The 144,179-nt window shown below is 41.7% G+C and overlaps 1 protein-coding gene across 1 annotated transcript; it reads left to right on the plus strand.

The window, feature by feature from the left end:
- Window positions 1-4,987: 4,987 nt before the first annotated feature.
- On the plus strand, window positions 4,988-120,427 carry LOC148010443 (uncharacterized). The gene is made up of 7 exons (XM_087671542.1): window positions 4,988-5,553; window positions 6,311-6,579; window positions 6,668-7,343; window positions 35,049-35,409; window positions 94,510-94,610; window positions 114,391-114,585; window positions 119,885-120,427. Exons 1-7 carry the CDS (start codon window positions 5,371-5,373, stop codon window positions 120,425-120,427), a joined length of 2,328 nt encoding a protein of 775 aa, XP_087527668.1. The 5' UTR covers window positions 4,988-5,370.
- The last annotated feature ends 23,752 nt before the right edge of the window (window positions 120,428-144,179 follow it).

Here is a 144,179-nt window from a genome sequence, read left to right on the forward strand (position 1 = left end):
AAGGGGTTTTAAAGGATTAGCATGGGGGGTGTGGTTCCAAGGAAAAGGGGGCTTGAGGGTTTATAAAATACGAAAAGGGGGCTCAAGGAAAGGGCTAAGTGACTTTTAAAAGCACGGGGGGAAAAGTAATAATAGGACTTCTAAGCCCACTCTTTATAGGGGAAAAAAGAGGCTTATGATCCTTTAAACACGAGGGGGGGTGAGGTTCCAAAAAACATAAGAAGGGGGCCTTGGGGATTTTTAGGACACGGGGGTAATAATAAGGCTTTTGAAAGATACAATAAGGGGGGTGGAAGGCCCTTAAGAGGATAAAACCGGAGGGGGGGGGGGGGGTTTAATAAGGCCTTTAAGGCCTTAGATCTTTGGGGGGAATAGGGAGAATTTGGTGAGGCACAAGAAGGGGGGGTGAAAGGGCTTAAGGGGTTTTAAAACCCGGGGGGGAATAAAAGGGGGCTTAAAAGGGAACACGAGGGGGGGGTGAAAGGGGGCTTAACTAGTCCCCCCCCCCCCTAGAAGCTTCTCATTAGAAGCTTCCACAGCTTCTACGTGGCGGCGGGGGGGGAGGGGGTGGATTTTAGCGCCGTGTTGGCGACGCAGACAGGCGGTACTCTAGGGAGATGACAAGGGCTTGCGGCTGAAGGCAGCAGTGCTGGACGGTCCTGCATAGGGTATCACACCCTCACGAAGGAGAAGGCTCACTCCCTCCTTTCGGCATTCGGACGGCGTTCAGCATCATTTGTTCCCCCCCCTTCATGGAGGCAGCCCCCTCTATTTAAATAGGGGAAGGGAGGGGGATCCTCCCTCTTGACGTGGCGAGAGGCATGGCCTCCTACACCAGCAAGCTCCCAGCGAGGAGCTTCCACTTCTTGCTATTCCTCTCCCCTTCCAGCACATCAGTCGGCTGGGGAGGGGAATAATTTTTTTATATATTATCCCTTTAAAAAAAAGAATTATGTTTTATGCTAACATTACATCTCCACATCAACTACTATAAGAGAAGCCATGGAAGGAGATGGCAAAATGCTTGTGCTGACCTAACTAGGAGCATTTCCACAAAACATCATCGTTATCCACTTGGCAAAAGAGTATGTCTCCTTCAGATGCATGCATCCATCCTAGATATGGCCTTGTAACCAATTTCTTTCAAGGCTCATGTCCTATCTTTGATATGGTCATTCATTATGTTGTTGATTGCTACACAACATGAAGGTGGTCTCTTGTTGGAGAAAACCACCTACAACACCACCACATTAGAGCCACCACCTTCCTCTTGTATCCATCACTCGAGTGTTTTGATTGGAATTTATAAGTCAATCCCATGTAAATGGTACAACCAATATAGGGGACATGTAGAGTGTAGAGGAGGAGCAAGGGTGGTATCACTAGGAGCATGCAAGTGGCTCTTCTCATGGCACGCACACACGCATGCACACACACACACACACACACAAAAACATTTACTGAGGCAAGAAATGGTCTATTAGACAAAAACATGTACAATGATAATTATCACTATACATGAAAGTGTGACATGCTAAATAATCATAATCAATATTGAGTGCAAAGAATTTTAAAGTGGTATACAATATAATGCCCATATAGGGATACAATAAGAAGGTGGGGTGGATGTATGGAGCGATATATGGCTAGCTATGTGATTAAATAATATTATAATGATGAGTAGTGCCATCGATCAAGATCGATGTTTTGTATAGTATGTCATACATCTCTCATGAGAGATAGTGTGTGGGTAGCATCTTCATGGATCCCATTTCTTTGTTAGGTATTTCTCATGCAATTATAGTAGATCTCCCTCATCTCTCTCTAGTATAGCCATTGTGTTTGGTACCCCTATACCCTTGGTTGATGTGCTACTTCAATCTCTTTGGATGGTCACCGCTCTTTGTGTAGGTGTAATGTGTATTATCAATGTCTGGAAAGAATTAGTGACCTGTGGCTATTTAACCCCCTCTCTAAAGGGTGCTTAGCTAGAGTAGTGATGTGTGTAGCCCTTGTATGTCAATGAGAAATTGGCTCAAGTATCACTATTTTGGGCACTCCATGACTAGCATGACGAGCATGTCTTCTCTAAATGATGTGGGGCTAGCCTGAAATGTACTATTGGCCCTCCACTTGCAAATGTAGAGAGAGAGAGAGAGAGAGAGAGAGAGAGAGAGAGAGAGAGAGAGAGAGAGAGAGAGAGAGAGAGAGAGAGAGAGAGAGAGAGAGAGAGAGAGAGAGAGAGAGAGAGAAGCACTAAGATAATCTTGACGATTAGCTATTTTTAGAGAGAGAATGATATAGTGCTAAGGTGGAGGAGAGAAAGAGAGAGATGCATATATATCTATTCCTTTATGTCTTCTTTTTTATCATTATTATGTTATTCCACTATCTCACATGATTGAAAATTGAGGAGATTTGGAATCACCAACTATAATAAAATATAAATAATAGGTTTGATAAATTCATAAATTGCAATACAAGATAAATCATATAAAAAATATGATGGTGGACCTAAGCAACAAGGCAAACAACTTGTTAGGTAATATTTTGTTGACGATTTGCTTATGATGGTGGAAGCTTCGATGCAAAATCCAAATAAAGCCATAGTATTGCTTGATTACTATGGGAGAGCAACGGGGTTCAAATTCAATTTTTTGAAGTTAGCTTTCATTAGTATAACAAAAGGTCTCATGAAGTTAGGTTGGAGGGGAAATATCATCAATAGAGGCCACATATTCATGGTACCTTGGTTTTCCACTTGGGATGGATCTCAGAGAGTTAGGGAAAGTAAGTAGATTTTAGACAAGTTAAGGAACAATATAAATATTTAGAGCAATATAGCACAACCATTGCATGTAAAGATCAAGTTTCTAAATATGTTCATATTTTCAACAAATTGCTTCTATTTACCACTACTATCATGGAACCACGACTACTTCAAAGTTCGAGACTCTATGATGGGCGAATTTGTGTGGGCTAAAGTGCACAATATATCTTTTTGGCTCCCATCTTGATGGATGTCTTGAAGAAGGAGTTTGATCAAGGTGGGCTTTAGCTTCTAGACATATAAGAAGAAGTCACTGTATTCAAGGTCAAGCTTTTAAGTACATGTTGGAAGCAAGAAACTTTGCAAGCTCAAATGCTAACTTCATTCTTGAAGGAAGGGAATAATAAATTTTGTAGACTATGGGGATTGGAAGAATTAGATCTAGTTACTTCTTAAGCAACCAATGAATTGAAATATCAAGGATTAATCTCTTCAAATTTAAAGTCCTTGGCTAGTATCTTAGAAGATAAAATTGGAGCAGAGAAAACAAATTAGTGAGGCTAGATGAGAATACTTACGGGTCATGGGCACTGTAACCCCCTACTACTTGATGAAGAAAGAGGGATGCATTTAGCTAAAAAGTGTTGTTGCAAGATAAGAGATTGGCTGAATCAACAATGTTATCTTCAGTGAAGCCAAAAGCGTATGGAAATTGACAAATAGTAACAAAATTTATTAGGAATTCATGGCACAATTAATTAGCAATTGTAGTACTATGCATGGCGAGAACTATTTGAGAAATCCTTTGCCTTCTCTCCATAAATTTGTAATACATTGTAGTGCTTAATCACCAAGTTCCTCAAGCACCCATGTAACTTGACTCTATGTGTAAAAAAGTTAGCAGAAACTAGGGTATAAGCTTAAGGAAGGAATAAATTAGGCTAGTGCTACATAGCAACTTGTCTTAAAATCTTGGAAGATAGGGTATTTCAGTGGAGAGTAATGGTGGGTGCCCTTCTTATGGGAGAAAAACTAAGCAAAAGGGGATCTTTCGATGTCAAATGAAAATGCAAGGAGGATGAATCATTGAGTCATCTATTTTGAAATGGATGTATCTCAAGGGTTCTATGGTAGGAAACAGTAACACATTTACACTTGGAAGGAGATGAGCAAAATCTCCTAAAGTCCCATGTACTAGTGTTCCATGAGAACAATAACATGGAGGGTAGTTTGACATGCCATAGTCTAAGGTGTATTACTTGCATTTGGGAAGCCAGATTGAAACTTGTTTTTGGAAGCCTTAGGATAGACCTTACATGGGAGGATATCGCATGTAAACACTTGTGGTTTTGGGAAATTACATAGTTAAAAGCTAGAGACAAGAAGGGGTAAACTCTTTAAGGTAATTTTGGGATATATGATGTAACCAGGAATATTGTTTAATGTATTTTCAAATCTATTTGTGTAATTTTTTTTAAAAAATATGTTAACAAAAGGTTAAGATGGGTATTTCTAGACCAAGGATATTGCTCTCGAGCCTATATGGCACAATAAGAGGAGAGGAGACCAAATATAAAATAAAATATCAATATATATAGTTAGCATGCTCGATTGGATGGTTGGCATCATTGTTATGAAGCTTGCAAGGCTTTGTTTTTGCAGCTATCCCACAGTTGCTTCCCTTTCCCCTTAAAAAATAAACTAAACTAAATGCTTTTCACACAACAAACAATGTGCTTTGGACAAAATGATGTTCTAGGCACTTCGTGTCGAGATTGGGTGGGGGCATACGTGTGGATTGGGCGGGTAGGTGTGCGTATGGGTAGCATTGCATGGGTGGCATGTGCCCCTCCCCGTGCAAAACCTTCCGGTAATAAGAGTAGTAAAAGTATGATTAGTCTGTAAAACTTAATTTCTTTGCAATAGATAGTTAAGAAAAAGAGCTAGGACTTACTATAAGTAAATGCTACTATAAATAAAGCAGATACTTATTTTGAGATTGAATGTTCGTTTACTAAACAAAGTGTTTAATCTTTTCCTAGTGGTTTTTCCAAGACTAACATATTTCAATTTTCTCCACTAGACAAAGGGATTATACCTTGGTTTAATATCACTAAAGTACACATGAAGAAAGTGGAAGAAACATTTTGGATTCTACGAGGGCTAGCGGACCAAGGACGCAAATGTTTTTGAGTAGCTTGTACTTGTGGGAAATGGAAATTCAGTCTACGGGGAATACTTTGCAAAAGCCACGTTACCCCTGAATTCATGGCACTCAGGGAAATTCGCAAGGAGAGCATTGGCACTTAAGAGTGCATAGTTGGCAAGCTTCTAAAGTCTGATGAGGGTTATATTTTGTGGAGAATTCGGGGCCATTGTCTACACTCCGAAATCAGAAAATGAACGAAGACATTCGTTCGTGTTCTCTGGACATCAGAGTCGCCATCTCACATACTCCTTCTTGACGAGGGGGAAGACGAAGAAGAAGAAGAAGAAGAAGAAGAAGGAGGGGGAGGAGGAGGAGGAACCAGAACCAGAAGAAGAAGAAGAAGAGAAGGAGGAGGAGGAGGAACGGGAGAACGACGACCAAGAAGAAGACGATGTTCCTTCCTCTGCTGATCGCCTTCCTCGGGGGCGTCGTCTCGCTTGCGCTAGTCCAAATCTGCGCGGCCTTTCTGCTGGTCCAGCGCCTGCTGCACCCCCGCTCTCTCTCCAGCTCGCGGTCTTCTTCCCTCTCGTCCCTTGATGCCGGGCCTTCCGTCACATCTCACATCTTCCTTAAGGTAAGGCTCTTTCTCCTTCCCCCTTGTTTTGCCGTTCTCCTTCGTCTGCAATACATAGGGAGGCAGGAAAGAAGCATCGGCTTGCTTTCCAATTCCTTTTGAAGGTTATTACGGAGAATTCAGTAACGGAAGTACCGGTTTGTCAAGTTGAAACGCATATGCACTCTACTCGACGAGACTCGAACTTTGCATTTGAGGAGTTGGCTGGCATTCGAATGCACTTTTGTAAACCATCGTATCTCATTTTTGAAGATGGCTTGCATTTGAAGATATTAATGAGAATTGAACTTGCAATTGAAGAGTTGGCTGGCATCCGAACGCACAATTGTGAACCATTGTGTCCCTTTGTTGAAGATGGTAGATTTTCTGGTTCGTGATTGTGGCAGGTGGCAGATTGTACGAGATTTTGCCCTTGTTTGCTTCTGTCTATGTAGGTTATTAGCAGTTCACATGGGTGTGAAGGCCCAACAGAAAGCAGAAAACACGTTAATACTACCTTTGAAATCTTTCATGCCTGAATCATGCTCAGGTCCTGCTGTCTGGCACATGTTTTTTAATCAGTAGACAATGAGCCAAGTCACAATGCTTCTCAACTTAGAAATGGTCATCGTAATAAGCAAACACATTTAAGAGCAGTTTTATAAATGTATAGACCATCGCATGATAGATACGACAATGCATTAAATTATGCTATTTAGTGGCATACATACTTAGATGCCTAACGATTAATCACCAACGAAGAGGCTTTTTGTTGAAGGGTGATCTGTGGGTAGCTGCAGCACCTCCATCTTTATGTGGAAACAGTCATACCAAAGTTTTGCCTCCAAAAGAAAAGCAAACCAAAGACTATAAGAGGAAGAATTTTAGTTTTGACGATTCTCAGGAAATATCTCCTACCCGACGGCATGCTACACTCGAAGATCAAATGCTCACTCTTATTGCTGATGATGGGTCTGAAGAACATATAGATATGACAGGATGCAGCGTTGTTACTGTTTCAGGAGGAAAGGAAGCTTCTACAAAATGGTACCTTGTAGAATGCTGAAATTAATGTTGTTTGCTTGAATAACAGTTCACAAGTTCTAATTACTTTTTAATTATTTCTTGTATGAAGGGCCAAAAAGTATCCCATAAAATTGGAAAGTAGGGATCAAAAGCTTTTTGCGGGGAGCTCCATTTGCTTGATATATGCAGAAACAGGATGGGAAAAAGAAACCTGGTGTCACATTCTACGAGCTGCTTGTAGGTGGAATAGCAGTGCAGAAGATTGGTATATTGCTCAAAAAGGAGAGTTCCATGAGTATTGCCTGCTACTCGACAAGGCATATCCAGCTTTTCAAGCCTGCTCTTCAAGCACACAAAATCATGCGAATAACGATAAAGGAATACCAGTCAAGCCTGAGATAGCTCTTTCCAGAAGGCAAAAATTCATGAAAAAGCTAGCCAAGTTGGGATCATCAAGGGGAAATGTATTTGTTTCTCGGTGCTCCAGTGATGGAGATTTAAAGAAGACTTTACTTGAGACAAAGTCTGGTAGCGGGTCCTTAGACTTGAAACTTCAGGCTCGAACTGAAGACCTACCTCAGCAAACCGCTTCTGATCTCAGGAAAGTTTTCTCTGAAGAAGAGCACAGCTTGCCAGGTTCTCGACAGCAAAATTTGGAATATGCTTTCAATACAGTATCACCTCTAGACCAAGGATCAATGTGCTGGAATGTTTTGTTCTCAAGGTTGTTCTTTGATTCTTATCACAGCTCCAAGTTTCAGGCAGTTTGCCACAAGCTGATACAGGCAAATATCAAAACCTCTGTTTGTCAAAGTCTCTAAATCTCAAGCAAGTCTATACTCACTTGTGTGAAGGATGGTTTTTCGTAATCAGGCTCTTACTCACACACACACATGCACACAGCACACATAAACACATGCATGTCCTTCAGCCAATTTTAAGCATGAGGAAGGATGCTTGAACTTCCATTCAATTCCAGCCTGATTTCATTGTATATAGCTTCAAAAACTGCAAAGAGCAGTGCGCACCACTTGTAGACTTCATGAACAACAGCAATTCAGGTTCTAATCACTGTACCATCATACAGTGCAGCAAAGTACTCATGGTCAGGTGCAGCATGGGTCCAAGAAGACTTTTGGGTATGCTCTCATACCAAAAGGAATACCCCAACCCTGTCACTCTCTCTCAAAGACAAAAGACAGATGAGAAAATGTGGTGAGATAAACAACAAGACTGGAATCAACAATGTATTACTAAACCACAACTCCTCAAATGAAACGCTAAAACACAAAAAGAGGGAAGAAGTGGAATCTGAAGAATGAATGAATGCTGAATGCAAATGAGTGAAGAAGATGATATAAATGTGATGCCCAAGGACTAAAGATGTCCAACAATCATTGACTCTTGTGGACAGATTCTGAGTGCAGTAGTACCACCAAAACTGATGTAGACGCAACTGAATGGAGCTTAGGGTGGTATCACGTGTGAAGAAATGCTCTAAATGCAGAATACATAAAACCAACCGTATGATAAAGCACAAGCTGAAAAACACAGAACATAGCTAGGGTTAGGGTAACTTAGAGACAGTGAACATAATGAATAATGAAGTGAATGACTACTGAATATACAATGCTCATGCAACAAACACATTATATAGTGAACACTGGACCTCAAACTCTTGTATCTTTGGGATCAAGGTAGAGATTGTGAGCTGGAGAGTATGTCGTACTCTAGAATGAATCCTGAAACATAGCAAGGCAGCCTTTGTGTGTCAAACAACAGGAAACACATCTACAGAGGTTGGATTTGATGCAGATGGGCAGTGAGGGGAGAGAGAGGCTAAAAATGTAGGTACTTGAGGAGAGAGAAAATTTGGGTGACACGTGAAAATAGTAGACGATTGTGCAAGAAGTATAGGTGATAGCCGAAGGAGAGAGAAACTCAATAAATGTAGGAACTAGATGATGGGGATAGTGTTTGACTCATCGCAATAGCTCCAGATGATGACACCAATAGTAAATGTTGGGTTCTGACAGTAGGCGACAATTCTAGGGTACCAGGCGATAGTTCTTAGGTGGAGATGAAGGTTGAAATCAAGTGCTAGATGATAGCATATAGCAAGGGAAAGATCTGACTATGATGTCCTCTGTGAAGGGGTTGTGGATAGTAGAGATATGGCTCTTAACACCTGCAAGGACGAGATTGAGAAAGAGTAGTGAGTTGCATGTCTATTTATAGAAAGATTGGGGGACCCAAATTAGGGTTTGGTATGTGGGACACAATAACTTTCTAGGATTGCGTTTCTTTTTAAAATTATTAGGTTTTTTCATTAATTAAGTGTGTTTGGGAACCAAAACCGAGCCATGAGAAAGAAGTCCTTTTGTTTATGTTTTTAAATCCCAAGACGTTCCATCCCGACAACAGCTAGGGCTTGGAGCAAAGGGAATGCGTTGGTTGCCGAGTGACCTATCAAGACTATAGCGGTGATGGTTATCTTACCAAGGGAGCCTAATTTATTACCCCAGAGAGGCCAAGGTATTGAACTAAGGATGCTCGTCAGTTGCCAAGGACATGCCAAGTCTTGCAAAGGTGGATGGAATCAACAATGGATTTTCTTAAATTTTTGATTTTTCTTAAAAAAAAAAAGATTTGTGTTTTAAGCTGTCACAAGATTTAACATTAAGTGAGGGTTTAAATCAATGTTTGTCCCATTGAGTCACTGTCCCTCGAAGTACGGGAAATAAGGATGGATAACCCCATTACCTTAGTAAAAACATGTAAAACAATCCCACACACTACTAGGATAAGTGCTTAGGGATTATCTAAGGGTGGATGTGTGCCAATTATATAAAGAACATGTGGAGAGACAAGCAAGATGACGTGGGAACAAGCAAGTCGAGCAAAGCCAGCATGCAAGCATAGGGGAAAAAAAAACTATCTTTAGAGATTGCCATGTACAATGCTATGAGTATGGTGGATCCAGAGTTGATCACTCCAAGGGTGACTAAAAATGGATAAATGTGCACAGATGCATATTTCAAAGAAATTGAAGTGCAACTAGCAAGCTCCTTAAATAAATAGCCTCAGTAGTATCATTGAAAAGAGTCCGAATTGTTGCCTTGGTCGAGGAAGCCGCAACTCTCTTGCTTAGGGGTAACCCAAGAGATGAGTGTTGTTCTCAAGGTATAAAGGTAGTTGCCATGGGAATGCCAGTTGTCAGGATCTCCCGTCTAGACAGAATCAATGTACTCCTATATGCATGAACCATGACCATAAGTTAGTTTATAATTATAGGTACACCTTAAGTATCTTAATACATGAATACAAGTAATCCAATGAGATATTCTAGATGCATTAAAATAGTGACTAAGCAAACTATCTGAATATGCAAGATTTGGCCTAATATGTATCAATCAAAGTAGTTTCCTTACAATAGAACGATAGGTGTGAGCATCAAAAGGCCGACTCGAGGCATCCTTATGTAGATGGACAATGGGATCAAGAGGCGTGGCTACGAGTCGTGTTTGATTAGTGCAATACTATTCCACCAGTTGTAGGGCGTACTTTTGTTGTGGTAGAAAGATACTTTCCTTGGATTGAACAATCTTCATTCCCAAGATATAAGATAACAAACCTAACTCAGTCATCTTGAATGTAGCGCAAAGCTCTGCTTTGATTTCTGCTATGGCGACAGAATTGCCAATGAGGAGTATATCATCAACATACAACACGATATAGCTGACCCTTGCGCAAGTGGTGTGCACATATATATTTGGATCATAGGGGATAGATTGGTAACCACGAGTCCGTAAAAACTCGTCCATCCTATGTAATCAACTATAAACAATGATGCATATGAAGCCTGAGGGACAAGTCAAGTAGACCTTCTAGGGCTCTCTGGAGTGGAATCCAGTGGAAGTTCCGCGAATCTCGCATGTTATGTTGGTACTAGCTAGATAATGGGTCCTGCGAAAGGGGTCGGGGAGTTGAAGTGTTTGTAGGAAGGTCAAGAGCAGGTAGTAGACCCGGCTTAGAAGGCACGATCTCATGTGATGTGAGTAGACGTGAGGATGCAGAGTCCGGTGTAGAAGACTACACAATGTCCCTCTTATCAAAGACAACATTCCTCTTAATGATCACCTTGTTCATTTGAGAATTGAACAAACGGTGGGCTTTTGCTTTGAAAGAATAGTCCATAAAGATCAAGAGATCAGCTTGAGGGGTGAGCTTGTCAGAGTGCATTGATATGGAAGTGTGGGACCAAGACTTAGAGAGAGTGAACATAGAGAGAGAGAGAGAGAGAGAGAGAGAGAGAGAGAGAGTGTGAAATGTAGAAAATCTGCAATGTAGAATGCTGTATAGGAATGCAGAAATATACACGGGTGTAGAGAGAATATCTGCGTATGTCTCCGCCTTGAGGACCTCAATCTTTGTCAACCCGCGCGTTGTCAGTCACCAGTAGGCTATCTTTGTTAGATGTAGGTGTCCAAGTGCTAGACAAGATTGCTATAAATAGCAGAGGAAATACCACGAAAAAATAGCCAAATCAGGTCGGTTGCATTTAATGCAGCCGATTGCATAAAACTGTCCGACTGCTGTTGTACCACGTGGCAATTGGTCTGAGTGCAGACATGGCTGCAATTGCTGACTGGTCCGATTGCTGACGTGGCATTGTGCTGCACTGTCCGTACTGCTTGTTGCAATACTGTTGTCCATGGAATGATATCCCTAACACCCCCTTTTAGATCTTGCACAGGTCAAAAGACTGAGGGATCTGGCATGTCTCTGAAGAAGAGCCTGGGAAAGCGCCTTCATGAATAAATTTGCAAGATTATCCTTCGTCTCCGTCTTGCAGTACTCCACATTCATGGTCCCATCCAGAAGCTTCTCTGGAATGAAGTGATACTAGATCTCAATGTGCTTCGTCCGGGCATGGAATATAGGATTTGTACCAAGACAATGCAACTCTCATTGTCGCACCGCAAAAGGGTAGGACGAATCTGGGGGTAGCCAAGCTCCTCCAACAATCTCCAAAGCCACACAACCTCACATGTAGTGGAAGACGTGGCCCGATACTCCGCCTCAGTAGAAGAAAGGGCTACCGTGGGTTGCTTCTTGCTACTCCATGAGATAACACCTGTACCCAAGGTAAAACAATAGCCTGTAGTGGACCGCTGGTGGTCCACATCGCTAGCCCAATTCGAGTCGCTCCAACGCGCAAGAACAAGATTTGAAGCACCTGTACCTGTTGGATAAGAAATCTCTAAGTTAGAGGTCCCCCTCAAATACCAAAGAATCCTCAGGCCAGCTTGCCAATGCACCTGTTGGGGTTCACTCATGAACCCTGCCAAAAGAGCCATAGCAAAACAAAGATCAATACGAGTGTTGAGTAGCCAAATCAAGGAGCCAATCAGTTGACGATAGCGGGAAGCATCCGTCAAGGGAAAAGCTGTGTGTGAAGTGGCCTTCCAGTTTGGATCCATAGGAGTAGAAATGGTCCAACAACCGATAAGTCTCCATCTCAAAAGTCACCAAGAGCTCTTGAATGTATTTCTACTGAGAGATGAAAATCCCCCTTTGAGACTGATAAATCTCGTGACCCAAGAAGAAATGAAGAAGCCCCAAATCCGTCATCTCGAACGTTTGATGTAAAGTTGTCTTGGTCTCTTGGACTTTCTGTGCATGGTCACCTGTAAGAATCAAATCATCAACATACAACACAAACAACACACGACCAGCCTTAGAAGTGTGCACATAAAGCTGCGGATTGGCTGTGGAGCACCGATATCTCGACTTTGACTGAAGAAACGAGTTAATCTTCTCATTCCATGCACACAGAGCCTGTTTGAGGTCATACAAGCTTTCTTCAACCTGTAAACTTTCCCATCCGAGGATCCAAAGCTAGGAGGTTGCTCCTCATAGATCTCCTCCTTCAAGTCACCATTGAGAAATGTTGACTTCACATCCAATTGATAGACAAGCCATCTCCTATGGCTAGCCAAGGCAAGAACAACTCGAATAGTCGCCATACGAGCAGTGGGGGCAAAAGTATCATGGAAGTCAATGCTTGGTCGCTGAGCAAAACCTTTAGCAACAAGGTGGGCCTTGTGCTTGTCCAAAGAACCATTGCTAAGGTACTTGGTCTTGAAGACCCACTTGACGCCAATCACCTTGTGAGAGGGACGAGGCACAAGGTACCAAGTGCCATTCTTCTCAGTAGCCTCCAACTTGGCTTCCATAGCCTTTCGCCAATGGTCAAAATGTAAAGCCTCCTTCACTGAAGTGGGCTCTTGATCCTGCATAACACGGATCATCAAACAATAATTAGAGCAAACAAGCTTCTAGAATGTGCTTGGTTCCTCTGTGACCTCCGTGGTCCATCCTGCGGTTCCCACTCCTTAGGGACCCCCTTGATCCCTGAATCTTGGAGTGTGTCACGGGCCCAACGAGTAGGAGGCCAGATCTCTCCTTGTCGCTCTCCATTTGCTGAAGACTCGGGTACATCCACCGGCGGAAGCTCCTTTGGGTGGCCAGTGGAAGGGAAGACTTTGAATTAGAAGAAGAATCTCCATCAAGAGGCTTTGGCTCCAAAGGAACTGTCTCGGGAGGCCAACTCTCCCCTGGATCTCCAAGGACGGGGTGCTCCTCACCCCCCTCTGAGGTCGGAACTTCCACAAACCACACATCTTGGCTCGTGTAGACATCCCGCTTGATGGGATCAAACAAACGATAACCTTGGGACTAGGAGCTGCAGCCAATAAAAACCTGTTGTCGGGAAGCTGCCTCAAACTTGTCATGCTGCATCTTCAGGATGTGCACATAGGCGTCACACCCCCAAAGATCGTGAAATAAGAGACATTAGGCTGAGTTTCAAAGTAAGTCTCAAAAGGTGTCATCTTGTCAACGACCGAAGTGGGAGATCGATTGAGGATGTGGATTGCAGTAGCCACTGCCTCGGCCCATAAAAACTGAGGTGTCTGTTGATGCTTGCCATCTCGATCACACTTCAGTTCTTCCGCTCCAAAACGCCATTCTCTTGAGGAGTGTTGGTGTTAGCAAACTCCTGGTGAATGCCCCTATCTGCACAAAAACGAGCAAACCTATTTGCCATTCTCTTGAGGAGTGTTGGTGTTAGAAAACTCCTGGTGAATGCCCCTATCTGCACAAAAACGAGCAAACTCATTATATACAAATTCACCACCCTTGTCTGAGCGCAAGGTCTTTAGTCTTCGGCCGGGTGAAGCCAATCCTTGAAGTGTTAGAAAGCCTCTGACTTCAACATCAAGAAATAGGCCCATGTCATCTTGCTATAGTCATCTACAAGTGACATGAAGGACAAGCTTCCCTTCAAGGACTCGGTCCTTATCGGGCCATAAAGATCCATAGATACAAGCTTCATAGGTGAAGTAGACCGCCTTGAAGCTTTGTTGGGAATCGCATCCCGATGTAGTTTTCCATGAATGCAGGAGGCAAACCTTGGACAAACAATCCTTGTGACGCCTTCCAAAGGTACTTGTAGTTCAGGGGGCCAAACCGAGCATTGCTAGAGCTCGGACTGTGCCTGAGAGGTAAGAAGAAGAGAGGTAAGAGTTGAAGAAGACTTCAATTTGTAAATGCCGTTCTCCTTATACCTTGAAGAGAGAACCTTCCTCGATCCACGATCAAGAACTCGAACAACATCACTGTCAAACTCCACCAAGAGACCAAGGGAACAAATCTTATGGACCGAAAGCAAATGATACCCCAAGCGTAGCACATGCAACACCTCAGAAGTGTGGGTACTACCACATCCATCTGGAATCAGTTGCATCTCACCCCGCGCAGCAATAGACACAAAAGAGCTGTCTCCAATGAGAATTCTCCTACGCGAAGGTCGCAAGTGGGCAACACCAACAGGAGGAGTCATGTGCCGTGAGGCACCACTATCCACGATCCACTCTCGAGCCTAGGGAGCTGTCATTGCAGCATCAGAAGTTTTCGGTGTAGGGTCCTCAATGACCGCTAAGTGTAGAAAAGTAGTTGATGAGGGTGCAGCCACCGCTCCAGAATCCTTCGGGTCCCTCTTCTTGGTATCCTTTTTGTCTTTGTCGGGGCAATTCTTCTTCCAATGACCGGTCTTACCACAAATATGGCAGGTCGATTCCTTCTCCTTGTCGTCCTTGGATTTGTTGTCCTCCTCCTCCTCCTTTTGGTCTTTCCCCTTGTTCTGAGAGGCTTGACCAATCAATGCCTCTGATTTGGAAGCATTCTGTCGCTTCAATTGTTCCTCTTGGTCCAAGACCATAGGAAATAGCTCTTCCCATCGAAGAGTCGACTCTCGCCCTGATGCAATAAGAGCGGAATAAAAGGTACCGAATTGTGGTGGCAACTGGGACAATAAAATGATAGCCATATCTTCGGAGGAAATCGGCTTCCCCGCATTTTGAACCTGCATGTGAAGCTGTCGAATCTTGTTGATGTGTTCTTGAAGTGAAGAAGACTTATTTACGGACAAGGTCCGCATCTGCACCTCCAAAGAAACCCTCTTCATCAGGGTCATCTGGTTATACATCTGGTTGAGCTCCAGCTATATCTCTCGAGCCACCGTCAAGTGCTCGATGTGAGCTATCATGACTGTAGTACAAGAGAGAAAAAAAGAACGAATCTTGGCATTCAGTTTGTTCCAATGAGACTGGGCCTTGGTCAACTCCGCATGAGCATTGCAAGAGAGTTTGGACTCATCTCTCATCGAGGGCCTGTTAATCTCCTCCATCACAAGCTCCACCAAATCATAAGACTTCAGAATGGCCAACATCATCATGTGCCAGACGGTAATTGTCACCATCAAGCTTTTGATATGATGGAAGAGCCGGTAGGACACGCACCTTCCTGTCCATGATCGCCTGGAACTCCAAGTCAGTCTCGGTAGACATGTTCACCTGCAATGCCTGCACAAACGCAAAAGCAGCCCCCTCGGATTGTGAAAACGTAGCCTGTTAGGGCCCTTTCCTCCACTTCCCAAACCTTCTTCAGCCGCCGGAGGTGATGAAAAGGTAAAATCTGCAGTGGAAGGCCTAAAACACAGCCTTCCTCTCCTTCAAACAGCAACAACCTGCAACAAATTCACCAACTGGACTCCTTTCCCACACGCCCACGCTCGCTTCAGCCTTGATCCGATGCGCAGCCCTCTTGCTCGCCCTCGAATGCTGGAAACGCAGCCTTGTGTCGCGTTGAAATCTCCTCTTCAGGTAGGTTCTTCAATCAGTCAGTCTGTCTTCAATGCTTTGATACCATGTCAGAGTGCAGCGATGCGGAAGCATGGGACCAAGACTGAGAGTGAACATAGAAAGAAGAGAGCGAGAGGAGACAGTGAAACACAGAAAATCTGCAGTGTAGAATGCCGTATAGGATTGTAGAAATATACAGGGGTGCAAAGAGAATATTTGCGTATGTCTCCGCCTTGAGGACCTTGATCTCTGTTAGCCCGCATGCTGTCAGTCACCAGCAGGCTGTCTCTGTCAGATGTAAGTGTCCAAATGCTGGACAGGACTGCTATATATATAGCACTGCTATATATAGCAGAGGAAATACCACAAAAAAATAGCCGAATCAGGTCGGTTGTATATAATGCAGCCAACTGCATAAAACTGTCCGATTGCTACTGTGCCACGTGGCAATTGGTCCATTGCAGACGTGGCTGCGACTGCTGACTGGTCCGACTGTTGATGTGGCTGTGACTGCTGACATGGCATTGCGCTGCATTGTCCATACTGCCTGCTGCGATACTGCTGTCCAGGAAATGATATCGCTAACAAAGCTTTCCTATCTTGTCATTTGGAGTGTGTATAAGGACGATTATCAAAGACTAACAATCACCTTATTTGTTTGAGAGTCGAACGGTAGGCTTTCGCTTCAAAAGAATAATCTACAAAGATCAAGAGATCAGCTCGAGGGGTGAGCTTTCCTATCTTGTCATTCGGAGTGTGCGTATAAGCACAACTACCGAAGACTATGAAGTGAGAAAGAACAGGTTGAGAGCCAAAAAATGCCATGTACAAAGTCTTTTTAGGGACTGCTGCAGTTAGACATTGGTTAAGGATGTATACCAAAGTGTTAATAACCTCTATCCAAAGGTGCTCGGGGAGCTCTGTTGCGAACAACATAGAGTGTGTCATATTCATGATTGTCCGGTTCCTACGTTATATGACTCCATTCTGGGTAGGGGAGTTGGTAGAGGTGAGATGGCGTGCAATGCCTTGCTCCTATAGAAATTCAGAGAACTCGTGGGAGGTAAATTTGCCGCTAGAATCACTCCTCATAGTACCCGCACAATGACTAGTCTAGTTATGAACCAACAACACCCAAGCACTAAAACAAGTGAAGGCATTGGGCCTTTCTTGAGGATATATCTAGAAAAATCATCCACTATAAAAAAGAAGTACAATGCGCCATTCTAGGCAGTAGTGGATGTGAGACCACAAAGATCTACATTAATGAGCCTAAGGGATTTCTCAGCATGTATGGTAGACTGTTGAGGAAAGGGTCATTCGATATGCTTTACAGATCTCTCAAGATAGTTTTAGGCGTGGAAGACCCTCAATCATCCCTTGACAAGATAGCTCATAAAGACTAGTAGTCAAGATGTTCTAAGCGAAAATACCAAAGAGGCTCAGAGTCCGTGGGCTCTCGTGTGGTGGCTAAGGCGTGGAAGCGATGGAACTCCAAATCATCGACAGTCGGCTTGATAAGAAAATGAGTCATGTGGTAAAGGCCAATAAGCTATGCCTTGTCACGAGCAAGCACTAAACTAGTCTGAGAGTCTAGGAACTTAACTGTGGTCGCTATGAAGAAAATTGCTTGCTCCAACTCGTAAAGTTGTTGAATGGACAACAAGTTCACCCCAAGCTGGGGGACATGATCGACATCATCCAGTGAAGCCAAATCCGGATATTGATCAGTCAAAAAACTGATGTGACTTTGGGCCTGAATCTTGACCAAGGAGCTATTTTCTACATAGACTTTCCTGGTTTCAGGGGCTTGGGGAATGAAAATGTCCGCTATAGGAGTCATGTGATGGGTAGCTCCATTGTCCAGAAGCTAAACAAGTGCTAATATGCTTGGCTATGACGAGTGGGCCTTTGTAGTCACCTCGTAGGAAGGCAACTCGTAGATGTGAACAAGACTCGCATCCGATGTCTCTAAGGAGACGATGTGGGTCTCTGCAGATTAGTTGGACAAACCCTTCGGAGTTGAGTAGTTCGCCAATTGTGATGGCTGACTGGTGGTAGAGTGGGTTTGGCCTTGCCATTGTCCCTACAGGGGGTTGCTCGATTGGGGTGTGGGGGTCTAATTCTTGGATTTTGGTTGTGCGCCTTTTGCCTTAGATCGATACTTGTCATAATGGCCAACCTTTTGACAATGTTGACAATACCTATTCTTTTTAGGTACATTCTGCCATCGAGGTTTGAGAGTGGATTGTGTGGTTCCTTGGGATTCATCAACCTTGTTTTGATTTTGATTTTGATGGGAATTTTGTTTGCCCTTGCCTTGTTGCCCCATCTGAGAAGATGCAATGAGAGCCCCTTTATTGAGAATGTGTTATGAAATTGATTGAACAACCTTGCATAATGCAATGATTGACACTCAAACTCATAAAATGTGGGCATTTGAGGTTATGAAATCACATGTTGCACAAAATGGACATATCTTCTTGGCAGCTTGTTAAGGAACAAGGTAAGTTGATCATCAAAGGACTTGGGAGTCCCAGTGGTTGAGAATTTAGTGAGGAGACGTTGATACTCAGCCAACTTGACTTTTAAGTCATCCTTGTCTGTGATCTTAAAAATTTGAAGCTTATGATTTAAATTGATATGATGGGTCCTATCTCATCGAGCCGCATAGCGGTTAGTCAAGTGTGCCCAACGCTCGGATGCTAAGTTGAAATGCTAAAGTTGAGAGTGAAACTCAGGTAATAAGCCTTGCATAAGCTTGACAATAGCAAAGGTGCTATGAGCCTTCTATGAGCGGATGCCCTTGTAACCTCTCTACTAAATCCCATAGGTTCTGAGAGTCTAAGAATATGCATTATAAAGTTAGACTAAGTGGTGTAGTTTGACTCGTTGAAACGAGTCTTGTCATTAAAAGCATGCTTGGTGGATGAGGAGTTAGAACAATGAGGTGTTTGTGAATGGATAGGTGGGGTAGGGTGGAGGATAAGATGGTGGCGGTGGATAAGGAGGAGGAGGGGATAATGTTGGATAGACAGAAATAAACAGTTGATGTCTAACAAGTGCCGATTGATGTGGAGGTACCAAACGTGTCATAGTTTTATATGGTACTGTAGGTGGAGGTGGAGACATCGAGACATGATAGCCCTGTCCAAGTGTCAGTTGGGGCATAATAAAACAATCAGGTGGTCCACTAGGTGAAGGCATAGAGGCAAATTGTGGTACCAAACGATCCATACTCGAGTATATTTGGGATGCACTCCTAAAAGGCTAACCCAAAAATGTGTGATTGAGTCTTCATCATAGGGACACCACCTAGAAATGGGTATGTAGATGTTCTAAAGGTTGTGCCGAAGCATGCAGAACCCCCTGATGTGGGGTGTGGTAGTAAATGTGGTGCACTTTATGGAACCAGAAAAGAAGGTGCAGCGGAAGATGAGGGAGGGATGGGTGGGAGCCCAAATGGATTAGTGATAGATGTTGTTGTGGGAAACATGGTTGGTTTCTTTTGTTCATTAAATGCATTGAATGAAGATGCACCTATTCCACATTGACCATGAGTAATAAAATTATTTGAAGAAAAAGGGAGAGAGGGAATATTTACAAGTTTTCCTTTTAGCTTCTTACCTAGTTTTGAGTTCATAAAGAAATACTTGTCTTCCTCATTACTTAGAAACAAGAGGTTATTTTGAAGAGTCTCTTCTTGACAAACATTCCCCGATCCAATAGAAAATAGATAATTAGTTAGTGTAGAATTTGATATAATAGGGTTTGTACTTGGTATTAAAGAAAAGAAGTATTGTGAAAGTGGAGTGTAATCCGAGCCACGTTCCACATGCGGATAGTTAGTATGTAGTGGAGATTTCAAAGGTCTTGCAAGATCATTAGTTCTGTGCATTGAATCTAAAAGAGATAATTTCGGCTTGCCTTCAACCTCCTGCTAAGCCCTATGCATAAGGATGAGATTATACTTAGGGGTGGAAATTTGCTACGGTTTGTGGACTCCATTGTAGTTCGATGGCTCTCCACCCTTGTCAGATTGGGCAGTAGTAAGTTTGAAGGCCCACTTTTGATAGTTTCTGTCTATGTTTAGCTATGGAGATTGGAGTGGTGGTGTGAATGCTTTCAAAGTCATTTGACCCTTTTGTTGTTCATGCTTCTACGGATGAGCTTTCCGATCAAATTCTTGTTGAGCTAAAAATGCGTTAGCTTGACTTAAAGAGCCCCAAAACATGCTTAATTAATAAAGAAGCCTTCTTATTTTGAAAAGAAACATGATCCTAGAGAGTTTCTGTGTCCCACAGAAGAGTGTCGCTCGTCAACTTGAATATATCAACATTCACCTACACAATGCACATAAGATTGTAAATACTAAAGTCTAAAGTGTAAAGTAAAAAACTAAAGTTTAAAACAACAAATTTTTTAAATTTTATGGTTAAGTGTTTACCTGCTTTGGGCTATCTCAGCTTCGGGAATCGTGTTTGCTGGTGCTGCCTTGCTGTGATTTGGGATCCGTTCAGAGTACGACACCTGCTCTAGCTCATAACCGCTTTGCCTTGATCTCAAAGATGCGAGAGTTCAAGACTTAGTATTCATTATATAGTGTGTTTGTTGCATGAGCATTGTATATTTAGTAGTTATTCACTTCATTATTCATTGTGTTCATTGTGTTTGAGTTACCCTAACCTTGTGTCTTGTACTATTAGTCTGTGCTTTGTCGTACGATTGATGGTGTTTTGTGCATTTAGAGCATTTCTTCACAAGGCGAAGGTTTCTTAGAGAGTATCTAGCTTTAATACCATGTGAAGAAATGCTCTAAACACAAAAAATACAAAACCTACCGTACGACAAAGCACAAATTGATAAATACAGAACACGGTTAGAGTTAGGGTAACTTAGAGATAGTGAACACAATGAGTAATGAAGTGAATGACTACTAAATATACAATGCTCATGCAGCAAACACACTATGTAGTGAATATTGAACCTCGAACTCTTGTATCTCTAGGATCAAGGCACATATTATGAGTTGGAGAGAGTGTCGTACTCTGAAACGGATTCCAAAACACAGGAAGGCAATCTTCATATGTTGAATAACAACAAATGTAGCCAAAGAGGCTTGATTTGATGCAGATAGGTAATCAAGAGAGAGAAATACTAAAGGCGAAAGTTGGAGGAGAGAGAAATTCAGCAAATATATGAATTAGATGATGGTGACAGTGTTTGAATGATGGCGACAACTCTAGAGGATGAGCAGCAAATGCTAGGTTTTGACAGTATGGGATAGCTCTTGGGTACGAAGCGATAGCTCCTAGGTGGAGATGAAGGTTGGAATTAGCGCTAGATGATAACATATAGCAAGCAGAAGGTCTGAATTGATGTTCTCTACAAATGGGGTGTGGCAACAAAGATACGGTGTTTGAAACCTGCGAAGATGAGATTGAGGGAGAGTGGTGTTAGAGTGCAGTGATGCGGAAGCGTGGGACCAAGACTGAGAGAGAGAGAACGCAGAGAGAAGAGAGAGGAAGAGACAGTGGAAGATGAAGATCTGCTGTATAAAGTGTGCTGTATACAAAGATATGCAGATATGTACACGGGCGCAGTGCGCGGGACTGCGTGTCTCCACCTCGACGATGCAACCTACTGTTCACCTCGAAGTCTGTTGCAGTCTGCACGATCTCCAGCGTGAAATCTGCAAATAGAGATGTAATCTGCACAAATCTCCAACCTGAAACCTGTGATCAAAAGTGAGGGAAACAGTGCAGAACATCGGCTATAAATAGCCAGCCAGAAAGCGCCCAGAATATGCAGGTCGGCTGCATTAAATGCAGCCGATTGGTACAGTACAGTCGGACTGCCACGTGGCAATTCGACCAGTTGCCGTACTGTACGGCCAGGATCTGACATCGCTAACACACCCTCTCAGAGCCTGGACGGGGCAGAAGCCTGAGGGATCTGGCATGTCTCCGAAGTAGAGCCTGGGGAAGCACCGTCGTAAACAAATCTGCAAGATTGTCCTCCGTCTTGTAGTACTCCACAGCGATGGTCTCATCCAGAAGCTTCTCTCTGATGAAGTGGTACTGGATCTCTATGTGCTTCGTCCGGGCATGGAAAATAGGATTCCGTGCCAAGGCAATGCAACTCTCATTGTCGCATTGCAGCAAAGTAGGACAAGTCTGGGGACAGCCAAGCTCCTCCAACAATCTCCGAAGCCACACAGCCTCACAGTGGAAGACGCGGCCCGATACTCGGCCTCAGTAGACAAAAGGGCTACCGTGGGCTGCTTCTTGCTATTCCATGAGATAACACCTGCACCCAAGGTAAAAGAGTAACCTGTAGTAGACCGCCTGTGGTCCACATCACCAGCCCAATCCGAGTCGCTCCAACCTGCAAGTACAAGATCTGAACCACCTGTGCCTGCTAGATAATGAATCCCTAAGTCAGATGTCCCCCTCAAATACCGAAGTATCCTCTGGGCAGCCTGCCAATGCACCGTCTGAGGTTCACTCATGAACCCCGCCAAGAGACCAACAACAAAACAAAGATCAACACGAGTGTTGAGGAGCCAAATCAATGATCCAATCAACTGACGGTAGCGAGAAGCATCCGCCATGGGAGAATCTGAATGTGAAGTGGCCTTCTAGTTCGGATCCATAGGAATAGAAATGGTCAGACAATCCTCCACCACAAAAGAAACCAAGAGCTCTTGTACATATCTCTGCTGAGAGATGAAAATCCCCCTCTGAGATTGATAAATCTCATGGCCCAAGAAGAAGTGGAGGAGACCTAAGTCCGTCATCTCGAACGCCTGATGTAAAGCTGCCTTCGTCTCTTTGACCTTCTGTGCATGATCACCTGTGACAATCAAACCATCTACATACAACACAAAAAGCGTACAACCAACCTCGGAAGTGTGTACATAAAGCTGCAGATCGGCCTTAGAGCGCGGATATCCCAACTGTGACTGAAGGAACGAATCAATCTTCTCGTTCCATGCATGCGGAGCTTGCTTGAGGCCATACAAGGCCTTTTTCAACCTGTAGACTTTCCCTTCTGAAGATCCAAAGCCATGAGGCTGCTCTACATAGATCTCCTCCTTCAAATCACCATTGAGGAAGGCCGACTTCACATCCAATTGGTAGACAGGCCATCTCCTATGGCCAGCCAAGGCAAGAACAGCTCGAATAGTCGCCATACGAGCAGTGGGGGCAAAAGTGTCATGACAATCAATCCCTGGGCGCTGTGCAAACCTTTAGCAACAAGGCGAGCCTTGTGCTTGTCCAAAGAACCATCGCTAAGGTACTTGGTCTTGAAGACCCATTTGACGCCAATCACCTTCTTAGTCGGGGAGCGAGGCACGAGATACCAAGTGCCATTGCTCTCAATAGCCTCCAACTCGGCTTCCATAGCTTTCTTCCATGGGGCGGACTGTAAAGCCTCCTTCTCAGAGGTGGGCTCTCGATCCTGCATAACACGGCTCATCAAACAATAGTTAGAGCAAACAAGCTCTGTAGAATGTGCCTGGTGCCTCCGTGACCGCCGCGGACCATCCTGCAGTCCTCACTCCTCAGGGACCCCCTCGATCCCTGAATCACGGAGTGTGTCACGGGCCCAGCGAGGAGGAGGCCGGACCTCTCCTCGTCTCTGTCCATCAGCTGAAGACTCTGGGATATCTACCGGTGGTAACTCCTCGGGGGTGACCGGTGGAACAGTAGACTCTGTATCGGAAACAAAATTGGAATCAAAAGACGTTGGCTCCAAAGGAACTGTCTCGGGAGCCCAACTCTCCCGTGGATCTCCAAGAACGGGGTGCTCCTCACCCGCTGCTATGGCCGGAACCTCCACGAACCACACATCTCGACTGGTGTACACATCCCGCTTGACGGGATCATACAAACGATAGCCTTGGGACTGAGAGCTGTAGCCAACAAACACCTGTCTTCGGGAAGCTGCTTCAAATTCATCACAATGATCCTTGGGAATGTGAACATAAGCATCGCACCCAAAAACCCTAAAATAAGAAACATCGGGCTTAGTCCCAAAGTACGCCTCAAAAGATGTCATCCCATCAACGGCCGAAGTGGGGGATCGGTTAAGGATGTGGACTGCAGTAGCCACAGCCTCGGCCCATAGAAACTGAGGTGTTTGTCGGTGCTCCATCATGGTGCGCGCCATCTCGAGCACACTCAAGAATGCCATTTTCTGGAGAAGTGTTTGTGTTAGCAAACTCCTGGTGAATGCCTTTATCTACACAAAAACGAGCAAACTCATTAGAAACAAATTCACCACCCTTGTCGGATCGCAAGGTCTTCAATCGCCGGCCTGATTGGTTCTCCTCAAAGAGAAGCCAATCCTTGAAGTGGGAGAAAGCCGCCGACTTCAACCCCAAGAAATAGGCCCAAGTTATCTTGCTGTAGTCATCTACGATCAACATGAAGTACGAGCTCCCTTTCAAGGACTCGTTCCTCATAGGGCCACAAAGATCCGTAGATACAAGCTCCATCGGGGAAGTAGACCGCCGCGAAGCTTTGTTGGGAATCGCATCCCTATGCTGTTTCCTACGAATGCAGGAGACGCATGGTTGCTGGCCCACCACTATGTCCGGCAACCCTCGAACAAGCTGTCCACGTGACACCCTCCGAAGATAATCATAGTTGAGGTGACCAAACCGAGCATGCCATAGCTCTGACTGTGTCTGAGAGGTAAGAAGAAGAGTTGGGAGGGCGGTAGAAGATATCAATTTGTAGATGCCGTTCTCCTCATATCCTGATGAGAGGACCTTCCTTGACCCACGATCAAGGACTCGCACCGAATCACTGTCAAACTCCACCAAAAGTCCAAGTGAACAAATCTTATGAACCGAAAGTAGATGATACCCGAGACCTGGCACATGCAAGACCTTTGAGGTATGAGTACCACCACGTCCATCTGGAATAAGCTGCATCTTACCCCGTCCTGCAATAGACACCGAAGAGCTATCTCCAATGAGAATCTGCTCACGCGAAGGTCGCAACTGGGCAACACCAACTGATGAAGGAGTCATGTGCCGGGAGGCACCACTGTCAACGATCCACTCTCGAGCCTGGGGAGCTGTCATCGCAGCATCAGAAGCATTCGGTGTAGAGTTCTCAATGACAGCTAGATGAAGAAACGTAGCTGATGAGGGTGCAGTCACCGCTCCAGAATTCTTCGTGTCCTTCTTGTTGGTGTTCTTCTTGTCTTTGTCAGGGCAATCCTTCTTCCAATGGCCGGTCTTTTCACAAATATGGCATGTGGATTCTTTGTCCTTGTCCTTCTTTGGCTTGTTGTCCTCCTTCTTCTTTTGGTCCTTTCCTTTCTTCTGAGAGGCTTGACCTGTCAAGGCTTCCGACTTGGAAGCATGCTGTCCCTTCAGTTGTTCCTCTTGGTCCAACACCATAGGAACCAACTCTTCCCATCGAAGAGTAGACTCACGCCCCGAAGCAATAAGGGCAGAGTAAAAAGCACCGAATCGTGGCGGGAACTGGGACAAGAGTGTGATCGCCATGTCTTCGGAGGAAATCGGCTTCCCTGCATTCTGAACCTGCATCTGAAGCTGTCTAAGCTTGTTGATGTGCTCCCATAACGAAGAAGACTTGTTCACGGACAAGGTCCGCATCTGCACCTCCAAAGAAACCCGCTTCATAAGGGTCATCCGGTTATACATCTGGTCAAGCTCCAGCCATATCTCCCGAGCCACCGTCAAGTGCTCAATGTGGGCTATCACGGCTGTAGTACAAGACAGAAAAAGAAAAGAACGAATCCGGGCATTCAGTTTGTCCCAATGAGACTATGCCTTGGCCAACTCCGCACGAGCATCGGAAGAGAGTTTGGACTCATCTCTTACCGAGGGCCGGTCGATCTCCTCCTGTACAAGCTCCGCCAAATCGTAGGACTCAAGGATGGCCAACATCATCACGCGCCAGATGCGGTAATTGTCGCCATCGAGCTTTTGATCTGCGGGAAGAGTCGGTAAGACAGGCACCTTCCGGTCCATGATCGTCTGGAACTCCAAGTCAATCTCTGTAGACATCTTCACTTGTAATGCCTTCACAAACGCAAAAGCAGCCCCCTCTAACTGTGAAAACGCAGCCTGCTAGGGCTCTTTCTTCCGCGTCCCGAACCTTCTTCACCTGCCGGAGGCGATGAAAAAGCAAAACCTGCACTTGAAAGCTGAAAACTCAGTCTTCCTCCTCTTCAGACAGCAGTAAATAGCAGCAAATCCACCAACTGGACTCCTTTCCCGCGCGCCCACGCTCGCTTCAGCCTTGTTCCGATGCGCAGCCCTCCCGCTCACCCTCGAACGCTGGAAACGCAGCCTTGTGTTGCGATGGAATCTTCTCTTCAGGTTGGTTCTTCACTTAGTCAGCCCTTCTTCACTGCCTTGATACCATGTCAGAGTGCAGCGATGCGGAAGCGTGGGACCAAGACAGAGAGAGAGAACGCAGAGAGGAGAGAGAGGAAGAGACAGTGGAAGATGAAGATCTGCTGTATAAAGTGTGCTATATACAAAGATATGCAGATATGTACACGGGCGCAGTGCGCGGGATTGCGTGTCTCCACCTCGACGATGCAACCTACTGTTCACCTCGAAGTCCGCTGCAGTCTACACGATCTCCAGCCTGAAATCTGCAAACAGAGATGTAATCTGCACGAATCTCCAACCTGAAACCAGCGATCAGAAGTGAGGGAAACAGTGCAGAACATCGGCTATAAATAGCCAGCCAAAAAGCGCCCAGAATATGCAGGTCGGATGCAGTCGACTGGTACAGTACAGTCGGATTGCCACGTGGCAGTCCGATTGGTCAGTCTGACTAGTCGCCGTACTGTACGGCCAGGATCTGACATCGCTAACAAGTGGTGGGTTGTATGCCTATTTATAGAAAGTTTGGGGCACCCAAATTAGAGTTTGGCATGTAGGACATAGTAACTCTCTAGGATTGCATTTCTTTTTAAAATAATAAGGTTTCTTCATTAATTAAGCATGTTTTGGGGTTGTTTAAGTTAGACTAATGCAATTTTGGCTCAACATCATGAAGCAAGGGGGGGGGAACCAATATGAGAATGTCTGAAAATCTACTACAGAATCTGATCACAACTAGCTGGAGATGCTAGCAACTAAATGCAATCAGACCGATGGTGAGTTTAACAAAATGGAGGAAATTAGTGAAAAGACAGATTAGATTGATACTGCATAGCTATAGAACAAGTTGTGTAGGCTGGAAATGATATCATGTTTAAGCGCAAGGAAAAACATGAGAATGAAAATACTTTGAACTCAACCAACTCGATCAATTATCACCATAAAAATGAGAGAGAGAGAGAAAGAGAGAGAGAGTCAACACTATGTTGAGAGGGGAACCAACCCCTCCTCCTTTATAGGAATTTATTGAAACAAAACCGAGGATACCAAGTGCTTGAATCATATTCAAAAGGTTGATTTGTTGTAATTCTAAAAATTAGGGTTTGAAATCCTAATTTTTGCATACTTAGGCAGCAAGTTGGTTTTCTTCTTTGGTACTTAGATTAGATCAAACTAAGTAGAAAGTGCTTCTTGGATGAGAGAGAGAGAGGAGAATACAAAGCATGTGATTGAAATTCGGCATGAGAGCTTATTCTAAATGAAAAGAGAGATCTCCAATATATAGTGTGGGCTTGGGTGCTCAAAAGTGGAAAGTAGAGGCCACAATTGACAAGTATATGCTGAAAATGATAAGTGTAGGAATACTTCTCTCTTCAAAATGACACGTCTTTTTTCTAGATGCCACATGTTACTTTTGTAGAGAAAGAAGCTTCCAAATCTTCTACTCTAAAAATCTCTCAAATTGTTAAGAATTTGAGATAGCTATTGAATATCATTTCTTGCAAAATTTCGAAGCCTTAGATGTAAATAAAATTTTCATTTGAGCAACTTCTAAAAATAGTAACCTTCTAAATTTTAGGAGTCTCCAAATGTAGCTTCTAGAGAGCTTCATTATATAGGTTCATTGATTCATGGTTTGTTTCTTCAATTATGAGCATTTGGTTTCACTTTCTAAAACCACTCATTATATGGGCTTCTAGTCAATGTGGCTATCTAAGGATAAAAGTCTTAGCAATCTGAGCTTTTTGGTCAATTTGACCGCTCCGACTAAACTTTTAATTTCTCTTGGGTCTCTTGTCAATGACGACCCAAGTGTAATTATAGGGTGTTTTGGCCATTGGCGATCCTTAAATAGAAAGATGAACATTTAACCATATTTTAAAATATTTAAATGATACAAATCATCTTTCAAAGTACATGAACATGAAATTTATTTGGAACCATTGAGCCAATATATCGTGGTAACAATTGATATACAAAAGGTTTGTAACATCATATGTTGGTTTGGAGTATTGTTGAGGCTTTAGATAATGCTGTATAACTACAGCAAGGCTGGATCAACAATGAACAACAACAATATATGTTAAGAAAGCTGTCAGCAGTATTATGCAGCTGACAGATCCCATGTGGCAGTTGGTGGTAATAATATTGTTGTTTGACTTGGAATGAGGTACACAAGTAGGAGATGACTATTTGAGACACTCTCTGTTGCTAAAACCTTCTCTTAGATCTTGGATGTGGCGAAAGGGCAAAGAAGATGATGTGGTAGGTAGAGTACCGACGAAGCCGTCAACAAAGAATGTTGGCTAGCCAATGGAAATTGAGAGGCCTTGAAAACTCCAATTGGGGGTTGGTGAGCCAAGCCTTTGACCTAGACAATAGCGAGGTGCTATCGAAGGTGTCAAACATGCAAAGAAACAACATGGATCAAGGTCTAGGGAGTAGGGGATGGTGGCTCAATGATGACGGAAAGAGGCTATTGCATGAAAGGAAAGCCCAAAGTAGATTGTAATCCTTGAAGAAGCGCATGAAGACCTTGGGTTTCTTGCTCTAAAACAAAAAACACCAGGGGATCCATAGCTTCATCATCGATATTACCCCCCCTCCCCCCCCCCCCCCCCCCTTTGAAAGGGATGGGAGGTGTGGGATACATGGTGCAAAATTGGGAATGGGTGTGGCAATAGAAAGTTGCCTTAGAGGGCCTTCACAATGGAAGGGAAATGGAGTGTGTAGTCCTTTCATGCCAACTTGTGTGAGAAGTGGATGTAGTGATGAAAGTATGGAAATCTACTGTGATAGATTACACAACACCAGATAGAAGATATAAGAGAAGCACTAAAAGTAAAGATGAACAATGTATAGAGAGCTCAAAAGAAAAGAGATGCTTGGAAAATGGAATCCATATACCAAGAGAAGATAGTACAAAACACAAAACAACAGCGAATCATCTGTGTGTGTAGGCATTGGCACCAACTCCCTCTTCTCAATAGAACTTGCATATAGATGTGTATTGAATGAATGAGGAGAAGGGAGCAATAGCCTATAAATAGGACATAAACATGAACTAGTTGGCTAGCAAATTGGGGCCAATAACATATAGGTCAGCCACAATAAATGAGCAATGAGCCATCAATTTGGGGTCAATAAACATGAACTAGTTGACTAACAATTTGGGGCCAATAACATATAGGCCAGCCATAAATAGGACATAAACATGAACTAGTTGGCTAGCAATTTGGGGCCAATAACATATAGGTCAGCCACAATAAATGAGCAATCAGCCATCAAATTAGGCACCTAGAATTTGGCGATCACATCATGTCTAAAATAAATGCCCTGCCCATTGTTAAGAAATGATTGCTGTGAAAGCAAACTAGAGAGACAATAGGGTTTTCGGGGAGTGTGTATGGCAAACATTGAGAGAGAAGAGAAACTTAGAAAACACAGAAGAAGAAGAGATGAAACACTGAATCATGCTAAGTGAAGAAAGTTGATAGAGCGGAGCCGAAGGTTTGAAGATAATTGCACTGTCTTGTTTGAATTAGGTAGCAACGCTTATAGGAAATCTGCATAGTGAAAGGAGCGAAGCGTAGTCCTTTGAGAGCAGTGGGATGTCGAAGTAATGTGAAGATGAAGGATAGATGTCGAGAGAGCATAACACAATTCTTTGATGCCATCAGAGTTAAGGAAGAAGATCACCAATTACGAATGCCTACTCAGGAAGATGAGGATCAATAGGATGGCTTGCTAGATGAGGAAATCCAACCCTTGATGAAGCAAGATCTACAAAAACGTAGCAGGGAGGTATTACATTGTGAAACACAACTTGAGAGGTCGATGTGAAGTGGAGAGCATTGTTGCTAGATAGAGGGAGGTGATTTGGCAGCAAAAATGGAGGTACTTGTTGACGCCAAATGGAGATGATGGTCACTAGGTAGAGGAAGAGAATTTGCAACCCACAATGCAGCTTGGAAGGTGTGGAGATAGGGTGCCTGTGCAAGGAGAGATGTAGACCACAAACTGCAATGTCCTACAGATGGGGTGTGAGCAATAGTGGAGAGGAAGAGAGTGAAAGAACGCTGAAAGGAATGAATGTGGAATGGATAAATGGGTGGAGTTAATGCTGTATATATAGGCATAGACTGTCTAGAGTGTCACCTACTGAAGTCTCTTGGGTGGCGTTCCGACTTTATCATCAGGTGCCGAGAAAGCCTTTTTGGGACTGTAAACAGAAACCAAAAATAGGAATGGAGGAGGAAAAATGTACTAAATGACTTGATTTCTCAACACCCACTGGCACACATGCTAGGACAAGTGTTGCAAAATCCCCTATAAATAGGGTATGTGTGGGTATTCATCAGCCCCCTCATTTATTCTTCATCAAATCTTTCTATTACACCCTTGGACATTTGGATGGATGCTATTGGCAGTGGTCACATCGGGTCATAAGGTAACGGGGTGGGAATGCACTAGGGGCACTTTAGGATTAGGGCTATTGAGTCCTATTTGTAGGACTCGAGGCCCATTGGCCTATGTGTTTGTACATTGGGATGGTGTGGGTTGGGGTATGGGTGTTAGCTCTTGGGACGTGGTCATATCCCTATGTGCTACTAATTCCCAAACTTGGAGGTGAGCCTGTTTGACTCTATGGTTGGTTGGTGAGTTTGATGTTTATTCCTTTTATATTCTTGGTTGTGCTAAGGCTTGTGTTGTGTCTTGTGTGGAGGTTGGATCCTAGGAGGTCGTTTCATTTTCATTCCTTAGCCCCTCAAAGTGTTGCCATAGCTTGGCTCTCATACCATGTGAAGATATGCTAGGATTTGCATAGAGAAAACAAAATGTATGAACATTGCTGAAACACAATAACTTAGATAGTGACACAATAAATGCAAACCTTGAATGCAAAACCCAAAATGCAAAAACACAAATATGCTCAAGGGTAGAGCTTTTCAACAGTTGGTGGCTCTCGTGGGAGTGGGCTGAGGGAGATGTCAATGTGTGTCATCCATTGGAGATGGATCCCAAGTGCAATAACCACAGATTGGAGCAGAGGCTAATAAAGGAAATTGTTGAAAACACAAAAATGATCTGTTGTAGATGCAAATGCAACTCAAGCCGATGTTAGAAATGGAAGGGCAGTAGGTTAGATCTAGAACACAACAGTCTCTAGGGCTGGAATTCATGCTGAAAACACAAAAACGACTTGCTGTAGATGCAAACACAAATCGGGATGATGTTGGAAATGGAAGGGCAGCTGATTGGAACTAGAACACAATAGTCTTTGGGGCTGGAACTGGTAAAGGCAACAATGTAACTGCTTGAAGATGATGGTAGCTGCTCATCGGTAGCTGTGGGAGGTTGTGCGACAAGTGTAGGCCATGTAGCAGTAGTCGTTGGGGGCTGGACAAGTAGTGGAAGAGGGTTGATGTCCGGATCTTGCAAGAGGAGGATGGATTGAATGGAGGGTAGCTTGTCTTTTTATAAATATAGAAGGATCCTCCTAAATTAGGGTTTTCCTCTTGGGGCACAAAAACTATCTAGGACCATGCCCCCTTTAATGAAACTTTTGGTTATTTACATATTTTGGGTCTGTTTTAAAGAGCTAATTAGTTTCTAATGTATTCTTAGCTCACAAATGCTAGTCCAAGGCCAATTAATGTTGGGACCATTAAATGTTGCATGAGGGTTAGCACATTAATTGTGAATGGGCAGTCGCTAGTTCAATTGATTTTCTCTCACATCCTTTGACATTCCCTTGATAGTTCTCAGCATTTTCTAGCCATTAGTGAAGAGTAATTGAAGAAATTGCTACTGAAACCCTAATTTGTAGCAGCCATAAGGGTTTCCACAGCCACCTTCGGATCCGTGCCTAATTATTGAAGACCCAGGTACTCGGTGTAGCAGCTAAAGGCATGAATTTGTAGTTGATCCGAGGGGTAGCTCATTCCCAAATTATTGTGGTTTGTATGTGAGAGATTGATAACCCAAACAGAGTCTGGATTGTTGTACAATCAAGGGGCAAATTGTGCTAGTCATTTATGACAGCCATTGGTATTGAAGATTGAAGGAGATCAGCCTATATTTGGAAGTACACTTCAATCTCACAACAATACAAGATGAAGAATTACCTCAAGGACACTGGTTGTTGGGGCCAATTGGGTATTGGCTGTCCAAGATTAAGTGGTAATATATGTATTTCTAGATTTGTGTATAATGCTTGCTGTAATTTGAGTCAAATCAGGTTATCACTACCCTTTGAAGGAAGGCTGGCTTCAGTTTTACTCCCTCCTCAGAGCATCCTCATCCAAAGGTTTTACTGCCTGATCACCTAAGATAGTGCAGTCAGCTCTAAGCTCTGATTAGTCTCATCGACTCGACCGTGCTCACCTTAGCACTGGTCCTAGAGACATGGAACCCTAAGGCTCCCTCCCCTCCATTGTATCGGCATTCACCATGATTCATTGAGTATGGCTAACAATATCATTCATCTTATGCGTTTCTGAGTTTTGTGTTAGGCATTTACCATACACATGTTGTGTTCCTCCCTGCAAACCCTACTGTTTCTTTATAGTGTTGTCCTTTGGAATGGATCCCGAATTTAGTAGACCACGAAAACTCAGTGTGAATTTGATGAAGGCACCCTAGGCAGCTACAATAGCAGAGGACAGCTAGACGCAGCAGTTCATGATTGTGTGGGAGGTGTTTGAGACAGGCATATAGCTCCAGGATGGTCACAATCAGCAAAGCAGCAGCAAAAACTCCAAAACACAGCCAACTAGAGGCTGATTTGATGGCAGGCAGCTCTGTCTAAGTTTGAAGGCAATTCTATGTTAGCTTAACATTGTAAGTCTAACTGCATATTTCTCTAATGGTTATATCTGGTTGAGGTGGAGGCCTGTTATGGTTCCATGATAGCTAACCGCAAGAAATCAGGTGAATGCTCTGATCAGGAAGGGAAGAACTGGATGATTGCAATCCAAAGTGTAAGAAACTTGGAAAAAGGGTCTCATAATCAGGGAAAATACCACCTCCATGGCTATTCTGTCGTCTCCTTGTGGGCTTGGACAGGACATGACAGAGATCTGCAGGTTGAACAGTTGTGTGTGTGTGTTTATGAACAGCAGCAGGAAGCTTGTGGCTAATAAGAGGACATTTTGCAAATTTTTCATTACAACACAGAGGTTGTTGGGCATCTAGATGCAACCATATGACCATAGTTTTTTTAAATCTCTTATGTTTGAGCAAACAAACGTTTGTAAACGTCTGAAAAAAAATGAAGTATGTTATGCATAACATACTTATCGCATTGGCCAAGTATGTTTTGAATAACTTATTTTGCAAATGTATGAAAAGTATGTTATTCATAACATAGTTGTCCTGTCAATTAAAAAGGAAAAAAACAGTCCCAAGTGCCCAAAATTTAACGATTATATCTTGGCGTCCCCAAAACTGCTGCGATTTAACTCTGTAGGGCCCAGGCTCCTAATGGTGTTGGTGGTGGTGGTAACGATGATACTGGTGATGATGTTGAAGATGATGATAATGAGCTTTTAGAGTCTTCTCAGGAAGAAGGGCAAGAGGAAGATGCAGGGCTTTGATCCCTGGCTTTTGACTCTTGAGGCTTGAAGTTTCTTTTAGGTTCTATCATCTATGTATTTACTATTTTCTATGATCTATGATATGATCAATGCATTGGTACTGTACTACTATGCACTATGTAGTTTGCATTTTCTGCCTTTTGGTGTACTTAAGACTCAATATATTGAGTACTTCAGCCCACTTCTCTGGATCAGCATACTGTTTTGGACTGTTTTGGGTTATTTTTTCTCTGTTCTTTTAAGCTGATGTCTACAATGAGTCTACATGCTTGCACAATGTCTACACAGTGTGGCTCGGGTATGTCAAGTTTTCACATTGTAATGTGCATTTTAAAATGTATGTGTGTCATGGGAAAATGTGGTTAATTTAAAGTATACTAGTAGAAAAGTATGTTAAATTTTCAGTTCACATATGGTTCACATTTTATCAAGTTTTCACATTATAATGTGTGTTTTAAAATGTGTATGTGTCATGGGAAAATGTGCTTAATGAAATGTATACTAGTAAAATAGTATGTTAAATTTTCAAGTCACGTATATGAAAAAACTGTGCATATGACCATGGTAAGATCTATATTGATGGCATTCTCAGTAATGCACTTGTAAGTTGAGCAAGAGTGTAAGAAGTTGAAGGTTGTCAGAGATTGTTGACAGATTTTTTAGTTCTCATTGGTAGAATGAGTGAATGAATGCCAACATAGTATTTCTGACTCTTGGACAAACTCTCCTTTCTTGTATTTAAAAGCCTCAAACAACTTTATTTGGCTTGGAATACACCATGCATTATCGATTACTCAAAGCCTCCCATACCCACAGCCTTATGGTCAACCCTACCTTGTGAACAGGCCACCGAACTTCTTTGGAAGGGGAGTCCCATTGGCTCTCCTGGCACCTAATGATGCTAAACCAACCATCCCTAGGATGGAAATAAATCTTATAGGTATCCCTAGACCACATGGACTCTACGTGACCCATCCACCTAGTGATACTCTAGTCCACTATGTGGACGAGCCGAGCAACGATGAGCCTTATGTAAACCCATACGTGTCATATGATGAGAAAGGCAACATTATCCTAATGGACTATCGACCGGTACTAGTGATGGCGTTAGGTAGAGGGAGAGGTAGACCTGATGTGTAGGTCCAGCTTTAGCCTATGTTGAATGGCCATAAGCTACTTGTGGAGTATCATTGACAGTATTGGCTAATGCAAACCTACTAATCTGATTACTTTGTTCACAGGCCATTTAAAATTACCTGTAGGCTTACATTTTGCAATTCTCACAGATGGCCTTCTGTTTTGCAGAGACAACTCTCAAAGATTGTTACTCCAGGCTATATAGGAGGGATAAATTGTACAAGCTTAGAACTTGGAACAATGCCTCCGTTCTTTCACAGCATGAAAATTGTTCCCAAGGAGTCAGACTTCATTTGGTCCTTTGAAGCAGGTGTTGAGTACTCTGGTGGGGCACAGATAAAGATAGAGACGAGACTGGATGCACATGAATATATGTCCCAACAAAATCTCACAGATCAAGTTACAGAAGCAACTCTATCAGAGGCTGCAGCAGCAGAGATTTTGAAAAAGGGTTTGGAAAGTGCTGATAGGACTGTAGAAGTAGATGTGTCATCTGGTGACAGTGCTGGGAAGCTGAAGCGATTTGCAGGTATGTATAAGTTCACATGCACATGAATTTGTACTTGCATGTGGTCATGAGGGGTGTCACGTCTAAATCTTATCCTTCAGAAGTACAGCTGGATGATTGTATTCTATATCCTACAGACTTCCTTCAGTCTATTGTACCTCCATGAACTTTGAAGAGTAAGTCAATGCATTATATTGTTGTCAACTTATGCGATTCATGGACTTGAAAGTCAACAGTCCCAAGAATTTGGATAAATTTACTGCTAGCCAGGAAATTGATGGGTTCATTTTGGTATCCTAGTATCCTTTTTTGTGGTTGAGTTAGTGAAGTTGTAGATCCTTTTTATTGACAACAGCAAGATTGGGTTTTATGTGAAGGAGGTTTTGATTTTCTCAATGCAGCTTCCTGGCCCTAATTTTATAGAACTATGTGAATACTACAGAGATTTATGTTCAGAGACCTATATTATCAGTTTCCGCAGTTCTGAAAACAGACTACCTACAGTTCTATGAAAACATGCAAGATACTAGAGGCCAAAGAATCTATGAAGCTTCAGTAACATGAGATGAAAATTTTGGCATTGGAACCACAGCCACCAACTTAGATAAAAATTGATTTAGCTGTCTCTATTCACTTACAAAAAAGTGAGCCATGTTTGTCTAATGATTTGCAAGTGACAGTGAAGGCCATTTTCTGCTTTTGCTTAATTATAATTCTTCCTTACCAATACATAATTTGAGCATCTTTTTCTAAGTTATTCTTGGTCTAGAGCGTGTCTTTCCTTTGTGAATCTTACATGTCATAGAGAGAGAGAGAGAGAGAGAGAGAGAGAGAGAGAGAGAGAGAGAGAGTGTGTGTGTGTGTGTGTGTGTGTGTGTGTGTGTGTGTGTGATGTTCTAAAAAGGTGATCAATGATATACTGTGAAAAGAAGCTAAGGTGATCTACAAGACAAAGTAATGCCCATGTAGGGATACAATAGGAGGATGAAGCAGTACTTGTCTAGCTGTGTGCCTGAATATGAATATGATACACAAATGTCCAATTCCACTCAGTCAGGATTGGTGGAGGTAGAGTATGTCATACATCCTTGATGAAATAGTATGGGGGTAGCATGTGGACCAATCCCTCGACTCCGTGAGGTGTTGCTCGTACCATAGGTCTCCCTCATCTCTCTTTGATTTAGCATTTGTGTCTGGTACCCTTGTATCATTGTTGACGTGTTGCTCTAATCTCCTCAGTTCTATAGATTGACTCTCTCTCTCTATAGGTGATGTGCGGGTGTTTTATTGTCTGAAAGAAATTGGTGAGTTGACTGATGTCTCTCTGTTTGCGTAGTACCTGCTTGTAGTAATGATGCATGGAGCCTTTGAATCTTGACTAGGAATGGGCCCAAGCGGTGTCGGTATAGTCTCTGCATTTTTAGATATAATGCTCCTCATTCTCCACCTCTGCTTCTTGGTGGGAATAAATTGGGAGGGGATTTTTAGTGGGTGAAACTGCACAATACCTGGTTTCCCATTAGGGTGATCCGGTCCTTGGTGCGCCCCTCTGTTTGGGACATGGGTCTTCTGGGGATCTACCCAGAGGGAGGTGATTCTCCCTTTTTTTCAAGGAAGTTGCAAAAGGTGCAGTGGGGTGGTCTATAGTGCATGCAATAAGCAAGTACCAAAAGCTTTTGATCCCTTTGAGCTCTACCTAAGCGGTTTACGGTGATTGAATGATGAGCCACACACATAGGCAGGTTCCTCCACTGTGACCCACTCCCGACTTGAAAAAAAAATAAATCCACCTCCTAGCATAGTGTACAAATCAGCTTACTCTAGGAATATGGGTTGCTCTCCTGGTCTCGATCTCATGTTGATGAGAGGATTGCTTGTGTTGGCCAATGGCTATGTGCATCTTATGTGGCATGTATATGTTTAGGTATCTAGATCTCTCAATGAAACTTGCTGTAATCCTCATATAGTGGCCTGTGTAGTATATCTTTGAGGGAAGGGGTTGCTAGGGTGTAAAGAAATGCTCTAAATGTAGAAAACACAAAACCAATCCTATGACAAAGCATAAATTGATGACACAGAACACAATTAGGGTTAGGGTAACTCAAAGACAGTGAACACAATGAATAATGAAGTGAACGACTACTAAATATACAATGCTCATATAGCAAACAGACTATGTAGTGAATATTGAACCTCGAACTCTCGTATATATGGGATCAAGGAAGAGGTTATGAACTGGAGAGTGTGTCGTACTCCAAACGGATCCTGAAATGCAGCAAGGTAGCCTTCGTGTGTTGAACACTAGCAAACACAACTCTAGAGGCTAGATCTGATGTAGACGGGCAATGAGGAGAGAAAGACTAAAAAGACAGGTACTTGAGGAGAGAGAAAAACTGCAGTAAACTGATGATGACATGGAAGGCTAACAACAACAAAAACATAGGTATGATGACTTGGCAATTTGTACAACAGCCGTAGATTACAAACGCAGTAATTCAGCAATTCACCAGCTGTAGACGATGTTGTTGATTAGCAAATGTAGTAGAAATCGACATAGATTGCGTAATGGAGGTTGGAAACAATGCCAGAATGATGTAGACAACAATGGGCAGCTTTGGATGAGATATCTTGTGCGAATAGGGTGTGGGCAGCGAAGTTAGAGGGTGTGAAACCTGCAAAAACGAGATTAAGGGAGAGTGGTGGGTTGCATGCCTACTTATAGAAAATTCGCTACACCCAAATTAGGCTTTTGCATGTTGGACATAATAACTCTCTAGGACCGCGTTTCTTTTTGAAATAAAAAGGTTTCTTCATTCATTATACTAGGAAAAGTGCCTAGGGATTCCTATGTGTGTGTGTGTGCCATCATATGAAGAATATGGGGAGAGACAAGCACTATGACAGGGTGAGCAAGTAAGATAAGCAAAGCCATCCAACATGCAAGCATGAGGAACTACTTTTGGAGATTACCATGTGCAATGTGACGAGTATGGTGGATTTGGAGTCGACTACTCCCAAAGGTGACTGAAAAGGAAGAAATGCGTAGAGAGGCATACATACACAAACAGAATGCCAATGGATGGGGTAATGCAAAGAAAGATGCAAGATTGCATACTCATGCAGAATGCGATGCAACATTGCCACTTGGACAATGTCCTTGCAAGGGAATTGTTCACTTGCCCAAACATCCTTTTACAATCATATCATCCTGATACTATAGATAAAGTTATAAGTCCATACTGTACTTTACAAAGTAAATAAATGTTTGAGAGTGAAATATTGTAAGCATCATTAGTGTCACTATCAAGAGAAAAAGCCGCCTCTTCTCAAAATGGAAGGGAAAACCGGAGACCATTCCCTGTCACCATTGGACGGAACAGTAAGCACCCCTTTGTTCCCAAAATGTCGATGTTGATGGGGAAAAAGAGTAATACCAAAAGAAAAAGAGTGAGATATATATTCAAGTGGAAATCTGTTAAATGAATAGCCTCCAAGGTGGTCTTGAAGAGGCAATGATGAATCCTGGAAAAGAAGTGCCACCAAAAGATGCAATCATGGGAAGGAGTGCCGAACGATTCCAAGGCTTCACTAGGTGGTAGATCTTGTAGAAGCAAATATCAATTTGCAAAAGGAAGCAAAAACAACTACATAAGATCATAGAACATGCAAACCTCGACTTCTCAATGTTAAGTGCAAGTGAGTGCTACGGACAAATGTGAATGGGACTTCCACTACCAAAAGGTAGGCACACTAAGAATGGAATAAAATAAAGGAGAAATGTGTAGCAGAAAAGAGAAGACAAACTAGAGCGTGCCCTATAAGGATCAGGTGATGTGTAGGTGGGGAGGGGAAAGGAATCACTGTCAGTATCATGGAGATTTGAACTGGAGGAAGGCTCCACAATTTGCTGGGCCAAATGGTCTCTAGAGAAAGTGAGCTCAAGTGCTTTTGGCTGCGAACTCGAAGGAGAGGGCAACGTAGAGTGGAAAGGGGACTCATCGAGTTAGTCCTTAAGAGAGACAACACATGCCTGAGTATAACTGAAGTCCACAACAGTATGATGGCTAGGCATCTTTGACAACTCCTCAAGTGAAGGGGGAGCAGAAGAATTAGTTGCTATATGAGTAGTGGATCTATCCTCTTGTCTTGGTTGTGGAGGGGAGGCAGGAGTGTCTGCACCAAATGGGCTCGAGACACGAGTCTTGGGCGGATTGTCCATAGGCTTTAAACAACACTTGTCGTCAAAGTGACTAGCCTTTGACAATGTTGACAATACCGATTTTTCTTTGGTACATTTTGCAACCTGGGTTTGAGTTTTGACTGGGAAGTTCCTTGTGACTCACTAGCTCAGTTTGGATTTGAATGTTGATTGAAAGGTTGAGTTTGCTTGCTCTTCCCTTGTTGCCCTTTCGGAGAAGATGCAACAAAGGCTTCCTTTGTGGAGGATGTCCCATGAAATTGATCAAATAGCTGAGCATAATGTAGTAGATGACACTCAAATTCATAGAACGTGGGCATCTGAGGTTGCCGGATCACCTGCTGCACAAAATGGAAATATTTATGTGGTAGCTTATTAAGGAACAATGTAACTTGATTATCAAGGATTTAGGGATCCCAATGGTTGAGAACTCAGTAAACGTTGATACTAAGCCAACTTGACTTTCAATTTATCCTTATGAGTGATGGTGAAGTTTTGAAGCTCATGATCTAAGGTGATGCGACGAGTCCAATCCCATGCCACATAGCAGTCAATGAGATGGGCCCAACGCTCAGAGACAAGGTTAGAGTGCTCGAGTTGTAAGTGAAATTAAGAAAGGAGACCTTGCATCAACTCAATGATGGCTATGGTATTTTTGCTTTTCCAAGAGTGACAAATCTCATATGGATACTAGTGGGGGCTAGGCTGAGGTTCTTGTTCGAGGACAAGTTACCACAAACCTTGGGAATGCAATACATGCCTTATCAAATTGGATCAAATGGTAAAATTTGACCTGTTAAAACGAGTTTGGTCTAAAAAAGCATGCTTGGCGGAGGATGATGAATAGGTGGAGGAGGAGGGGGGTAGGCAGAAATAGTCCGTGAGTGTCCAACGGGTGCTGATTGATGCGGAGGCTCGGTTATATGAATGTTTACATAAGGTGCCGATGGGGGAGGTGCAGGCACCGAGACACATAAGCTCTGTTCTAATGTTGGGTGGGGAATTGAAGAATGACTAGTTAGGCCACTAGGTAATGCCATGGAGACAAATTATGTTATCAACCGGGGCATACTCGGATATGCTTGAGGATGTGCTACCAAAGGGATACCCCAAAAATGTGTGGGGAGAGGCCTAGCCTCCATCATGAGATGTTGCCTAGATAGGGGGAAGGAGCTGTCCTAAAGGCTGTGCCTAAGTGTGCGGAACTCCCTAAGGTATTGTGTAGTGGAACATGTGATGCACTTAATGGAGGCTGAAAGGAAGGTGTAGCGGAAGGTGAGAGTGGTATGGGTGGGAGCCCAAAAGGATTTGTAATGGGTGTGGAAATGGGAAATAAAGTGGGTTCCTTTGTCTTGTTTAAAAAGTAATCCATTTCGAATGGAATACTCTTCTACCATCTTTCTCTTAGTAGCTAGCCTTTTAGCATCTAGATCACCTAAGCTTTCTTCGCGACTAGGTTCCTCTTGAACTAGTTGCCAGATCTTAACAAAGTGAAGATCGTTTTGGCAACACCCTTTGAGAGAAAGATAGAAATTAGTTGAAATTTTGGAGGAGGAAAAGGCATATTGACTTTAGGTATTCGACTAAGAGCATCGGTAACCAAATTAGTTGTGTGCTTCCTATAGCGAATTTCAAAGTCAAACTCTTGCATAATCTCCACCCATCTCGTCTTATGGCCACAAAAATTAGGCTAATCACATAGGTATTTCAATGAATGGTGGTCCGTCCAAATAATAAACCAGGGGCCGTACAAATAATGACACTATACTTTATGGACATGGGTGCTTGCTAATAATTTCTTCTTTTGGGTAGTATAACATGTTTGGGCATTGATGAGCTTACACCTCTCGAATGTGATAGGTCAGCTATCTTGATACAGGACATCACCCAAAGCATAGTAGCTCGGATTCGTATGAACCTCAAAAGGTTTATTTGGATCAATAATCTATAAAATGGTGTAGTAGTAACAAGCTATTTCAATGTTTGAAAACAATGATTGAGCTCATACCCTTGAGCAAACATATCAAGGGTTCACCAACTCATACCTTTTTGAGATCAATTCAAATGCCATCAATCAAGATGCCATGGCTAAGGTTTAACAACTCCGTGCGAAAAAATTCGCACTTGGATAGTTTAGCAAATTAATTGCTCTCGTCTTAGAAGACATAAAATGATACGTAAGTGTTAAGCATGTTTCTCCAACAACTTACTATAAATAAGGATATCTTTGAGGAAAATCACTATCCATTTTTCAAGATATGGACGAAATATATCATTCACTATCTGTTGGAAAGTTGCAGAAGCATTGGTCAATTGAAAAGGTAGGACCAAAAATTGATAATGTTCATACCGTGCTTGAAACCTAGTTTTTGGGACATCTTTTGAAGCTATTTATATCTAATGGTATTCGGAGCTTAGATCAGTTTTGGTGAAATACCATGCACCACAAAGTTGATCTATAAGATCATCTATCCTTAGCAACGGATATTTATTCTTGATGGTAATCTTATTGAGACCTTTATAATCAACATGGAAGTGTATCGTACCATTCTTCTTTTTGGCGAAAAGGACATGGCTATCCCATGGGGATTTATTTGGCTCAACATAATCCTTAGCTAAATAGTCCTAGTCAGGTAACTCGGATGGAAAGATATCAACATATTTATGTAATATCGGATCCAAATATTCAATTATATTGTAATTATATTTATATTATTATTATTAAAATTGAATTACATTGATAATGAATTGATCGAACTTTTTCAACGAAACAAATATAAGTAATAATAGTTAGATCGAAAAAACATGAAGTAAACTCCATTGCTAAAATCATATGTACATTATTTTTTGTGATCTCGGAGGATAAACAATTCTTGATGATATGAAAATGACTATCAAGCTTAAAAGAAAGTACATGATTTTTATAGTCAATGTACAATGAGTATTTTTCAAAGAATTATGGCATGCCAAGAATGACATCCACACGATCAAGGTTCATAAGTTAGAAATCTAGGATCTGATGATATTATTGGATCAAAAGATCCAAGTCTAACACCATTTGATCCCAGTGATCCATCGTAGGGCCCTTCACATATTGAACACAATAAACTCGATCAGCAAGTACCATGTGGAGTCTCAGTCTTTGCATCAAGTGAGAAGAAATAAAATTATGAGTAGAATTATTATCAAATTAAATTATAATATTTTGATTATTTATATGCCAAATGACATTTAAAAGATCATGCGGGCTAAACATAGTTTTACCAATGGGACTACTATTGCTATTGCTAGCATTAACAAAACATTATTCAAATAAAATTTCAAAAGAAATACTTGGAGCTTGAAGAGTATTTATTGAAGTCTTGGAAGTAGGCTTCGTCTTTTTGTTCTGGGGATACTTATGATCAACGTGAAAATGACCCATCTGACGGTAGACAAAACAATGGTGAGCGATCCTCACTACAAGTGACCTTATGCTTCTTGTGCTTCTTCTTATGCAACTTTGAAGTTGGCTAACGAGTTGTTGCTGGGATAGATGACTTTTTCAACTTAAAGATTGAGACCACTCGATTTGGCTGTCCTACTTGCAACCACAGTGTCGTCAAAGTTTTTTGCATACTTGTAGATGTTTTTGAGCGAGTGAAGAGGATTGCGGAGCACCTTATTCTGATGGTTTGGTGGCAATCCAAAAAATTATTGTATATAGAGCAACGCTTAAGGATCGTCCAAGGCCTTTGTTTTATGCAATAAATCTTTAAATTCCTATGAGTACATATCCAAGCTTTTCTTCCCTATATCAAGCTCTAATAATTTTCGAAAATTTTCAATCCAATCATTGTTACAAAACGTTTTTGAAGAATAGATTGAAGATCAACCTAAGTTGCCAGCTTAGGGTATAAGCCTACCCACCAAGCGTACGCCTTATCTTGTAACATGATTTGTATCCACTCGATGCGTTGTGCATCATCAAACTTATACAAATCAAAATATGTTGTCCATTTGGCTAGCCATGAATCGATGTTTGTCTCATCACATTTCTTCTTCTCCCCTTTAAACGGATGTAATTAGAATTGAAGAGATATTGTCCTTGTGGTAGTGGGTACAAATGGAAAATGAGGATTGTGCAGCTCGGCTAATTGCTGGTGCATTTTCTTTATTTGAGCTTGGAAGATCGCCACAATGGATGAATCTCCTTTGGATTTAAAGAAAGATGAGGCTTCGGCGGACAAGCATGCTCCATGTGTTGAAGTTCAATAGAAGCGGGTGCATTTGCACCAAAGAAAATACACTGTGAGAAGACATGGTATTGACAAGAGGAAAGGTTTTGAGAGAGAGAGAGAGAGAGAGAGAGAGAGAGAGAGAGAGAGTGTGTGTGTGTGTGTGTGTGTGTGTGTGTGTGTGTGTGTGTGTGTGTGTGAGTGAGTGTTTTACGAAAAAAAAAGAGAGAGTGAGTGTGTGTGAAGCTCAAGGAGTGTGAGAGAGAAGCAAAAGAAGCAAAAATAGTCTACATTTAATGTAGAACTAGACATGCTTTTTTTTTGGTGGGGTTGGTAGCAAGCATGGGGGTCCGTTTGGCTGCCATGTCGTGACGTCCTTGCAGATTGGTCATTTGGCTTGACCTCTCTTCATCCCCTTTGATGTCCTTGTGATAGTTTTTTTGTAAGAGTCGCCTTTGTCTCTTCTTTCTTATTTCAAGTATATGACTGAATTTCACTTGGTCGTCTTTTCTTCTCTTACCTGGATAAAACAAGATACGTCTTTCTCTCTCCCAGACTTTTTCCATTGTGTTCTTTCCACAGTGTGTAGCAAGCATGGGGGTCCGTTTGGCTGCCATGTCGTGACGTCCTTGCAGACTGGTCGTTCGGCTTGACCTCTCTTCACCCCCTTTGATGTCCTTGTGACAATTTGTCTGTAAGAGTCACCTCTCTCTCTTCTTTCTTATTTCAAGTATATGATTAAATTTCACTTGGTTGTTTTTTCTTCTCTTATCTGGATAAAACAAGATATGTCTTTCTCTCTCCTAGACTTTTTCCATTGTGTTCTTTCCACACAGTCTAGCTCTGTCTCTCTCTCTCTATGGCTTCACCACACATCAAGAGTAAAGTTTACTCTAATAATAAACATAATGTTAGCATTAAAAATAATGATAACACTAATGTAAACATTAAAGGCTAACATTTAATTAACACTTAATGTTAATTCAATATTAAAATTAATGATAACATTAACATTAAATATTAGATTTACAAAAATTATTGTCAATGAAAATTCTCTGATGCTCATTCGGGCTACAAGGTTTCAACTTCCAATGATGGTTTGCCATAACCTTGAAGTGGCAGCTCCTTGGACTCCAATGGTCAGAACAACAGAAAACTCTTGTACACAAGCATCACCCCAACACAAAGCCCGAGCACGAGTACAAAACAAGAACATACCTTATTTTCATACCCACCACATGCAACACATTCCCTCCGTGCACGCCCCTCCCTCTAGTAGTATCCCATAACACCCTTAACAAGATAAAAGTGTATGTTTCAGGTGTGAACCATAATGGTTCCGTGAGTAAAAGTGGTTTTATGCACTTCATCAGATCTCGCGTTCAATTGTAGGTTGACACTTTGATGCCCATGAAACATCCCCCTAGGATCCAACCTACGAAAAGTGGTTTTATGCACTTCATCAGTCTCACGTTCAATTGTAGGTTGACACTTTGTTGATGTCCATGAAACATCCCCCTAGGATCCAACCTACACATGAGACACGACACAAGTAAAACTCAGCGTAAAAGGGATTGGACATCAAACTCAACTCCTAGTTGTAGAGCCAAATGGGCTCACACCTGAGTATGGAAGGTAGTAGCACTCCAGGCCATGGTCACATCCCGAGGGTTGGCGTCCCATATTACCCACCCATACCAGCTTGGTGTATAGATGCGTTGGCCAATAGACCATGAGTGTAAGAGTGGTGATGACATAGTGAATGCGAATAGTTGGGCCTTGAGTCCTATAAGTAGGACTCGGTTGCCCTAACCTAGAAGTGCCCTTAGTGCATTCGCACTAAGTCACTTCATGACCACTATGACCAATGCTACTAGCACCCATCCAAATGTCCAGGGATATAACATGAGGTGTGTCTCTAGGGGGGTAGTGTGCTTGAATTGTGCGAGCCCATCATATACATGATGGCTATATATGTAAGCTAGCTTGTGCATGAGATAGAAGGTGGTGGGGTAGGTGTAGGCAATGGCTAGCATTTGTAGCGTGGGTAGGAGGATATGGTGATGGATAGGTAGGTATGATTTGCTTTGATATAGCAAGGGAGGATGGTGAAGGATCTAACTAGCTTCATCGTTTGAAGGGAGCCTAGTACATAACCTACTATGGTGGAGCTAGTGGACTGGAAGCAAGTTAGTACTTTGGATCTCAGCCACTTCTTCATCTTGTTGTAGATAATGAGATGGTGTCACAACCCTAGTTCTTGTATAGTGGTACCCTTGTATGTTTGGTTGCTATGCTGCTTTAATCTACACAGCTCTATGGATTGTAACCCCTCTATATGTAGGTGTTGTGTATATGGTCATTGTTTGGAAGAAATTGGTATGCTGTGAGATTGATGTCTTTCTCTATGTATAGTGCCTGCCTGTAGTAATGATGTGTGAGTCTCTGAATCTCAACTAGGAATTGGCCCAAGCAGTAGTGGTTTGGGGACTCCATGACTAGTTTGAGGGAGGTGTCTCCTTTAAATAACATGGGGTATCTAGCTCAGACTGTGCTATAGGCTGTGTATTTGTAGATTTCCACCTCCTCCTACCATAGTTTGCAAATCTACTTAGCTATGGGAATGTGGCCTATCCTCCCGTTCTTGATCTCAAGTTGACGAGAGGATACCTGGAGCTAGCCAATGGCTACTTGCATCACATGTGGCATGTATATATCTAGGTATCTAGGTCTCTCAATGAAACCATTTGCTATAGTTCTCATAAAGTGATCCGTATAGTATGATATCCTTGGGGGAAGGGGTTGTGGGGTGAAGTCCATGTATGCCATACGTGCAATTGGTAAAGGTTGCGTCGCATAACCAAGTTCCTCTCAATGTGAGAGAAGTGTATGAAGGGGGAGGGGAGTCAAGGTCATATTGAAAGGGGGGAGGTGGTCCGTGTTGATTCCATATCTTGTGAGCCACTGCTCAATTAGTGCATATCATGAAATGAAGTCTCATGTCCTACTTGAGCTAGCTACCTAGAGGCCTTAAAGGCTTTCCTATGCAGTCTATCTTGGTACATGTCACGTACTCTATGTATGAAGCTGATGGTTTGAAAAAGAGCCTCCATTATCATGGGGGGTGTAGAAAACTCAGCTCTAATGATCTCATGTCACATGTGGTACTGAGGGTGTGCCATGGATCATGCGTGAAAGCATTGTGATATGTGGTCTCTCAATCTGTATCAAGGTATGTAGCCAGACCAAGGGTCTAAACGTGAGCACCATATATCATGGCTAGTGTGACCAATGTGTCAAATAGCCACCTCCATGTGCAAGGCTCTTGGGCATGTGCTTGGTGGTACTGTCTCTTTATCATGTCCAATAGACCCTTCTGTGACTCAAGGACCAAAACAATATCGTTGGTATCAAAGCTCAAAGGGAGAACAAGCAACCATTGAGGGAAATGTAGGGACCAATATACCTACTATCTCTATCCCATCGCCTTGTATGATTTGGTCTTCTATCTTGTCAATATTGGAGGGAGGGGACATCCTTGCTTCATTCCAATGGTGCTAGATGTTGAGAAACCCTTCACCCTTCACCCGCAATTTGTATTTTTGTGTTTCTACGTTTTGCGTTTAGGGTTTGCAGCCCCAAAAAGGGGCGCCACCCTAGATTGACTATGCCTATTTATAGGCTACTCTCTCACTCATTCTTCACGGCTGATTCATTTAGTCCGTCACCTCCTCTCTCCAGCCTCTCCACTACCCTCACACCCCTTCAAGAGGACATTGCGGTTTGTGGTTTGTGGTTTATGGCTATCTTCATCATCTTCCTTGTGCTACAACACCCTTGTTCCCTTGTATCACATTCACTCCATGATTCAGAACTTTCATCATTCCATTCATTAGAGTTTTTTCTCTCTTCTCTTCTCTTCTCCATGTTTGCCGAGTTCACTCCATGTTCCCCTCCGCAAACCCTACTGTCTTGCTGGTACGTCATCTTTTGACATGGTATCAGAGCTAGATCTGCTCAAACAGCGGCAAAGATCCTCCACTCCAGTGACGGCAAAGACCGGTGGCGGGTTTGGCATCCACTTCTTTTCTTTTTCCGTTGCATCAAAATCTCATTTTTGCAGGTTTTAGGCGTTTTCAGCTTGTTGCCCACACCCCTTTCGTGGTGGAGGATATCGGAGTCTCAGTTGTCCCTTGCTGTCATCTATAGTCTGGTGTCTGTTTCCAGCTTCCATCCGCAGTTTGCAGCTGTTTATAGTAGAGCAACGGTTGCTGATCACTCTCCATTCAGAAAACAATCTCGTTTTTGTAGATTTCAGGCATTTCAGCTTGTTGCCCACACCCCGGACGTGGAGGACATTTCGGTCCAATCTGGCCATTGCTGACTACAACAGTATGGCGCCTGTTTCCAGCCTATCACACATTGTTCGGAGCTGATTTTAGCATGCTGACTGCTACTGTTGGTGTTTCCTGCGTTTTTAGTCTTTTTCTCTCCTGTAGCTTGTGTTTGCTGTTTTCTCTCCTGCAACGTGCATTTGCTGTTTTCTCTCTCTTGCAGCCTACGTTTTTAGTATTTCTCTCTCCTCACCTGCATTTTTCTATTGGTTGCAACCTCTTACTACTCGTAGCATCGTCCTCCCACTGGTAGCTCACTTCCAGCCCTTCCACTGCCTTCCCACCTCTTGCGGCGGACATTGCGGTTCGTGTTTCACACTGCCCTCACACTCCTTGAGGTGGACATTGCGGTTCATGGTTCGTGGCTGACCTCTTCCACCTCTTTCTTCTTTAGCAAGGCACATTGGTATCCATGGCTTCTTTACCAACAGATGACCAGATTGTTGGGTGCTCCTACTGTGGCATCACTAGACACACCACCGATGCTTGCTGACTTTGACCTTTGCTCCCTACCCCTTGGAGTATATGCGTCTCCGCTTGGCACTTCCTGTGCCACCTCTCCTTTCTGGGCCATAGAGATTGTTTTGCATTGGCTATCAGAGTACTATGCTCAAGGCAATAAGACGCATCCGATGCACACTAAGTCCTTTCGAGCAGATGGAGGATCGATTGGCGCTACGACCTCCCGGAGATTGTTGCAATGTCAGCGGCAGTCTTCTCCTACCTATTTTCGGGTACAGTGGCTACCACGGCGGTTTGCGGTTCTATAGTCCACTGTATTGAGAGATAGTGATTGTTTGATACCATCCCCTCGTCAGTTTGCTCCTTCAAGAGACAATGGCTGCTCGACTCCTTCCTCTTCTTAGGCTTCCTGGTCCGCTGTATTGAGAAGCAACGACTGTTGCCCACTCATTGCTCAGTCTGAGCCCCACTCTTCACCCTCACCTACTCAGGTTCGAGAGGCCATCTCTAGGAGTTCTTTACCAACCCAGATACCTTCTTCAGCACGACCAGCAGCACTTCCTTCATCCTTAAGACATTTCGGAGTTCATGATTCATGAGTTTTTGGATTCCCTATCTACCTCGGAGGGGGATTCAAAGGGGGATGATCTTTCTTTGCCCTCTGAGGAGGCATCTACATCTATTGTGACTTCAGAGGGGACTCCTATTTCTCTAGTTTCAAAGGGGATCCCCACTTCCCGCTCAATTCTTTGCACACCTTGGCGGAGGCCTTTTATGTTCATCTTCTACCCTTGGATGGGGTGGCTTCCTTCCAACGGTCATCTCACCTATTAATACCTAGGATCTCGAGGATCTACCTAGATCGGGGCCTTGGAGGTTCAGCCGCGACTTGGTGACAAGGCCTTTGTATTTCTTCTTGCATGGATGGACGGAGCTAGTGGCTTCTCTCCCGAGGTTGAGTTTTGGGTTCTCCAGTTTACTCTGTCTATTGTTCTTTACTGCAAGTTACCTTTCAAGTGGAAATCTTGGAACTTAGGGATTCTCTACATCTTCTTCCTCCTCTTCTTCTTGCCTTGGTCACTTGGTCAGCATGGAGCCAACTCCCGAGATTAAGTACCGGCATATCCTTACAACATTCTTCCTATGCATTGCATGTTTTCATCATCTTTGTACTAGGGCGCTTGGGCAAGTGAACAATTTACCTCACGGGGGACACTGTCCAAGTGACACCTACTGCATGAGTATTCTTCAGCATGTAGCATTGCATCTCCACCTCACTCTTCTCTTGTTCCCCTTTATGGGCTTGAGAGGGGGTGTTCAGAAACCCTTCACCCTTCACCTGTAGTTTGCGTTTTTTGCGTTTCTGCATTTTGCATTTAGGGTTTGCAGCCCCAAAAAGGGGCGCCACCCTAGACTGATTGTGCCTATTTATAGGCCACTCTCTCTCTCTCTCTCTCTCTCTCTCTCATTCTTCACGGTTGGTTCATTTAGTCCGTCACCTCTTCTCTCCAGCCTCTCCACTACCCTCATACCCCTTCAGGAGGACATCGCGGTTCGTGGTTCGTGGCTGTCTTCATCATCTTCCTTGTGCTACGGCACGCTTGTTCCCTTGTATCACATTCACTCCATGATTCAGAACTTCATCATTCCATTCATCAGAGTTTCTTCTCTCTTCTCTTCTCTTCTCCATGTTTGCAGAGTTCATTCCGTGTTCCTCCTCGCAAACCCTACTGTCTCGTTGGTACGTCATCTTTTGACACTAGAAACCATGCTCAATAGTTCTCTTGGACATCTCACTTGGCATACCACCCTCTCGTACAGTGCATGGATGTCCCAAATCATGTGTGATGGGATCTCAAGGTATGCAGCCTCTGTGGCAGTCTATCTCATGGAATTGTATCAAAGGCTTTGCGGAAATCCGTGAAGCAACAATAGAGTCTCTTCTTTCTTACTTTCCTCTGCTCAATCATGTCTCGTAGGGTGAAGATGGGGTCAAGTGTAGAGAACCCTTAAGTGAATCCAGCTTGACATGCTACCCCCAATCTCCCTCTCTCTAGATATATGCTGAGCTTCACCTCCATCAGTGCTCCATATATCTTAGTTAATGTGTGGCCCACCACGATTGTCCTGTAGCTACTAGGATCTAGGGGATCGCTAGACTTGTGGATGGGCACGATGATATGCATGGTCCATTCATTTGGGAAGCCTTCTACTAGAGCCGTGCTGAATGTAAAAGCAATGAGAGGAGCCAAAATGTCTATTGCATAAATGAAGTGCTCACCATATGTGATCCGATCTTCCATTTTGTAGGCTCTATATCGCTTTCCTCAGCATATCATGTGTGAAGAAGGTAGATGTGGTAGGGTGAAGCTTTGGTGGGTGAGGAATCAGTGGATGGTATGACACATCGTATTGTCAAATATGTAACTTGGTAGGTACTCGTGCTCGGGTTTTGTGTTAGGGTGATGCTTATGTGCAAAGAGTGGTTTTGATGATAGGAGTTCAGGGAGCTGTCACTCCAGGGCTATGGTAGTGGCTGTACTCTTTTGATGCCAAGCAAATTTAATCTAGTTACACAAGCGCATGAGTCAAGGCATGTACTAAATCTGGCAAGGCACATTAACAAATTTAACGTTTGTTTATCTCATTTTTGGCAAGGCATGAGTGGAGATAAGCAAGAGGGGTAGACCAGGCAAGACGACTCTCTCTCTCTCTCTCTCTCTCTCTCCATGTCTCTGTGTGTGTGTGCGTGTGTGTGTCTATCTGTTTCTCTCCCAAGTTTCAAAGGAAAGGTGAAAGACCCGTTATAATTTTTCTCTTCTCCTTTTTCTTTTCAAAAGACTCCTCTCGTGAACCTTTAGAATTCAACCAAGCTATCCCCTTACTTACCCAAACAAAAAGAAGATTAAAAAAGGCGATTAAACATATTTGCATTAAATGGACTCTATTTATAGTCTTGTTTTTCATAGTTCCTTGTTTGTCTCTCAATTTTGGTCAACACATATTCTCATGCGCTCTCTCAATCTCCTTAATCTCTTGGTTTATATATTCTCTTTCACCATCATGGCTTTCCATGTTCTCTCTTTTTTTTATAAACCTGTCTCTATTGAAACCTCAAGACATGGAGGACGCGTATCCGATCCCAAACCTGAACATATGTACAGGCAACATCCTTTGATGGAGAGTTGTCACTAGCGGCGATTCTATTTTTCGTTTGTGTCCGTAGGTATGAAGATGTTGCCTCTCTAGTTCCTATCTAATCTCTTTAAAAAAAGGGGAGAAGAAGAAATGTGATGAGACAAATATCAATTAATGGTTGGCCGAACGGATTGTGTGTTAAGATAGAGAGCTCAAAGATCGAGACACACAATGCTTTCTCACATCAGAGAGAGAGAGAGAGTGTGTAGGGTAGAGAGAAGAGTGAGCACGACGTTCTTGGGTAAAATGACGAGTGTACCTCTTTAGGTTTTTAGATAGATATATATATGAAAGTACAAATGTGCAAAGGGTGTGTTCACACCCGTGCACTTGTAAAAGGAAGGTGGCCCTTTATTCCCAATAACCTCCCACCTAAAGGCAATGTGCCTTCAGGGGAGAAAAGAATCAGCTAAGTCTAGGTATGTACAAAGCTGAAATACATATATCTATCCAACTCCCATCATCTGTCGGCAATGAGCAAACCGCTCTGCTGGAAGACCCTTCGTGAGAAGATCTGCAGGATTATCATCTGTATGCACTTTGACAAGCTCAGTGCTCTTGCTGTCAAGTACATCTCTAATGAAGTGATACTTCACCTGTATGTTCTTCGTCTTTGCATGGAAGACAGGATTCCGTGTTAGCATGATAGCACTCTGACTATCACAGTGGAGAACAAGTAACTCTGTAATGCCAAGCTCTCCCACGAGACGTGAAAGCCATAAAGCCTCCTTGCATGCCTCAGTGGCAGCCACATACTCTGCCTCTATAGTAGACAATGGAACACACATTTGTGCCTGGAGATCCAAGAGACTGCTTCTCTTGTGAAGGTAAATACATACCGAGAAGTTGACATTCTGCAATCCGCATGACCACCATAGTATGCATTCGTAAAGCCAACATTAGATATCTTCTACTTTCCAAAGCAAATGCACATATCCTTTGTGCCTTTGAGGTATCTCATATTAGCTTTCACTGCTTACCAATACTTTTTACTAGGGTTTGCCATATATCTGCTAATAACTCCCATTGCAAAGGACGTGTAGCAACCATAGCATATATCAAACTGCTAACAACTGAATCATATGGTATCTTGGCCATTTGAGCCTTCAGATGTAGGGCTGTCCTCTGCACTGAGTTTCACATATGGAGGCAATTGAACCCCAATTGTTTTCCCCCTTCCATATTGAAACGCTGCAAAATCTTGGAGATAATTGTTGCTGAAATAGATAGAGTAGTCCTTTTGATCTATCTCTGAGTATTCGCATGCCAAGAATGTGATTTGCATCACCAAGATCCTTCATGTCAAAGCTGCCATGAAGACTTTGCTTCAGTGAGTCCAAGGCATGAGTATCCCTGCCAGCAATTAGCATGCCATCAACATACAGAACCAAGATAATTAGGCTGCCATCTGCTCCCTTCTTGGTGTACAAGCAGTGATCCAGTTGACTTCTATGAAAACCTTGAAACTGCATAAATGTATCAAACTTATGATACCATTCTCTTGGTGCTTGTTTCAGCCCATACAAACTCCTTTTGAGTTTACATACCATCTTTTCTTTCCCTTTTTCCACAAACCCTTCAGGTTGTTGCATATATATGTCTTCATGCAGATCACCATGTAAAAATGCAGTCTTTACATCCATCTGTATGAGTTCCATATCCTCAACTGCAACCAAGCCCAAAATGGTTCTCAATGTAGTCATCTTGACTATAGGAGAGAAAATCTCATCAAAGTCAATTCCATGCTCCTGCTTGTACCCCTTTGCAACCAATCTTTCTTTGTACTTTGGTGAGGAACCAGAAGTGACCTTCATCTTGTAAACCCATTTGCATGGAAGGGTTTTCTGTCCTTTAGGCAATTGCATTAAGTCCCAAGTGCCATTTTTCTTAAGAGATTCCATCTGTGACAACATGGCTTTATACCATTTCTTGCTGTCCTGTTTGTCCATTGCTTCCTTGAAGTAAGACGGTTCACCACAGTCTGTCAACATGACATAATCAGCCACATTGTTTGCACCAGGAACAAATCTATCAGGTTGTTTAGTAGCTCTAGACGATCTCCTAATCCAATGATCATTGTTTGCTGGCTCTTGAGCTTGCAAATTTCCATTTTCAGCATGCTGTCTTGGCATTTCAGCATGCAAATCAGCATTAACAGCTTGCTGTCATGGCTGTTCCTGCACATCCAGTGGCCCATCATTACGGGCAATAGCTAGTTGATCATTTCCAGCATTATTTTTTGTATTTGCAAGTTCATTTACAGCAGGTATTTGCTGCTGTTCAGCGGGCACATTTTCCTGTCCAGAAGGTATTTTTTCTCGGGATACAACCATACGGACCTCCTCAGTCTTTTCGGGCTGTTTATGCATGTGATCTTCCTGGAAGATAACATCATTGTTGCGTACTACTTTCCTTTTCTCGGGATCCCATAATCTATATTCCATTTCACCTTCATCACCATATTCTAAGAAAATACATTTACAGGACTTTGGCTTAAGTTTGCTGCGTTTTTTCTTATATATGTGTACAAATGCTTCGCAGCCAAACACTTTCAAGTGTACATACGAAGGTGGCTTGCCCAACCACACCCCCCTCCCCCCAAAGATCTGTTTGGTGACCGATTAATCAAGTGTACGGTTGTCATAACAGCCTTTGCCTGAAAACCATGAGGTAAAGCATCATGAGACAACACTGTATGGACCTCATCTTGTATGGTCCGATTCATATGCTTTGCAGCTCCATTTTGGGGTGGATTATGAGGGGAAGTGAGCTCCCTCTTTATCCCTTTGCTGTCACAAAATGCCTGAAAGGCCTTGGACACATATTCCCTATCATTGTCAGAGCGAAGACACTACTTAAGTGTCTTATCGGCCTGATTCTCAAACAATGCCAAGAATTTTTAAAGCTTGTTAAGCACTTCGTCCTTGCTATGAATAGGGTAAACCCATACCTTCCGTGTAGCATCATCAATGAAGGTGGCAAAGTATTTCTTTTCCCCTAAAGATAACCTAGCATCTGACATATATCAGAATGTACCAACTCTAGAGGAGAAGATTTCAGCGAAAGAGACTTCTTATGAGACGTCTATGCATGTTTACCATAAACACAATGATCACAATGCTCAAAATCAGCATAACGAAGACAAGGCAAGTAACCCAAACGAGAAAGCACTTTCATTCCAGTTTGACTCATGTGTCCCAATTGGCCATGCCACAAAGAAACCCTTGGCTGCTCGGTCACAGCAACAGCATGGTCATGCATACTAGACACATGGAGAGGATACAAGGTATCACTTTTACAACCTTTGGCAATCACTCTAGATCCCTTATAGATCTTTCATTTCCGATCACCAAAGGTGGTATGAAATCCATTGTCATCTAGCTGCCCTATGCTAATCAAGCTCTTCTTGAGCTGAGGTACATGCCATACATGCTGAAGTGTGAAGACAGAACCATGCTGAAACTGCAATTGCACACTACCAATACTTGCAATGGCACATGCATGGTTGTCCCCAAGATGGACAACACCATGCCGACCCCCTGTATAGTCAGAAAACCACTCATGATGAGGGGTGATATATGAAAAGAAGCACCTGAATCAAGAATCCAGGTATGCATGTCATCATCTGTATCTGCAAGTAAAGCATGTGCACCAAAGTGTGAAGAGACAAAGAGTACGTCACTCCTACCATCACTATCATGAGTGACTACATTCATCTCTTCAATTTTTATACTGCTCTTCTTAGGCTGACAGTCCTTGTTCTCTTCCTTGCTATCATTTGTCTTGCCTTTTCCTTTGTCTTTCTTCCATTTGTAGCAATCACGTTTAAAGTGACCCTTCTTGCCACAATGATGGCATTCAACATCTTTGCCACGTGATTTACTGTGTCCCTTGCTATCATATTTGCCTTTCTGCTGTGATCTACCCCTAGTATGCAAAGCAGTGGAGGACTTACTGGATGCATTGTTCTGCTGATTCATTTCTTCCATGAGTGGAGCACTCTATACATCAACATACAAAAGGATCACATTAGAATTGCTCATAGGAGTCTTGAATGTATCCCAACTCTCTGGTAGAATGCAAAGCAAGAAAGTAAGCAGCCTTAAATTCCTCATCAATCATGAACTTCAAGGCAACCAGCTGGCTGAAAATGGAATTAAACTCACTCAAGTGAGTAGACATTGCTGTACCGTCTTTCATACGCAAATCCGTAAGCTTTTTCAGCCAATACACTTTGCTTGCAGCACTCTTTTGTGCACATACAGTTCTTCCAGTCTAGTCCATATAGCATATGCAGAATCCAAACCTTCAATGTTGAACAGCAAGGCATCAAAAATTGAGAGCTCTATGGTTGAGCATGTAAGCTCATTTAACTCATCCCAATCGTCCTGTTCCATATTTGCGGGCTTTGCCCCTTGTGTTTTGATTGGATTTGCTTGCTTGTTTTGCAACAGGATATTGTAGCACTGCTTTTGCCAAACTGCAAAGTTATGTGCTTCTTCAAGCTTCTTAATGTGGATGAGATGATTGCTGTCATTGCTGCTAGCCATGATTTTCAGCCCAAATGTGACCAGAAAATTCAGCAAATGCAGTCCCAAACTGTTACACAAGTGACCAAGGTACAAACAAGTATACCAACCAGCAATAAATGACCACGTAAAAGCAGAAATTTCAGACGTGCAAATAAATTTTCAGAAACACCAAACCTTGTGTTACAGCACTCCACAACTAATTACAGCTGTTCCAAGGACAAATACATCACATTACATGAGAAGTCCCAAATTTTAGCTGCAATTTTGTTGTACATGTACCCACGGGCACAAAATTTGACATGCACGGTCAAAAGCCCCAAAATTTTTTTGCTCAAAGCATCAACCGTACATTTGCACTGTCTCTAACATGCATAGAATGGGCCAATTTTGCCAAAATAGAGCAATTTCAGCAAAAAACCCCAAAATTTTCCAAGTGCTAGGTGTCCAAATTGCATAGAATTAAACCCCCATGTAGACCAAATGGCACACAAATTTTTCCCGAACAACAAAATCCGGAAATTGCACGGGGTCCAATGTGCATCAATGTCGAGAAATTGGGTAAATTTCAGCCCAATTCTTGCATGTACATGAAAAGCCCCAAATGTCGGAGGCAAAATGTCACAAATCTCTGCAATTTCTGAGATAGATATCACTATTGTGCCTTGCTCACATCAAATATGGACAAATCCCCAAATTTCTAGCACAAATCTGCCCAAAGCGTACACTGTGCTTATACGCACGAACGCTCGCAAAGGAAAGGGGTAAAAAACAGATTTTTTTAAAGAGAAAAGAAAACGTGACAAGGAGGTCCGTTGACCCGTCGTGCAGGTCACCACGTGCCTGTTGGTGCCTACAGGTCGACGCCTGTCCACTGTTGCCTCACCCACGCTTGCAGCGTGTCGTCGCAGCCGACGTCGCGTGGGCTCCCGTGTTTCTTGGAGCTTGTCGTCCACAGCCCTTTAGTCGCGTGACTGCTGCCCCACTAGTCCATTGCGCCGTCATGCCTGCCCTTTCTTGTTGCTATGTGCCACGAGGTTGCCCTATTGCCCCCAGGTGCTGTTGTCGCCTGCTTGCATGACGTCTGTAGCCCGCGACCCGCAACTTTTGCTCGCTTGCGACACCTCTCTTGCACATGCTAAATGCTGACGACTGGTGCCAACTTTGGAAAGTGTGCACGACTTGTGAGCTCTGATACTAGCTTGTTAAGACAGAGAGCGTGAGGATCGAGACACGCAATGCTTTCTCACAACAAAGTGACAGAGAGAGAGTGCAGAGTAGAGAGGAGAGTGAGTATGACGTTCTTGGGTACAATGACGAGTGTACCTCTTTAAGTTTTCAGATATATATATATATATATATATATATATATATATATATATATATATATATATATATATATATATATATATATATATATATATGAAAGTACAAATGTACTAAGGGTGTGTTCATACCTGTGCACATATAAAAGGCAGGATGACCCTTTATTCCCAACATGGTGTACTTTGAATTGTATCATTTCAATGATGCTAGGTGTATGGGGCAAATATAAATCATGTTACAAGGAAGGTGTTTGCTTGGTGGGTGGTCCTATGTCCCAAGCGGAAGTCATTGGTTGATTTCCAATCCGTTTTTTGGAAGTATTTTGTAATCGCCAAGCGGATTGAAAATTCTTGTAAGTTATTTGAGCTAGATATGGAAAGAAAGAGCTTAGATATATATTCACAGGAGTTTAAAGATTTGTTATATAATACAAAGGCCTTGGACGATCCTCAAGCGTTGCTCTACATGCGATACCTTTTGGATTGCTGTTGGTCTACTAGAATGAGGTGCTCCACAATCCATTATATTCGCTCGAGAATCTTTATAAGTATGCAAATTTTTTTTATAATACTATGGTTGTGAGTAGGGACAACTTTCTTATCGACTTGTCTCTATTTTTAAGTCAGAGAAGTCTTCTACCCCAATATCAACTTGTTAGTTATCTTCGAAGTTACATAAGAAGAAATATGATAAGTGCAAGGTTACTCGTAGTGAGGATCGCTTAAAGCATCATTGCTTTGCTTGCTATCAAATGGGTCACTTTTCCGGCAATTAAGAGTATCTTTAGAATAAGAAGGCAAAGTCTATTTCTAAGACTTCAATAAATACTCTTGAAGCTCTAGATATATATCTTTAAAAGTTTTATTAGAAGATTATTTTGTTAATGCAAGTAGTTGCAATGGTAGTTCCATTTATAAAATTGTATTTGCCTCGCACAACCTTTTAAATGTCACTAGCCATATAAACGACCAAGGAGCTATAGTTTTGTTCAATAATGACTTTACTTATAATTTTTTTTTCTTCTCGATTGGTGTAGAAATTATAGCTTGTGACATTAATGTGACATTAAAAGTGATATTTAATGTAACGTTAAGGTCACAAATATTGAATGTGACATTAAAGTGACATTTAATGTGACATTAAGGTAAATCTAGGGGAACACGCACGAGGATGACCGTCCGGGCTCTTGGGCGCCTGAACGGGGTTAAGGGGAGCCTAGAGAGTAAGAGAGTCCAAGAATAGTAGGACTCACCTAAAGTGGACGGCTGGCAGAGGAAACGGGGAGAGAGGTGCCAGCACTTATCTAGGCGAGGTTGGGAGGAGAAAGGGATCACTCGTGCTCACAGATTAGGATTGTTTTTCTTCTGGTTTTTCGTCGTCATCTTCTGAATCATCAGACATTGGTATCAGAGCCGACAGGTTTAGTCGTGAGGATAAGTACCAGCATTTGAATCGCCACCGACGGACTGAAATCAGCCAGATTTGTCACACATATAAAAGACATATTGGTGGTCCAAGTGACTGGTCTAGTCCGGGAAAATAAGGATTGTTCCTCACTCTTCGGGCTTACTAATAAATCTAGCAGCAGCTGCCTTGCCATTAAAATCAGGGAAGTACTTTACTTTGTATGGAAATTTCTTATCTTTGCTTTCCAATTCCAGTGTATTAATGGCAGAAAAAGGGAAAGAGAGAGTAATGGAAGGTTCTAGTTCTGGAGACCACCCTATGGTAGATCCCCAGGAACTAGAAATGCAAGAAGAACAATGGGAAGAAATTTTTTGCTACACGAGAGCAATTTGATGATCTTACTGCTCGTGCGCAAGCTCAGGGGGTTCAAATGGAATTTTTAACCCAAACACTCACTGAAATAAAATCTCAATTAACTTTATTGTTAGAAAGAGATAAAAATAAAATAGAAACCTCGGATGTCCCATCTTCATCGAAAGATTTAGATGTGACTATGCGAGATCCTAAGGAACCCCACCATAAATTGAGCGATAATCCAGTTTTAAAGGATATGAAACCACCTCAATTTCACGGGGAGGAAAAAGATAGAAATAAAGATACCATCTTTAATTTCCTCCAAAAATGGGAAGATTTACATAAACTAAAAAATACCCCACCACATCTCCAAGCACTGGAGGCTAGTTTAACTTTGGGGCCCAAAGCATATAAGTGGTGGCGAACTTTAAAGGAGGCAAATAAAATACCTGAAACTTGGGCTCAATTTGAATCCGTCTTTTTGAAAGAATTCCTTCCTGAAAATGAAATGGAAAGAAATTGGGAAGATTGGGATTATGTCGGGATTATGTCAGACAAAAGGGAAGACCCCTGCTGACATATCTGGAGGAATATCGTGAGATAATCCTCAAATTGGAAGGAATAGATGAATTCCAAAAAACAAGAGGATTCATTAGGGGACTAGATAAAGCCTGTAAAAAGGAAGTAAAAAGGAGTTCACCTAAGACGCTGCAAGAGGCAATTAAATTTGCATTAATTCATGAAGATAGTATGCGTCCAGGTACACTCACTAGTCTCACTGATACGGAGCCCAAGTCTAAGGAATTGCAAACCTCAAAATTTGTGGGCAAATTTAAAAGGAAAATGCCATTCTTTAAGGGTAAAAAACAACCTTTTGAAAAGAAACCATATGTGAGGCCAAAGTTAAGTCCTGATGACTTTGATAAGGCCAAAAAAGAAAAGTTGTGTTTCAATTGCCTATCCCCTAACCATGCTGCTTGGAATTGCCCTCAAAAGAAAAAGGGGGATGATAAAGGAAAGGATAAGGACAAGGGCAAGGGAAAAGAAAAACAAATCCATGTAGTGTAGACCTTAGAATTAAAGGGGCATGAAAAGTACAAATCTTTAGAGGTCTTGCATATGGATGTACAACATAAGTGTTGTATGTCAACTTCTATGTGGTAGCCTACTTTTGGGCCACATGATTTACTTAGAGTACATGGATTGATAGCTGGAAAGAGGGTTAGAGTCATGATTGATGACTCTGCCACACATAATTTTATAAATTATGCACTTGTTAAAAAATTGAAACTTCCCCAACAAAAGAGTGGGCATCAATATGTTGTTCGTATGATGCAAGGCCAAGACAATAAAATATGGGATACAATGGTATCCAATTTGGAAATTGAGATTCAAGGATATAAAGATAAACTTGATTTCCAAATTATGAACATGGAAAGAGCTGATATTGCTCTAGGGAGGGAGTGGCTATGGGGATTGGAACCATCCTTAAAACGTAGTTATCACCATAATACACTGGAATTCGAAAGGGATGGTAGGACTTTTGTCATTCAAGGTGAACATGAAGTATCTGATAATCCTTTGTTGTGTTCTACTGAAGTTCAGAAGCTGATAAAGAAGGAAGTTTGTGAGGTATATATGTTATGGTCTCTTCCTGTACAGAACACTTTTACTTTCTGTAATATAAAGCAACAATAAAGTCCATGGAGATATTCTCCCATTTTCCCGAAGGAATTTTTTTTTTCCGAAGAAGTTACATGTGGTGTGCCACGTCACGAAAGTGACATTTTGTGAAATGACCCAGCGTGAGACGAAAAGGACTCCGTTTCTGGACAACGCCTGCAGAACGACCCAGCGTGAGACGAAAAGGACTGTTTTTCTTTTCCCTTGCCCTTGTCCTTATCCTTTCCTTTATCTTCCCCCTTTTTCTTTTGAGGGCAATTCCAAGCAGCATGGTTAGGGGATAGGCAATTGAAACACAACTTTTCTTTTTTGGCCTTATCAAAGTCATCAGGACTTAACTTTGGCCTCACATATGGTTTCTTTTCAAAAGGTTGTTTTTTACCCTTAATTTGTCTTTCAACTTCTTGGTGCTGTGTTTCACTTAACCTATATGGTGGTTTAGAAATAGGGTATGTATCCTTATTTATATCAATTGGGTGATTTATATCACCCCTATCTGGTGGAAGGCCACTTGGTAAATCAGAAGGAAACACATCTTTAAAATCATCTAACAAACTACTTAATTCATTATTAACATTCAACTCACAAACATAAGAAAATTGTTGCTTTATATTACAGAAAGTAAAAGTGTTCTGTACAGGAAGAGACCATAACATATATACCTCACAAACTTCCTTCTTTATCAGCTTCTGAACTTCAGTAGAACACAGCAAATGATTATCAGATAAAGGGTTTATTCAACCCAGTAATTCACCTTGGGCTTCACCAATTTTATTGGTAAAGAAAAAAGATGGTTCTATGCGACTTTGTGTTGACTATAGAGCACTTAATAAAATAATGGTGAAGAATAAATTTCCTATGCCCAGAATGGAAGATCTTTTTGATCAATTACAAGGGGCAAGATTCTTCACAAAGATAGATTTAAGATCAGGCTATCACCAAGTAAGAATTAAGGCACAAGATGTTCCCAAGACAGCATTTTGTACTAGATACGGGCATTATGATTTTTTGGTGATGCCTTTTGGCCTCACTAATGCACCAGCCATCTTTATGAAGCTGATAAATAGTGTTTTACGGCCCTATCTAGGACATTTTGAAGTAGTCTTTTTGGATGATATCTTGATCTTTAGTAAATCAAGAGAAGAACATTTGGAACACTTACAATTAGTATTCCAACTGTTAAGAACACATTTCCTTTATGCGAAGAAAACTAAATGTGAATTCTTTGCACAAGAGGTCAAATATCTGGGGCATATTATCTCGAAAGAGGGAATCGACATGGATCCAAAAAAAGTAAGGGCAATTATTGAATGGCCACGTCCAAGGAACCTGGAAGAGCTGCAGATCTTCCTAGGTTTATCTGGATTTTATCGTAGATTCATTCGAGATTATGCCAACATAGCTGTTCCAATGACTGACCAACTTAAAGGGAAAGGAAAAAGTTTTAATTGGGGAACAGACCAAAATGAAAGTTTTCAAAAACTTAAGGTAGCTATCGCTACAGCTCCAGTATTATTAATAGTGGATCCCAATAAACCATTTGTGGTTGAAGCTGATGCGAGTGATAATGCAATAGGTGCGGTCTTATTACAAGAAGGTCGACCAGTTGCTTTTGAAAGCAAGAAATTAGACCGTGCAAAACAGAATTATTCTGTTTATGAGAGGGAGCTGTATGCAATAGTACATGCAATGAAGAAATGGAGGCACTATCTGTACGGTGCCAAACTTTTGATTTTATCGGATCATGAAAGCATTAAGTGGCTTAATGATCAACCGGATTTACACGGGCGTAAAGCCAGATGGGCCGAACTCCTTCAAGAGTTCGACTATGAGATAAGATATAGAAAAGGAAAGTATAATATAGTAGCTGATGCACTCAGCAGAATACCCATCATTAATGAATTGAGTTTTACTCAGTTCACTTCCAACTTGCTTGAATCTTTAAAAGGGAAATGCCAGGTTGATCCGGCATATTCCAACATATATAGTGCTTCTACTGAGGAAGGAATATCTGAGGATGTTCAACAAGGAAATGGAGCATCAGGGGTTGCTCAAACTCGATTCAAGTGGAAGAATTTTACCATTGATAATGGTTATTTACTCTACAAGGGTAGGGTATGTGTCCCGAAAGATACAGAAATAAGGCGCCAGATACTCTTTGAGTGTCATGATACCCCTAGCGCGGGACATCCAGGAGTTAATAAGACTTATAGTCTTATTAAAAGGCAGTTCTATTGGCCTGGAATGAATAAGGACGTCCTTGACTATGTGGTCAAATGTAATAAATGCCAGGTTAATAAAGATGAAAGATTAAAAATGGGAGGACTTCTCCATCCACTAGAAATTCCTTCGGGAAAATGGGAGAGTATCTCCATGGACTTTATTGTTGCTTTACCTAGAACACAGAGGGGGCACGACTCTGTGTGGGTGATTGTGGATAGGTTAACCAAAATGGCTAGGTTTATTCCAACTTCAACTGATGTTAAAACACCAGAATTGGCTAGATTGTTCGTAGAGAACATATACCGATTGTATGGCCTTCCGGCAAATGTAGTTTCTGATCGGGATAGAAAATTTGATAGCCATTTTTGGCGTGCGGTATTTAGGAAATTGGATACTAAACTTAGCATGAGTACGGCGGATCATCCGCAAACTGATGGGCAAACTGAAAGGGTTAACCAAATCCTTGAAGATATGCTTAGGGCATATGTAAGTAAAAGGCAAACTAATTGGGAAGAGTATTTACCGATAGCAGAGTTTGCATATAACAGTGCCAAGCACTCTTCCACTGGATATAGTCCATTTATGTTAATGTATGGGTTTCAGCCCAGAGCTCCTTTTGCAGTAGGACTGCATAAGGAAAAGGTTCAGGCAGCTAAAGACTTTTTGGAGGATATGAATAGTATGTTAAAATTTGCTCAAGAAAATATTAAAAAGGCTCAAAATCGAGCTAGAGCATATGCAGATCCTCACCGAAGAGACATCTCCTTTGAAGAAGGAGAATTGGTCTATCTTAAGGTGCCTGAACAAACTAAAACTATGAAAAAGGGACAATGTCCAAAGCTTTCACCAAGGTATTGTGGTCCTTTCATAATACTTAAAAAGGTGGGAGAATTGGCTTACAAGCTCCAACTACCTGCTGGTAGTAAAATACATCCAGTTTTTCATGTAAGTAAATTAAGGAAGAAGCTGGGTGATTTGGATAATTTAATCTTAAATGATGACATTGAGGAGCTATTCAATGACCAATCTAATCCACATGAACCAGAAAGAATATTAAATGTTCGTAATAGACGAACGAGGAATACTATTTATCAAGAATGTTTGGTTAAGTGGAAAGATTGTTCAGAAGAAAGCTCAACATGGGAGCGAGTAAGTACTTTAAAGAAAAGGTTTCCCGATTTACAGTTAGACCTTCCAAGTATCGTTTTCGAGGACAAAACCGATTCTTAAGGGGAAGGAAATGTGACATTAAAAGTGATATTTAATGTAACGTTAAGGTCACAAATATTGAATGTGACATTAAAGTGTCATTTAATGTGACATTAAGGTAAATCTAGGGGAACACGCACGAGGATGACCGTCCGAGCTCTTGGGCGCCCGAACGGGGTTAAGGGGAGCCTAGAGAGTAAGAGAGTTCAAGAATAGTAGGACTCACCTAAAGTGGACGGCTGGCAGAGGAAACGGGGAGAGAGGTGCCAACACTTATCTAGGCGAGGTTGGGAGGAGAAAGGGATCACTCGTGCTCACAGATTAGGACTGTTTTTCTTCTGGTTTTTCGTCGTCATCTTCTGAATCATCAGACACAGCTCCACATGGTATCCACTAACCGAGTTTATTGTGTTGATATATGGAGGGCCCTATTGTTGATTGCCGGGACTAGGTGGTACTGGGTTTGGATCTTTCGATTCAATAATACCATCAGCTTATGGACTTTCGGCTTTTGAACCTTGACCATGTTGATGCCAGTCTTGGCATGCTATGGTTCTTTGATAAACATTCCTCTTTATACATTGACTACAAAAATCATGTACTTTCTTTTGAGCTTGATGGTTGTTTCTATGTAATCGAGGGCTATTTACCCTCTAGGATCACAAAAAAAAAAGTACATATGATTCGAGTATTGGAATGTAGTGATTTTTTTTTTGATTTAATTGTTATTATTTTTATTTGTTTTATTGAAAAAGTTTAATAATTTGATTCACAATGTAATTCAATTTCTTTTAAAAATAGTTTTTATATGAATTCAAATATAAGTGAGTATTTGAATTTGATTTTATGTGAGTATGTTGATGTCTTTCCACTCGAACTACTCGATAGACTTGCACTGTTTCGTGGAACCATAGACTATAGGATTGAGATGTTTCCCAATAGTCATCTTGTCTCTTGGTAAACTTATAGGTTTAGCTTAAAAGAAAAGATGAGATAGTAAGACAACTTCAAGATTACCTAGATAAGGGTTTTATTGAGCTAACTAAATTCCCATGGGATGTGCTTGTTCTTTTGGCTAAACAGAAGGATGACTCGATGTGTTTATGTGTCAATTATAAAGGTCTCAATAAGGTGACTATTAAGAATAAGTATTCGTTACCTAGGATGGATGATCTTATAGATCGACTTTATGATGCGCAAATTTTCACCAAAATTGATCTTAAGTTGGTTATTATCAAATACAGATAGCTTTTGAGGATGTCTTAAAAATCGCATTTCAAATGCGGTATGAATATTATCATTGGTTCTATCTTTTGGATTGACCAATGCTCTTGCAACTTTTCAATAAATGATGAATGACTTATTTCATTTGTATCTCGGAAAGTGAATAGTTGTTTTTCTCTACAGTATTCTTATTTATAGTAAGGTGGAGGAATTTGCGAAACATTTGCACATTGTCTTATGTCTCTTAAGACGAGAGCAATTGTGATTGGCTTATTCTAGGGATCATAAAGCAAGTTTTTTTTTTTTTTTTGGCTTTTTACTGGACTTTTTCAAAAGTTCATAAAGGAGTATGCTAATATTGGTAAGCCCTTAATACATTTGCTTAAGGATATCTGAAGCAAGAAAAAACACATAGGAATTAAAATGCAGTCCGTAGTTGACTTTTTGCATGATATGCTACAAATGTTAATGATTGCTAAGGAAATTATTAAAATGGCCCAAGATTGTGCCACATTTTATACTAACCAACATTGTACTCCTTGAGAGTTCTAGGAAGGCATGTGGATTTACCTTAAAGTCCGAAAGGACTTTGATTCAATGACTACCAACAAGTGCTATAAATTTTCTTCGAGGTATTTTGGTCCTTTCAAGATTATCAAGAAGATAAGTAGTGTATCCTATGAGCTGGATTTACCTTTGGAAATTCGAGTTCACTCTATGCTTCACATGAGTCGTTTAAAAAACGATTGGGACAAGGTGAACTAATTGCTTCGATAGAGGAATCTCATGACTCGAGGATATTGCTAAAAAATTTTCACTTAAACTTGAATTGGTTCTTGATCTTTGGACTAAACGATCCCATTGGATTGTTTATTCTGAGCTCACTTCATCCCTCAGAATATTGCTCAAGACAGAAATGATTCATATTGGGGGAAGTGTTACATCCTTGGACATCTAGATAGGTGCTAGTAGCATTGGTCACAGTGGCCGTGAAGTGACTTAGTGTGAAAACACTAAGCGCACTTCAGGGTTAGGGTAGTTGAGTCCTATTTACAGGACTCAAGGCCCTATTGTACACATTCATTGTGCTATTATGGCTGGTGCATCCATACATTGGTATGGCGGGGGACTTGCAATATGGTACGCCAACCCTTGGGATGTGGTCGTGACTTGGAGTGTTGCTAGCTACTAGGCTCGGAGATGAGCCATTTGGCTGAATCTTGGGAGGTAAGTCTGATGTCCAACCCTTTTTTATTTGTGAATATGACTTGTGTGGTGTCTTGTGTGCAGGTTGGATCCTAGGGGAACATTTCACGATGGGTGTGGGCAATGTGGCTTCTCCAATCTGTATGATGCTATGGTATAGATCCCAAAACTATGCCTCCTCATAAACCTACCATTTACGATGAGTCGGAGTCCTCATCTGTTTGCGGGCCTAGGCCGCTTTGGATTTGGAGGTGTTTGTACAACTCCCTGCATTCATTGTGTACCATCTACTCTGGGACATGGTCCTAGGTCGTGTGAGTTTTTTGGTCTATGTGGTGTGTGGGAAGCTTTGAAGGGCGGCCGAGTGTAGGATGGAGCTTAGAAGTGAGTGCCCCTAGAGGAGCAGTATGCTTGAATTGTGCGAGCCCATCATAGACGTGATGGGCTGTATATGTTAGTTAGTTCGTATATGAAATAGAAAGTGGTGGGCCGGATGTGGGTGGCGATTGACACCTGTGGGGGCATGGGGAGGAGGATGTGGTGAGGGATAGGTAGGAATGATTTGCTTCGATTAGGCAAGGAAGGATGGTGAAGGATTCAACTAGTTCCATCGTGTCAATGAAACCTAGTACATAATTGTGCCCAATGTTCTAGTTAGTTGGTTTGTAGTGTGAACACTACATTAATAAGTTGTCACCACTTTTAGAGTTAGTTTTAGAGTTAGCTAACTTGAGTTAAACTAAGGGTTTGGTCTACCTTAGACCTAAGGTTGTACTTTCAGCTTATCACTTTTCAGTTCAGCAAGTACAAAGAATCTAAGTTAAATGAGGAAGAGAAAGGAAAAAGTGCCATAAATTGTATTCTTTTAGAAAATAAAAAAAAAGAAGAAAGTAAAACTGTTGATGTTATGCCTGCAATTAAAAGAAGAAGAGATGCTGAGAGAGATGAACCTGAAACTAGTAAGGCTGGTGAGAAAAGAGGGAGAAAAACAAAGAGAGGAGAGAAGAAAGAGAAAAAAGAAGAAAATAGATCGAGAGCACCTAGAAAACATTATCATACTACTGATATTCCTTTGGGAGAAGGAGAAAGTGACTATGATCTAAAGAAAGATATGATGGGTAGGAAAGCTAATATATCTTTTGCTCAGTTGATGGAGTTACCTTCATATGCTCATCTAAAAGTGTTTGGCTGCGAGGCTTTTGTGCACATTCGTAAAGAAAAACGCAGCAAACTTGAGCCAAAGTCTTGTAAATGCATTTTCCTAGGATATGGTGACGAGGGTGAAATGGGGTATAAATTGTGGGATCCTGAGAAAAGGAAAATAGTACGCAGCAATGACGTTATCTTCCGGGAAGATCGCATGCACAAACAATCCGAAAAGACTAAGGTGGTCCGTAGGGTTGTATTCCGGGAAGAAATACCTTTTGGACAGCAAAATGTGCCCGCTGTACAGCAGCAAATACCAGCTGTAAATGAACCTGTATATGCAGGAAATGATGCTGGAAATGATTTGCCAGCTTTAGCCCATGAAAAGGAGCCATTACATGTGCAGGAACAGCCAAGACAACAAGCTGTTAATGGTGATTTGCAGGCTGAAATGCCAGGACAGCATGTTGAAAATGGAAATTTGCAGGAACAGCTAGCAAACAATGACCATTGGGTTAGGAGATCGTCTAGGGCTAGACAACCTGACAGATTTGTTCCTGGTGCAATTAATGTGGCTGAGTATGTCATGTTGACAGATTGTGGTGAACCGTCTTGCTTCAAGGAAGCAATGGACACACATGACAACAAGAAATGGTATAAAGCTATGCTGTCACAGATGGAATCTTTTAAAAAAAATGGCACTTGGGACTTGGTGCAGTTGCCTAAAGGGCAGAAAACCCTTCTATGCAAATGGGTTTACAAAATGAAAGTCACTTCTGGTTCCTCACTAAAGTACAAAGCAAGATTGGTTGCAAAGGGGTACAAACAGGAGCATGGAATTGGCTTTGATGAGATTTTCTCTCTTGTAGTCAAGAAGACTACATTGAGAACCATTTTGGGCTTGGTTGCAGTTGAGGATATGGAGCTCATACAGATGGATGTAAAGATTGTGTTTTTACATGGTGATCTGCATGAAGACATATATATGCAGCAGCCTGAAGGGTTTCTTGAACAAGGGAAAGAACAAATGGTATGTAAACTCAAAAGGAGTTTGTATGGGCTGAAACAAGCACCAAGAGAATGGTATCATAAGTTTGATACATTGATGCAGTTCCAAGGGTTTCATAGAAGTCAACTGGATCACTGCTTGTACACCAAGAAGGCAGCAGATGGTAGCCTGATTATCTTGGTTTTGTATATTGATGACATACTGATTGCTGGCAGGGATACTCATGCCTTGGATTCATTGAAGCAAAGTCTTCATGGCAGCTTTGACATGAAGGATCTGGGTGATGCAAATCTTATTCTTGGCATGCGAATACTCAGAGATAGATCTAAAGGCTTACTCTATCTATCTCAGCAGGAGTATATCTCCAAAGTTTTGCAGCGTTTCAATATGGAGCGGGGGAAAACAATTGGGGTTCCATTGCCTCCATATGTGAAACTTAGTGCAGAGGATAGCCCTATATCTGATGATGAGAAGGCTGAAATGGCCAAGATACCATATGCTTCAGCTGTTGGCAGTTTGATGTATGCTATGGTTGCTACACGTCCTCACATTGCTTTTGCAGTGGGAGTGGTTAGTAGATACATGGCAACCATTGGCAAGAAGCATTGGGATGTAGTGAAAGGTATTATGAGATACCTCAAAGGCACAAAGGAATTGTGCATCTGCTTTGGAAAGCAAAAGGCATCTGTTTTTGGCTTTACGGATGCAGACTATGCTGGTCATGCGGATTGCAGGAAGTCCACTTCTGGGTATGTGTTATACTTTCACAGGAGGAGCGGTCTCTTGGATCTCTAGGCTACAAAAGTGTGTTGCATTGTCTACTACAGAGGCAGAGTATGTAGTTGCCCCACTGAGGCATGTAAGGAGGCTTTATGGCTTTCACGTCTGGTGGGAGAGCTTGGCATCACAGAGTTACCTATTCTCCATTGTGATAGTCAGAGTGCTATTATGCTAGCACGGAATCCTGTCTTTCATGCAAAGACAAAGCACGTACAGGTGAAGTATCACTTCGTTAGAGATGTACTTGACGCAAGAGCATTGAGCTTGTCAAAGTGCATACAGATGATAATCCTGCAGACCTTCTCACGAAGGGTCTTCCAGCAGAGCGGTTTGCCCATTGCCGACAGATGATGGGAGTTGGATAGATATATGTATTTCAGCTTTGTACATACTTAGACTTAGCTGATTCTTTTCTCCTCTTAAGGCACATTGCCTTTAGGTGGGAGGTTGTTGGGAATAAAGGGCCATCGTGCCTTTTATATGTGCATGGGTGTGAACACACCCTTAGCACATTGTACTTTCATACATATATCTATCTAAAACCTAAAGTGGTACACTCGTCATTGTACAAAAAAAAAGGAAAAACGTGTTCACTCTCTACTTTGCTCACTCGCACTCTCTTAGTCTCCCTCACTGAGCGTAAGGTCTGTCTACCTCTATCTCCGTGCCTAATCGATTCCTTCACGCTCTGACAATGGTGGGAAATATGTGTCCAAAGCCTTTCAAGCCTTCTCTGACAGCAAAGGGATAAAAAGGGAGCATAATACACTTGATTGATTCTTGATGTATCTTTGCTGAGCCATAATGATGTATTATTATTTTTTGGAGGTGCCATTTAGGTGTGGGAGAGATGGGATATAGAGTTTGGCTTCTTCAGGATAGGAAGATAGTACGTAGCCGAGGCGTAGTATTTAATGAGACAAAGTTACTGAAAAATGCTACACATGGTGACCTTGACAAAAATAAGGTCAAATTTCCCCATGAACAGTCAGCCATTCAACAACCATTAGCTGAAGATTTTGTCCCTTTCGATGCTGAAAATGAGCAGCAACCTAATGTGCTATAGCCAGAAGATAACGGACAGCAAATAGATGCACATGATGGAATAGGATAGCAAGAAGAACATGCTGAAAATAGGTTACAACAGCAAGAAAATGTTGAAAATCAGCCACTAGGTGATGGTGTGCACATACCTGAGGATGTAGGTCCATTGCCTATCAATACTGATCATTGGGTAAGGTCTACATGTGTCCATGTGTCAGAAGGCAGCCACAGAGGTTTCAGCCATCTTTGGATTGCATTTTATTGACTGATGAAGGTGAGCCTCTGACATTTAGAGAGGCACAATCATGTAAAAATAAGAGGGTTTATAAGGTGAAATGTATTGATGGGAAGCCCAAACAGAAGGCAGTTTGGTTGCTAAGGGCTATACACCGAAGGAAGCATAGATTTCCAGGATGTTTTTTCGCCGGTGGTGAAAATGACTTCTCTTCGTGTTTTGTTTGCTCTCACTGGAGCCTTGGATTTAGAGTTGGATTAGATGGATGCGAAGACTACTTTTCTTCATGGTGACCTAGATGAAGAGCCGTACATGACATAACCTGAAGGTTTTACTATTCCAAGGAAAGAGCATTTAGTTTGTAAGCTGAAACGCAACTTATATGGGTTGAAACAAGCCCCTAGACAGTGGCATAAAAAGTTTGATACTTTTATGCTCAACCATGGATTCAAACGTAGTCATGCAGATCACTGCTTATACACTTAAAAGAATGATGATGGAAGCCTTATTGTGCTGGTCTTATATGTGGATGACATGTTGATTGCAGGAAAGCATAAGAGTACTCTACAAGCTCTTAAAAGGTAGCTGAGTTCAGCCTTCTCAATGAAAGATTTGGGAGCAGTTGAACACATTTTGGGCATGCACATTAAAAGAGAGAGAGGGCAGCAGATGTTGTTTCTCTCACAGGACAAGTACATAAGCAAAGTACTTGATAGATTTAATATGGCTGATGCTAAGCCTCTTGGTGTGCCTTTACCGCCATATACAAAGCTTAGAAAAGTTGATTGTCCAAAAGATGATGCAGTTGCTACTATTGTGAAGGGCATAACTTATACATCAACGTGTGGTTCTTTGATGTACGCCATGATTGCAACTCGTCATGACATTGCTCATGCATGGAGTTGTTAGTAGATTCATGTCTAACCCTGGCAAACCACATTGGGAAGCAGTGAGATGTATCTTTAGATACTTAAAAGATACACAAGACAAGTGTATATGCTATGGAAAGGGTACACTAGAATTGCAGGGATTCTGTTATTCAGACATGGCAGGAGATCTTGGTACTAGAAAATCTATGAGTGGGTATGTCTTTACTTTGGTTGGTGGGGCTATTTCTTGGTGTTCAAGGTTGCATAAAATTGTAGCATTGAGTACTACAGAGGCTGAATATATTTCAGCCCGAAAAGCTTCTAAGGAAGTTGATTGGCTTGGCTGTTTGGTCAAGGATTTTGGTCTTTCTTCATGTACTCCAGTGCTTGGTTATGATAACCAGATTGTAGTACGTTTGGCTAAGAATGCCATGTTCCATGCATGTATCATACACATAGATGTTCTGTATGACTTCATTCGACACGTCTTGGATGATGGTCTTGTCACACTGACTAAGGTCAAAACCCAAGATAACCTTGCAAATGTTCTCACTAAAAGTCTTGCAAAGGCTCAATATGAGCATTGCATTTGATTAGTGGGAGCTGCCTAGCCTAAAGGTACCACTTCAGGCCTTTAAGTGGGAGGTTGTTGGGTGTAAAGTCCCTTCGGGGTGTTAAGTCCTATTAGTCTCCATGTGTAAAAACTTACGGGTATGAGTACATCCTTATTTGTATCCTAACATATAAATACATTTTATTCTTTGTGTATTGTAACACTTATTGGTACACTCATCTTGGGATTCTCTCACTCACTCTCAGCTCTGCTCCTGCTCCATTCTCGTCTTGCACTCCATTGCACTTTGTCGCAACATTGGATTCAACTCGAAAAAATCACATTGAAAATTGGGCCGGATTGCCACTGTTCAAAAGTGTGTTTGAAGTACCATGTGATTCCTTTGTATCAGCAAGCTTTTCTAAAGCTCAGTTAAGCTTTGGTCTTAATAAGAAATATCTCCTTTCATAGTCAGATAACTTTGAACTAGTTCTAGTTGGGGTATTCACACTAGTTATTTGAATTGTGTTCACATTGAGTCTCATGGAACTGGATAATTCAATAGTCCATTTCACATTGAGGTGGGCTGAATTGGTTTAGTTTGAAGTAGTTCACACTTTTTTGTGTTTACACTAGAAGATTGAACTAGTTGTTTTGTGGCTAAAAGGTCGGTTTTATGTGATTTTCAAGTGCCAATTTAAAAGGGGAAAAAGTGTCAAAAAAATTCTAGGAAAATTATTGTGGATTGAGTTAAAAAAACAGCAAGGACATTGGTCGATTCTAGACTCGTATTTTGATGCTTTTTGGGTCATACGAGCATTGTTTGAGCCTTGTTTGCACTGTTTCATGCTAGATAGCTGGTGTTTGGCATATGGTTATGATATATGGCCCATGGGTGCATGTGATAGTAGTTGGTGGACACGTGTATGACAACCATAGTAGTGGAACTCAATTTATGTGTATTTCTTGGGCATTTTGAATGTTTTTTAATCTCGGTTTTGAGGGATTGATACTCGGATTTGTTTACATGCTTGGATATCGATTTGCTACATTACATATTGTTGGTTTTTTTGAATTTGTAGTTGTCATAATGTCGAAAACCGCACTACACAAATTGTGGATGATAAATTGACTAAGGATAACTACAGTGTATGGTCCTACTGTGTGGATAATTTTTTGATGGAGAGAGGTCTCTGGGACCTCATTATAGGTGAAGGTGCATGCCCAAAACTTCTTGATGAGCCAATGGAAGAATTGAAGAAGACATAAAAGGATTGGACAAGTAAAATCATGAAGATCTTGCATTGGATATCTATATATATCTCAGAGACATTGATTCTGCACCTTAAAAAGGCTAGTATGTGCAAAGATGCTTGGGAAATCATTGAGAAGATGTATGAGACTTGTATGGAGGCCAGGAAGATACAACTAAAGTAGAGATTGCATGATACATGGTGTGGATATAGAAGCATCAGTGACTATGTGGTGGAAATAAAACAGGTTGTAGAGGATTGTGCTTCAGTAAATATACAAGATGATGATGATGATGATTTGGTATTTATCACTTTGAATGGACTTTTACTTGCATACAAGTTTCTTGACATCTCCATTTTTGTGAGAGGAAGCTTCATGCTTGACTTTGAATTGTTGATTTCTTTGTCGCTTACGGAAGAGATTAAATTGGGTCTTAATGCATCGAGCACTGGAAAGAATGCAAGCCAGGATAGTGTATTTTATGATCAGAGAGGCCGTGGTAGCTCATCTAGAGCTAGAGGATCATCATATGGTCTTGCAGATAGCTTTGCACATGGTTGTAGTATCTTTGGACGCGGTGTATTTGTGCCTAGAGTTAGGGGAAGATCCTACTCTAGAGGTAGAAAATGTTTTAGTCCATAGAGATGTGGTGCATGTCATTACTATAGGCAGTTTGGTCTCTTTTAGAGAGAGTGCTTTCATAAGCAGAATGCCATGTTTAGAGGTTGAGGAAGGATTTAGTTTGGGCACTATGCAGGTGGATACAATGGTGGTGTCTATGATTCTAAAGGTGGTTTATCACCTAGAGGCTATTTCTTTGCTATGGAACATGTACTTAGCAATATGACACATCTTCCTAGAGATGATGACTGGTTTTGGATTTAGGAGCTACAAAACATATAACACGCTATGCAAAATGGTTTTATAGAAAGTAGGAAATGCAAATTGAAGAATATGTGGCTACAGCAGATGACACATTGCAAAAGATAACTTGTATTGGAAGTATTCCTTTGGTGACTAGAGATGGGACAGAAAATAAGCTTGGGGATGTCTTGTATGTACCTACCATCACTAAAAATTTAGCTTCAATTGGTGAAATGGTTTATCAAGGGCTGTAAGTAAGATTTAGCAAGTATGGTCGCTTCATTGAGGAGTTCAGAAATGGAAAATTTGGTAGGCTTATTGCTTGTGGTTAAAAGAAAGATAGGTTTTGCTTTGGATCTAGGAACTTCCATCATACAAAGTTCTATGTATGTTGAGAGTGGACACGGACAAGATAGAGATGTTGAACTATGGCATAAAAGGATTGGGCATGTGAATTTGCAAAGGCTTAAATAGATGTAGTCTAGACCATTTGTTCATGGGCTTTTGTAGTTTTGTTATATTAATTATGATCATGTATGTGAGGCTTGTCAGTTTGGCAAGAAGTCCAGACTCCCATTTCCATGGAGAGGGAGAATGAGCACTTATCCTTTGGAAATTGTACATTCAAATATTTTATTTGGGTTCCATGTTTGAATGTCTCTTTGAGTGGGAAATGTAGGTTCTATATCACTTTTGTATACACCACAACAGAATGGTGTTGCAGAATCGAAGAACATGATCATTGCAGCAGTTGCAAGGCTATGATGAATTATATGCACATGCCCTTGACTTATTGGGCTGAGATAGTATATACTGCAGTCCATATCATGAATAGGACACCTACAACATTGGCTTATAACATGTCTCCGTATGAGAAAATGTATGGAAGGACATCTATAGTTGCATATCTTAGGGTGCTTGGTTATGTATGTTATGTTCATGTCCCTAATGATTTGAGAAAAAAGATGGAACCAAAGGCTGTTAAATGCATTTTTCTTGGGTATCAAGATGAGAATAAGGGTTACAAATGCTATGATTGTGTTACTAAAGGGGTCTACATTATGTAGAAGGGACGTAAGATTCAATGAGTATGAGTCTTGGTATAGACCAAACGCTATAGTTGAGATAGATGTTTATGAGTAGTGATGATGATGGCTATAGGAAGAAAATTGCAGCAAATAATGGTAAAAGAAATCAGCATATCGAGGATATGTCTGGACCTCAATACCATGAAGAAAGTAGTCGTAGGTATAGTCCATGGAGTGGCAGGTTGAGGAGTGCGCAAAAGAAGATTGAAATTACATAAGGAAAGAAGCATATGGGTGAAAGTTTTGAGGATGAGTCTATGGATGATGAGTTTGGCATACCACATGTTAGAACTCTAGGGATAAATGGTGTAGGGAAGTATGTTTCACCACATGTAAAAATGGTTGAGACACTATCTAGTGTATCTCACTTGAGATCGGATAGAGTGAGGCATTCAACAAATAGATTGACATATAATGGCTTTATGAAGATGCACTATGCATATATGGTATCTTATATTTAGCATGTAGAGCTTACTTGCTTTGAAGAGGTAGTTGAAAACAAAGATTGGAAGAATGCTATGGATGAGAAAATGGATGCACTAACAAAGAACAAGATATGGGATCTAGTTGAGTTGCCTTATGACAAGAAGGCAATTGGCTGCAAGTGGGTGTATAAAGTAAGTGCAAGCCGGATGGCTCATTGGAGAGATACAAAGCAAGGTTGGTTACAAAGGGTTATGCACAGACATATGGATTGGACTATGAGGAGACATTTAGTGCAGTGGCTAGGATGACTACAGTGAGATTGGTGATTGCATTAGCTTTTATGTTTGGATGGAAATGATATCAAATGGATGTGAAGGATGCTTTTTTAAATTGTACATTGGAAGAGGAAGTATATACGGATCAACCAAAAGGATATGTGTATCCAAAATATCCACATTAATGTGGAAGTTGAGGAGGACATTGTATGGATTGAAGCAAGCACCTAGAGCTTGGTGTGAGAGGATCAACAAGTTGTTATGCAGCATGGGATTTCAACAAAGCATGGCTGGTTAATTACTTTGTCAAACATACAGAGGATGAAATGCTTGTTATGGTCATCTATGTTGATGCTTTTATCATTATAGGTACTCTTGAAAGAGAGATTGTTGAAGTAAAGCATGGGCTGCACAAGAGTTTTAACATCAAGAACCTTGGTTTATTGAGATATTTTTTGGGCATTGAGGTGACTGACAGTCCACATGAAGTTTGGTTAGTGCAAAAGGAAATACTCATTGGAGATGTTAGAGAAGTATGGAATGATAGTATGCAAGCTATTGGATACACCATTGAATCAAAACGTGAAGATGGTGGATGATGGATTGTATGTTCATGATGGTACTATGTTTAGAAATATGATTGGTAGCTTGATCTACCGAACCATAACTAGACCAGACTTGAGTTATTTAATGGGAGTGATGAGCTAATTCATGCAGAAGCCATGTATGTCACATTTGGATGCAGTGAGAAAAGTCTTGAGATATGTGAAGAAAGGGATTAAGCCTATATAGTTTGGATACACAGATGCAGAGTAGGAAGGAAGTATCATGGATAGGAGATCCACCAGTGGTTATGCTTTTTCATTTGCTTTAGCCATGGGGAGTTGGAGTAGCAAAGAAGCAACCCACAACTACTTAATCTAGTACCAAAGCAGAGTAAAGAGGTATATTATTGGTAGCATGTGAGTAGAAATGTTTGAGATTAATATTATGTTGGCAAAGAACCTAGTCTACTATACAAGGATGACGCATATTGAAGTGCACTACCACTTCATTAGAAAGAAGGTTATGGATGGAGAGAGAGACTTGATACATGTCAAAACCAATGACCAAGTCGCAGATACCTTTACTTAAGTATTAGGTAAAGATAAGTTTGAGTACTTTTGAAGTGCACTTGGGATATTGTATCTACAAGCTCATTTTGAGCTTGAGGGGGAGTGTTGAGAAATAGATATAGGCTAAGTCTATATCCTATGTATGCATAAATAAAGTGGAAGCTGTGTGTGAAGTGACTTAAAGGTCAAAAGGTATATATCACTTTTGGGAGCTTTTGGGAGATACTTTTGTGTGTACTCAGTTGACAATAGAAGAAAGAGAAGAATGAAGACGAAGAAGAAAAAGATTGCTCGAGCTTTCGTATCTTGTGCCATTGTTTCTTCTGTTGTGCATCCATATCTATTCATTTTAGGTTCTCCATCATCTCCTCCATCCTCCTTGGTGTATCCATAGTGAGCCATTATATTTCCATACTGTCATCTGTATCTCTAAGGTGTTTGTCTCGTAGGTTGCACCTCTCTATTCCACTGCCTTGCCATCAATGATGACTCAGTCATCTCTATACGCTACCTTTTTGCCCCTTCTCCTAGCCTTGATTATTTTGGACATACTTGTGTACCGATACTCCATATGTATCTTGGTAAGATTGTTTTCCAAGTAGATTGCATCCCTTGGGAGGAGTTGTAGTCAAGGGTGGCATTGATGGTGTATACCTTCTCCTTTTCATTGTCTTTTTCCACCTCCTTTTTGATATTCTTCTTGATTACCTCTATCCACCCTTGGATTTCCTCTGTTATGGCGGTGATCATGTCTTCTTGGATCTTTCCTTACTCTCACCCAGTGTTTTTCAGTGCCACAATCTCGTCTTTTAGTTGTTGGATTTCCTTGACAATGGTTGCCTTCTCGTTCTCCTGTTCTTCGGCTTAATTTTTGAGTTTTGTAATCTTGTGTAGTGGGTTACATTGCACTTGGTTAATATTATTGTCTAGGGTTTTTTTTGGTGTTGACGATTAGCATTTTTATCGCTTTCTCTAGCTTGTCCCCCTCCCCCCCCCCCCCCCCACCAAAACCCAAACCACTCCTCCAACAACACACACACCGAAACAAAAAAAGAAGAAAAGAAGTTTTGTTAGTTCTAGAGTTTGTGTCCTATATGCAAAACCCTGATTTGGGAGGATCCGTCCACACCTATCAAATAGACAAGCTGCCCACCATTCAGCTTGATCCTTTTGTGCAGGTTTCTTGCATTCACATACCGATTTCAGCCATCAACCTTCTTTCTGTGGCTGTCTAGCCCCTCTAGACTGTTGCTACATTTTGGGCACTGTGTTGTATGAAGTGCGCTTGCCTAGTTTGTTGTGATCCCTCTGACTCATGGATGGTGCGGTGGTGCTGCTGTAGTGGTAACATTTGTAATAGTAGCATGTAGTGAGCTAGCTTCGGTGCTAGTACTAAGAAACTTCGTGAGAGCTCGTTGGCTTGTTGAATCTGCTTGTGTTTTTATATTGTTCCTTAGAAGCTTCTCTTTGTATGCTCGGGTCTCCAATAAGAATAGTCCTAGGCTTCTTTGGTCCTTGTACTCCATCATTGTGCAAAGAGGCCTAAACCCCCCTTTGAAAAAGTTAATGAAATTTCCATGCGATCTCATGATATACAATATATCTACAAGAAGGTGCTCCTTAGACTCAACCCCTTGGTGGTATAATTAGCAAGTGTTACGAGGACATGAAGTTTTATTGCTTTGCTTAGCATTTGATTAAATGTGCTAATGTGACTTGTATATGTAAGGTGCAAGTTAATTATTTCACAATGTGGGACCCAAGATCATGAGATATTAGTTGGTTCCAAAGGCAAAAGTTGTAATCAATTATGCTTGATAGGTACTTCGTGGTACTTGATGTCAAATTGGGGTCTAGACCAATTTATTGGCGACTAATGTCAATGGTGACATCAAAGACTTGGCATTAATTAATTGATTAATACCAATCTAAGGGTCAATAATTGTCAGGGATATTTGTAAGACAAATTGGTTTAGCCAATTTCATTATTGATTGGTGAAATTAAATTTTCGAGTACTGGAATAATTATTAAATTATTTTTCAGAAATAATATTCTAAAAATTACTTCGAAAAGCTCGATAATGCTGAAAAATGAAATTAGAAGTCTGCCACTAGGTGACACAAGTGCAAAAAACGTTTTTAGGGGTTGGTGGAAGTCTATTTCAGCCATTGTGAGAGAGAAGGATGCTATTAGAGAGCAAGGAGAGGCTATTAATGTGATTTGTAGTCACCAAGGATTAATCCTATGCCATGTAATAGCAGTTTGGAGCCCTCCAAGAGCAGGTGATAGTAGCCCAAGGTCCTTTTGGTGTAGATGACATCATACAGGAGGGGGCAATAGTCTTTTTGGTAATCCCAAGTGGTAGATGACAGCTTCCATGGTTGTTTGAGGAGGGCAATAGTAGCTTTTGAGCGTTTCTTGCAATGAAACTCTAAAACTTCTCTCTTGAGGGCATTCTCTCTTATTCCCTAAGCATCTCTCAAGGTATCTCTGCCTTTTCTAGGAGTTTAAGCCATCAAAGGAAGAGATCTCAGTCAATCTCTACTATAGAACTTAATTTACAGCAAAGATTAGGTTTTGATAGCCACCTCAGGATGGATGCTCAGAATTAAGGGCCTAGGACTTGAATTCTTGTAGTTGAAATTGAGGAATTTCAGAGAGATTCAAGAGGCTACCTAGTCAATATTAGATCTGGGGCTGAATTTTTCTTTCAAGGAGCAGGGTGAAGGCCAATCCCCGAGTAAACGAAGGGGTAAACTGGTTTGGAGGCTTATTAGTCAGTTTTGACAGCAAGATATACTTGGATTAGCGGAGGAGATCAATGAATCTTAGTTGTACTGCCCCTTCCATTTGTAATATATGATAAAGAAACACTGCAAGGGGCATTGGTTTTGGGGCCAACAGGGTGTCCAATGTCCAAGATTAAAGTAGTAAAGTGTGCATCTTCAGTTTACGTGAATTTTATGCTTGCTGTAATTAGTGCTTAATCGGGTTATTTACCACCCTCTCCGAGGAGGAAGGTTGGTTTCATGGTTCTATTTTTGGGATACTCTCAATTTCGGCGAATGGGTGGACTGGAGATACCTAATTGAAGGTCAGAAGCATTGATGTAGTGCTGAAAACTTATTCAGGTGAGCATTTCAGCAAGCATGTCTTCAAATGGAGAGATGGGATCATGCAGAGATGATGGCTCTCAATCTGAAAATTCAGTGTTTGGGAAGATGCAATGGTTGATCTTGGACAAGGCACACAGCATGGACATCAAGCTGATAATGTTGGTTTTAGACCAAAATGCGGATCCTTCTAAGCCTCTAGAAGCTGATGATCAGTAAGAGGAAGATTAGCTGAGGACAATAGCTGAAATGGTTATGTAATCGGCAAATGATCTTTAGTTTATGTGCTTTTTGAACCCCTTAAAGGAGGGCAATAAAGGTAGCTTCAGGATAGCAAGATGCATAGAAGGAAGAGCCAATACAATAGCATGATGTTCCAAACGTGGGTAGTGAGCATAAGCAAACGATGCTAGTGGGGCAATCGATGCATATGTAAGGCCAACTTGGAAGTGTCAAGCCAATTTTTTTTTTGGAGAGGAGCATGCATGCAATTATGTAGTAGCCATGTTACTTTGGTGGTGGCACTAGTTTTCATGTTATGGTGGGTTAGGGACCACATATGAGGATGCATGACATAACTCCTCATTATATGTAGCAACCAATGCGTGGTGTGCAAGGAGCCCAACATATCTAGGTATGGTTGGTAATATGCATAACCCCATGTATAACAATGTTTGCATGATGTTGGGGCACAAAGTGGCAAGTTTGTCAATGTATATATGCAGCCCACTGTGTTTGGGACTCATAGTATTAATGCTGGTCATGCTAATGCACTGTATAGTGTTGGTCATGAGGAAAAATACAGCTAGTAATGCATGCAATGCATGGGAAAATGTAACTTGATATGGCTGGTAGTATGTAAATTCCCATGCACAGTCACATTGCAATTGTCCAAAGTATGGAAACAAGAATGTTTCCTAATGCATGTGGTGCTCCTAGCATATTAGGTACACATGAGGGGCTAGCCAACTAGATGCAATGTTATATATTAGTTAAGTTGGAATTGGAACAATGTGAAAGTATAAAGCATTGCAATGCTCAAGGGGAAGAAAGGCCTATAACCTAGTGGAGGTTTTGAGGCAAGTAAAGTTAGAGGCAAAGCTTCCATATGTTTCTTGATGAAGCTTTAGTATTGTTTCACCAATAGATGAAAAGTGGATGGAAGAGAATGACTTGGCAAACCATCCTTAATTATTGCAGGCAGATTCACAGACTTTGGTTTGGGCTCAGTCAAGTTTAGTAGAGCAAGGGTCTGGAGCCCGATGCTCCAAACCCTTGCTCTTGTATTTAGCATGCATCCAAGGTATTGTGTTGATAGTATGTTTGCCATGAGGTCACTACTCAGTGTACTAGTTAGTGTGAGATGTATGCAGATGGGTATGAGTTTCACCTGATAGTATGCTTGCCATGAGGTCACTACTTAGTGTATTAGTCATTGTGAGATATATGCAGATGAGTATGTGTTTTACCTGGGTACTAACCTATACTTTTGCATCAGTTTATGATCAGTTTGGTATAAGTTTTTGCCTCAGTTTTGAGACAAAAATTCTAATAAGTTTCAGCTCAGTTTTTGATCAGTTTGAGGACTCTTTAAAGTCACTTTTGGGATCAGTTTTACATCAGCTTTTGCGTTAGTTAGTGATCAGTTTTTGCAATCAGTGTGGGATCACGTTTGTAGCAGTTTGTGATTAGTTCTCAAATTAGCAAGTGATCAGTTTATGACCAGTTTATACTCAGTTTTCAATGGTCTATAGCTGGTTCCATGGACAATAGCATGTTAGTAAATGCCATTGACAATTTCAGCATTGGTTTATGCTGAATTAATGCTTTTCTATGGTTGATAGTCGGACAGCTGAGAAACATGAGTTATGGATGCATCCAATGGGTTTCTAGCAACAGTTCTAAACTAAATTTTCAGTTTTATGTTGTGTATATGTTGTCATTAAATTTTTAGCAGATTTGGGGTATATGGCATGATTGGACAATAGTAGCCAATGCTCTCTCGAGTATTCTCTCTTATTCCCTAGCCATCTCTCAAGGTATCTTAGCATTTTTTAGAAGTTTGAGCCATTAGAGGAAGAGATCTCAATCTCTATTGTAAAACCTATTTTATACCAAAAATTAGGGTTTGGTAGCCACGTTAGGATGCATGATGAAAATTGAGGGTCTAGGACTTGAATTCTTGTGGCTGAAATTGAGGAATTTCAAGAGATTTAGGAGTTTAGCAAGCCAATATTAGATTTTGGGGTGAATTTATCTTTCAAGGAGCAAGATGAAGGCCAATCCCCAAGCAAACCAAGGGGCAAATTGGTTTAGAGGCTTGTGTAGAAATTACATGGCATAGTGGACAGAATTTGAGCAAGGAATAGAGAACATACAACAAATATGAGAAGAACAAAGACTCGTTTAATTTCAAACAAATTGATACAAACATGACTCTATCCACCTGTGCGCTTCCACTGCGAAGCTTAGATGATGATCTAGAAAGATGATAGGCGAAGAGCTTAAGAGAGCTAGAAGAGCTTTAACAGGGTGAAAGATAGATTGACGATGGCTTTAGAGAGGTCTTTCTTTTATAGCCCAGGAAGGTAGTTCGGTCGTTATGTTTGACTATATTATGAATCTTTTGTAGTCGGCTAGGGAATATTTGCTTTACCGTCGGGCTAGGTCCATTGCCCTCGGATCCCTGTTAGGGGGGCCGTTGTACCCCTTGAGACCCCCTAGCTAGGGGCCACTTTTCCGACCCCTAAACCCCAAACTAAGGGTTTCTTATAACTCGGACATCCGTCAACTTGATGCATTGTGTCTCGACTTACAACGAGCATAAGTACTCTTATCTAACCCAAAGGCTAGATCCACAAATGTCGCCTTTTCTGCCATCTGATTATATAGACCTCATCTAACATACAAGTCAGGATCCACCACTCAATGTTTGTGCTCACATATGGCTTTTCCTTATAACGGAGGCCTTACAACTTAGAGCACCATAGATCATTGGTGGCACCTTACAAGGGTGGGGCATAATATCCCCTCCCCCCCAAAAACAAACACACACACACACACACACACACACACACACACACACACACACACACACACAAATATCTACTCAATGGTGAATTACATTCTCGGCTCAATGCCAGGTCTTTGAAGATGAATTCGAAGGAGATTTTTCGTAAGAGCTTTGTTGAAGATATTTGCTTCATTTTCCTCCGTTGCACAGTAGATCAACTCTATTATCCTATCCTCAATCAAGTCACACACATAGTGACTAGATCTCAATGTGTTCGGTGTGTGCATGAAAAATTGGATTTTGGCAATGGTTTTGCGACTCTGATTGTCACATCTTAGCACTGTTGGATCTTCATCTTGTACTCTCATATGCCATAGGATCCTCCTTAACCGTATTGCTTCAGATGTAGCAAAGCAAACTGCCTTGTACTCTGCTTCGGTAGAATACAATGCCACAGTTGGTTACTTCTTACTGATCCAAGAGAAGATTCCTGAACCTAAAGAGAAATAATATCGAGAAACAGATTTTTTGGAATCACTGTCACCTGTCTAATTTGAGTCATAGTTCCCCATAAGAGCACTCTCGAAACCGTATGTGATACCATACGGTTTCCTTCAAGCGTCTGAGCACTTGCATCTTGGCTTTCCAATGACTTTCTCGTGGTTTGTTTGAGAACTTGCTCAAAACACCAACAAAAAAACTGATATCTGGCTTGATGTTACATAAATAGATGAGGCTGCCAACCAACCTCCTGTACCTCCCAATGTCTGCTAGTGCTAATGTCATGAGTAAATGTTGCATATGTGCGGTGTAATTGGGGTTAGAGTAAATTTACGAGCCCGGGACTCCAGGAAATCACAGAATGTCAAAGGCAAAAGCTACTATAAGTTATGCCACGATACTTGGTGGTATCTGGTTTGTTGTTGGCCTAGGACATTCATTTGGCCATAAGTGTCAGTTGTGCCTTTGATTGGAGTTTACATGTTAAGTTTTGGAAGAATAATTGTTTATGATTGGCATGGCAAGAATAGAATGTTGATTGGTGACAGTAGAGAAGTGACATTTAATGATACCTAATGCCAATCTTATGGTTAAAGATGGTACAGAGACACTTGTGAATGGAAGTTGCCTAGCCAATTTAATTATTGGCTAGTTAGATTATTTTTCAGGATACTGAAATAATTATTAGATTAATTTTCAATATTTAAAAACTGAAAATTAATATGTAATTATGGATAATACTGGAAAAACCAATTTGGGAAGGTTGCCACTTGTCAAATTCACCCATGTAAATGTCTTTAGAGAGGCATTTTAGTGTATTCACTCTGCAAGAGAGAGAGAGAGGAGATGCTATTGGTCTGTTTTGCAGCCATTGGAGGACCTTGTTCATTGTCCAAGATTGTAAGTTAATTTGCATCTCTCAGTTTTGTAATAATGTTATTGCTATAACTAAGTTGTAATTAGGGAATTACCACCCATCTAAGGAAGAAAGGGGGGTTTTAAATCCTCTATTCTCAGAGACCTCCTTGGTTCATCTGCCTTTTTGTTAATTGTGGTAGGCATAGGATTATTGCGATCATAGAGTTGCTTTACCCATCGCAATAATGGCTTCTCGGGTGGCGTGATTGCAGGTTGGTGAACTTTTTCATCATCATCCGAAGAAGACGATGCCTTCTCCTCCTTGAGGGTAGGGACAACTCTTGGGATAGGTTCATAGTGGACTAGTTTGCGAGATGATAAAGTGGAACAACTTATATTCTTATTCTCCACTATATGTGGTTGCTCCTTGAACACCACATCATGGCTCACTATGATCTTCTTTGCCTCTTGGTCATATAATTTATAAGCCTTTTGCTGATCACCATAACCCAAGAAGATACATTTTGTGCTTTTTGGATTGAACTTGTTTCTCTGATCCTTTGAAACATGTGCATAACATTCACATCCAAAAGTTTTAAAATGTGGGATAGATGGTTTTTGACCAGAATAGGCCTCATGAGGAGTTTTGTCCTTAAGAGCCTCTGTATAACTCCGATTGAGAATGTAGACTACAGTATTAACAACTTCTGCCCAAAATTGGTTAGACAGTCCCTTGCCCTTAATTAAGCGTGTATCTTGCCATTTCCACAATGGTGCGATTTTTGTGTTCAACAATGCCATTTTGCCGAGGTGTATGAGGCGTTGTCAAGTTTTAGCCATCTTTTAAACTTATCAAAAGCTTAAGCCTTATCATGAAGGAAATACACATACATCTTCCTACTGCAATCGTCGACAATCAACATAAAATAAGAAGATTCTTCCAAGGCTTTCGTAGGCATTTTACTGCACATGTTAGCATGCACTATCTCTAGATGAGCCTTTGCTCTATTATTGCTTTCTTGTCGAAATGCCTTTCTCTGTTGCTTTCTCATTATACAAGCTTCACATGGTTCCTTCATTTTAGTTATTGCAAGTAGGTGACCAACCATACCTTGGTCATGCATCTTCTTTAATATGGAAAAACCAATGTGACAAAATCTTTCATGCCAAAGTTTATTTGTGCTTATACTAGCGGTGGCTGTAAGAGTACTTAGCTCATATATGTTATTTTTTCTTTCTCATTTGCCGACAACTTTACTGGCACTGTCAATAATTTTTGCACCTGTCTTAGTGAACCTCACCTCATGGCCAAGATTAGTGATAGAAGCAACTGATAGCAGATTTCTCTTAATCTTTGGAATATATAACACATTTGAAAGATTTGAGTCCACCATTTGCAATAACAAAGAAAATAATACCTATATCCTAAATAGGGCATACTGCATCATTCCCAACTGTCATAGTGATGGATTCTTGTAGAGGCTTGATAGACTACATAGGCCTTTCTTGTTGGGAAGGTGCCACTATCCAATACCCATGAGTTAGTGTTAGATATTTATTGCACCAAGGAATGCACTTCCTCAATGGTCGCCATGAATAACTCCAACTTTGCTTAAGCCATATTGGTTGTCTGCTTTCCTTTAGGCTTCAAAATGCCATTCTTTTTATCTGCCTTCTTGACACGACAATCTACAATTGCATGTTCTTTCTTCTTGTAGTAGAAGTACTCTCCTAGAAACTTTTTCTTACTATTTTCACTGCTGGTAGAGCAACCACCTTTACCTTTTGCATTGGCAGAGAATGCAACATCTCCACTATTGCTACCTTATCAGTCTTTAAGCCTCAACACAAATTTCCTAAAATGTCAAAGCTTGGGGTCTCACTTAAGTGTTTAGGGCAGTTGCCAATCTATCAAAATTTGCTGGGCAAATCCAAAGACACCTTCGAGCTAGCTCCTCACTAGTCTTTTATATCCCAATGCGAGCCATCTGGTTGTGCAAATTGTTGATTTGAGTGATAAATGCTTCAATTGTCTCTCCTTCAACAAACTTATTTGCGGCTAGTTGATTCTCAATCCTTGTGTGATTTCACATTTCATACTAACTCCTGAGTACATTCCAAGCCTCTGATGCCTTGGTTGATTGCTGAATCAAGGTCAAAACATCATCAGAAAAACTTGTAACTAAAGCATACAATGCATCTGCGTTTCTTCGTTTCCAAGCTCGTAGAAGATTTGCATTTGGAGGAATCATAACACTCAAATTTGATGGATTGGGAGTGAATTGTGGCTTTGGGCCAATCCTGAGTTGTCTCTAGAAGCTCATAAGAATCAAGGATATTTGTGATTTTAAACTTCCACAAAGTATAGTTTGTACCATCTAACTTGTCTTCACTGAAGGTTGATGGATGAATCCTTAGTGTTTGTATTGTTAGTACAATAGCAGCAACACGTGATGCACCAACATCTCTATTTGATGCGACATATGACATTTCTCCTATTCGTTGTTGAAGCCCTTGCCTCTTGCGTACTCTTCACTTCTTCGAGTCCCTTGGGCTCTGATACCATGTAGAAATTACATGGCATAGCAGACATAATTTGAGCAAGGAGTAGATAATACACAACAAATATAAAAAGAACAGAGGCTACTTTAATTTTAAACGAATTGATACAAAGATGGCTTTGTCCACTTGTGCGCTTCCATTGTGAAGCTTAGATGGCGATTCAGACATATGATAGGTGAAGAGCTTAAGGGTAGATGGAGGAACTCTAAGTGGGTAAAAGATAGATTGATAATGGCTTTAGAGGGGTCTTACTTTTATAGCCCGGAAAGGCAGTCTGGTCAGTTTGTCCGACCATATTATAAATTTTCTTGCACAGCAGTGGCCAGGTTGCATGATAGACATTAACTGGTGGGTTGGTGCCGAGGTCCCATACTAGAGCATTATCTTTCGTACCCCTCTGCAGTGGAGAGCTCCGATGGACGTGATCGAGTGGCCCCTGGTACAGGCGGTCCGTTTGTACCAGTGTACAGAGTCATGACTCTTAGCATGGCTAATAGATGCATTGGTAGTACCACCTGGAGCATCTATCACCCCATGGTCCGCCCGAGGGTCACCATGGGGGACTGGAGTCTGCCGTCTAGGCTTGTGGCAAAGTGTACTTGTATGCCCCATAGTTCTTCATCCTCATTAGTAGCTTCCACACCGAATAAATACCTGTTTGGTCAGTCACAAGTTTCCCCATGAGCCTACACCTGGCATCCTAGAATGTGAGTAGTCTCCACTACACTGGGCACGTGGTCCCAAGAAGTTGATTATTCGGTAGGAGTTGCAGCCGGCCCTTGTGGGCCTGCTTCTGCAAGAGCACAAGCTCACCCCTGCCCAGGTCCATCGAGTAGGGAAGGTTCTCCTAGGAAGGTCATACACCTATTGGGAATATGCCATCGATGCCCACGACAGGAGTGGAGGCGTATGCACCTCTATTGGCTTAAGCCTTACTGCCTGCGTAAGCGATCATGGGGCGATTGTGGCAGGGAGGGTTCCATAGGTTAGGTTGGATATTGGGGACTCGTGCATCGGAGTCCTCAATATCTATGCTCCCATTGAGGTCAGGGCATGCAGCAGGTTCTGGGTGGAGATTGCAACAAGACTCCCAGAGGTGGACTCTTGGATTGTTGGAGGAGACTTTAACAACTTGGAGGCCTTAGAGGACCAGTAGGGTAGAGGCAGAAACTACAAGGGCATGACTGGAGTCTTCCTACTGGTAGTAGGAGCTCGCGATGCTTGGAGAGACCCAACATTTCACAGGAGGGAAAGGTCGTTGGACTTCTCATGGGGATCCAAGCGACTAGGAGTCCTACTAGAGCAGTTGGATAGGTTCTATGTGGGTGTGTGGGGATGCTCTCGCGGAGGTCAGATAGGGCAGTTGACTAGCACCACTCTGTTCGATCATTGCCCGGTCCTCTTGACACTTGATCCCCCAGCATCTTCCCTAGATACACGATGCTATCGGATCCCTGACTCGATCTACACAAGAGAGGAGGTGAAGAGGCAGATTGACCAGATTTGGATGAGGGAGTGGAGCAGGAGGGACCAGATCGCAGAGGAGGTTGCAGAGGTCCTAGCTGCGTCGAGCAGTATCTGCGAGGAGGCAGACCTATAGGCCAAGCAGCAGTGTTGGGAGGAGAAGAGAGCACTCCAGCGGGACCTAGTAGCTACGCAGAGATTACTACAGGAGACACCATGGGATCCCATCCTCCAAGCACAGGAGGTGTGCGCATGAGCAGCCATTGCTGGCCTAGAGGATAGGCGCTCGGAGTTCTCATGCTGTACCTCAGCAGCCTTTTGGGCGGGAAGGGAGACACGATGTGTAGGGAGTTTTTTTAGGCACACTAGCCCCACACCTTAGGAGAGTAGATACGCAGCCTTCGGGATCAGTATGGGAGGATTCACTCTAGCCCAAACGAGGTGATGGAGATTGCCACCGACTATTACAGATGCCTTTTCCAGCAGGAGACAGCCTTAGCCAAAGGATAGCGTTGTAGACAGCAGGTCTGGGATCACATCCCGTCCCTCATCACAAAGGAGATGAGACACTCTCTTCTAGCCCCCTTCATAGAGAAGGAACTAGAGGAGGCTTTCCACACATAGGATGGGCAGAAATGCTTGGGAGAGGATGGCCTCTCTAAGGCCTTCTTCACTATGTACTGGGAGGTGGTGAAGGACTCCTTAGTGATGGCCTTCCAGGAGATTTTCACCTTAGGACAGATGCCAGGGAGTCTTTTGGCAGGCCTTATCAATCTTCTCTCCAAAGGGGGAGACCGGTTGGAGTTTGCCAATGGAGACCGATCACCTTATTGTTAGTGGCCTATAAGGCACTGGCAACGATGATTGGTAGGTGACTACGCCCCGTGCTTCCAAACATCATTCATGATACACAGACAGGCTTTGTCCAAGATATGAGCATCCTAGACAATGTAGTCACCTTCTTTGAGGCAACAGAGTGGGCTCATCACAGTGGGTAGAGACTAGCCATACTACTATTTGATTTCGAGAAAGCTTATGATAGAGTGGACTGGGATTTCCTAGGGGGCACCATGGTGAGGTTGGGTTTCCCTCAGGCTTGGATTCGCGGGGTCTCCGCACGTTGTAGATCGGCCACCAGTGGGGTTCTCATAGGCAGTAGGCGAGGGGAGGAGTTTCGACTGGAGAGATCGGTCTGGCAAGCCCTTGGCCTCGTACTTGTTCCTACTCTTTGCAGAGGCGATGTCTCACTTCCTCAGGTCATGTGTGAGCGGACTACGCGGCCTCCAACTTCCAGTGAGAGAGGAGATTGAGTTGCTAGACTCAAAGTATGCAAATGATACAACACTCTACATAGAGGACGATGAGTTGATGTTGGAGAGAGTGAGGCTGGCTCTTGAGGTGTTCTGTTCTTTAGCGGTTGTGAAAATCAACTGGCAAAAGTTGATTGGTTTTCTCACAGACCCGGACTCTAGCACGGAGTGGGGAGTCCACTTGGGATTTAGATGGGTGAATAGAGGGCAGACCGTGCGTTACCTTGGGTTCCAGGTGGGACTCGACATCACTCCCGCCCAGCAGTTTCTTCTAGTCCTCGATTCTATTCGAAGGAAGCTGACCTACTAGAGCACAACTCGCCTCTCACTAGTAGGCCGGGCCCTGGTGGTTAACTAGGTCCTCCTAGCGACGGCCTGGTACATCGCCTTGTGTTGGTGCTTCTCCTCATCTTGCGTAGTGCAGCTTCGCCGCCTAGTGCGGAATTTTTCCTTGGTTCGGGTCAGACGGTTCTAGGGATTCCAGGGCTAAGGTTGTGTGGGCGACCATCATACGACATTGGTGAGAGAGAGGCCTTGGTATCATAGACCCAAAGTATTAGAGTATGGCCGTCTTTGGCAAGCTAGTTGTCCGTGGCCTCACATCAGGAGGGCAGCCTTCCTATTGCAGGAGGAGGGTCTTTAGGATTGTAGACCGAGGCTTGGCGGTGAGTGGAGGCTGTCCCTTAGATAGATCTTCACGCCAACCCAGATCACCTTTCCTACGCAGCTTGCTCCGTGTATGGCAGGGTCTCCATAAGGCCCTAATCCAGAGAACCCTAGGCTGCTAGGAGGAGATAGACCGTAAGCCGGTGGTCTGGAACCGCTAGGTTAGAGATCGGAAAGGGGCATAGATAGGCGAGCGCCCCCACATTCAGTGGGCTGGTTAGGAGGCTGGCCCGGCTCGTACCATTAGGACATGGCAGGAGGTGTATAGGATGGTGGACAAGGAGGTGTTGCAGTGAGTATTAGGTCACTAGAGAGGAGTGGAGTTGAGGAGAAGGGAGATAGACACAACAATATCTCAGAAGTGGCTTGCTTCCTCGATACGAGAGCCGATAGAGCATAGGGAGGTATGGGCCGCTAGGTTTTCACCAGCAGGCGTCCCTCTACAGGTGGCAGGTAGAGTGGGCGGTGCTCCACCTAGGACTTTCTTCACTATATAGGAGGGGGGGCGTCTGGCTCTTGACAGAGGGCAGCAGGATGAGGGGATAGCTGTCTTTTCATGGAGGTGGATCCGGGTGATTGGCCTGCATGGGAAGACATGGCAGCTGGACCCTTTTGTTTTCTGAACTGAACTCAAGGAGTGGTGCCTCTGGATCTGGGAGGGCAGATCACTTGATGAGCTGGGGTGGGATCCGAGAGAGTGGCTGTGGCCGGCCACTACGGTCGCCAAGAAGCCATCGAGGTTCCTGGAGTACATTGCCAGGATTGGCAGACATGTACTGATGCAGGAGGATATGGATTGGGCGCCATCACGTAGGAGACACTGGGCGGAGCATAGCATCACGGAGCCTTTCCGACGAACTTTCTGGCGCCGCCTATGGGATAGCTGGAGGTCGAGGAGGGTATCGTATTTCTTATGGCAAGTATGGCACATGGAGGCTTGGCGGTGGAAAGTTGGCTTGCCCAGATGCAGGAGGGAGGTTGTAAGCGCCGCACACTACAGCCTCTGGAAACCCCAAAGCATTGCCTTTGGTTGTGTGAGGCGGCCCAGCTTGTGTGGAGAGGAGCATGCCGCATCCTTTGCCATATAGCACCCAACCTTGGATGTATCTCATGGGGAGCTTTCTGCTGGCAAGCAGTCAACCCAAGCCGTCACCTTCTGTATGAGGCCGGGATGCAGAACACGATATTCATTATTGAGGCAGGGTCATGCGCAGTGGTCGGTTTGGAGGTTCTACCCATTCGCCAGGTACTGGAGCCCACAGCAGACCGCTCTGAGGTATGGGAGATCATAGGGAGCCTTATTGGGTGACACATCTGGAAAGCGCGGTGTCAGGAGGCTTTAGGCGGAGAGAGACTTTCAGTACATGCGACCTTAGCAGAGCTCTGGACCTCCATCATCCACTCCCTCCACGGTTGATGGGATTAGGTGTAGGGCGAATCCAAGGCTCATTAGGAGCTTCGATGTCTTTTCATGCGCACTTGGGGCGACCAAGACCTGTTTTTCGTGATACAGGCAAGCAGCCCCAGATGGCGATACACCCCCCCCCCATGGCTTCTTGCCCCATTCCCCCCCAGACCGCCTTGAGGGACTTGTATACATGATGTATTTGTGACTTTCATCAGCTTAAGCTAGTCTGTTGAGCATGAGCACTCTGTTGTAATCAGTTTTGTTGAGTAATATAATGAGCCACATTTTACTTGCAAAAAAAAAAATAAATCCCTAGTCGACTAAGAAATATTCCTTTTACCGTTGGGCTAGGGGTGCTACTTCAACCCCTTGCAAGGAGACCATTGGCCCCCCTAAGACCCCTTGGCGAAGGGCCGGTTTTGCATACTAGCATTGTGTATTTCCACTCTTTGCTAACTGTTCGGAGGAAGTCAATGCCAATTGCAAATATCTATATCTAGGGAGCTCCCATATTCTCTATAAGCAAGTTACGACTTAAAATAATGTCTCCATGACCACAGGTGCTACTCCAAGCTTTGCTTTGAGGTACCAATAGTTTGCTTTGTATCGTGTGAGCAATCATCATCACTAGTTCCTTGTCAATGCCCTTCCAAGTCTTTTTGCAAAGGCTTGGTCCCGATATTGGGGATCTGCATAGCAAGGCTGGGGTAATCAATGTATCAAATAGCCATAATTTAGTACGTGGTTCTTGGAATTTAGCTTATGCACATTTTCCCTCTAAGTGCTCCAAGTGCTACGTAACTCCTATCCAACCTAGCAGGTGTTGCATCTCACAATGAAAATATGAGTCATGTAAATGTGATTCCTAGATGTACATAGGATCTAGCGCATTCAACCATATCCACGTCAAGAGTAAATTGATGTCCTGCTCAGGTCACCCAAGCTTGTATGGTATTAGACACCATCACCTTGGTCTTGTGAAGGTTCATCGTCAATCCTCTATCTATGCAAAATTTATGCAGTGCATCTATGTGTTTGTGCAAGCCCTCATGTGAATCCATGATAATACCACATCACTCCTTGGGAGGTTCCTGGGAGCAGATTCAAGGTGACTGTTGGCACCAACAGGAGCTTCGGCAGTAGTTCCTTCACACTTGGGGTTGCCATAGTGTGTTTTTCACTTCTTGGACTGCAAACCCTGGTGGTGTTACACTCCACCACCACTTCTTTTGTCCATCCCTCTGAGAGGCCTTATGTGTGTGTGTGTGTGTGTGTACATACGTATGTATATGTATATGTACGTATGTGATCTTGTTAGCATTCAGCTCATATAGACTGTTTAGCACTTGTACTTCATTGTTCTCTTTTGAATTATATACCTAGTGGCATCTTTTTTGTTTTTGCAAAAAGAAAAAAGGCATAATGCTGTATTGGTCAGGTCTATGTAAGTGTTGAATCAGCCAACCTTTGTTGTGGGAACCTGAGTGAAAAAATTGAAGGAAAAAGCTACCAGCACACATAAGCCTCTGGACTGGGGTCCAAACACCCTGACTTTTGACATAGCTAGATATGGAGCTGGACATGCATAATCTAAATAGGGGTGGGGGAGAGGAGGGAAACCTTCCCCTTCTATCTCTTTTTTTATCTTCTGGTTTTATTGGGGAAAAAAAGTTTGACTTTCCCAACGGTTTCTGAATTCCTACTCAAGTGCTTGTGGTTGCTGTTTCCGTTTTGTGTGATTATGAGAAATTCAGGTAAAGTTTTGATAGGAAGACAGCATATTGTGCAATGCTCAAGTGTTTTGCCAGATGCCCAACATATTTTCTAGAGGGGGGTGTTGTTCAATTTATAACTGTCAAGTACCAAATATTGTGCTGCTAAGCTCAAGTTACTTTGACTTCTAAAATTTTTCTTAATTGTTTGTGTTTCTATTGCAGATTCAGACTCTGTAAAAGACACAGGCAATAATGCTTCAGTAACAGCATTGAAGGGAGGATGGAAGGGTATGCTGTCACGAGTTGCTGACCATGTTTCTCAGGTTGACTTTATTTATTAGATTTACCTTATGTGGAGCACAGATTTTGATTAGGAATCTCATGAAGTACTTGTGATTTCAATATTTTGATCTTATGCCCAGGAGAGAATCAAATACCTACTTCTCAAGTCTTGGGTAGTGTGCTCGATTTTCAGTGATTGACTTCCCCACTTCGGCCATTTCATGTTATCCTACAAACATGCAATCCTGAGGCTGCCATTATACTCTTTTCTTTACTCCTCTCTTATTATGGCTTATTCGCATGCAATTCCACTAATTAGGCCATGTAGAATTTTGTGTTCAGCAGTTCTTTCTGGGACTGGCTCAGTTGGTGGTATAGTTGGATCATCATGTTTGGGTGCACTTGATATTGCAAAGCTTTCTAGGAAGATTGCTTAATGTTTATGTTGCTGGTAAATGCCAGTCCTATCTGCACTAAATTTAACCAAAACAAGTGTGCATGGGCGTGGATGCAAATATCATCCTTGCAGGCTAGCAACAAGGGCTGCATATTGGCTTTTATTTTTGTATGGTTTTATAGGATAGAAAACAAAACACATATAGAGATGAACCTATTCCAAGCAGAGAATGAGAATACGGCTAGTAAGGTATTTGAGCAGTGGCCCCTCATCCTACTCAATGGTGATATGAAAGAATGGGAATGAGGTCCACCCTCAGGTGATGGGGATCCCCCGCCCACTTAGCTTTTTGTTATACATCTTGCTGTGATCACTCAAAATCCAGTCTCTCTTCGCCATTGGAAGCATATTTAAATTACAGATGTTGCATTTTGGTAGTTAAAATCTGGTCTTCGCTGGTTTCCCTTGCCACTGGAAGTGGACCTACATTACAAATGACTTTTGTGACCTTTTGTCTAAAGAATTAGGTTGGCCAAAATTATGTTTTTTGAGATTATGTGCTTTACTCTTTGTAGTGGCTCGGACTTGGCTGGCTGGCCGGCCCACATGAGTCACTTTCAGAATGCTGTTGATGTGGATACTTATTCAAAATCTCTGCCATTTCATGGGACTCCCCCTCAGCTTAGTGGATGCAAGTGTTAGCACTTTGATCAATCCACTTTTGAGTCCTATACTGGGGACTGTTGAAAACATTTGTTCAAGGCACTTTGCCATTAATTTGGCCACTTGGGCTTTAACTAGGCCATCCTCACAAGCACTGATGATACCACGTCAAAAGTCCTAAAATTGTTGAAATAGCCCAGCAAGATACTAAGATATGCTAGGGTTAGCACTGAGAAAGTATAGAAAGTACAGCCACGATTGAAACACAAGGACTCAAACAATGACGTGCAAAACTCAAACCCCAATCCAAAATGCAAAACAAAAAAAATGCAAAATGCAAAACTCAAAAACACAAACACAAACTTGAAGTGAATGAATCAATGCTGTAAATAAAGGAAAGAATGTACAAGATGCTGAAGGGCAAAGCTGTTCAACAGCCGGTGGCTCTTGTGGAAGTGGGCTGAGGGAGGTGTCGATGTGTGTCATCCACTGGAGATGTAATCACTAGTCAGAGTAGAGGCTGACAGTGAAAAGTGTTGAAAACATAAAAACGGCTTGTTGAAGATGATGACAGCTGATCATTGGCGATAGTGGAAGGTTGGGCGACATTGTAGACAATGTAGCAGTAGTCGCTAGGGGCTGGACAACTAGTGGAAGAGGGTTGATGTGCTGAAACATGTTAGACAAGGATAGGGCCGAATGGTGGGCAGCATGCCTACTTATAGACGTGGAAGGATCCTCCCAAATGAGGGTTTGGCATGTTGGACACAGAAACTCTCTAGAACCGCTTCCTGCTTAATGAAACTTTTGGTAATTTACTATTGTGGGGTTCTTTTAAAGAGCAATTAGTGGGGTAATAATTTTTTAGCTCAACACCCCTTCTTAGGCCCAAATTTGAAACAAAAAAGGGACAGGAAGAAAAGCTCAAGCCTAGTTTTATTTTAGCCTAAGGTGTCCTATTGCAAAGTAGCCGGGGCATTGGATAAAGGGTGCACATTGGCTGCCTTGTGGCCTATCAAGACTACAGAGGTGATGGTTATTGCAGTGGCTTGATGCGTAATGCCACGATCCAACAAATATGCCTCCAATGCACGAGACATGTACTCCCCCCTTTATCTGTGCGAAGTGTTTGTACTTTCAAACCGGTTTTAGCCTCAAGCTTTGCCGCAAGATGTCTAAAATGCATAAATACATCAGATTTAGCCTTTAGCCCATACACCCATGTATGCCTCAAGTAGTCATCAATAAATGCGACAAAGTCAAGATGAGCCCCAAGTGCATGTGTCTTGATGGGACCACAAACATCAGAGTAAATAAGTTGCATTTTTTGGACAACACACACTATCCTTTTTGAAGGAAAATTTGTGCATCTTGCCCAAAATACAGCCCTTGCATGCATGAAGTCTGCACTGGAGAAAATGCATCTACCATATGATACATTTGAAGGGTCATCAAACTCACAAAGCTCATATGTCCATAACAGGCATGCCAAAGCTTTGCACTTTGCATAGCGGGCATAATAGTAGTGACTGCCAGCACATCATGAGATTCTCGGTCGTAAGTGTCTAATAAAAATAAATCCTTATACAGGGTGCTGGATAGCTTGAGTGCGTAGTTTGTAATGCCAGGCACAAACAAGACATCTAGAAGCATTAAATCAAAACCATTTGCAGTAGTATTAGTGATTGTCCCAATGCCACAAATATCATAACTGTTGTTGTTTGCACATGTGACATGCTTCCTAGCAGAGGCTGAATGCAAAGAAGTGAACAAGCACTTCTTGGAAGTGATGTGCTTTGATGCATCACTATCAAAATACCATGTTTGTTGCATTTCAGCAGCATTAAATACTGAATGATCCATGGAAGAGTCATAACTATATGTGAGAAATGCATAATTTTTCTCTACCAAGTTGGTTAAAGTATCATCATTTATTGATTTATTGGCTGATGTCTCTTGGACAACCAAACTGGAGTTTTCCTTATTCTCCTTGTCCAATCTCTTTCTACATTCATCAATATAGTGATTGGGCTTCTTGCAATAATGTCATTTTGCCTTCTTTTTAGACTTATCTGAGTCTTAGATAGGCTTGTTTGATGGTTGTCCAACATCACCCTTTTAGTGATTTTTTAAATTTTACCGGACTTTATCTTTACCTTGAAACTTAGAAAGCATAGTCACATTACTTGAATGCAAAGCAACATTCTTCCGAGTCTACTCTTGCAGCAAGCGGCCTCCCAACTCCACAAACGTAAGGGGTTGTTGCCCCTTGTCAGAGACAACATCAAAGAGGTGTGAAAATCAAGATATGACTTAGGAAGAGAGTTCAATGTGATCTTCACCAACTTAGCATCTTGAATAGCCTCATCAACATTGAATGGTTGCCCATGCAAATCTTGTATTTGAGTGAGGTGATCTGTCATGCTATCACCCTCATCCATGTTTACATTGGTCAACTCTCAGCGAAGATAGGATATCGTGGTTTTATTGCGGGCTGCAAACATATGCTCGAGTATGTCTCATGCTGATTTTGAGGTCTTACAAGACCGAATGTATGGAGGAGTGATAGCTCTTTTCACTAATGATGCTATCAAAGAAAGTGCTTGAGCATCCTTTGAATCCCATTTTCTTTGCAACAAGAAGATTGCGGACTATAAAACTCCACAGTGGATAGTTGGAGCCATCAAGCTTGTCCTCATGAGTAAAAACGCAAAGGATGCTGTTCTGATCACTGTTTCCTTGACGTGTCATGTTGTCAAGAATGAGCAAAAATTTGCAGCCAAATACTTTGATCTTAGAAGTATAGTGTGCGTATTTCTCAGAGTACAAGAAATCTTTTGGAATTGTCAAACAAGTGCCAAACTGTCACACAAATGTCAAAGTGTGCACAATGTCACCCAAATCAACACTCGGCCACAAGAATAGCAATGATGCACTATTGTATATTGCTACAGTACACCTGTCTCAGAACACGTGTCCACAAAATTATAAATTCCAGCAATTTATTGGCAATTCTTACCAAGTTTTTTGAAAAATTTTCAAATTTATTGTTCAATTTGACTTTGGCAGCAATTAAATGTTGTACCACTGATTTCTTGCCTTGGGATGTGTGTAGGGCAAAATTTCAAAGAAATTGAAGAAATTTTTTACCTTACAATCCGAATTTCTACAGAAATGTTGCCTTGGGATGCATGGAAATAGTAACCAGTAGATGGAATCCACCTTGTGAAGCCAAACAACTAAAAAGCCCCAAATTTCTCACACCAATATCGAAGATGTTGGGCAATGTCAGAAATTTTGGTGGAGATTCATGCACAGAAACTCAAATTGGGTAAAAGCCTCAACTTTCCTCGAAGAAAATTTGAGCAATTTTAGAAATTGGAAAAGATGGTCGAAAATCCCCAAATTTCTTTGCATAAAGTGTGAGAAATTGAAAATTTCTTTGAAATTAGGTATGAGATGAGCAAGACGGAAGAGAAATTACAGAAATTTTTGAAAACCCCCAAATTTGAAAAATTAGGATTTTTGCATAGAGCTAAGAATATTACGAGAAGGGTTGAGAAAGGCTATGTGTGCAAAGTTATGTGCAAGACTTGATATATATAAGCGTAGGGAAGAATATGAGAATGACAATACTTTGAACTTAACCAACTTGATTAATTATCACAATGAAAATGAGAGAGAGAGAGAGAGAGAGAGAGAGAGAGAGAGAGAGAGAGAGGAGTCGACACCAAGTTGAAAGGAGAATCGCCCCCTTCCCCTTGACAGGAATTTATTGAAACAAAACTTGATAGGGAATTTATTGAAACAAAACCATGGAGACTATGTGCTTGAACCATATACAAAAGGTTGATTTGCTGCAATTGTGAAAATTTGAGTTTTGAAACACAAATTTCTACAAACTCCAAGTAGCAAGTTGATTCTCTTCTTTAGTGCTTGGATTAGAATAAGCTAAGTAGAAAGTGCTTCTTGGATGAAAGATAGATAAGAGAGTACAAAGCATGGGGCTGAAATTTCACATAGAGAGCTTGTTTCAAATAAAGAGAGAGACCTTCAATATATAGGTGTGGGGCTTGGGTTCTCAAAAGTGGAACGTAGAGGCTACAAATGGTAAGTATTTGCTAAAAATGACGAGTGTAGAGACTTAAAATGGTCCATAATTTCTTGCTGTGAGCTTAGTGACTTGAAATAAAGGCTTGTTAGAGCTTCTTAGATGAGCTTCGTCAAATTTCAGCCACACCCAATCTCCTTCTTGTAAAATCATTTGCCTTCGAAGCTAATTTGCTGCTTTTTTTTGTTTTTCTTGAGATCTTTGGATAGCTAATCTAACTTGGGCGAAAGATGTATCCATATCACGCACGAACTCATCGGTATGAAATATCTTCTTCTTAGTTTTGAGAATAGGTAATAAAAATGGTTTTTCATAAATAATCTCAAATAGTGCTTTACTTATCGAAGTATGAATTGTGTTGTTATAGGTGTATTCTACCAAAGGCAAATACTTTTTCCATTGTTAGTTAGCTTCATGACAATAGCACTTGAGAATATCCAATATTGTGAGATTGGCTATCTGACTTTAACTATTTGTTTAAGGATGATAAGAAGAAGAAAAAGTAAGCTTTGTATTCAAATTTTCAAAAAAAACTTGGTAAAAGAGACTAGTGGTTCGTGGATCTCTATCACCCACGATGGAATGTGGTAACACATGATATTTAAAGATTTGTTGAATAAATATTCTAGCCTTATGTTGAGACTTAATAGTCTTTTTGACTGGAATAAAATGAGCTTATTGACTAAACCTATTAATAATAGTCCATTATTGTTTTCCAAGGGGAGAAACATCTTTATGCTTACAATGATTCAGATTGGATTGGTGATGCAATCACTAGGTAGTCTATTAGTGGACATTGTTTCTTTCGGGGCTGCTTATGCATTTCATAGCTAAGTAAGAAATAGCCTATAGTGGCTACCTCGTCTTGTGGGATTGAGTACATGGTAGCCTTTATCACAACAGTGGAATATGTATAGCTATGTAGATTGTTGGTTGATCTACAAATTTCTTTGGAGGGTATTATATCCATTCTTTCTAATAGTTAGAGTGCTATTACAGTGGCACGGAATCCTGTGTCTCATGCTCTCATGGAACACATTGAGGTACATTACCATTATGTCAGAAAGAGATGCTATGCAAGAGAGATCAATTTGAAGTATGTCCCCACAAAGGAGAATGTTGCAAACAATTTGCAAACATTTTTACCAAAACACTTTCTCATGAGAAATTTGAGGCTTTTGAAAAGTCCTTAAACTTGGTATTTGTTGATTGATCTTTCTGTACTTCTACCACATTGACATTGCAAGGGGCTGTTAGAATTTGCCAATTCTATGGGTAGTGCCTAATGTTTTAGTTAGTTGGTTTGTAGCGTGAACACAATTATATTAATAAGTTGTGTCACCACTTCTACAGTTAGTTCTAGAGTTAAATGAACTCTAGTTGAGTTAGGGATAGGTCTAACTTATCTAAGACTTATTGTACTATCATTCTATCATTCAAGCACGTGGATCTTTTGAGTGTGGAACTGCTACCCACTCTTGTTTATTGTCTTGTGTTTACTCTTTTTCACTTTTTCTCGTCGATCGATATGTGGCACATGATCGGACTCGCTATATCAACTTAGATCATGAGCTTCAAAACTTCACCAACATTGATAAGGATGGCTTGAAAGTTAAGTTGGCTGAGTATTGGCGTGTATTCATTGAGTTCTCAACCATTGGGATAGCTAAATCCTAACGATTGAGTTATATTGTTCCTTAATAGACTATCTTGAAAATATTTCCATTTTGTGCAGAAGGTGATCTCATAGCCTCAGATGGCTACATTGTATGAATTTGAGTGTCAAGTGATGCATTACACTTAGTTGCTCAATTAGTTTCATGGAACATCCTCCATAAAGGAGACATTTGTTGCATCTTATTAGAAGGGGTAGCAAGGGAAGGGCAATGAAAAATCAAACTTCCAATCAAACTGTAAATTAAACCCAAGCTGGTGTTGCCAAGAACTTCCTAGCCAAAACTCTCAAGCCTAGGTGGCAAAATATACCAAAGAAAAATAGCTATTATCAATGTTGTCAAAAGACTCGTCACTTTGATGACGAGTATTGTTTAAAGGCCAAGGGCAGTCCTCCCAAGGCTCGCATGTGGAGCCCTACTCCCATCTCTCCTCCACAACCAAGACAGCAAGGCAGATGCACTACTCACACTCACTTGAGTTGTTAGAAATGTTTGCCTATCCTACTGTTGTGGACTTCTGTTATCCCCGGGCATGTGTTCTCTCTCTTGGGAACCAACTTGGTGAGTCCCCTTTCCACACTGAGTTGTTCTCTCCTTCAAGTTCATAGCCAGAAGCACTTGAGTCCACTTTCTCTAGAGACCATTCAGCCCAGCATATTGTGGAGCCTTTCTTTGGTTTCGATCTCAGTGATATTGACCACAATTCCTTTCCACTCCCCACCTACACATCACTTGATCCTTGTAGGGCACACTCCAGTTTGTTTTTTCTTTTCTGCTGCATATTTCTTCTTTTATTTTCTTTCATTCTTAGCATGTCTACCTTTTGGTAGTGAGAGTTCCATTTACATTTATCCACAACACTCATTTGCACTTAAGATTGAAGTCAAGGTCTCTAAATTTTATGATCTTATGTAGTTGTTTTTGCTTTCTTTTACAGGTTGGCATTTGATTCTATAGGATCTACCGCCTAGCTTGGAGCGAAGCCTTGGATTGTTCGGCCATAGTTACATCTTTTAGTGCGGGTGTTTTCTAGGATTTGTCATTACCTCTTTGAAGGCCACCTTGGAGGCTATTCATTTCAGAGGTTTTCCATTGGACATACATCTTACTCTTCTTCTTTGGGTGCTATCATTTTTTCCCATCGGCATCGATATTTTGGGAATAGAGGGAATGCTTATTTCTCCTTCCACCATCTGATAGTGAGAGGGGGTGGTCTACAACTGTCCCTTCCACTTTAAGAAGAGGGGGACTTCTTTTGTTAATAGTCACAGTAATGATGCTTACAAATTTTGATTGAAATATTGCATTTATTATACATTTTTGAACGTTGTATCTTCATCCGCCCTGTCAGGATGACATGATGCTAAATGAATACTTGGGCAAGTGGACATGGTTGCAAAAGGGCACTTGGACAAGTAAACAATTTTCCTATGAGAACATTGTCCAAGTGGCACTGGTGCACAACATTTTGCATGAGTATGATTACTCTTGCATTGTCTCTTTGCATAATCTAATGTCTTGTCATTCTATCCATGTAAATCTGCATCTATGTGCATTTATACCTTTTTGGTCATCTGGAGTGGTCCACTTTGGATCCACCATATTTGTGGCATTCCTATGGCAGTCTTCAAAGGCAGTTAGTTCCCTTTGCTTGCATGCTTGCCTTGCTTGCTCACAATCATATTGCTTGCGTCTCCACATACTCCCTATATAATTGGCACTCACACACTTAAGTAATCCCTAGGTGTTGGGTATTTTACTCACGCCTTACTTACGCCTACGCTCATATGGGAGTGTCGGTGATCAGTAGGACACTGGGGCACTTTTTACTCTCGGTAGGAGAGGTTTTTTCCCCCAGACTTATGGTCTTATTATCGTATGTACTTATGTGCTTATGTTACACACATTTAGGCACTTAGTGTGTGTCGGGTGTGAACACCCCCCTACAACCCTAAGGTTTAAGGGTTGTACTTTGTACTTTCAGATTACACTCATTCAGTCTATTCTCTTGGGTGTCGTGCTTCAACTCTGTCTCTCACACTCTCACACTGTCTACTGAATCTCTGCTGTACCTTGATCCTCAGCTCTCACATTTGGTATCAGAGCTCAGCTCTGAACTCAGCTTCTGCAGCACACGCCAGTCCTGCTCCAGCGTCAGACGTCACGTCAGCACAGGTACAACCTGTCGTCAGTTCTGTCAGCAGTCAGGCGCTGTTCCACAGAGCTGCCTCAGCACAGTACAGCTCGTCGTCAGCCTCCACCAGTACCCTGCCCGTCAGCAGTCGTCCACGTCAACAGTAGTCCACGTCAGCAGTCGTCCGTCAGCAGCTCGCGAGCAGCACCACCAGTACGCCAGGGCCCGTTTCCTGCAAACGTCCGTCAGCAGCTCGCGAGCAGCACCACCAGTTTTCCTCTGCGCTCGTGACCAGTTTCGTGCAGGCGGAGTCAACGCCTGCTCGCGACGTGCTTCACGCTGCCTGCCCTGTCTACGCGCAGCCCGCCTGCCCATCACGACTGGTCAGCCAATCAGACGACCTGCTCCCGCCTGCCCGCCAGTCTACGTCACGTCAGCAGCTCGCGACGTGCTTCACGCCCAGGTAAAATTTTCAAAATTATTATTATTCCAGCCCAGAATAAAATTCTGGAAGCGGCGGTTCACACGCGGTTGGCACAGATCTACTGGAAAAGTAAATTTCATGCAAATTTCTGGACTGAATGGTCAGAAATTTTGGGGCTTTTGTGTATTTGGAGGACAGATGCATTTAAACTGCTGATACAGTCACAGAACAACTGTTTTTGATAGAGATTTTGGCAAAAATTTTGGGGATTTATTCATAACAGTGTTGCACTGCACTGTTTGCACCTTGGGAAGCGTGCAGTAAAGGACAGTTTTCTGACAGAGTACGCCCTTGCACATCAATTGCAGAAAAGTATTTGCTGCAATTTCTGGAAATTTGCAGATTTCCAGTTCAAACTGCTTTGACATTGCTTATATTGTCTTTGGAAATTTGTCATCATGGCAAATCAGGGAGGTGATGTTTTTATGTATGTATCCAAAGAGGACAGATTGGACGGAAACAACTATTCCCTTTGGTCATTTATGATGAAAAATGTATTAGTGGCCAAGAATTTATGGGATTATGTCAGTGGAGAGGAAACTCGGCCGGGAGTTGTAGCTCCCGCTACTCCTCCTCCCCATGGCGCACGTGGACAACAGGGACCTCAGCCCGCTCCACCTCAGCCACTTCCTCCAAGAACTGCAGCTCAAAAAGCTTGGGATACCCGTGATGCACAGGCCTTGTCGCTGATTGCTTTGACAGTTCAGCGGTCCATCATACCTCATATCCGTTCGGCATCTTCTTCACGAGATGCATGGTTGACTTTGGAGCATATGTTTGCAGGAAAAAATGAGACACGGATCTCTTTCTTGAAGAAAGAGTTGGAAACTCTGAAGATGCATGAAGGTGATTCTATGCAGGATCACTTAAACAAGATTCAGGACTTGAGGGAGCAGCTCATGAATGTAGATGAGTATTTTTCGGATGCACAGTTGATATCCACCACCTTGAATTCCCTACCTCCTTCGTACTTGTCTTTTCATACTGCATTGAACCTCACAATGAGGATTGCTGAGCACCCACTCACTTTTATTCAGCTGGTTAGCTTGCTTCTAGAGGAGGAGCAAACACGGAAAAATAGTGGTGTGGATGCTATAGTCTCTGAGCAGGCTTTTGTGGCAAGACAGAAAGGCAAGAACAGCAAGGTGAAAAATGCTCCACAGAGTTCTGGCACTTCGGGCACATCGCAGACTCAGTCACAAGGGGGGATGCAAGCAAAGAAAGGAAAATGTCATTATTGTAAGAAGCCCGGCCACTATATCACTGAGTGCAGAAAGCGTATTGCCAAAGAGAAGAAAAAGGAGTCAGGAATGTCTGTTTCTTCTACTCCTTCCACTGCTAGTGAGTCCGCGTCCTTTGTTGTGGACCGGGACTATTGTTTTTACACTTGCAGTTATGATATCTCTTGGGCCGATAGAGCACTTAGCTCTACAGAGGATGCTGACAATTGGTTCCTGCTCACTGGTGCTTCTAGACATATCACATCTCGCAGAGATTTGTTTGCTTCAGTTAGTGCACCTCCCGTTGGGAAAACGGTACAGTGTGCTAATAATGCATCATACCCTGTTCGTGGTATTGGGGAGATTCAGCTCACAGCCATTGATGGCTCTATTCTCCGCCTGCAGGATGCTTTGTTTGTGCCTGGAATAAAGAAGAATTTGCTTTCTATTTCTTCTTTGGTACGTTGTGGTATGCAGGTCACTTTTGATGATGACCGTTGCATGGTTCGAGAAAAAGAATGCATGACATTGGTCTTGACAGGATCTTTGTGTCATGGTTTATATGAGTTGGATGCTCTTTCAGTAGATCAGTCAACATACTTGACATCCACTCTTACTCCTGCTATGATACAGGCGGAGTTATGGCATGCTCGTTTAGGGCATGTAAACTTTGACAGCTTGATGCTTTTACAGCGTACTCAGATGCTGGATGGCTTACCTCTCTTGGAGAGACCTCCTGAGCACTTATGCGAGGGATGCATTTTGGGGAAAATGCATCGTTTCTCATTTCCTCGTGATGTTGCTTTCAGGGCAACAACCAGATTGGAGTTGGTGCATTCAGATGTTTGTGGGCCTATGCAGACCATGTCATTGGGTGGTTGTTATTATTTTGTGACATTCATTGATGACTTCACACGTTTTTGCTGGGTCTATTGTTTGAAAAAGAAGTCAGAAGTGTATGATGCATTTTTGGCTTTCAGTGCACTTGTTGAAAACCAATCTGGATGCCACATTAAGACTCTCCGTTCGGACCGAGGGGGGGAATACATGTCCTCTATGCTGAATTCTTTTTTGCAGCAGAAGGGCATAGTACATCAGTATACTATAGCTTATACTCCACAGCAGAATGGGGTAGCAGAGAGGAAAAATCGGTCACTCATGGAGATGGCCAGATGTATGCTGAAGGCAAAGAGCTTGCCTCATAGTTTTTGGATGGAAGCAGTCATGTGTGCTTGCCATATTTTGAACAGATGCCCTACCAAAGCCTTGAAGACCATCACACCATTTGAGGCTTGGAACAGCCGCAAACCTTCTGTTGGTCACTTTCGTACCTTTGGGTGTCTTGCCTATGCCCATATTCCACAGGTACTTAGAAGAAAATTGGACAACAAGGCTGTTAAGTGCATTTTTATGGGATATAGCAATGAGAGCAAAGGCTACAGACTCTATGATCCCGTTACTAAGAAGGTTTTTGTCAGCAGGGATGTTGTTTTTGATGAAAAATCAGAATTATCCTTGGCTGGTTTGGACACATATCAGGCTGCCCGTGATGTTTTTGAAGGGCTGCTGCCCATTACTTTTGGTGACTCAGCTGGAGGTTCACAAAATGAACCTAATGTTCAGCCAGCTGCTCCTATGGAAAGTGCAGAAATTCAGCCATTGGCTGATCGGAATACTCAGCATAATGCTGAAACAGAAATTCAGCAAGAGCTTGCACACAGCCAGGATGCTAGACAGCTACCTAGATGGTATTTGCAGACTATGCAAGATAGTCCTTTGGATGCACCCATGGCTGGTCGTACTAGAAGGCAAACTCGTTTGCATGATTCAGCACATACTATGAAGTTTATTATGGCAGCAAGTACTTTTGATAATGAAGAGCCTGAATGTTATGAGGATGCACAACACAGTGTGCATTGGAAGGCAGCCATGCAAGCTGAATTAGATTCTATTACTAAGAATCACACTTGGGATTTGGTGTCCTTGCCATTTGGGAAGAAAGCCATTGGAACAAAATGGGTCTACAAATTGAAAAGAAAAGCAGATGGATCCATAGATAAATACAAGGCACGGCTGGTAGCTAAAGGCTACGCACAGAAAAAGGGCATTGATTATGAGGAGATATTTGCTCCTACTTCCCGTATGACGACCATCAGGTCTATGATTGCTTTGGCTGCACATTATGGTTGGACAGTTCATCAGCTAGATATCAAGATTGCATTTTTGCATGGGGAACTTCAGGAGGAAGTTTATGTACAGCAACCCATTGGTTTTGCAGTTGAAGGCTCAGAACATTTGGTATGCAAGCTAAAAAAGGCACTATATGGTTTAAAACAAGCTCCTAGAGCTTGGTATGAAAAGATAGATGCTTTCTTGCTTGGTCAGGGGTTTCTAAACAGTTCATCTGAGTCTACCCTTTACGTATGTAAAGAAGGGGGATCTATGCTGATTTTATGTCTTTATGTTGATGATCTTTTGCTCACTGGAACACATGCTGATCAGATTTCAGCATTCAAACAAAATTTGCAGCAAACTTTTGACATGTCTGACTTGGGAGTTTTGCATTACTACTTGGGCATCCAGTTCATACATACTGCTCGAGGTATTGGGTTATCACAGTCAAGGTATATTGGGCAGCTTCTTGAGAAATTTGGCTTACAGGATTGCAAGCCAGTTTGTACTCCCATGGAACCTGGACTGAAACTGTCATTACATGATGACAGTGATTTGTTTGATATACATACATATGCTCCTGCAGTTGGATGCCTTATCTATCTATGCAATACTAGGCCGGACATACAGTTTGCAGTTTCAGCCTTGAGCAGGTATATGCATCAGCCACGTATGTCACATTGGCAAGCTGTCAAGCGTGTTTTCCGCTACTTGCAGGGTACTCGTTCTCTTGGGTTGCTTTATGCCAAGGGGGGACCACTGCATTTACATGCTTACAGTGATTCTGATTGGGCTGGTGATTTTGATACACGTCACTCTACTAGTGGCAATTGTTTCTTTCTTGGCACTTCTTGCATTTCTTGGCTTAGCAAGAAACAATCCACTGTTGCCACATCGTCATGTGAAGCTGAATACAAGGCAGCTTTCACCACCACAGTTGAATGCGTATGGCTTAGACGCTTGCTAGCTGATTTGGATGTATCTGTTACTGAGCCTACTCCTTTGTTCACTGACAGTCAGAGTGCCATTGCAGTGGCACGGAACCCAGTGTTTCATGCTCGCACGAAACACATTGAGATTCACTATAACTTTGTCAGAGAGAGGCTACATGCAGGTGATATCAGCCTTGTCTATTGTCCTACCACCAGTAATGTGGCAGACATCTTCACCAAAGCTCTTCCTCGTGACAAATTTGAAGCATTTCGCGATGCTTTAAATTTGATATCCTTTGGTGGCGGATGATCCTTGTACTCTTGATCACTCTTCACTCCAGGGGGGTTTGTTGGGTATTTTACTCACGCCTTACTTACGCCTACGCTCATATGGGAGTGTCGGTGATCAGTAGGACACTGGGGCACTTTTTACTCTCGGTAGGAGAGGTTTGTTGGGTATTTTACTCACGCCTTACTTACACCTACGCTCATATGGGAGTGTCGGTGATCAGTAGGACACTGGGGCACTTTTTACTCTCGGTAGGAGAGGTTTTTTCCCCCAGACTTATGGTCTTATTATCGTATGTACTTATGTGCTTATGTTACACACATTTAGGCACTTAGTGTGTGTCGGGTGTGAACACCCCCCTACAACCCTAAGGTTTAAGGGTTGTACTTTGTACTTTCAGATTACACTCATTCAGTCTATTCTCTTGGGTGTCGTGCTTCAACTCTGTCTCTCACACTCTCACACTGTCTACTGAATCTCTGCTGTACCTTGATCCTCAGCTCTCACACTAGGCACTTATCCTAGTAGTGTGTGGGATAGTTTTGATTGTTTTGTGAAGGTAGTGAGGCTACCCATCCTTATTTCGCATGTCTTGGGGCACAGTGACTTAGTGAGATGAACATTGATTTGCAACCCTCACTTAATGCTAAATCTTCTGATGCGCATCCTTGGTCTGATGCCTGTGTCTCTCTGTGGTGATCACTTGGGCTTCCTTGGTAAGATAACCATTGTCTCTAAAGTCTTGGTAGGTCACTAGATAGTTGACGCACAACCTTTGTTGGATGTCTTGGTTGCTTTGTGGTGGGACGCTTTTTTGGGATAAAACTAACACAAAATAAATGACCTACTTCTTATGGCTTAGTTTTGGGCTTGAGAGGGGATGTTGAGCCAATGCTGCATTAGCTTGTTGCTTTGTGGTGGGACGCTTTAGGATAAAACTAACATAAAATAAATGGCCTATTTCTTGTGGCTCAGTTTTGGGCTTGAGAGGGGATGTTGAGCCAACAGTGCATTAGCTCGACTTAAACAACCCCAGGGTTGTCCTTGTCCGATGGATAGGATGACCGGTTTGATGCGTCCCATCCAGTAGGACCTGTCAGATCCCGTCTAGAGGTGTCCAATGGCTTCATTGTGTCAGTCCACTACATCTTGTGTAAAGTCAAATTGACCATTTGGCAATTGTTTTCTATGTTTTTTACTCTTGTTTTCTCGAATAGCTCTTTCTTCTCTACCATCTAGTCTCCTCCAACAGCTCACATCTTTTCTTTCTCACACACAAAGTTTCTCTCTCTCTCTCTCTCTCTCATTACACACACATATACACACACACACACACACACACACACAATGACAATGCAGCCACCTTCTCTTTCATCATCCATATAGATACATCCAAATTTGAAATTCTCTCTCTCTCTCTCTCTCTCCCACAAAATACACTGGAAATAAATCCAATATTAAGTATAGGCTTTAAATTCTATTTATTTATTTTTTTCATTGGATATAGCATGATTCATAGGTCCAAGGTTTATTAGTCTGATTAGTATTGTATCAGTATAAAACAGTACTAATCAAATGCCATTAGATGTGACAATATTGAATAGCCCCAAAATATGCTTAATTAATGAAGAAACCTTATTATTTTAAAAGAAATGCGATTCTAAAAGAGTAACTATGTCCCACATGCCAAACCCTAATTTGGGTGTCTTCAAACTTTCTATAAATAGATATGCTGTCCACCACTCCCCTCAATCTCGTCTTTATAGGTTTCAGGTGCTAGAGCTTTGCTGTACACACTTGGTTCATAGAGGGTATCTCTACCAAAGTTGCCCCATGTTGTCTACCACACATTGGCGCCTGTTCGCAGCCCTCCACAGTTGATCTGACTTCATCCTACTATTGCCGGTTGATCCAATGCCTTGCAAGTGCTGCATTTGTTGTTGGCATCATCTTTCCTCCACTTGGCAATTCTCTCAACTGCTTGGTGATCACTTAACACCTACGCTTGCATGATCCACTTGTGGCCTTGCATTAGATGTCAACTCCCATAGCCATGTTTGGGCTTGGCTTAGGGAAGGCTTCTCTTGCTTGCGTTTGCCTTTTGCATTCAGTTGCCGCCAAGTATTCTCTCTTCTCCAACCTCCTACTTTTTATAGCTTTCTCTCTCCTCTATTTCCAGTCCGTATTATATCTAGCCTCTTAGGCTATGTTTGCTGGTGTTCGACACACGAAGGTTGCCTTGTTGCGTTTCGGAATCCATTCTAAGTATAACACACTCTCCAGCTCATAACCTTTGCCTTGGTTCTTGAGACATACGAGCTCGAGGTTTAGTATTTAGTGCACAGTGTGTTTTCTACATGAGCATAATATTTAGTAGTCACTTCATTCTCTATGTTTACTTGTGTTTGAGTTACCCTAACTCTAACAATGTTCAGTGTTATCAATTTGTGCTTTGTTGTACGATTGGTTTCGTGTTTTCTGTATGTAGAGTATTTCTTCACATGCCTAGTGGTCTACTAAGACTAGAGAGGTGATCATTATCTTACCAAGGGAGTCCAAGTGGTCACCGTAGATAGGCCAGGGCATCGGAGAAAGGGTGCACGTTGGCTGCCGAGTGGCTTACCAAGTCCTACAAAGGCAAACGGAACCACAGTGAACTTTTTTTTTGGTGGTTTGATAATCATTGTTTCAAAAAGAGAGGTAGCGGTAGATTAAGTAATGGATTGGAGACAAGTAGCCAATCCCAAAGGCTTTCACAAAATAAATAGACTATCCTTACGACTACTAGATATCGATGATGAAGGAATAGGCAGATGGGATGTGTAGGAAATATGGGGGATATGTGGAGAGACAAAAAAAGATGTGTGGAAAGCAAGCTAGCAAGGCGAAGCAAGGGAGATTGCCATGTGTAATGTTATGAATATTGTTGCTTCAAAGTCAACCACTTAGGAAGACAAAAAATGGATAAATATTCAGAGATGTATGTTTAAAGAACAGAATGTCAACGCAGTGGAGTTATGCAAGAAGCAATACACGTGTGATCATGCTCATGCAAAATACTATGTAGTAGTGCTACTTAGGTAGTGCCCTCATAGAGAAATTGTTCACTTGTCCAAGTGTCCTTTTACAACCATGTCATCTTAACAATGCGGACGAAGATACAATGTTCAAAATATTCAATAAATACAATGAGTGAATCAAAATCTATAAGTGTCATCACTGTCACGATTAAGAGAAGAAAGCCACTCCCTCTTAAATTGGAAGGGAAAGCTAGAGGGAAGCACCCTCTCCGTTTGAATGTGAAGAAATAGAGGAGGGTATACCCAAGCCGATCCTGGGTAAAAGATAATGCGACATTGGCCGATTGACCGCCGATTGACCACCTTGGTCGATATGTTTGCAAAGTTGTCGGAGAAAGGCATAAGCTCTAGGTGGATGGTGCCTAGCTCAAGCTACTCTCTGGTGAACTGGAAACCCACATGCCATGTTCGTGGTGTAATGATCAGATTGCCTATAAGGGCAATGGCACTCTAGTCGTCACAGTAGTGACGGTGGGAGGGTCGAATGAAAAGTGTAGCGTTGCTAGTAAGCTTTTCAAGTAGATATCCTCCATGTACTATAAAAAAGAACCTGATACTTTGCCTCCGTCATGAAAGCCGCCACAGTCTCCTACTTACGACTGGCTCAAGAAAGGGGTGCAGTGCCCGAGGTAAAGAGGTAGTCGCCATGGAAACACCGGGTGTTAGGGTCTCCTACCCAATTAGGGTTAGTAGACCCTTGCAAATATAAGCCAAATCCATAAGTTAGGACATAAGAATTGGTACACCCCAAATATCTCAAAACAAGCAAACAAGCAATCCAATGTGACATCCTAGGTGAAGTGAAATATTGACTAAGTAAACTAATTGAGTAAGCTAAATCTGGCCTAGTGTGGATCAACCAAAGAAGCTTTCCTACAACATACGGATAGGTGTGCTCTTTGAAGGGCTGACCGAGGGTATTCATAGAAAGATGGACAGTGGGATCAAGAGGCGTGGCCATAGGCTGTGTTTGATTCGTGCAATGTTGGTCCACTAACTAAAAAGCTTATTTTTGCTTTGAGACGAAAACTATCCTCAGATCGAACTACCTCCATCCCCCAAAAATAAGACAACAAACCAAGGTTTGTCATCTCAAAACTAGAGCAAAGCTGAGCCTTTATCTTTGCTATGGCAGCAGAATCAGAGCCGGTGATAAGTCAATCATCTACATATAAACAAGATATAGTTGACCCTCTTTAAAGTAGTATGGACATGTAAGTTTGGGTCATAAGGGGTAGAATGGTATTCGTGAGTCCTAAGAAACTCATCCATCCTTTGGAATCAAGAACGCGGTGTGTGCTTCAACCCGTAAAGATCTTAAAGGAGGCCGGAGAAGGTGTTGGCAGATTAGTCAGCGCATGATTGAGTTTGTGCATGTGTAATTTTGGGCTGGGCATAGGGGATTATTTCAGGCATTTTTCTAGTGCTTACTTTTGTGGTTTGTGGCATTATTTTATGGCTGACCAGCATTTAATGATTATTTTATTACTTGCCAACCTGATCCATTGTAGGCATTATTTATTGCCTATTTATCCAATCTCCCTCCTCAATTATTATCATTCATTTGCAGTCTTCCAAAGAAGGTCTTGTTGGAGATAGGGAGTTGATGCCAGTGCTCACATAGCAAGTGACTCACTATTGTACGCAAGGGTATATGGATTCCATTTCCCATGTAAATCTTCGAGTTCTCTCTTTGTAATGCTCCTCTGTTCTTTTGTTCTCTCATGTTGTGCAGTCTATTACAGCAGTCTTCTACACTTCCATTGCTGCACCCACTTCTGACAGCAGCCAGGGTTGGTATTCTGGGCAGTCACAGGGGTGCAGGTGTTGAGGGGTAGAGATGATGTGGAGGGGGTGCAGCAAGGGGGCAGATGCAAGGGAGAGCAACATGTGATATGGGAGTAGCAGGGGCAGGGGGCATCAGAACTAATAGGCTGGCGCAGCTGTCAGCTGTCTGTATCAGGTGTTAGCAGCTCAGCTCACATCATGTCAAGTTCTCTGCTGTCACACCTCATTGACACAGGATGCTCTCATAATGCTCACATAATGATGTGAGTGAATTATTTCTGTCACACAACGTTGGCTGTCCTCATCCTCCAAATTCACCTTTTGATCCTCTCCAATGTTCACATGGCTCTCTTATCTGGGAACACTGTAACATAAATGGATGAAGTATCACAAATTCTCTTAAGCCTTCAATATGGTTATGATTCAAAAACATGCTCTTAAGAACTCTCTATGAAGTATATTTAGGTTGTGTAACTGCATGCTGTTTGGAGGATTGCAGTTGCAAGGATATTTGTTTGCTTCCCAGAAAACGTATACGGTTTGGTATACTCATGGTGCAATTGAAAACATATATTGCCATAAAGGCACTGGCTTTCCTAAAATGTTGACATGTGTCTGTGAATCAGTTAGATAGTGCAACACTAGTTACAGAACAGCGTTTTGAGTGGTATCTTAAGTTTTAAAGTTGCTAGTTAAATCTCATTGTTATTTATGGTGGTCTTCCTAGTAGTTCAAAGCTTCATGTAATGTCAAAAAGTTCCCTGCAGTGGTGGATTTTTGCATATCTCAAATTGGGTCTGTTGCATAAATTTCAAGTGTTTTTGATATTCTGCACCTTTCTTACTCTGGTGGATACTGCCTTTTCTGTCTACAAGGTGCCCATTACATTGTCTTTGAGAGTGGTATCATTGAGAGGTACCCTGCGTGTACAAATAAAGCCACCACCAACGGATCGTATCTGGTTTGGATTCACATCCATGCCTAATGTTGATCTGCAGCCTGAGCCTTTTGTTGGAGATTACAGGATCACAACAGGTCCAATAGTTACTTTTATCACACAGAAAATAAAGGTTGGTGTGACATGTTTTGCTTCTTTTAAAACTTGTAATCTTTAATTTCCCTGATGCTGATTGCAACCTGTCTCTATGCTTGGAAAAAACAAGAAGTTTCGAGATTTCCTTCTGGCTTACTTTCGTCTCTTGCAGGTTTTTGTGATAACAATGATCAACCTCATGAGATGCTGATATAACTTTTAGAAGATACCTGTTTACTAGGAATTCTCTCTGCTAAGTGTGGCAACCTCCAAGGAACTTGGAAGAGTTGCAAACATTCCTAGATTTATTTGTATTTTATTGTGGATTCATTTGGGATTATGCTATGATAGTTGTCCCCGTGACCAATTGACTTAAAAGGAAAGGGGAAGACTTTAATGTGGAAGGGAGCAAAAAAAAGGCTTTTGAAAAGCCTGAGGTAGCTAGTGCGACAACTCCAATTTTAGTATAGTGAATCCCAATAAACCTTTGTGGTTGAAACTGATGCAAGTAATTTTTAAATAGGTGGGGTCTTGCTACAATATGGTCGACCATTAACCTTTGAGAGCAAGAAACTTTACCGTGTGCAAGAGAATTATTTTGTGTATGAGAGGGAGTTGTACTATGGTGCCAAAGTCAGGAATCTGTTTGTTCAGGAAAGCATGAAGTTGCTTCCTAATCAAACTTATCTAAAAGACCATAAAGCAAGATTTTGGCTACGAATTAAGGTACAGAAAAGGGAAATACAATTTTGCTGCAGATTCCCTTAGTAGAATGCCCATACAAAATGAATTGTTCTATTCAGTTCAGTTCTTATTTGCTTCAACCCATCTTAGGGAAATGTTAGGTTGATCTTGGATATTTTGAAAATAGGTGACTATTGAAAAGCAGGATCCAAATGAAGGGGCCCCCACCAAGGAAGGAACATCAAAGGAGGTTGAGGGATTCAAGTGTTATATGTGCTAGGTCAGTAAAGCTCAAAAATTAAAGTTTGTGAGATCTTTTTCACCACTTAGAAACTCCTTCCAGAAAGTGAAAGAGCATCTACATGTATTATATTGTTGGACTACCTATGACAATGAGAGGGTGCAACTCTATGTGAGTAACTGTGGATAGGTTTGTAAAGAAATGCCCTAATGCAAAAAACACAAATACAGCTGTATGCCAAAGCACTGACTAATAACAAAACACGGTTGGGGTTAGGGTAACTTAGAGACAAAGAACACGGTGAATAATCTGGAATGAATGAATCTGAATAATACAATGCTCATGCAGCACACACACTATGCAGTGAATGAAGACCAAGGCAGAGATAATGAGTTGGAAAGCATGTTGTACTCCAACGGATCCCGGAATGCTGCAAGGCAACCTCTGAAGACATCTGGCAGCAGCAAGTGCAGCAATGTGGATGTGGGGTCTATGTCAGACAAGCAGAGTAGATAGAAAAACAGCAAACACAGATTTTGGAGATGATGTGGCAGCTTAGTGAAGTCTTGGAACAGCAAAATGCTAATTTTCTAATAAAAAGGAGCAAGTAGGATCAAAATGCAGCCAGCTAGGCGGTTGCCCACAGTAGGTGATAGCTCTTGGATGGTCATCACATGTAGTTGACAAGTCATCAGCAGCAAATGGAGATTTTGGGCCTGGTTGGCAGCAGGTGACAGCTGATGTGGAGAGCAAATTGCAAAGGAAGGCTGGTAGACAAGTGCCTGAGATATCCTTTGCGAATGGGGTGTGGACAGTGAAGCTACAGCTTATGCAAACTACAAAAACGAGATTGGACTAAGTGGGAGGGCAGGCTATCTATTTATAGAAAGTTTGGGGCCTCCCAAATTAGGGTTTACATGTGGGACACTCAGACTCTCTCTAACTGCATCCGTTTAAAAGAAATGGTAAAAATTCATTAATTAACTTGAGTTTTGGGACTGTTAAATGAAAGCTAATGATAATTTAGCTCAACAAGGTTGACCAAAAAGCTAGTTTGATTCTAACTTCGTTTGATGTAAAAAACTCGAGAACTAGCTAGATTGTTCATGGAGAACCTATCCTAATTATATGGCCTACTAGCAAGTATTGTTGTGGATTGGGATAGGAAGTTCATTAGTCACTTTCGGAGAGCTTTGTCTAGAAGGCATGACACTAACTTAGCACAAGTACATTGGGTCATCGACAATGTAAGCCAAGAGTTTTGGAAAGATGAGGTTTCATATGGGCTTTGTATGTAGGGCATGGTTTTGTAAAATTTTAGAAATGGCAAGGAGTTTCATACAAAAACTATAATAAATAGTTGATGTTCAAGTAAAATATGTTAATTAGGAATATATGAATCAAGCATCATATACGCCTTTAAGTTATGTCAAACTTTCATGAGAATTTAGAAAATGAATTTCAACACAACTTGAGAAACATTAATTTCTAAACTAGATCCAAAAACATTGGTCAATAACATATAAGGTTTATGAATCATACACTCATCAATCATGACTAATCATTGAATAATGAGTCATGATTATACTATCAACCATCATGTGTTAAATATTTGAATGATAGGTAACTAGCAACAAATGTAAAATATACACATCCCTACTTTTAAGCTATAGCATGTAAGAGTTGCAAAGTAAAAGAAAGTAAAAGTCTAAAATAAGTGTCCAAAAATCTCACCTAAAAAGAGACTTGAAAAAAACACATTTTGTAAGCATGAAACTTTTTGTATGTTTCATACCTATGAGAAACATGTTTCTATCTGCCACTAGATCATTTGCAAACTTATGGTGAACTAAAGGCTTAACCAAATCCTAGAAGATTGTATGTGTGTTCAAAATGGGCAAATTAATTGCAAAGAATACTTCTATGTTATAGTGATTGCATATTATAGTGTAAAGTGCTTTTCCACAAGTATATAGTCCTTTAATGTTGATGTATAGGTTTCAACCTAGAGGTCCTTATGTAGTGGGAGTGCAAAAAGAGAAGGTTTAGGTGGCTAAAGCTTTTTAGAAGATGTGAATGAAATGCTTCAACTTACAAAGTAGCATTAGGAAGTCACAGGACATAGCCAGGTCCTACGCTGAAGCCTGACCCACATGGAGGGCATGTAGTGTTTGAGAAAGGAGAGGGTATATCAAAGGGTGCTTGAGCATTATGAAACCATGTCAACAAGACAATTTCAAAAGCTCTCTCCTAGGTACTGTGGCCCATTCACAATACTTAAGAAGGTGTCATGGCTTACAAGCTCCAACTTCAGCCACAAGTAAGATACATCCACTTTCTCATGTAAGCAAGCTAATGAAAAAGTTGGATGAAGCTGAATATCCAGTTTTGAGGGATTAGAATCCCTTCCATAATGCTGAAAGAGTTCTAGATGTTCTAGTAGAGGACATAGTTGTTAGGTACAAAAGGTACGATACTATATGGTATGATAAAATACGGTAGTAAAGGGTACCTTAAGATTTTATAAGGTACAATACAATATTAGTATGCTTTAAAAAAAAAACTTGATTATTTTGGACTGAAGATGATAGGATAGATGTTTAAAGTCTAAAAAGCAATGTTGTTAGAGTATGTAAGGTGAATACTCGAGGGTAGCATGCTAAAACCTCATGCTACATGCACAACATGTGCTAGTGTTCCCTAAAACTTACAAGTACATAGATGGGAGTGGATACACATCATACATGAATGATCACACAATTAAGAGTGTAGCCTTGGAGGAGAGAGGGAGAGAAGAAAAAAAGAAGAAAGAAAGAAAGAAAGTGGCTTGGGGGAGAGTGGAAAAAAGGCCCTATTTTTTCATACTAAATCGTACGAATACGTATGGTATGGTATAGATTGTACTGTATGGATCAGTGTGTACTACGTACGGAGACAACTCTAGTAGAGGAATGAGGAGTATCACGTACCAAGAGTTTTTGGTTAAGTGGAACTATTGTTCAAAAGAGAGATCAACATGGGAGCATGTAAGAACTGTTTAGAAAAGGCTTCCACTTTGCAATAAGATCTTTCAGTTTTCTTTTCGGGTCTGAAAATAGTTATTAAGGGGGGTAGTGTCATATTAATTAAAGCATGGATTAAGTAATTAAAGTGTGTGTGTTGTAAATAAACATGTACAGGGTAATAAAACACATAAGGGACATGTGACCGAAGGCTTAGGCCATCAAAATATGAAGCTTCAGCCATTTTATGTGTGTGCATAGAGGTTGGCGTCCACTCAACTACTAGGACTAAGGTTATAATAAATTAAGGACATGCTGTTGTTGGGAGGTGAATCATGCAGCTCTCAGACAGTTTAATAGATCTTCTCTCTTTTGCTTAGTGGCAGTAATGCTAATTTACAGATCAGACTGACAAGCTACATTATCTCATCTATCACATTCAGCATGGCTATCTGCACACCCACATCAGTGTGGATTGGTGGTGTGGGATGCCAACTCTTGTGATAAGCATGAGGCCTGTTTGTTACCTTCTCCCAGGCTCACAAGAGGGCCCATATTTGGCTCTTTGAGTGAGTTGGATGTGTGTTCCCTTATGTTTGTTTGGTTTGCTTTCATGGCTCGTGTTGTGTCATGTGCGCAGGATGTATTGTAGTTAGGTGGTACACACCCTCTGCAGTGCGTGTTTGGGGTGGGGTAAATTTTTAGAGGGAAGCTAGATCTTGCCATCTTGCATGGTGTAAATCAAATCAATTCATGGAAAATTGTCCTCTCTGTCCTCGCAACACAAGTTTGCATCCTTTCCTTTTGTAAGACATTTAACATAGGCTTAGAAGTTCTTCCAGATTCTTTCTTTATATGTTGTCCTTTACCACTCTCTTAAGTTTCTTTGTATTCACATTTTATGTATAGGATTTAAAATAAATCTATATTTTCATAATCAAAGGTGTATAAATTGTTATTATATGAATTGCATTATTTAATTTTTAATTAGATACAGTTGACCAAAAGTTAGTCTTATTTCAGTGTAATCAAATGTTTGGGAAGTGAGCTAATTCATGTGCTCTGCCAGTTAAGATGTGAGTGAATGAATCCTTGAAAGTTTTCTCACCTGCATATGATGAGTTTGAAATACTTCTATGTTCGATAGCTGTGCCTCTTATCTTGCATTCTTGAGAGACTATTGAGGATGACTGGTGTCTAAGGAGGACGGGGAAAAAATGGGAGGGGCATGATGAGTAGGACGGCCAGGAATTCGGGAGGGAGCTACCCCGCCCATTTTGAGGGGGAGGGGGTCTGTGAGTTTGCTTATAAAGAATTGTGAATCAGCAATTACATTGTAAGGCATAGTATTGTTCCTCGTTAAAATAAACAGATGTCTAGTGTAATCTTAGTTGAAACTGATGCTGCAGATGCTTATACAAGATAACCTGGTGCTCCCAAACTGTGAAGGCATTTGGGTTCCTTGGATGATTTCCGAAAATGACGACTGGATCCCACGAACAGCTATGCCAGCCCCTTGGATTCGTGTTGATAGCCGTGAGTCCTTACCAACACAGGAAAAAAGGATGCATTGCCTAGGAGTTTACCCACAGTATCAGCTGGAACTGATGCATCATATGAACACAGGAAAAAAGGATGCATTGCCTAGGAGTTTACCCACAGTATCAGCTGGAACTGATGCATCATATGAGATTGAAACACCTCCTTTGGACCATTCTGTTGCTGCATCAGAGCAAGAAGCAAGTGTCAAAACTGAAACATCCCAAACCACTCCACCAATGCTTAAGAGCTTGAGGGATGATGCTGATGAAGATAGAGGAAGCAAGTCAAGACGTACTAAGATGCTTATTCTTGGTAAAAAGGTTGGGGAAAAATTGGATGAGAAAAGGCGACTTGTGCTGGAAAGAGTACGTGAAGGTTTTGAAAAGCATGAACAAGGTGGCAGGTCATGAGTCTTAACAGGCAAGATTGGCTATACTATGTATTTGCATGGAAAGAAGCATGGGTGTCTTCTGCTGGTATTATTGTGACTTGAAGTTGAATTCAATAGATGAAAACTTTTGACAGTTGCAGATGACACGGATGGACTCATGAGAAAGAAGGTTGTGAGCACTTGGGCCTTCCAAGGTCAGTTTGTGTGAATGTGATGCAGTTGGCTTGCTGTATCACACACAGCATGTATCATATCAATAGGTAATTATTTAATCTTTGTAATGAATGATCGCTTTGCCATCTAAGGGGCAAGCGAAGGCACATGATTCATTACATGGTTGTAATTCATGAAGCATCATCTCTGCAGCATTGTTCAAATTCATGGTCAGTCAGTTGGTGCTAGTACACAGGGCTTGCACTTCTGGAATGTGCTTTCATTTGGCAAGTGATCAAGCCTCACATGATGTTTGTAATGTATTTTGTGGGTTGTGCTTTACATGGCAAGCAGTCAAGCCTCACATGTTGTTTGTAATGTTTTTTTTTTGGGTTACCTGATTATCTGATAAACAAGCCCTTGGTTGGAGAACATCATCCTTAGGAAGCTTAGTAGAAACAAGGGCAAATGAATCCAGATGACGGAGTGGAACCAGTATAGACACCTGACTTGCACAAGGATATCCAATATAAGTTTTTAGTTGTAGCTAGCATTGCATATGGCATATGTTTGCATCTGAATTCTTGAAGAGTCCTAGCAACCTCAATTTTAAGTATATTGTCATGTGAATGTCCCTCTGCAAATGTTAAGAGCAGTATTGATAGATTTGAAGGGGAGGAAAGCATGTTCATGTTGCCGTCGACTCCTTTTGAGCGTGTGGTAGTGTCTTCTTTTGGCTTTGCTGTAGGCAAAGTCTTAGGAATGCTTCCTATGTATACCTATTTTTATCCAAGAGAAAACTGCAAGTCAAGCAAGTTTACATTAAAGATTTGTAGGCAAGGTCTTAGTAATGCTCGCTATGTATACCTATTTTTATGCAAGAGAAGCTACAAGTCAAACAAGTTTACATTCAAGATTTGTAGGCCTATATGTCCATGATTTGTTGCACAACTAGTACGAAACATTCTCTTTTTACTGAATCAAGTGTCATACATAGAGAATATTATTGTAATGTGTTGGTCCTTACAAGAAATAGGATGATAGTTGGGAAGGCGAGTTAGAAGGAAGATTTAAGAAAATAGTAAAGGGATTAATGTGGGGAGGTTGAGGAATTATAGAAGATGAAAATGGTAGTAGTGCTTGAGGGGATAAGTGAGGTCTCAACAATTGAAGCACTTTCAAGGGCTCCTATTGTAGCCATCAACATTGAGCTTTGCATATGATGGCTTTGCCCCTCATAGACACACTGTGTGCGCAACCCACAATTGCAATTTCATGTAACATATAAAGGCATGGATAATATTAACATGAGGCTTATATTTAACTTTGCTTACCTTACAACAAACCCAAGATTTGCATGCCTATCGAGTATGGCCATGATTACTTATTCAATTTATTAAGTTTACACTAGTTTTGAATGGCACGTTGTGCTTTTGTTCTTGCCTTTTTAGCATTTTGCCTAAAAAGAACATCTTTCATGTTCAGCATGTTACCGCTGTGTGGATTTTTCCACTAGCTTAATTTATGTCTACATAGAATCCCAAAAAACTAGGTTCATGTGCCATCATCTAGAGCCTTTTATGCAAAGCCTTTATTTTGCAAACACAAAATTAAAGGTTTGATGCATGCAAATTAACTGTGGGTGCTTATAGGCAACGTATGACCTTATTCCAAGATGTGGTATTGTAGGTTTTTTTAGAGTTCATTGGTACAAGGAGTTGTGATATCAGTCTTGCTTAGATTTGTCATAAATGATGTTGCTACAAATAAAACATTGTGAATGATTAGATCATTTGTGAAAGAAAATGGGGAAATGTGCTATATGAATGTATAGTATGCAAAGATACACAATGCATTCAAGATGTGTGGTGGAGAGCTAGTATAATTCTCTTAGAAATTAGAAAGATGGAGATAAAATCTAAGTAATAGTTCAAAAACTTGTCCTTTCTAGTCCACTTCTTGGCCTTTCCTCTTGCTTGAAATAGATAGTACTTCATATCAATGTCTCTTCATATGGCATTGCTATAAGCCAAAAGCATAAGTGCTTAGACTATTTAGTAAAACTAATGGAAAAGCAAAATAGAAGTCTTAAGGATGTGTAGTGTGAAGCTACATGATGTGATGTACACTATTGATGGTCCAAAGTCATTACAATGGGAGATGGGACTCCCCCCCTCCCATTTTGTAGTATCTTAGTACTAGCTTACAAAGTTTAGGATTGTTGTTGATTAGATCCTTGCTTTCTCCTCGACTAAGACATGATGTGTCTTATTCTCTATGCTATAACACCTAGAATTTCTCACAACACACTAGAAGGTGGTGAAGTGGACATGGATTGCAATAGTAGGATTGCAAGTGTGAAGAACTAGTGGGGGTCAAGTGTAACAAGTGAATGTCTACAACGCTTCAACACAAAAATGTAATAAGTATTATTGGCATGGGGGTATCGTGCTTAACAACACCTAGGCACACTTAATATGGAGCAAGTAGCCCCTATTATTAGCCTTTATTGTGGCACAAGGGAAATGGTAGGCAACCATCATCACTACTATCCCTATCATCAATAGAGAAAGATGAGGTGATGAATATGGAGATGGAGACACTTGGGCTTCATACTAGCTGCAAGTAGCTTTGTCAACTCATACTTCACCCATTTGGTCTAGTATGTGCCAATAACTTTTATCAAAGTGAATTCATGAATATGCTTTGGAGTGTGCTGGTTAAGCAGACATTATTATCATCACATGATGCAACCTCCCAAAGGTATAATAAGACCCCTCTTAGTCATGCTCATTATCATCGCCATGAGAAGATAGAAATGCCCTTATGATAAGATCAATATTTTGGTGGTCTTGTGTTTCTCTCTTGCACACTTGGATGCAACCTTGTGTGTGTGTTCTTGGTCGGGGTAAATTTTGAGGTTCCATTTGGGCATATGGCAAGGCGCTTGAGTGCTATGGTTCATAGACATCTTCTTGTGCTTTTGTATATGCATTCCATGGCCTATTTATCTATTCATTGAGTTCATGTGTTCTTGCTTTTCACATTGATCTCTTTTAAGTATTTAGCAATGCCTTTTAAAGCTTTTGTGCATTGCATGAGGTTAGATTTTTTAGGTTTATAGAAGGAATAAGTTTATTTTTAGGATAGTGTTTTGATATTTACAACTAGAGGTTTTTTATCTTGGATTGTAATGCACATAGGCTCAAGATGTTTTATGCTGAAACCCTAAAAGATATGGAGATATTGTGGCTCATGATGGGATCTTTGTACTTTTTGGATATGATTCTTATAAGGCAACTTGTTTGTGATATGGCATGGTCTATTTTCGGCAACATTTTTGTAGCATGGTGTATGACCCTATAAACGAGTTTGCATAATGCAGTCATATATGTGTTTAAAATAGATGTGTAAGAAGAAAGAGAAGTGGGGATGGTTTTGCCAAGCTCTTTCAATGTGACATATCTAGTAACATTTATAGCTTTAGTAATGGTTTTCTTATCATTAAAATTATTCTACTAATTTTTTGGCACTCAGCTAGTCTTGTACTTAATGTTCCCAAATTCTTTTTGTAATAAAGGATGTGGCTAATTATATTTGTCTATAAAAAACATTTATATATACAAGAGTATCAAGGCAGTTTGGGGGATATGAGGGAAGATGCCATAGGGGGGGAATGTAACATTGCCTAGGGTTGCTTGTGCATCATGACAAATAGATTGTGGCCATCCCATGTGAGCATGAATTGCAATTAGAGCTCCTAAAAGGCTAGTGGCTTAGTCTATAGCTGGTCCCCATGGGCACTAAGTGAGTGGATAATTAATGTCCATAGGTCTACCAATGTCACATATACTTAGATGTTCGTACCACCAAAAATCAACCATCAATGTGCCTTTCAAATGTGCCACACTGTGAAGATCCTAATGATTTTTGAAACCTCAGCATGTGACATTATGTGCTCTAGTACTTGGTGGCTAAGCAATGTATCTAGGCTGACCATGTGCAATAGCTTGCCTTGATGATGAAGATTGTATCATGCAACTCTATCTTGTACAATAGGTGGCCCTGGCTAATTTGACTATCAATAGACAGACTCCTAGGATATACACATGAGGCTAGGGACAACTTGATAGAGAAGATGGTAGACCATGTGGGCTACATTGCATGATTGATGACAATGATTTGGAGTCTCCAATCGCTACTATGGGTAGCACTTGAAAAATCCATTCCAATGCCCGTTAACCAACTCTCAACTACCAAATCCCCATGTATGCAAGAGGCTAAATCAAGTAGAACACTCTCCTTGGCCACCGACTATCCATATGGGTCATTTAGAAGGTTCAATGAAAAGCATTTAGCCTTTGCCCAATATCTATTGCATAAGGGCCCCTATTCAATATCCTCTTGCTTTAGAACATATAAGCTAGATCTTGGTTGTGCATGACAAAAAACAGTGTGGCTACTTGGCCACTACCATGGCTGACTAGAGCCGCTCTCGTGGATCCCTCTCTAGCTCTCATCTAGAGGTGTGGTCTCCCAAATCCAAAGTGCCATTCTTGGATCTTAGAAAACATAAATGCAGGTCTACCTGCCAAGGCTTCCCTTTGAGGCCAAGATGTGGATCTTCCAAGGGATGGAGAAAGAGCAACACCTTGATCCAACCACCCTCTTGTCCTTTGTTGATAGTGATTTCACCACCCTTTTGTACTAAGTAGGGATTGCATGGGAGGGGCACCATTAACTTTGCTTGCCACATGCAAGGGGTGCCTTGAGGCAAGAACTTAGTGGCCTACACCTCTTGTGACTACATTGGCTCTCTATAAGGAGGAGAACACAAATTGTGAGGGATTGCTATATCAATCTTTCTCATTTTGGCCTTTATTCCTCTTTGGCATCCTACAGTCTGATGTAGTATCTCTTGATCTGCCATTCCATAGACATCCAAACCTTGAGAGAAAGAGGGTAGGGATAGCCTCCCAACTACCCCAATGGATGTCACATCACTCTCCTAGTTGTATCTTGTCACCTTGGATCTGCAGATTCTAGACGATAGGCTATTCATCAATATTCTTTTGACATGTTGTGGATTACTATCGTAAAGCCTCACACAAGCACTACTAGACCCATAATAAATTGCAAATGAAGGATGATCTAGGTGGCATGGCTAATGATATAGTGGAGATATAACTCAATTATTGTCCATTTCCCACCTAGTTGAGATTTGCACTCTTGTAATCCCTCACTACCAAGTAGACACTAATCCTACTCCAGTAGGTCAACTTTTGAGAGATGGAGTCAAGAACTAGGACAAGCTTCTAGGTTGTTGGGATGCCAACTTTCAAGTCCCACATAGAAACCAAGGTACCTGATTATGTGGCCCTTGCTTACCCATTTGAAATCCAAGTGGAGGCCCCACTTCAATACTAGAATTTGGATATATAAGAAAACCACCTAACTTTGTCCAATTGATTTTTGCACATGTTGTTGTGCATAACACCTCTAATGCCACCTCACTATCATTGCTTTCACAGGCCATGCATGCCAAACTTAATAGAATGCTTATCGTTTCAAGCACTTCAACAAATGTGGCTCTGGTTACCTCTCACATAACCATTGCATGCTCTCAAAATAAATGTAGTGGACTCACTAATTTGCCTTCTTCTTGTAGTCTATTTACAAAGGGTTGCCGATGGTTCCACAATTAAAGTGATGCACCTCAAGAAAGCTCCAAGTAAGAAAGGGGGGAGGGGTCAGTGGTGTTTAGTTAGTCACCTTTGAGTCACCCCACCCCTATGGCCCATAGGTAAACCACCCCCGATCTTCACATGCACACGGTGGGACTGTCACCACCATCATTCCTCCCTCCCCCCTAATCCCTTGTCAGCAAAGCCAACCTCCCTTCTGCAACCATGCACATAATGATCTTATAACTTGATATGTGCATGTGTATGCGTGTGTGTGTGTGCGTGCGTGCGTGCGTGCGTGCGTGTGTGTGTGTGTGTTGGATTCTCTAGATAAATCAATCATAAAAATTTGTGTGTGTGTTGGATTCTCTAGATAAATCAATCATAGAAATTAGATCGTGTGTGTGTGTGTGTGTTGGATTCTCTAGATAAATCAATCATAAAAATTAGATAAATACTTAATAAAATATATTTGAAATGATATTTCAATAAACTTTCCTTTGAGTCAATTTTCTTCTTTAGATTAAGTTTAATTTTTATTTCATGGAGCCTCATCTAAAGTTATTTTAGGACATCAATAAAAATTAAAAAATATATAATTGAAACTATCAATCTTTTCTTCTCTTTTTTTCCAATTAAACAAAAGTAAAATTTTTTGAATAAAATTGTACCCATGCCTCTTAATATATAAATAAGATAATGCAAATGTTTGAGGACTTTTACTTTTGCAGTTAAAATAAATAGTATGAATTATTAGTTGTCTTGAAGTATCGTAATAGCAATATAAATTGTGTTGTTATTGTGTTCCTTATCATAAGGTATCATTCTCTGACTTGAAAAGATCTCATGGAAATATTTAACTTTCTTTGGTTGTGATTATGATTTTCGAGAAAATAAATTCTAATGATAGTCCATGCATATGGAAGCCGGGATAAGCTCAGCACACCTTCAATGTTTTGCTAGGACTCTCACCCTGGGTCAAAATAAACTACCTAATCACTCAACCATTGATTAGGTAGAAGGTCTTCTATATAGGAAAATTCCCCCTTATGGTGAGATGAGAACCAAGGGGGACTTTGGTTAGGTGTGTAACAATCTCATGCCCGGTCCAAGAATAAGGGTGTAATCCTATGCAAGCCTACTAGTTTAATGCCCTTTTCACATAGTTGGTGAAAAGGGTATTAAAATGGATCCCAAGAAAGTTCAATACATCAAAGAGTAGCCCACTCCCACAAACTCTACTTCTTTGCAATGATTTTTTGGACTCACTCTATTCTATATGATTTATTAAGAACTATGCTCATGTAGCCACTTCCACTTATTGATTGATTAAAGCGTGACGCATTCTTTTGGGATGCAACCGCTATCAAAAGCTTCAATGAGCTAAAAGAACTTATTTCAAAACCTATCTTGGCATGTCCAGATTTCTCCAAAGAGCATTATCATTTATGCAGATGTTAATGGTTGTGGAATTTGGGATGTTTTATATCAAGTCCATGGATTTATTGGTTAGGAGAGTAGGAATTTGATGAAAGGAACATCAATTCCATGTGTATGAGTAAGAAATACTTGCAATCCTTTATGCCATTATTACATGTATGGCAACCATTTCAAAGTAAAGAGTGACCATCGGATTCCAAATCGTTTTCTCAACTGAATCTATCTCCAAAGCAACAATGGTGGTTGGCCACATTACAAATTTATGATTTTGAAATATCATATATGGCAAGAAAGGAAAATATTATGGCTAATGCATTATCATGGGTGTTTCCACGTTCCATCTCTACCATTCATAAGGATTGGATTCATAATATTCAAGAGGAGTATTTGTTAGATGATAAAATTGCCAATATTGTGAAGAAATTACAGCAAGGCAAAGGAAAAGAATATCCAAACTTTTGATAGCATAACAGACTTCTTTGGTATAAAGGAAGCAAATACACCATGAACAACTTTCAAGCATTGGATCTTGCAAGAACTGTATTCTTCACCATTGCAAGTCATCATGGACTATTTAAGACGTTTGACAAAATTCATAAGAGCTTCTATTGAAAGGGAATTTGGAAGGATATCAAGGAGTATGTTTCCCTATGTTTACCTTGTTAACAAAACAAGGATTCCACTCTTTTGTCTAGTGGCTTGTTTCAGCCTTTACCTATAAGGAAAATGGACAAATATTAATATGGCTTTTATAATGGGGTTGCCAACTACTAAGAATGGGTGGAATAGTATTGTTGTTATGGTAGACATTAGCGATTCATGGAAGGTACCTTTAAGCTTTATGGACTCCCATAAAAATCTTTGACTGATAGAGATAGCAAATTCGGTATTTTTTACAAATTTTGTTTACTTCCATGGATACCAGCTTGACTCCAAATACCACTTATCATCCTCAAACAAATTGTCAAATTGTGCTTGTGAATCAAATTACTAGAAGTCAAATTTTGATATTTTTGTCATGATACTCAAACTTCATGGGATCAATGGTTGCATCTCGCTGAATTTTCTTATAATAATACTTCCCATATAAGCTGTGAAATGCCTCCATTCGTGGTGCTTTATGGATACAAGGTACAAGTACCATCAACCCTCTTCAATGAAGATGTAAATCTCCAAGCCAATGCTAAGGTAGAGAAGATGGAAGCACTTATGACTCAATGTAAAGAGAATGTCAACAAGGCACAAGATGTAATAAAGGTGTTTCTTGATCAGAAGCAAAGGCCTTTGGAATTTGAAGAAGATTTGGGTTTTCTCAAGGTTTTTAAATCCCAGTATGTTTCAATTAAGGGTAGGCACAATAAGTTAGCTCACAAATTTTAATGGCCTTACCAAATCATTAAGAAAGTTGGGGAACTTACCTACAAACTTGAACTGTCTTCTATTACCCGCATTCATGATATTTTTCATGTATCTTAGTTGAAGAAGTATATAGGTTCAAAAATCAAGTTTCTTGAGGAGTTATGACAATGGACAAGGAGAATCTTATCATATATAAAGGAGAAAGACATTGGAAAGAGAAAGAAGGTTTTAAGGAGCCAAATGTTGTTGTAGTATCTTATTAAATGGTATGGTTTGCCTATAGGGAAGTCCACTTGGCAGCCCTCATCCTATATTGACTCATTCCCATGGCTTTTGTAAGAGGAAGATTGAATATAGTGAATAGAATAGCTTGCTATGTAAAATTTTTATGACTCAAATAAAATATCATAACTTACACAAACTTGGATTTTTATGCTTCACAAGATGCCTCTTATTGTCTACTTCATGGTAGTACTACATTTGTGTGATTTGGAACTACCTATACAAAGTTATGGCTATTTTCCTTACCATCAACCTTGTTCTCATAGTTTGCAAGAAACTCATTGAATCATTTTCTATTTGTCCTTTCAAGGTAGACCACCATATGCATGTGAATCTTTCTTCAATGGGATCTATATCTTATTAAGCTAATTCTTGAAGCTCCCATTGTATACTCTATATGTCTTTCTTTTGAGGACAAATCTCTTTTAGGCTAGGATCGCTTATCATGTAGCATTTTACCTTAACCTTAGTCTCAAGCCATGTGAACCAAGACTTAGGTATAAAAGGTAGAGATGTAACATTGTGTGGACCTTTTTGCCATTTATCAATTCACATGAACACTTCTTGAGGCTCTTCTTGGACCTCCTACTATAGCATGCGGTGGGTTACATGCTCCACCATTGTAAGGGATGTGTGTTTCTTGTTGTTTCTTCATGTCCACTTTCGCATGTCTTGGCTATGGATTCATTAAGTCATATGCATAATGTTACTTAGCTATATCTATTTCATTTTCTTAATTTCTTGTAGGTATTAGATGCCTTTTCCGATTAAAGGTTAGCTTCATTACATCAATATGATTTGTAAGGTCCTCACATGCAAGCATAATATATCTCATTTGCCATAGTCCCATACACATAGCCACTAGATCCACAACCCATTTATAATGCATCAAAATAGAATATGTAGGATGCAAACCATCTCTATGTCTCATAGAAAAATACATATGACATGTGCTACAAGTCGCTACAAAGTGTGAAACATCCATGTGCTTGGCCTTCCACCAATATCTCTTTTTTATCTTCTCAAAGCTAGCCCATACTCCCATGTGACTAGCCAATAGCCTCCCATAAAACTCTTGCATAATCTACAGTTGAGTATCCCTATCACACTGTGTGCTCAAGTCTCCATTGTGTTTGTGTGCCTTGGTTGCCTCACCTTGTCGAGAAATAGACAAATGATGTATGCTCCAAGAACATATGTCCTGAATCCCATATACACAGTGAGGAGTGGAACAACCCAACTACTATAAAGCATTGTACTTGCAAGATGAGTAATGTGATATGATGGTAATTTTTTCCTTTCAGTTGAGAGTTTGAGTCATTGTCCAACCATAGAAGACTGTGTTTATGAGTCTAGGCTAATCAATCTTGGAACCTAATTCACTTGTGTGACATTCCATCTTTAACTCTATGTCTTCATGAGTTCACTCTATCTCTTCAAGCCACCATAGCCATGCTCTAGATCCGTTCTTTTGTCATGGTATCAGAGCTCAGCTGAGCATGGCCCATCTCAATCTATCTCTCCTCTCTGCTCTCTCAAGCCTTCTCAACTTCAGTTCAACTCAAGGCTAGCTGATGACCTCATTTTTCATCTCTATCTTCACTTGACATATTATGGCAGCCATAACCAACAGCACCCTGCCTGTTTGGAGGCCTTGGATCTAGGCAAAAAAGAGGAGATAGCCAATGATTTGAACTAAGAAAGCCTTCCTCTACTTAGGACACTTCAGGCCAGCATATGGAACCTTGACATTGGTCTCCTCCCTGCTCGACATTGTGCATTTTCCAAGTGGCTGCCCAGAATTGCGCGGATCTTAGTTCATATGATTAGTTCATCCTCCATGCGTTGCAATATACCCTGCTATCATAGGGCTTTTGAAGCCTATCTCATAGGCTATCTCTCCAATAAATCTTGTCCCGATTAGTTGCGTGGACAATCTGCTACAGCCCAAAGATTAGTCACCTGTTCCTGCAAACCTTAATTCCACCATAGCCATAAAATTAAAAAAGCTTGGCAACCTTGTCTTTTCTCACTGCCATCATCAACATCGATCTTGATCACTTTGATAGTATCTCTGAAGCCTACTGTAGATCTGGAAGTGTCCAAGGAAGTTCAAAGATTGGCCAGCAACATTGAGTCAAATATCAAGATCTTCAAGACATAGTATCTATTGATACTCAACTAATGCTTCTTGGCACTTGAGCTTTTCAGCTTACTCAAAAGTAACTCACCTTCTGACTCTTGTTTCGAAGAATATTCTCAGGTTGTGTAATGATTTAAAGTAACATTGATTAAATCTCTTGTAAAAGGATAGACACTTCTCGATAAGTCTCATGGCAAGACCTCCTTCTAAAATGATTGAACTTGAACAGATATCAAAGTTTAATGGTGAAGGTTTTCACGCTTGGAAGAAGAAGACCATGTACCATCTCATGAGGAAAGACCTCTGAGATCTCTTTGAGAAAGATGATGTAGATGACAATGCTAAAGAGGAAGATGCTGCAGAAGACTAGCCTAAAGCAAAGGCAGATGAACAACAAAGCTCTAGGTATTATTGCATGGGGTCTATCCGATGATGTATTACATCATATTTTTGGCATTAGGGATGCAAAAAAGACCTTTGGTACACAAGCAAAGAACTCAAAGGTAAAATTACTTATGACGTTTTATAAGTTGGATGTAAAAGACAATTCATCTATGACTGTACACGTTAATAAGTTCAAGAGCCATAAAACTCAGCTAGCAACTCTTAAAAAGAACATTGATGAGGTTGAGGCAATAACAGTGCTACTTGCCAGTGTTAATCATGAACCGTATGAGAACCTTATTTCAACACTAAGTAATGTTCCTAGTCTCTCACTCAAAGACATTGAGCACTCACAGTTTGATGGAGAAAGCAAATTTAAAAGCAAGGATGTAAAAGAAACTAGCTCAAGGGAAAATCCCTTATAGACCAAAGGAGCTGCTGGACCCAAAGGAAGAGGTCGAGGACTCAACAATGACAACAAAAGTTGAATGACATATCATTATTGTGGTAAGACTAGCCATATTGCCAATGAATGTTTTCACAAGAAAAGAGGACAACAGATGCAGAATGACCACCACCAAAGTCAATTCATGAATGAAGAAGAAGAAGAATATGCTTCCGCTACCATCAACTCTGACAGATTGTTCTAAGAAATTTGTTCCCATAATGGATTTGATTTGTAAAAACCCTTGCGAAAGATGTAAAGTCTCAAGCTTTAACTTGACTAGGCTGCCTATGAGCTAGTCTCCCGGGCCATGTTATCTATAGGGAGGGGCAAAGCCAGTAAGTGTAGGGACTCATCATCGGGGTGTTGAGAAATAAATAAATGTCCTGAATCCCATATGCATAGTGAGGAGAGTGGAACAACTCAACTACTACAAAGCATTGTTCTTGCAAGGTGAGTAATGTGATATGATGGTAATTTTGTCCTTTCAGTTGAGAGTATGAGTCATTGTCCAACCACGCAAGACTGTTTATGAGTCCAAGCTAATCAATCTTGGAACCTAATTCACTTGTGTGACACTCCATCTTCAACTCTATGTCTTCATGAGTTCACTCTATCTCTTCAAGCCACCATAGCCATGCTCTAGATCCGTTCTTTTGTCACACCGTTCTCTCTCTTTCTTTCTCTTGCCTTGTTTATTTCAATAGAACTATCTAAGGCCATCATTCTCTTCAGAGTGTGCTCAAATACGTAGGGGAAAACCATTCAAATGCCATCATGTCTCTAGCAATATAAAGTAGTACCTCCTAGCAACATCATTTGACTTAGAAATGGATTGATGCTTATCAAATCTAATAGATGGTTGATTTTATACATTTCCTTATGTATGAGAGTAATGCTTGAGTGATTAAAAATGTGAGAGAGAGAGAGAGAGAGAGAGAGAGAGAGAGAGAGAGAGAGAGAGAGAGAGAGAGAGAGAGAGAGAGAGAGAGAGAGAGAGATGGTTTATTATATTTGCAAGGTCAATCATCCATCTTTTTGTGTATTCATTATCCTCTTTGCTTTATTTTATAGTTAGACTCCTTGCTAGAACACAAATATTGTGTGTTTAGGGTTTATCTTAATTTCTTTACTTTATCATATTTTAAAGTTAAATAATTTTTAAACCCTGCATTAGATATTGTAGAGCCTATATGATTAGCTATGCATGCAAAATTCTCAAAAGGGACAAGCTTAACATGAGGGCTAGGGCACCACAACAAAATTGAAAACCCTACCAAGGGAAGTTTGGCAATTTATGATATTTTGAGTGAATGTTTCCTAAAAGGGATATCCATATCATTCATGTAAATCCATGACTAGCTAGAACATGTAAAGTTGTTGTCGATCAACACAATCCAACCTAGAGTTTGACATGCATGGAGCATTTTTTGGCAACCTAAAAAGAAGCCAACAAGAACACAATGTCACTAGTTCTATCCATGATGGAGGAAAGTGAAATAGGTTTTTGTCACTTGTACAATAGATTTGTATGGTTTTAATAGCTGGACTTTTGTGTTTTCGATAGGAGAGAGTTCTAGGTTTTTCTCCCATCACTAGCATTGTCTACCCAGAGTCATGGATATCTATTCTAAGGTTTTATCATAACACAAAGGCTATGGTTAATAATGCTAAGGTTTGAGGCTTGATTTATTGAGAATGGGAGCAAGTGCATCATCATTGAGTTGGATCTGATAGCATGAAGGACCAAAAATCATGACTATGTGGCTAGTCTTAAGGTTATTAGTATGGCTTTGAGACACACTTTGTTTTGATGGATGCGCCACAAGAACCCCTTTTACTTTCCATCTCCACAAGTTTTAGTTGCCTAGTGTATTTACTGCAAAACAAAGGAAGTGGAAAATGAGGCATCAGGAGGAAAAGTGCAGGGTGGAAAAAAAGGAAAGGCGCCCTACAAAACAGTGGTCCTGGAGGAAAATCTAAAAGCATGGGAACAACCACCAGGAGTCCAAGACGCAACCATGGAAGCTGCAAGAAGCCAAAAGCAAGAAGGCATACCTTTAAATATAAAGGCACAACCAAAACCTCTGTAAAAGAGCTCCAGGCTCCTCTTGTGCAATTTGTAACCATGAATGGGCAGGAGGACCATCTCTTATTCTCTTATTCTCTTCTCTTCTCTCGTCTCATGCATGGCTATGGAGGAGGATGGAGCTTGGAGGAAGGGGCTTGAGGGTGCTTGAGCTCGCATCACAAATCGTGGAGCTATCGAAGTGCCTGAGAGAGGAAGCAACTCAATTGAGCATCAAGGTAAGCTCACTACACTCGTAGAGAGGGATAGTGCGTTGGCTATGTGAGAGGTAGCCATTAGTTCTCGCTTGAAACACTTGAACAATAAGTGGTTTGTGGGTCTTGGCAGTTGAGCTTTGCCTCTACATTTTGGTTCCGTTGTCGAGACAAACAGATTCAAGCTTGAGCGCTTGTGTGCTTCAAATCGAGTATTGAAGTAAGGGTTTCATCCCCGAACCAGAGGTTGAGATAAATAGGAGGTTTTGGGTTTTTAATACGTGCTGCAAGTAAGTATTTTTGGTTTTTGATGTTTGGTTGAGTAGGAGAAATCAATTTAGTACTTTGCTTTTGATTTTTGTGCATTTAGAGTAGGATATGAGGGAGAAATCGGAGTGGTAAGCTTAAGGTTCACTGTTGTAAAACAATCATGAATGGGGTAAGAATAGGGAAAAATGGGAAAAAAAGAGTGTTCAGATGTCTGAGTGTCACAGGTGGAGTGATCGGGAAGGCTAAGGTGCTAGCCAACAAGGGTTTAAGGTATTGGGTGACTAGGGAAAACCTCATTTGTAGTCGTGGCTTTAAGAAAGAGAGAGAGAGAGAGAGAGAGAGAGAGAGAGAGAGAGAGAGAGAGAGAGAGAGAGAGAGAGAGCTTGCAGGTCACGAGCCTACGTTGAATCGATCAGAGTGTATCGGAGATTTTGGCGAGATTTAGGTATAGAATGCTCTTGGCCTACACCTCTACTTGATTCCTAGAAGTTTTAGTAGGTAGTGGCAACATCAGAGGTGAGACTTTTGGGCAAAATGTGATTGACACGCATTTCGGTCGGTGAAATCAAACATTTTCCACAGTGTCTGATTGCCAAAATCAAACTCGGACACAAGTTTAGCCAGCCTGATCGGACATACCCATCTGATTTTGAAAATCAGACATTTTGAAAATCAGACCAACTCCAGATTGGACCACTTCCTAATCGGACTCACCACCTCTAGATCGGACCAACTCCAGATTGTTCCTAATCGGTCCACTTCTCAGAATTGGACTCGGACAAGCCTAGTCTGTCCGATCGGACATATTCGTTGGATTTTAAAAAATCGACCATTTTGAAAATCGAACCAACTCCATTTCCTAATCGGACACATCACCTTTGTCTAATTCTAAGAATTAGACGAGAAGGAATTGGATATACCATCCCGTCCGATCGCGACAATCAAACACACCAGTTCGGTCCGATTTTGAGAATTAGACGAGAAGAAATCGGACACCACTTTGTCCGATCCGAGGCTTGACCCGTTCGATTGCGATAATTGGACCAAGCAATCTGTCCAATCAGACATACATTCAAATCGGATCAAGCACCCCTGTTCGATTTCGAGAATTGGACATATCCCAATCAAACCAACTCAAGCCGTTTGATTAGACATATCCCAATCGGACCAAACAACTCAAGCCGTCCGATCGGACACACCTTGTCCGATTGTGACAATCGAACCTGACCCTGTCCAATTTCTAGAATCAGACACTCATAAATTGGACACAGCCTGATAAAGAAAATCTAAAAATTCAACAAACCTCGGCCAACAAGAAGCGTGACCTGCGCTGGAAGAACCATTGAACGCCTCACATGTAGTTATAGACCTACAAATCGTGGCCGAACAGTCTGGAATCATGTCTGTTGTTGTGGGTGGGTTATAAGACCCCAACTTGACCTTGAACGAGCTAAACAGAATAGTGCGGTTAAAAACCTTAGAAGCCGACGAGGACAGCTAGAAACTGAACACACAACCCTATCAAGCCAACCCATATACAAGAGCGCTAGAGCTGTGCACACTTTGTTTTCCTACTCACTAAGATTTCTAGCACCTGAAACACACTTGAGAAGAGCTAAAAGCCTGATTTCGCACAGTGCACAAAAAAGAACTCACACACTCACACTCGCACAGAGTGAGGGTAAGTTGAGGATTGGTTGTAATTAACAATGAATTCACCCAGACTTAAGAATTTGAAAGAATCCACTAGTAAGAGAAGACCCAAGGATATAGAAGGGTGATCGAATCCCCAAAGGTAGGACTAAGCCAAGAACACAGCTAAAAGGCCGGACGCAATGGGACATATGCTATAGTGGAAGTGGATCTACTCGACCTTATCAAATTGATCGACAACTAGGTGCAACAGGAAGTCCTAGACATGGAAGAGGGCAACTCAGGCCATAGAAGCAACGAGGAACTTGACTTAGGAGACTTTCCTGAGGCTGTCCAGTAGTTGGTAAATAAATACGATGCTCAAACCGAGCTAGAACACTGCAGTAGATTGGTAGAGGACATCATAGTGGACCTTGAGGATGAGAGAAAGCTGATACGCAGGGCTCTACAAGGCCTAGCCACGTACGACCAGAACCAACAAACTAGGAGCTTGCACTAGAGCATGGAAATGTGAGAGATCCAGAGAGTGCTAGCCCTAGCAGGTAGAAATCGATTGGAGAGTGAGAGAGCACTAGAAAGAGACCTCACATTGAAGGAGCTCGTGATGAAGTGGCTGCTAGATAACACGGTAGTAGAGCAAAGCACTGTAGCATTAGCAACATCGCTGCTAGCGGGGTTAGGAGTTAACCAAGGCTTTAAGAGCCATTGCTAGGATGGAAATAAATCCTGCATGTATCCCTGGACCCTACGTGACCCACCCATCGAGTGATGCTCCAGTCCACTATGTAGATGAGCCTAGCAACGATGAGCCGTATGTTAATCAATATGTGTCGTACGATGAGGAAGGCAACACAATCCTTATGGACTACCGACTAGTACCGGTGATGGCATTAGGAAGAGGGAGAAGTAGAGGCCTATGAGCACAGACCCAAGAGCCAATCGTGTGTTAGACTTGCAATCACCTAGGACACATTTCTTCATACTGTCCCGAGAGGGAGCAAACAAATAAATATAAGGTTGACTTGAGATGCGCTGAGTGTGGAATCACTCATCTCTTTGTTGATTTCCCTAGTTTGCAAACGAGCCATTAGTTCCATTGGGGTTGTTCAGTGTCGAGACACTCGATGGGAAGGCAACGCCTATCCCGTTGCATGTCATGACCCACACATAGACGAAGCAGGTTGGCATATCATTGCCAGGGCTTAGCAACATTGACACAACCTTAGTTGGAAAAAAGAGCCGGAGACGAAGGAAGAAAAAACCAGACACTACGGTCACCCTCAAAACAGAAAGCATCACAATACTGCTGGTTGGAAGGAAAGTCATTGACGTAGAGGAAGAAACATCGGCCCCGGATGGTTGAAAAGGAAAGTGATAAGGTCGGGGAGTACCCCAACCCGAAGCATTAACTCGAAGCCATCAAGAAGGTGAAAGAGTGGGTGAAGGAGGTCGAGGAGCACCTAAAGGATGCTGAGCTCATACTAGAAGACAATATTAATGATCTCTGAAGCAAAAGCATGCCAATCTCTCTCCCACGACCAAGATTAAGGGAGGCGATGGCACCACAAGCTCGACCACCTAGACAAAGTCTAAATGCTCTGGGCTGGCAAACCAGTTAGGGCCATTGGCCAAGAATTGCAAAATTAAGAGAGAGGCAAGTGACTAGCAACCTCCTTAATACACTGGTGACTACCCCTGTAACTCTAAGCTTAGGCGACCTGCTTAGCTTAGGCAACATCCAACACTATGGCTAGAGTTGAAACAGTGGATTGAAGAATCAAATGTGCCAATTACCATAGACTTGCTTGAGCACGATGCATAAACTCAAATACCGAGTCTAACGCTACACTTCATACCTAAATCCTTATACGTTAATGCCTTTTGGGAAGGCACGATAATGCATGCATTTTTGCTAGTCTTAGCCCTGGGGGATGTCACCAGAAAGGGAATTGTAGACATGGGGACAAGAGTGAGTGTGCTAAGTCATGCGGTACTCCAAACTTGGGAGGGTAACCCACCAGCCGAGACTGCTAGGTTCAACGCCACACTGGCTAACGGAATGAAGGTAAAACTATTCGAAGCATTGAAAAATTGACTAGTGAAGATCGTGGGAATCCAATTCTCTGTTGACTTCATAGTCATGATGGGAGTAGACTCCTACTAGGTTAACCGTGGATGTGCAATACAAGAGTCATAGAGGACTGGGGCAATGGTCTTATCTTCCTGGGCAATTGAATGGAGGCCGTAAGAGTGGAGATGGACACATGGAAGACTATGCCTGTCGACCTGGATGCCATCTCCACCATGTTAAAGGGCGAGAAATAGACTAGGGGATCCTATGGGGCCCTTACTAAGTATATCCCGTGCCTTGAGGATGAGGGAGATTGGATGCATGTTCTTTCTACCATTGACCTACCATTCTTAGACACTGAGGAGTACGAACAAGTCATCAAGGCAACTAGAAAACTCAAGGACATACCCTCAATGCCGTTTTGCATGATGACTGGGAGCCCATATATAGAAGACTACACTAGGTCACGTTTCGAGTCTTGAGCAATAGATGAGAGCTCCTGGAGATTTTAGGACATTTGACAGAAAAATTAAATGGCAATCCAACCACAAACCTCAAGGCACTCCAAGATCTCTTAGACAAGACTAAATGGCAATGGTCCAAGGTGCATGATTTAAACTTGGGGTACAATTGGGCCTTAGTCCTCAACCAATAAAAAGAGAAATGTAAAAACCTAGAGAATGATGAGCAATCGAACAAAGACATCTCTGACGATGAATATGAGGACTAATGTTCCTTCAATGATGAGAGCGAAAGGGAAATCGATACCATAGAATATGACACTAGGGGATGTATAAGCGAACAAATATGGGTAGACTCTAGATCACACATGTAGAATACCCTTAGAGTAGAGAAAGGAGTTAGACATAAGGACTGCGATCGAGCACACAGGTGCAATTGACTACGACCACCAGGAGAGAGCCCCTCTTCTAGCGAAGATGGAGAGTTCAATTCTCAGTCGGAAGTCAGCTCAGATAGTGACCTTGAAATACCTCGACCCCCCAAGACTAGATGCACCAAGGGGGACCTACCCGTCCACCTAAGACATCGACAGTTAAGGGAGGAACGACAGAAGCTACCTAAAGAAATGCAGATAGAAGAACAACGAAAATTGCAAGATCTACCAAAACGATTCATGAAGTTCAAAAAGGGAGATAGGGTGATGATCTTATTGGGAGCAAAACGATGGGGGCAAGCAAGCAAACCAATCGAGGGACCTGCCAAGGTCAAGGAGGTCAATTTAGCAAGGGAAGGGGAGACCCCATGACTTGTCTTTATAGTTGCTGACTTGACTAAGGAAGAGAAAGTAGGTCTCATTGCTCTCTTGTGGGAGTATATAGACATCTTTTCTTGGTCCCTAGAAGAGCTCAAAGGGGTAGACCCAAGTGTGGTGACTCACAATATACCCATGACACCTGATACAACACCGGTCAAGCAACAATATCCCATGAATCCAAAACATGCCCATGCTATCAAGGAAGAAATCGACAAGCTAATGATAGTAGGATTCATCTACAAAATTGAACACACGGATTGGGTTTCCCCCATAGTCATTGTATCAAAGAAATTGAAAAGATTAGAGTGTGTGTCAATTACAAGAAGGTAAACGCAACTACAAAGAGGAATAACTACCCACTATCGTACACCAAGCACATGCTTGAGAGAGTGGCTGACAAAGAGGCCTACAGCTTCCTGGATGGTTTCTTTGGATATAATTAAGTGCAAGTACATTCTAACAATAGGCATAAAATTGCCAGCCACCTTCCGACTGATATATTCAAAGACATGCTAAGAAAGGAGTTAGAGGTCTTTGTGGACGACTTGTGTGTTCACTCTACTTGGCGAGAACACGTAGACACCGAGCGGTCTTTGAATGATGTCAACTATACCGTCTCTCATTGAACCCCTTGAAGTGCCAGTTTTGGGTGAAGCATGGATGTATTCTATGACACATGGTGTCAAAGAATGGCATTGCCAAAGATTTCTCAAAGATCAAGGTCATTGTTGATCTTCCACTCCCAATTGACTTCAAGGGTGTTCAGACCTTCTTAGGATACACAGGGTATTATTGACGGTTCGTGTTGAACTATGCATTGATTGCTACGCCTCTATACAAGCTGTTGATAATATTCGAATGGATCGAGGAATGCCAACGCGTGTATGAGGATCTGAAGAAACGTCTGACCACAACACCAATTCTATAAGTCTCAGATTGGACACTCACATTTCATGTGCACATTGACGCTTCGAAATTCGCCGTAGGAGCTGTGTTGTGCCAACCGGGTGAACACAACCTGGATTACCTAGGGAGCTTTGCTAGAGGACAACTCACTAAGACCGAAATAAAATACTCGACAATGGAGAGAGAGGGCTTAGCCATGGTGTTTGCCGTAAAGAAATTTCGGCATTGTCTTTTGGCTACGCCTTTTACTTTCTTTATTGACCATCAAGCCTTCTTGTATCTTATTAACAAACCATGTGCTACAGGACACATCGCTAGATGGTTTCTTCTACTTTTGGAGTTTGACTTCTTTGTGGTGGTACGTAAAGGGAAGTAGCATTACATGGCTAACCATTTGTCTCGTATCCCCATGGGAGAAGCGGATGAACAAGGCATTGTGGATGAACTGCTAGACACACATCTATTCCGCTTATCCATCGAAAAAGATTTGTTTAGAGCTGACATGATGCCGTATTGGGAAGATGACATAGTTCAAGTGCTTGAGCACAGACTACCGGAATGACCGATAGAAAAAGCCCAACTTAGGTGGCTCATCCTGAAGATCAAACCATATCCATTGATAGCAGGCCAGCTTTACAGGTTGGGGCAAGACGGGTTACTGCGCAGATGCATGTGTAAGCATGAGATGTAGGATGTACTGACAGAGGCACATGGCAGAATTGCAGGAGGACATTTCAATGGAGATGCGATAACCTGCAAAGTGCTGCAGTCCGAGCTGTGATGGCCCATCCTCTTGCGAGATGCGACATGATTTGTGAAGCATTGTGATGAGTGCCAATGGACTAAAGTTCAGATTCATAAGGATCACATGGAGTTAGCTCCAATGATCACATGACAACCCTTTGAGAAATGGGGGATTGACTTCATCAGACCCATTAGTCCTGCGGCACAGTATTCACAAGCCAAATACATCGTTGTGGCCATCGATTATCTAAAAAAATGGACAAAAGCACGAGCTACAAGAAAGAATGATACTAGGACCACCGCTAAGTTCTTATGGGAGCAAGTGATCTCATGATTCAGCTGCCCCATCAAACTAGTTAGCGACCAAGGCACACACTTCATCAACGAAGTAATAGCTCACCTCCTGTCCTCTTTTCTAATCATCCATTGGAAATCCTCACCTTATTACCCTCAAGCAAATGGTCAAGCCAAATCCACAAATAAAATCTTAATAAACGTCCTAACCAAAGTCATTTCTGCTTCACATAGTGACCGGGATAATAAGTTGATGGCGGTCTTGTGGGTCTACTGCACTACTTACAAGACGGTTGTTGGACAAACCCCCTTCAGATTGACATATGGTACAGAGGCAATCCTTCCCTTGGAATTGTTCGTACCAAGCCTTAGGATATCCCTTCAAGAGAGATGAGATGGGAAGAAGGCATGGACAGAACACTTGATTGAGCTTGAACGCTTATCGAAAACACGGCTTTAAGCCACCCATGCGCTAATATGAAAAAAGGCAACATGAAAACATTGGTTTGACAAGCATGTCAAGTAGCGCAACTTTGAATAGGGTGACTTAGTATTGCTGTACTTAGTCCAAGGACATAAGCAAAAGCTCAAGTTTCGGGGGCAAGGACCTTTTAAGGTTTGAATCATCAGCTAAACTGGGAATTTAGAACTCAAAACCCTAAAAGGTGAGGGCATAGGCTTCTTCAATGGTAGCTGCATAAAGAAGTACTTCCCTCCCACACACCCATTACATGAGCCCCCAATGCTAGCACCCCTTGTCCATGTACGAGTAGCCACTATCACTGAGATGGACGGTGAGGTTGAGGAAGCAGTAGCACCATCTTACCTAAGCATGATGGTCACTGTTAAGCACACATGCACCATCAACGCATTGATCAATGAGGGAGATGATTTTAATATCTTAACCCATGACCATTGGACCCAAATTCGCAAACCGCAGTTGCAGCCCACTAATGCTAAGCTCAGCCCTTACAGAGGCCAACCCTATACACTTTTGGAAAAGTGTACGGTTATAGTTTATATTGAGTTTGAGAGCATGCCGATAATCTTCTATGTGTTGTTCAACACTAAGAATGCAGGCACATAATCATTGTTAGGACGAACCTTCAAGAAGCAAGCTCATTATACTGTCGACTACAAGTCGCAACGTATTCGACTAGCCATAGGCGATGTCCGAATAGTTGCATCTTTTACCAAGGGCAGCGTGACTCCCAAGTCCGCAAAGCCATCGGTAGATAGAGAACCCCATTGTCGAGCCTAAGGAGGGGGGTTGTGACTTGTCACAACCCACCAAACCTCAAAGCGGGAAACTCACTGAATCCAACACTGATGCGAAGAAACCCCAGTTCAAATGGGTACCTAAGCGTCAAGGACTATCACCTCGAAGCAGACACCCACATCCTCGCAGCGCTAAGGGCCCACACTCGAAACCTAGGAAGCCAAGATAGAACTGTAAACAATGACGCACGGTTAAACTACGGTGGGTCCCCAAAATCTTGTTGCAAGCACAAGGCTACTATGAGGGGAATCCCTGGATTTGGCTACCTAAAGCCAAAACAACCAAAATTGCTACTCAAACGCAACCTTTGAGCTTGGCCACACGAAACTGTGAGTTGGAGACACTCGGACCACAAGATAAGTAGGCCTCCAAGTCCATAGAACCGCTCAAACCTAGCCCAACAGCGCCCAAAACCAATCTATTGCCTAAAATCATAGCTTGCTACTAACAAAATTCCCAAATCTAGCACTGATGATGCCCCTCAAATCTCAAATGCATTTAGTAGCACAATAACCACAACTACAACCAAACCATTAAACATGAGGCAAAGCTACAACCTACAGAGCAAAACAAATTGCGACTATTAGCTACTTAACTCTCTGGTTCTGTCAAGACTTAACCACCCACTGGCCTTAGACCCTCTTACGAGCGGCGATCAATTCTAACCTTGGGCGTAGACTTAGCTAAAAATACAGGGGATGACTTGGTTGCTTGCCTTAGACACTTGGACTTGACTTTCATGTTGCTTGCTAAAAGCTATGACCGCTTAGACTTGGGGCTCTTGGATGAACCTTTGGCGACGGAAATACAGATACTCTCTTGTTCTTGGGGAAGAATTGGAATTCGTGTTTGACAAAGCTTCAGAAGCAGCTACTGAGCTGATTGCCACTGAGGTCTCTTGTGAATAGGCAGAGCGACAATGCCTCATCACTACATATGACAAGCGCGCAGCTTGTGCCAATGATCAAGAAATAGATGACTTGAAACATCTTGTAGCCAACAACTCCCCTTTCTTGAAAAAATGGTATGCTCTACGATTGCAATGGGAGCTAGAGGGATGCCAAATAATGACCAATGCTGAGCACGGCGCGCAATCAAGGCATCA

This window comes from Lygodium microphyllum, chromosome 29 (assembly GCF_053477565.2).
Source record: "Lygodium microphyllum isolate KBCC chromosome 29, Lygodium_microphyllum_v1.1.10, whole genome shotgun sequence".
Taxonomy (NCBI): Eukaryota; Viridiplantae; Streptophyta; class Polypodiopsida; order Schizaeales; family Lygodiaceae; genus Lygodium; species Lygodium microphyllum.

Coding starts and splice junctions, on each gene's coding strand:
- LOC148010443 (XM_087671542.1), top strand. CDS start 5,371: ATGTTCCTTCCTCTGCTGATCGCCTTCCTCGGGGGCGTCGTCTCGCTT. Junction 6,580..6,667: donor AAGGAAGCTTCTACAAAATG/GTACCTTGTAGA, acceptor TCTTGTATGAAG/GGCCAAAAAGTATCCCATAA. Junction 7,344..35,048: donor TTTGCCACAAGCTGATACAG/GCAAATATCAAA, acceptor TCTGTTTTGCAG/AGACAACTCTCAAAGATTGT.